Here is a 144,179-nt window from a genome sequence, read left to right as displayed (position 1 = left end):
TCAATCTTGAATAATTGTAACTGAGTAAAAAATTAACCATATAGCCATTGAAACTTTGCAATAAATGCTCAGTGCTTACACAGTTGTAAACTTGACTCCAATAGTAATTTTGACTTCCATGTAATTCCTACTATGCTTGTCAACCATAATGAGCTCAGCCAACACTATCACCTTTGATAGCTTGTCAACAATTAAACTTTCACTAGGCAACAACAGTGGAACTTTTCATGCTAAGCAGTGACATGACAACTTATAGATTTTTTTCTAACTTCTAACTAATACTTTGCATCTTACTTCATGTGTATATGATATTTTTAGAACTGAATCCTTGGAACCAATGTATAATTGAACTTTGAAATATCATTCCCACACATACCTCTTGATTGCCTAATTGGGGATGGTGTGATGACCTGATCCATTGGATGAAGTGATCCGATCTGAATGCGATGTGCTACAATCTTTCTTTTTCTTTCTTTGTCTTGTTCATCTACACTCTGACTTCTTCAACATCAACCTTTCCTTTTCCTTTATTAAATTCACTACTAGGTGCCTTTGACCTTGTTGGACAATTTATTCTTATGTGACCAGTCTTCTAACAACTAAAACATGTAGTTTGACTCAACCATCTAGTGCAATCACTTTTGAAATGTGTTTTAATGTAATTTTCAGCAACATGTCCATACTCTTGACAATAGTGACAACTATACCTTGTATTGTAATCCCAATTGTAGGATTTGTCAATATGGTTTACCTTGGCTTTCTTGTTTGATGACTAGTTAGGCTTTGATCTGCACTCATATGCTCTATGTTCGTACTTCTTATAGTTGTAGAAGTAACCTTCAAATATTTGTGTTCTTGATGTCTTGGTCTTACATTCTTGTGCCTGATGTCCTTGATTGTTACACTTGTGACAATTACCCTTGAATTTATTCTTAGGGTTTTGATTTGTGTTGTTGCTCCTATAAACATTTGTTGTATGACCTATCTTTCCACAATTATGACAAGTGGGTTTGTAGTTCTTACCTTTATTGCTTCTTTGTTCACCACTTCTAGATGATTCTCCTTCTTTATTATTGGTATAACCCAATCCAGTAGTATCAGTCTTAGATCTAGGAGATCTCATCAATTGTTCAAAGTACTTGATGACACTAGGTTTGTTGAAACTTTCAACAAATTCTTTTTCTCTTTTCAGATCATTTCTTTGTTGTTCATTCTAAAACTTTAGTATTGTGATCTCAATATCCTTTCCATTCAATTCATAATTAGAAATCATCATTTAATTCAATGTCTCTAGTTGCATGTGAGCAATCTTATTCACCTATGATGTCTTCTCTTCAAGTTTGTTGGTCAGTATCCTTTTGTCATGTTCAATCATGACTTTGTCTTCTTTAGCTTTCTTTTTCTGCTCGGTCACCTCACATAGAAATATTGATTGGACTTTTTGTTCTATCTTAAGATTTCTGACCTCTTCAGTTAGGGCACCATTCTTTTCCATCAAATCTACAATTTCTGCACCAAATTCACTTGAGTTTCCATAGCATGAAAACTAAAATAGCTAGCTAAATATATTCATCCATAGCATGAAATAAAATAACATTCAACACATATATGACACAGGATATTTGGTTACCTAGAAACCCTCCAATGAGAAGGTAAAACTGGGGTGGGGATGACACCCACAAATCTTCACTATTGTAGTAATAAAGTGTATCCAATGAAGGCTACAATGTTTGATCATAAACTATGATCTATCCTGTAAAAGGTCTACCCTATTAAAGGCTTACAAGATTATTAGACCTTACCCTGATAAAGGATTTCAACAACCTGTTAGAAGTGTGCCTAATTAAAGGACTTAAAACTTACAATGAAGTAAGAACCCTGTTAAAGGATTTACAACAGCCTGTTAGGACTACTCTATTAAGAGATTTAACTAATTCACCTATTAGACTATCTCAACAACAATCTTGTGGTTATCACTTTGCTGCTAGATAATAGCTCACCTCTTTCCTTATGTGTACTTGATCCTCTTTGATCAAATGTGTCACGTATGTCCTCTAACTCCTTTCCTTTGTTCTCCTTTAATTGATTCTGCAATGTATCTCAATTCATAACTCTTTAGCCACCATGAATGCTCTATTTTTGCATGCAAACTTCTCTCTCTATGCTCTACAATACTTAGGGTTTGCCTTCCTTAAGAAGACTTAGGTGGCTTAGGGTTAGGTACAAATCAATGATTATGATTCACCCATTTTGCCTCTTAAAACATCCCTATAATTGATTGGTTGTATGTACTACATAGGATCCTCAAAAAAAATTCATCCTTATCATCTACATGCGCAAAACAATCCTTAAGTTGGCTCAAAAATGGTTTACATAAAAGTTTGTGTCATTACAAACAACTATGTCCAAAACTATTTTACTCAGCACTTGAAGTCTCTAATGCTCAACATCCATTATATATTCAATGTTTTAACTTGGCCTTTGAACGACTTAGAATCCATTGATCACTTGGCATCTGAATCACTCATCATCAACTCTTTTCTCGACACTTACCAGGTACTTGACACATACTGCATATCTGACAACTTACACTAGGCATACATTACTTGTTTGGCATGAACTAAGCAAATGACTTAAGTGTATTATCACTCATATGTCAAAACCAATCTAAGATTAACAATATTTAATACTCAAGATAAATACTTCAAATATATATATATATATATATATATATATATATATATATATATATAGAGAGAGAGAGAGAGAGAGAGAGTAGTTGCAACTCCCATAACTATTGGTTTCAATTTGAACAAAGATGATACATCACTAGATGTTGATCAAAAGAAATAGAGATCTATAATTGGAAAACTATAATGTTTGACTACTTCTAGATTGGATATTATGGAGGTTTTATTTTTGGTTAAAAGGGTTTGGGCTAGTATGGATTTATCACATGTTTAGATAGTTAAGACAGTTAAGAGGATTTTCAGGCTTTATTACATGTGTAGACAGTTAAGAGGATTTTTTAGGATTTTCAAGGGCACTCATATTATGGTTTATGGTATGTCAATGATAGAGACTTGAAGCTCAAATATTACACAAATACAGATTGAGTTGAAAGTGTTGATGACATAAAAAAGTGCTAGAAGAGGAGCATTATTTTTAGGAAATAGATTGTTTTTGTGGCTAATTAAGAAACAAGACTCAATTCTTTTTTATACTACTAAATTAGAATATGTTATTACAATATCTTGCTACACTCAGATCTTAAAAATGAAGTAGATACTTAGTGGTGTCAAAGTAGTGTATTATAATTTTGTCCCTATCATATGTGAAGATACATTTTTTTATAAAAAAGTTCATAAAATATGGTAATGTATGTGAAGATACATTTTTTAATAAAAATTTCATAAAATATGGTAATGTATGCAAGGGCCAAATACATATCAATCATTCTTAAGAAAAAAAATTGTAGAGAAAGAAATTAGATTGGATTATATATCTACAAATGAACAAATTCTAGAAATTTCAATAAGGTGTTATCAGTGGACACATTTGAATATTTTATGGAGAAGTTAGGGGTCATTGTCCTTCCTTCTGCCTGCAAGATATGCATAGAATTGATGCATCTTTATAGAGGGATGCTTAAAGTTTTATATTTTGTCTTCTAGAATGATGTAGATTATTATTCTCAAGATGAGAAAAATAGTTTTATAAAATAGAGGAATGATATGTTTCCCTTTTCCTTAGTGTCAACAAGGGAGAAGTTTTATGGAAGTTTGCAAGTGTTTTTGTCAATGACAAAGGGGGAGATTGTTGTAAATATTATATGTTGGTTGTCATTGATGTCAAACTTGTTGGAAGGATGCAGTTTTGGTGGAAGGCATGTAGGGAGCATTATTTGGAAGCATGATGTATTGATGAGTATTAATAGACTTTTTGATATATTATTTATGTTTGATTTAGATGTATAAATACATGCTTGATAAAAAAAGGGTATTGTTTCTAGTGAGTTGAGAGGTTTTCAAACTTATCAAAATGATCTTTGATATTCTCCACGCATGATTCAATGTTACTGAATATAGCAATCGTGCTTTATCATACCATATGTTTTCTAATAAACAAGATTTGATGATCTATAATCAATGAGTTTAGTTATACCATGTTTTTGTGTGTCTGGTTGTGCTACCTCAATTAGGACTATCCTTTTATTCTAGATGTACTTCGCAATTGTTGTTGTAATATTAGCTTGAGTCTCACTTCAGTGCATTGGTATCTACATGCTTCATTATTTCTTTGAAAGATGTTTCTTGACCAACTTTTTTACAAGATATAATTGGTTATTTACATTTCAAAGATAGATTTGGATGGTGTGTAAATCATTTTATCTATCTTAGGGGAATGTAAATCAAGCATAAATATGCATCACAGATTACCCATAAATGAGAGAGATGCAAACTCCCACAGTTACCAAGCCTTGTCCATGCTACCACATTTTGTCAAATAGTTAGCATGCCTCATTCATTCCTATTTCCAAAAATAGCAGCAACAAGTGTGTGGGGTTTATATTTATAAAGTTGGAGGGATTTGATGAGTGACATTCCTATTTCCATAAATAGAAGCAACTAGGTTTCCCATTCATTCATTCATTCTTTTAGGATTCAAGAGTGAATATATATTTTGCCTCTTTTTGTGCCCTTATCATCTATGTACTTGCAGTGATATTTTTTAGTGGAAATGGAAGAAAATGATAAGGGAAATTAAGTATGCAACAGACAAACCAAATAATCCTTAATCGATTGAAAAAAGGTTTGCAGAAGGCATTTTGTGAGCCCTAGTTTTTGTTGTTACTTACTTTCTACCATTACTACCAAAAAAAATACACTAAGCATTGGCATAGGGTATTTATCCTAGCAAATAAGGACTTACTAGTGTTGTCGGTCAACATGTGTAGCTAAAACCCTTCCTCCTGCCTACTATCTATCTAAAAAAAAATGAAATGAGATTTTTTTAAAAAAATTGTATGTCGTGTTCATTAAAATTCTAAAAACCCTTCCTCTTGCCAGTGTGTGATCCTCCTAAAACAAAATGAACTAAAATTTACTTTTTTTTGTTTATATTCCACATTCATCAAAATTTTGACACTAAACTTAAGTGGTGTCAAAATTTTGACCTTTTCAATGTTAAGTAACATGGATCGAATTCTGCAAATGTAATTTTCATTGCCCTTGTAATTGATGATTTTCAAATGTAGATTTGGATCTCATATAAATATGAAAAGGAGGAGACATGTCTCATGAAGAGACATGTCTCTATAGGTAATCATCATTGGTTAGTATATTTTAATATAACTAACCATATATATATATATATATATAATTATATGTAATATATGTAAAGAATATATATCTAATGATGATTTACCATTTAATGAAACTTATGAATATCAATCTGACTAAACTACATTTTAACACTCCCTCTTAGTTAGGAAGGATTGATATAGAACATACTATGTTCTTGAGGATAAGAAGATTGTTGCAAATAATCAAGACTAGCTAGGTTATTGAGAGGGGAGGGGTGAATCAATAACCTTAAAAACTTTAAATCAATTTAGCACTTAACAATATAAATCATTCACCATTCATTCATCCAATCTGCTCCATGCATGAGAAAAGATAAACATTTATAACACATGAACACAGTATTTTGGTGACCCAGAAACCTTCCAAATAGAAAGTAAAACTGGGGTGGGGATGATACCCACAAAATTTCACTACTGTAGTATAAATTTGGCTTGTTGGGGCTTACATTGACCACTTCTAATGATCTGCCCTATTAAGAGCAAATTTGGACTGCTAGATCCACCTTGTTAGAGGTTTTACAAACATACAATGAAGTATGCACTCTATTAGGAGATTTATACAAAGACTAGTAAGTCTACCTTGTTAAAGAATTTGGAAAACTAATTCACCTGTTAGGATGAAATAGTAGATCTAACTTACAACTTGATTGCTAATTAGATCCTTGAAGTACAAATCACCTTTTGTGATTGATATATCTTTACTGCTCCTTGTAGACCTTGTTGAATATTCTTCTCTGTTGTTGATTTGTATTCACTCTTCTCAAAACATTACATGTCCATTCCTTGATATTATCATCCATACATTGCAAATGATACAATATATTACATATATATCATTCCAATATTTACAATTACAAAATCGGCTAAAACAAAAGTAAACAAAATATTACTGAGTTGGCCAAATAGTAGAAAACTCAGGCTCTTCAAGCTAACTTGGTGAACTTCTGATACTCGACATCCACTACATTACTCGGCATCATCATGCACTTGGTAGAAGTAGAAGCTCAGTCCATACTAGTCACATAACATAGCTTGGAACTCGGTAACCATTGGAGACTCGGTAGATATAGTGTTACTTGATAGATACTGAATCCTTCGTTTACCTTGATGTCACTTGGTAAACACTACACATCCATCACTAGGTAGACACTAACTTCACATCACACAAATTGATAACTCGATAGACACTGTGAAGCTTGGTGACCACTATCTGCTCAATGAACATTGTAAGCTTGGTAAACACTACTAGACTTGATACTCACTTGGTAGCTTCAGGAATGCTCAGTGTGAACTGCTTAAGTGATGAACTTACTTGGCAATCACTGAATGCTCGGTATAAATTGTAGACTGAGTGATGAGCTTGGTAACAATTCAAAATTGAATAAGTGTTGTCACTAATGACAAATACAACATAATGCCAACAATCTCCCCCTTTAGCATTAGTGACAAAAACACTTATGAACCAAGACTTATGTACACTGACATACTGATTTTTGATTTTTCAAAATTGATCTTTGTAAAGCTGCTATATATACATATCTTGCATATCTCACATATCTCCCCCATACATATGGCATAGTCTATACATAGTCTTTCTCTGTACATATATCAATCTATTTGCTCCCTAATGTTCTCTACAAGTCTCTTATCATCTCTTACTCCCATGTCTCTTACTATCTCTTACTCCCCCTTTTTGACAATAATGCCAAAGAGATATGCAAAATATTCAAATAGAGACACTAAAATGTGAGAGAAATTCAAACTGTACCTTAAGAATAAGAGCCAATGTCTTATTCCAGTTGTCTTGCAAAATTTTGCAGGTGGAGAGTGCCACTTGAACTTCTGTAGAAAGTTCAATCATATGATTTGCTATGGGAAAATTGTTATCCTGGACCAATGTTTTTGAATATGCAATGTGTTTCTGCATTAAGTCCATAACTGGAAGGATCATATTTTGTATATCAATTAGTGTAGAATTGATCTTGGCTTCCTCTCTTAGCATTTCTGTCTACATTTCTGACAAAAATCTCACCTTGATGTGATGTGCTGAGCTTGAACTAGGGTCAAGCTGTAGCCTTTGAGCGCTTGCCTTCATATCAACATCAATCTTACTCAATTTTTCTTTTATATCCTTGGTGAACTTGGTAGCATCACAAAGCTTGCCAAAAAGTGATGTTACATTGGTGAAAGATTGTTCAAGATTGCTCAAAATTATAGATAACTCTACCTAGATAATGGAAATGTGCTGAGCAATGTGCTCAAGCACCTTATTATCAAAATTCTTCTTTGCCTTCTCTATGAGCTTTTCTTGACCAAATGTATCTTCATTGAACTTATTTACAACTTCTTCCAATTGTAACAAAATGTGTTGAGATGAGTCAACATCAACACCTATAACCTCAATTATTATATTTTTAGCATTTTCAATTATTGTAAGTTACTCTCTATCTCTTTCATCTCTAAGTTGTTTCTATCTTACCTTTTGCTCCAAAATTTGACTAACCAATATCATTTCATCAGCTATGGCAGTGTCCAGATCTAACTTGGGAATAATAATTTCCTTGTCCAAATCAATGTCTTCATCTATTTCTTTAGCAAAAAGTAGAAGTCTTAAGGGAGTCCTTGGTTTTACTTTTGAGCTTACTTCCTTGGACTTAGAAATGGAAACAATAGTAGAAACAGTCAGACTTGCAGTAAAAACTTGAATGGGTCCAAATGGAGGAAAACTGAAAGAAGTGATAACTGTATCCAAAATTGATGTGCTATCCAAAAATGAAGTGACAATAGGTGGAGCACAAACTGGAGTACTTACAACTAGAGAACTGACTGAAACAAAGGTTGGTGCTATCAAAGTTGTAGTAAACAAAATTGTAGAACATACTGGTAAACTTATTATACATGCTACTGTAGAAGTTAACACAATTGAAGAACTGGTAGCTATGCATACTGCTGAAGTAGATGACTCGAGAGCTGATGAAGAGGGTTGTAGCTTGGTAGATGAAGTGGTAGACACTTCCATTGTAGATACCTGGAGCTATGAGGTAGCAAATAATGATTTTACAAATGATATATCTGAGGTGGTTGCAACCATACCTACTGAAGCTATCTCCAACCTTGATGATGTAGTAGTTTTAGGTGGAGAATGAGGAAGAGAAGCAATGACTTTTGCTGCTATTCTCATTGGATCACTTTCTTCATCTTCTTCCTCTTCAGCTTCTTCCTCTTTCTCTTCATCATCAACCTTTAATGCCCGATAGTCTTGAACATCAAAAGTAACACATGGAGTGTTATTTTCTTCCTCATCATCACTGTCATCATCATCATCCTTCATTTCCACTGGATCATCACTGGGCTTATGTAGATGATAGATGTTCTTCCACATGTTTGTTGCATCTCCAACCACATGTTCAATGTCTTTAATCAAAATCAAACATGTATGGAATCTAATCATCATTTTACCTTCATTTTCTTTCATGGTTGCCTTCACTTCTGCATCTATAAGATTTGGCAGTAACTTCCTCAAAGACTACTCATATATATCTTTTGTTGTTTGTATAGCTAATTCCCACCTTGTTTGCAATCTTGCCAACAATTCTTTTGAAATTTGTGGAGCAATCTGATCCAGGGAATATTTCCATTTTCCCATTTTGGTGAGTACCAACTCCTCAATCTACATCTTCTTAGCATCAGTCCTTGTCTCAAACTTTAGGGCCTTAAAGTTTGTGATGCCTACTCCTTCCATTTGTTTCAACCTTTCCTAGAAGGTAAGTGGGGGCTTTACAAGCACAACTTCACTATCTCCTTTTCCTTTCCCTTTTGATCTTCTTGTGAAAACAACTGTGGAGGCCTTGGGTGGCTTGGTAATGATGACCCTTCCTTTCTTCTTTGTTGGCTTTGCCTCCTTCTCAGATTCCTGTTCTTCTTTTTCTTCTTCTTCTTCTAATTCCTCAATATCTTCACCTTTACCCTCAGTAAGTATTAGAGGGCCACTAGCAATTTTCATCTTGGCTATTTTCCTCTTGCCTTTGCTTATTGCCTGGGGTAGCTTGACTTCAAGCTCAATTCTAGCTTTGGCCTCATTCACCAGGGCTTCTATGATATCTCTAGTTTCATCAATGTTTACCTCATAAGGAAGAGGTTTCACCCATGCAACTCAAGGCCTAACTGCCTGAATATGCACTCTATCACGGTCAACCATAAAACATACATCACCTTTGTAATCCTCAACAAGTTTGGGAGGTATCTTGAACCTATTGTTCATCTTTTCCTTGAAATCTTCAAATTAATTATCTATAATGCTATCAAAATTTATACCCATTTCTACAATAAATTCATTGATTTGATACAGAATTAGAACATCTTTTCTCCATACTATAGAACCTTTAGATGGGAAAAATTTGTGTACATAAAAGAAAAGGCATGTCAACAAAGAACCAAATTTGCAAGGTTTGTTCTTTGATGTCCTAATACTATCCATATTCTTGTTCAATTGCTTCAACAATAATTCTAACAGATCAAATTCCATATTTTTCTTCACAACTTTATATGCTAAATCCACCATCTCGCACGACACACTGTTCAAATGACTAGACCTGTAAATCTTATGAGCAATGACATGGATACCAAATCTTAATTTCACATCAGAAACAATGCTAATCTTCAAACCTCTACCATCCCACTCGGTTAGGTTTTTCTTCTGAAGTTCATCCTAACCTAGGGTTTTAGTGGATTTGGCTTTGCTAAGCATGGGAAGACTCGTAATCTTATGTATCATTTTCTTGGTGATTAACATTGGCTACTCTGACCATAATTGTCCAGTGTGCACACGACTGAGAATGTACCTAATCCACTTAATTTGAAAGCTCCTTGGCATGTGTGTGATAGGAGTGAACCCTTTGGTTTCTAGGTGCTTATGCTCAGGTTTTAATGAACCATCAACACTCATTTCTTCTAAGGCACTATCCATCTCCAAGGTTCCAATATCTTGAATAGAACACTTAAAATGAGTGTGAATGGGCCGTTACTTAGAAGTACCTTGGGTGGAATTTGGGATTGAGCTCCATTTAGGTCCAGTGACTCCACAACTGCTAGAACTAGCTTGAAGTTAGGCACTTTCCACTCCACACCCTTAACCAACATCTCAGATCCTCTTTTCGTCTTGCTGCTACTACTACTCCCAGATGCCATGGTTAATTGGTAAATGATAGAAAAATTTTGAACAAATTCTTCACTCGAAATTGCCTGGATGCACCTAGAATCACTTAGCTCTGTGTATACTGAAGTCACAATGAAAAATGAAGTCAAATTCTACCCTTTTTGATGAAAATTCACCATTATGCTAGGTACCAATGATAGACTGTCATCCATTCACTAGCTCGGTAGAAACTTGTGACTCGATGATCGAACAAAACTTTCATTACTCTCGACCTAGCTCGGTTGAGTCTATGACTAACCTTGCTCAATATGACCTGATCTCATATGATCCCTTTGTATCTAAAATATTGATTTGGATCTTTTGCTTTCTTCCATTTGGAACTACTCGAGATTTGACTTGAGGATACATTTCCAATTTCTCCTTTAAAGAATCTAGTTGGAAATGGTGGAGTCACCCACTTCTTGAGTGACATGATCATCATTTGAACTATTCTGCTTGATAGATTTAGGAATTCACTACTGTCTCATCTACTTCTTGATGTTATCATCTTTATCTTTCTTCTCATCTTCAATTCTTCCTATATTCATGCAATTTTTAGCTATATGACCAAGTTTAGTGCATGTATAATATCTTACTGTTGAGTCCCTCTATCTCAAGTGATGCCTTGTACAGTCTATGCCAATGTGTCCATATTCTCCACAATAGTGACATCTACACCAAGTGTTGTAATCCCAACCAAATATTGCTTTGACAATTTGTTCAGCTAGATTGAATGATTTGGATCTGCATTCAGATGCCTTGTGACCTTATTTCTTGCATTTGTGACATTTGCCTTCAAATTTTGGTTTCTCCTTGCATTCATTAGCTTTATGACATGTTGACTGCAATTGTAGTGTTTTCCATTGAATTTTGCCTTTCCATTGCTCCAACATTTGTTTGATGTATGACCTAACTTACCACAGTGATTGCAAGTAGGTCTTTGATTCCTTTGGGCACCTTGTTTGGAAGATTCACCTTCTTCTTTGTATCCAAGTCCTGCTTTACCTTTTTGCCTATAGAGATTTTGCTCACTTTGTTGATTCAATTGATCCATGTCTGCTTGAGATTTCATCATCCCTTCATTGAGTTGCTTTTCAGAAATTAGATAAGCTTTCAATCTTTCATTGATTTGTCTTTTAGTGATTAAATCATTCCTTAAGCTTTCATTTTCAGATCTCAGATTCATGATTTCCTCATTTGCATTAGAGAGCTGATTTATAAGACTTTCTTGTTGAAAGGATTGATTTTGATTTTCATTGTTTCTTGTTTCTAAGTCTTCGCTTGCCTTATTCCTTTGTTCCAAGATTTCACACATTCTTATTGACTGAATTTCTTATTCTCTTTTCAATTTTCTTACCTTTTCTTGTAGAGAGCCATTCTTTTCTAGGAGTTCTTTGATTGCCTCATTTGCTTCATTTAAACTGCTTGAAGGGAAAAAGTTTTTAATCTTTTCTTCAACATACTGGTGGTCATTCATATGTTTTACAAGTTCCTTCCTTCTTTTTAGGGATTGGGAAAGATGTTATTTTTCTTCCTTGAATTGAGTTATGACCATCTCCAGATCTAGCTTTTGATTATCAATAGCTTTATCAAGTCTGAATATCTCCATTGCCCTTGATCTTTGCTCAAGTTGTCAAACTTTATCCTAAGAACCACAAAGCTTTGATACCAGTTGTTGGAAATAATCAAGACTAGCTAGGTTAATGAGAGGGAAGGGGTGAATCAATAACCTCAAAAACTTTAAATCAATTCAACACTGAACAATATAAATCATTCACTATTCATTCATCTAATCTACTGCATGCATGAGAAAAGATCTAAACATTTATAAAAGATGAACATAGTATTTTGGTGACCCAAAAACCTTCCAAATAGAAAGTAAAATTGGGTTGGGGTTGATACCCACAAAACTTCACTACTGCAGTATAAAGTTGGCCTATTAGGGCTTACATTGACCACTTCTGATGATCTGCCCTATTAAGAGTAAATTTGGACTGCTAGATCCACCTTGTTAGAGGTTTTACAAACATACAATGAAGTATGCACTCTGTTAGGAGATTTATATAAAGACTGTTAAGTCTACCTTGTTAAAGGATTTGGAAAAATGATTCACCTGTCAAGATGAAATAGTAGATTCGACTTACAACTTGATTGTCAATTATATCCTTGAAGTACAGATCACCTCTTGCGATTGATATATCTTTACTACTCCTTGTAGACCTTGTTGAATATTCTGTTGATTCGTATTCACTCTTCTCAAAACATTACATGTCCATTCCTTGATATTCTCATCCATACATTTCAAATGATATAATATATTACATTTATACCTTCCAATATTTACAATTACAAGGTCGGCTAAAACACAAGTAAACAAAATATTACTGAGTCGACAAAACAGTAGAAAACTTAGGCTCTTCAAGCTGACTTGGTGAACTTCTAATACTTGATGTCCACTGCATTACTCGACATCGTCATGCACTCGATAGAAGTAGAAGCTCAATCCATACTAGTCACACAATGTAGCTTGGAACTCGGTAACCATTGGAGACTCGGTAGATATAGTGTTACTCGGTAGATACTGGATCCTTCATTTACCTTGTTGTCACTTGGTAAACACTACACATCCATCACTCAGTAGACACTAACTTCACATCACACAAACTGATAACTCGGTAGACACTGTGAAGCTCAGTGACCACTATCTGCTCGATGAACACTGTAAGCTTGATAAACACTACTGGACTGCATACTCACTCAGTAGCTTCAGGAATGCTTGATGTGAACTACTTAAGTGATGAACTTATTTGGCAACCACTAAATGCTCGGTATAAACTGTAGACTGAGTGATGAGCTTGGTAACCATTCAAAATTGAATAAGTGTTGTCACTATTGACAAATACAACATAATGCCAACAGAAGATATCATTTCACTATGATATCCCTAGAATGGCATATCAATATGAATTCGTCAACACACATATGCAAATTGACATATTTAACATATGGAATTTTCTTCAACTCACTATGAGGTTAAATTTACCAACCCCCCCTTTTATAAAATGAATTAAAGAAACTATAATACAAGAATAACCACCACTTTAAGTGTGGTTTATGATAGTTTTAAATTATGGTGTCCTAGCAAGATCTGGTCCGAAGAACCATAATTGATTTTCATGGTGTCCAACAAAATTCGGCCCGAAGAACAAGGATAACCTTAACTTCAAACATTTCTATTTGAAGACAGATCAACTATAATAAATTCATCACTTTAAATAGGACCAGAACACAAGAAAGGTTGTCACCTTTCACAAGAAAGGTTGTCACCTTTCACAAGAAAAGTTGTCACTTTTCACAAGAAAAGTTGTCACTTTTCACAACACAAGCTGGCAAGCACAATTTTATATTCATGAATATATTAGTTAATAAATGTATTTACAAAAATATCATACCAATTTTATCTTTGAGATACACAATTTTCAACTTCGCAAGAGGCTTGGTAAAAATATCAACATTTTGCTCATTTGTACTGATATAACTTAATTTGATAACATCTCTACCAACCATATCTCTTATATAGTGATAAGGAGTCTCAATATGCTTCACATGCTCCCATGGAGGCAACTACATACTCAGCTTTAGTAGAACTCAAGGCAACAACTGGTGGTTTTCTACTAAACCAAGATATTACAGCTTGACCCAAGACTGAAGCAACAATGAATAGGAGTGGATTACTTAGAACTTCTTCTCACATAGAGGATATCATCCATGAAGGATTGCATCTCAGAATTTCTCCCTCTGAATATCGATCCTGGGATGTCAGGTCCTCTAGTTACTTCCACAAGAATTTCTTCCCACAGGGATGTTTGTCAAACTCCCTCTAAATCTAATATCAGTTTTCTAATTTTTTGGTGATAAGTCATCACTTCATCCTGATGTACATAGAAGTAGGCCCATGAGGTAGTTACCCACATGTGTTTCTAGAGTCCCTTTGATTATTAATCTTCTGAGTTTATTAATCTTTTGAGCTCTAATGTTGCTTTAGATGAAGTGACAAACTCCCTCTTATTATAGAAGATACTTTATCATAATTGATATTTTCATGACGATTCTCACTTTTTTACTTGATCATTAAAAGACTAATTAATTCTAGATCATCACTTCTTTTGGGGCTCCTTCATAAGATTGAGTATGTACCATTCTTGTTTTCCTACAAGATCGTCTTTAGATACAAATGAAAATCAAAGGAAAATAGTTCAAATAAGACAGATACTTAAATAGATGAACATATACTTAAGGATAATAAATACTTATCCTTGATACCAATTTCTTTAATAAAGAAAAATGCCTTCGATGGGGAATGCAACATTGGTTAAGGTAATCATTCACCTCCCCTCAATGTAGAATTCTCACATGTTCTTGTTTCTAGTATTGCTCTCTAGCTTGTTCAAATAGATATGCTCTAACTGATTCTCCTCCTAATATCATTTCTTCTCTAATGTGCTAGTCAAGAATGAGTTTTACCAAAATTTGAAATTTTTGTTCATGATCATCAAAGATATTTTCTTTAAGTTCTTGACTTTATCTATCTTGACCATCAGGGTCTCTGGAGCTACTATTATGAGGTTTAGCATGCACAATGTGAAATGTACCAACTTTCTTTTTGTGAAGTTTGACTTGATCATGTCCTCTATATGTTTCCTCTCTTTTAAAGTTGCCTGAAATGTCAGTCTCCCTCTAAATCTCAATCTCCCTCTTTTTCATGTAAGAACATTCTCGGAAAAAAAAATTCAAGGCAAATATATCTTATAATACATATTGAAATAAAATAATAAGAGAGAAACTAACATAATACTCAAATTAGTCATTTATATAGAAACAACCCCAAATCTTATGTTGGCACAACCTATTTATATAAGGTTTGGTACAATCCCTAATCAAAAAATAAAATAATCTTTTTATTTTGTTACATCATATATTAAAATTAAATGATTATCGTGAATATCATTAATTTGAATTAATATCAATTATAGTACCATAATATAGCCAAACATGGTACACACACACACATTATGGTTTCTTTTATATACGGATGTTGATTTTCCTTAACACTTCTTTTACGATCAGTTAGCTTTAATTCCAATCAACGATATCAACGATGACAACAAGAAGCAACTCCTTGTATTCGGCTATATATATATATATATATATATATATATATATATATATATATATATATATATAATGGTTTCTTTTATATATGGATGTTGACTTTCCTCGACACTTGTTTCACTATCAGTTAGCTTTAACTCCAATCAATGATATCAACAACAACAACAACAAGAGGCAACTCCTTGTATTCGGCTGAAAGAACCTCAGAATGCTTAAGAGAGAGAATAGAAAATGAATATGGTTAAGACAATGATATAATATGATGGGTGTTCATTACTATGACAACTTGGTAGGCTACCAAGTGGAGGATAGGAAACCATTACTAGCGAAAATGAGACAATGGCATTGCCCAATAATAGAAAATACAATTAAAGTTATGCTAGCCTAAAATCAACATCCATTGTTGAATGATGTCTACATGTCATAAACCGTTCCAATTATTTAGTGTTATTTCTCCTTTAATTTGCTGACTTTAGCGTGCAATATTATTGCCTGGGTTTTTGTGTTGATACTCCCTGTAGGTTTGTAGCTTGTTCTGACACAATCACTCTTAGTTGTTCCATGAACCATTCTTAAGATATATTATCTTTCAAACAATGATTCATTGAATAGATCACTCAATGGATCAAGGTTGACTCTCCACGTGGTTAAGTATGATAATAAAAAAAAAAAAAAAAATCTTCCTTCAATGCCCGACATAGAGAGAGTACATTAATAATTTGCGCTTGCATCAAATCTAGAATTTCCTTTGCCACATTGGATATCCACATATGTGTTCTCATTTCATCATTCATTGGTTGTTGCTAAGTAAATTCCACAACATGAGATTGAGTTGAATTCTCAAAGGGTAATGAAACTACAGAGCGCACAGGTATTCCTTGTTGTTTGATCCAATATCTCAGTCCCCAATCTAGGCTATGACGACAGGGGTGAACTAATCAAACCATTTATTCTTAAATATTATGGCTTTCCAGAGAGATGTGATTGCAATAGACACATCTTCAGCTTATTTCGATAATATTGAGAAATAATGTCTGTGTTTAGATATTACTAGTTTTAGTCACAACCTCATATTAGAAGATCACTCTCAGTACACAGAAAAAATATTTAACGAAGAACATAAGCAGGCCTCAGAACATATCAGAGACATCATCAAAATACAAGGAGGATGAATATCGATATGTGATTGGTAACAATGCTCATCAATCTCTTCTTTGATTATGACAGAGATCTTTTTCCATAATTCGATGACTGAGCCAATGATAATGTGTGCGCTGACTATTATCTACTATCTATATTGCTAATTCAATTTGACTCTATCTTCTATTCCAGTCAGACTATATATATTGACCAATAGGTTAGTTATTGTTCAAATTTCAGGTTCAACGCTTTAGTAACATGCCACATAATCTGTCAAATGTAACCCTGTCAAAAATTATAAGGTATTTCTCACAACACGGTGTCGTAGCATTCTCGTAGGTTATCAAGTGATATAATCTACCAAGGTTGATTATTCTTATTAACATTTCTCAGAAATAATGCTTGTAAAAGAGCTCCATGTGGTGAAAGTAGAGATGGCAGAAAAATGGCCTTCAAATTTGAGGAGTTTCTTGTCTCTGGTAGTTTCATAAGTCCACAATGGTGAGCCTGTGGACATCTATGTGTTTATGTTCTTCAACAGAATTCTGATGGCGAGCATATACTCACCTTTTTAAATTTATTTTTGTACTTTAGAGCTAAATATTCAGCATTGTGTCGTCCTTTGTATTTGGTATGCTCATGATAATCGGGCTTTATCTATTTTCCCTCCAACGCTGGTCACTTTCCTCTATCAGGGTTCACATATTCCATTCTTTTTTACATTCGCAGCTTGGCTCTAATACCATGTTAAGTAACATGGATCGATTTTTGCAAATGTAATTTTCATTGCCATTGTAATTGATGATTTTCAAATGCAGATTTGAATCTCATATATATATATATATATATATATATATATATATATATATATATATATATCTAATGATGATTTACCATTTAATGAAACTTGTGAATATCAATCTTACTGAACTACAATTTAACATTTAGGATTTAAACAATTTTTTTTTTTTTTTAAATTACAAGCCTGCGAAATGGCCTTTGGTCAAAATTGACCTCAAATGTAGTAGTGATCGCAAACAAGTACAAGAAACAAGAAATGTTGTTGGGTGATGCAAGATTTCTCATTGACCCAAGATGCTCTTGCATCATAAAGAAAGTCAAATTTTACTGCTCATCTCACTTCAAAAATTTATGGATGGATTTGGATATGTTATCCACAAAGATGTATCAATTCTTATATGTATGCATATAGAAATATAGGATTTGTTCACAAATGAAATGGATCTACAATTGCCAAATCATAGACCATAAATGTAAATATGCTTGATATTCTTGAACAATGATGGATGTTAAACAATTCAATTTATATGGATCTCCTTCCTTAATGGACAAATCCTCTATCTCCTATGAAGAAAGAAGCTAGATCTATTGAACGAAATGCATGCTTGGTTGAATGGATGGATGCCTCCAATGAATCCTTTATTTCCTTAATTAAACTCCTTGAATGCACATTATATTTAATTATTTTCTCTTTAACCCACGAGAGATGATCCAATGAAAGAACAAGGCCTCCTTCTATAGTGCTTTTAGGTTTCAATTGAGAGGGTTGACTGCACTAGGAAAGAAAAACTAAAACCCCTTGAAATGGACCTTGAAATCATGAAAGATAACAACCTCAAGTACAGGTCAATCTCGACCTATATGGGTATAATTTAACTTGTGGGACCTATACCTAAGAAGGTACACTTAGTGAAATAGTCTCAGAGATCTCAAGTGTGTAAATGATATAGGAAAAAACTGAGAAATATAAAAAATCAAGCATAAATGCACCCATGTTCGAGGAGATCGCTAAAATGGGGCTTAATAAGTCTTTGAGCTTCCAAATTAATGGGTTCTAAATTTTAAGATGATATAGGGTCACCCTTTCTCGACCCCAATGTCACTCCTAAAACTTTCTAATATGTTTGTTGAAGATTTAATGTTAAATCTAACCTCTCCATAAAGCCTAAAGATAACTATCTTGAGTTTCAAAGAGATCCAAATCTATTTCTATTTTATGTCACAATTTATCCTAGGGAACCATGTCAAGTGTCTTTTCAAAATACCAAAATAATAAAAGCCTTATTCCTTCAATCCCATTTTTTATTTATTGAGTGTCTCAAAGTGATGTCATGGTTCATTGTAGAGTGTCTATGCTTGAAAATTGTTTATCCTTTTGCACACTGATGTTTATCATCTCCCCTTGTATTGACTATATTTTTTTATCAAACTACCAAATAGCTTTAAAAATATTAAATTATCATAGCTTTTTGTAATTAAAAGGATTATTGATATCACAATTCTTAAAAAAGGTATTGGTAGACTAGTTTGCCACTCTCTAGGAAGCCCTTCCTAAAAGATATTTTTGAATATGTTTAATTATGTGGAGTGAAATAAGTCTAAAATCTCACTTTAGATATTCTAATTAAAGATCAACCCAATCTTTAGATTTTCCAAGCCCTGACTTCTTAATATCCAACTCGGAGTGTTGACTAGAGGAGCAGAGACAAATTCTAATTTATGCTCATAAAGATATTTTTCATAATCAAACCAATATGTATCTTTAACATTTGGTGAACCCACAATAATGGGTTCCACTTTAGTGGGACGAACAAAAATGAAAAACAATTTGCAAAATGGGAAATTGAGTTTACCATATGTTTGCAGCTTTGCCGCGAACTTTTTTTTAAATCATGTTCACTGCGAACATATATATTTTAAAATTCCTTCTTTCTAAGATGAAGTTGCTTCCAAATAACTTGAGATTGTATTTTCCAAATAACTTGAGAAAAATATTTTTAATGGTTAAACATTAAAACCTATGAGACAATCATCCATGCAATCTTTGTCTTGAGAAATTATATTTGTTTGAACTATCTTAGATGATGATGAGATCACCTAATTTTTCAATAGCCACCTTGCTGAAAAGACTAAACTATGAACTAACTATCAAGAAATTTACATAGTTTCTCTTGGTGTCACTATAAGCATCACAATCCAAAATGAAGTGTCACTCATATTTAATTTTTCTAGAAGAGAAAATAACACACCCTTTCTTCCCAAGTTCCTTTCAGTCATTTCCACCACCTAGTTTAGCATTGAAATCAATGAGATTCTTTCTTTAATCAAGAACTACAAATTTTGATACTCCACAAGATATAAGCCTTTATGTATATTTTTTGATAAATATCACAAGTGGTACTAGACTCCATTTTTTTCATCCAAGAACTTTACCCCAAATACCCTTGCTAATTAAAAGTGAATCCTAATCTATTTTGTTTTCTTATGAGATAAACATGATTTAATATATATATTCCATTTATTAATCTGTATGTTGTTTAGTCTCTCAAGTCTTCTTTCTTTTGTTCAAACTATCATTCAAAATAAAATTTGGCCATCTGCTTGTGCCCATATTTTGAATTCTTTTTAAATAATCTTTAGGACATATAATGTAGTAATTTCTTTAATAGGGACTACCCCTAGGTCGCTCAATATAATATCAAATTTAGCGAAACTTTTGATCTTAGAATTGATTACACGATCAAACATTTTTTAATTCTCTCAATTTATTTTCATTTTGAAATAGAAATGTTGCTATCTCATACTTCACATTGATAAAGCACAATTAGGAGCACTAGAAGCCCTGGATAAACTTGGGTAGTTTTCCAATAACAAATTTTAACCTCTCTACACCTATATTCAAGACCATGCAATTTTTTATGTCCATACAATGTTCTATTTATTTTTGTAGCCCTTCAAAATTGACTTGTTATTGAAGTTAAACCCAAGATGCTTGTAACTTATTAATTTATTAAAGAGTGTTTCCTTCAAAGTAAAATTCATGTTGATTTTTTATTTTCTTTTCCTAAAGAAAATAATTATTTGGTTTGCTAATATTAAATTGTATCCTACTATAGTACAAAAACTCTCAAGGGAAAATAAGTGATCTTGCAACCCATGAACCAAACTTACAACCAAAATAAGATCATCAACATAGAGAAGAAGTCTTATCACACACTCCTTCAAATAAACCCTTTCTCCACCTTGAGAAATGTACCATTCCTTGAGCTTGTCAATATAAAGACAAAAAAAGAGTGGGAGACAAAAGACACCCTTTCTTGACCCCATTGTCACTCCTACAACTTTAGAAGATGTTTTTTGAAGATATAATTTTTATTTTATCCTCTTTATGAAGTATAAACATAACTATCTTGATATGTAAAGAGATCCCAATCTTTTCCATCTTATATCACAATTTAGCCTGGGTAACCATGTCAAATGCCATTTTGAAATCAACAATACAACAAAATCCTTATTCCCTTTCCACCAAACTTTTATATTGAGTGTCTAAAGTGATTTCATGGTCCATTGAAGAGTATTAATGCTTGAAATTGCTTGTCCTTTTGCACACTTATCTTTATCTTCTCCCCATGTATCGATTTTGTTTCTATCACATAACCAAATAACTGTGCAAATACTAAATTTATCATAATAGTTTTTTAATAGTGAAAATGAGATTCACCACTACAAATGCAAGAGGAATACTAAGATTCCATGATAAGGGAAATCTAATTGGGACAAGGGGAAAGTACCTATGTTTGATCTCCCCGTGTGTAATGAATAACTTGGGCTTTTGTTTCTCTTTTGTCTAAGTAAAGGAATCATAGTTCTATGATGAAAATGAATGTTATGTAATTGATTGCAATGTAAATATATGAAATAAATAATTATGAAATGATGAAAGGGGAAGAATACTTACCATGATACAAACCTAAACACAAATTGTCAAAGTGAAGTAAAAATTAAACTTGTATGAGGTATGCACTATATTGGCTTGGACTTGAAAACTAATAAAATATGAAGGCATCAAGACAAAAATGAATTCCAAGGTTGAGGATGACTTGGGTCAAAATCGAGGTCAACCTTGACCTTCTTTTCACAAAAAACTAAAACCCAAAAAAAATTCAGAAGTTGAAAGCCTAGATCTATAAGTCTGATCTAAGCCTATAAATTTACGTATGTACATAGCAGAGAGGGAACTTCTTTTGGTGGGGAGAATATTTCCTTGGTCAATCCCTAGTCTAGGAATTAACCTTAAATTAAAATAGATATAAATTAAGGAATGACTAACACGTACTATTTCAGTAAATGTAGCAATGAAGAATACAATAGTGATGTTGATGCAACTATGTTTGATATGTGGTCAAGTGTGTTGATGCAATAGACCTAAATCAATACAAAATCAAAAGAAAATCATGGAACACAAAACCTCACGTATGTGTGTGCTTGAAAAATGAATTAATGATGAATTCTGGTATGGAAGTGGATCTCCTCCTTAACATTCAAACTCTACTATTTCTAATGAAGAAAATAAGCTAGATCTATGAGAAGAAATGCATGATGAATGATGAACATCTTCAATGCTTGGATGGGTGAAGAAAGATGCCTTGATTTCTTGATTAAACACCTTAAATTCACTTTCTTTATTACTTGATCATTAATATCCTTGCATAGATCTTATGCGTAAATTGGATTCTTATAAAGACCATGGATGGATTAGATGAAAAAGTGGATGGTGAAAAGTGAGAAGGCCTCCTTTTATACTAATTTTGGGCACCAAAATTTAAAGGGTTGATTGCACAAGGTGGGAACCAGAAATATTAGACATTGGGCCTAGGATTTCATGAAGTAAAGAACCTTGATAAGGGATGGCCCTATCCCTTACCCCAAGTAGAATATGACCTCGTCCCTTACCTGGAGATGTGAAGTCAAAAAAATGGGCTCTAAATCTAAGAAATATTTTGGGGTCAGAGAAAAATGATGGAGTATATTGTAAAAAAGGTAAGAAACACATTTGAAGTGTGATCTATGCAGTTGGGGGAATAAATGGTAAGCCATGCATAAAATTAATGCCAACTTAGATTTTTAAGCAAGATTAGAAGAATAAAGGACCAAAATTTAAGGTATTCAATGTAAAAGGAGGTCCTGATGTACCAAACCACACTAAGGAGGGAGATAAGGTCTTAAAAAATTGAGTGTACACTTATTAAGATGGTACATTTAACCCCCACTTTAGCAGAAATATGGGTAAAGTCACACTCATGGTAAAGGAGGGGAGAGATGAAGACAAAGATGATGAATGAGATGACAAATTCTAAAGAGATAGGACATCACTAAGTCTATGGACATAAGCCCCTAAACTAAGGAATCTAACTCAACACCCATGCACAAGGGCATGAAAACAAAAACAAAAACAAAAGTAAAGCTAAAGTAAAAAAATACACAAAGAGTTAGTACTTGTTGTCCTGCATTTTGTCACCAAAAAATGTTGGTAAGAACAAGAAACTTTTTCAAGCCAGTTTCACGTATCTATAAGTTTGAAATTGATATTCAATTACTTAATATTGATTGATCGATCAATTTTAATTCATATATCAAATCATTTTATTCAAGGATTTCGTAAAGTCTTTTTCATTTTGCTTTCTGTTGAGCCTTTGCTTGATTTTTGAGCCCTTCATCATCCTTTTCTTTGCTTTTGAGTGTGCGTTTGTTAGTTTTTAGTCATTTGGTTTTGCTCAAGTCATGGCTTTCGGTTTCCCTTTGATTTGGTCTAACCTAGAGCTTAATTAGAATTGTTAGTCAAGAGATATGACCATTTTAGTGCTAAAAAAGTGGACCTTTTTTATGCAACAACACAAATTAAAAATATCATATTATATTTTTAATTTGACATTCACTTTTTGAAAGATACAACTTAAATTCACTTTGTGTTATATTTTTAAGTTTATCTTTTAAATTTTCACTTAAAGTAACTATACTCAAGTTTAAGTTATATTTTTAAGTTGATTTACTTTTTGATTTTTCACTTAAGTGACTATATTAACTATATAGTTCAATTTAATTTTTAGCATTCAAATTAAATGTTCTAGTAAATATTATTTTTAAAATGGTATTTACATGTTATATAATTAATATGATATGTAAATATAATTTATGTCCCACTTAAGTAATATTTTAATAAATTTAAATTGACATGTGCTTATTTAATCACTTAAAGTCATCAAAAGTGGACATTTTATATGTCATTACATGTAAAATCCATCAAAAGTGGACTTTTTACATGCCATTGCATATAATTTTTAACTTAGAAGTAAAATCCATCAAAAGTGGACCTTTTTCAAGTCTCTACATATTTATATGCAATTACATGTAAAATTCATCAAAAGTGGACATTTTACATGTCACTACATATAAAATTCAACTTGGAATCATAAGTGGATCTTTTTGATGTCATTACATCAAAAAGCTATCAAAAGTAGACTTTTTTGATGTCATTGCATCAAAAGGTAAGTTTTTATGTCTTTGCATCCAAAATGTGAGATGTAACTTAAAATGTACATTGCCCTCCAAAATGTGTGATTTTGATCACTTGCACATTTTAAAATATGTCATTGCTTCAAAAAGGTTCGATTTGCCTTGTTGAAAGAGTTGAAAACATGTTATGCATCCAAAAAGGTCTGATTTTAACTAAAAACATATTTTAAAATGTGTCTTGACCTCCAAAATGTCTGATTTTGAAGAAATGCATGCCTCCAAGAAACTAATTTTGCTCATTGTGAGAGATTTACTTGATGGTTTTGCATGAAATATTCTCTACTAGGGTCATTTTTGCTTAGCCATGGATTTTCCAACATTGAAAATGGATTTATCTTGTTAAAAAACTTTTTTTCAAACTCCTTCCAAGGGCACATTTTTGGAAAATCTTCAAATAAATCCATTTTGAGTGATTTAAATCATGTTTTCGCAAGGAAAAGAGGTGTTTTGGCATATTCAATCATTGGCAATACATCAAGGATCATGTTTTTGCATTTGGAAGTAAAAAAAGATTCATATTATGTCTTTTATGAATCATGTTTTTGCTAAAAATGCCTAGAAAATTGGGGTTTTAATCCAATTTTATGCGTTTTGAAGCCACTTTTTTACATTTGGATTTGTATATGCATTTGGGGAAGTGATTTTTGCATTCGCAAGTCAAAAATGACTTAAAAACATGCATTTTTTGACAACGTTTTTGCAAAAATAGTCCAACTTTTTGCATAAAAAAGTCATGTTTTGTTCAAAAAATGGCATTTCATTCCATACATTTGGATCAAGAGGGGTTGTTTTTAAGTTTTAATGCATGCTCTTCTCTTTGGAGACAACTTTTTTGGCCTTCTCATGTCAAATTTGACCATTGAATGTCCATTACATGCAAGTATGAAAAAAAGTCAATAAGTTGTTTGAAAATCTGGATTTGAGAGAGAATTGGTCTTCAAGTCTATAAAACTTGCTATTTTGGCTCTTGAACCTCCAAGTAAGTGGAGATTTTCAAATTTGCTCATCAATTCATGTTTATCTTGCTATTTACATGCATATTATGGCTTGTTATTGCACACTTGTCCAAATATATGCCATGAATAGTGCATTTTTCCTTAAAAAATGTTGAAATGGTTCATTTTCATATTTTTGGTTTTTCCCCAAACTCCAAATTTGAATTTTCATGTTGAAGTGCTTTGCTTCTTGACATGTTTGAATCACTTTCCAAATATACGTTTTTCTTTTGAGTTTTTGTGCTTTGTGTTTGTTTGTCGATTTTCTCCACTTTAGAGAAGTCACAAGTTCTTTCCCAAGAACTTGTTGTTGCTTCACTTAATGCGAAAACATCATCAAATGTCATTTTAATCTTCCATGTACTTTGACTTCACCTTTTCACCTAAGATGACTACAAATTTTATTTTCCTTCAAACTTCATTTCATTCTTGCCTCTCCATGTGCATTCGTGCTTCCATGAGCAAATACATGCTTTTCTATTTTTCGCATCTTTCCATGCTTTGCACCTCATCTTCCATTCACACTTACATGTGAAAGCTCGTCCACTATCCGCCTTTGCATTCCATCTCATCCTTCATTCCTTGTTACATGTTGCATTTACATGTAATCTATTTTCATGCAATCTCCATTTGCACGCATTCCCATGCACCAAGCACTTTACTTCAAAAAAGAGAGTTAAAGGTGTTGATGGAAAGTTATTTTGAGTTTACATCTAGACATCATCAAGAAGGTTTTCAAAGTGTCAAAGAATCTAGAATGTGCTAATCTACAAATGAAAATTTACGAGAACTTGAGCAAGAAAAGTTTGATCACATCAAGCTATCAAAAGACACAACACCATGGTTATCAAGATGAATGCAATGACACAAAATATAGGAACTCCCAATCTTGTTATTATCAGGGATAGCATCGCCAAGTACAAGGCCTTTCAGGACAATCCCTAGGATTGTTTCAATTCTCTTTCGTCCTTCTTTTTTTTCTTCTTTCATGTTTGTAATTGAAGAATATGTATTGCATGAAAATGTGTCATTACATGTAATATGACTTACATGTGTAATTACATGTAATGCAAGTTACATGTACTTGAACATGTGTAATGCGAGTTGCACATGCAGTTGCATGTAATCCTATATTTTCTCTTTTCATTAGACTAGGTCAAAGTTGGTCCCACTTTTTCCTCCACCTTTTTCTCAACTCCTGTGCCTATATAAAGGAGTGCCCCCTCATTGTAAAAATCATCTTTTTTTGTATGCAAGAAAGCTCTGCCACATTTATGCAAGCATAACTTTGATTTTGTAGTACAAATTTGGGAGAAAAGTAAATAAACAAAGCAATTCGATTCAAAGCTTTGACTGGAAGCAATTGTGATAGAGAAAATTAGAAGCTTTGACAATGATTTGTGCTTATTTTCTTGATTTATGTTATTATTGTGTGTTCAATAAAAGAGTATAATGATTTAAGAAGCAATTAGAGCCGAAGCTTTGATTGGGAGTGGTTCTAGAAATATATAGCTAGAAGCTTTTTCTATAGCTTATATTTCTTTCTTAATTCACAAAATAGTTAAGTTATTCTTACTTTTAGGAGTCTGTGTGCCCTAATTGTAAAGTTTTTTCATATAGAAGTGCAACTAGACTTAGAGCCAAATTGGTACATTTTCAACTAGCCTTTGTGTTAGTGAAGGTTTATCGATATCACTGTTTCTAGCTCTTGATAGAAGTGTAGTTAGAGATTCACCCTACCCATTACTTGCTTCACAAATAAGTGGATTCTTTCTTGAAAGATAAGAAGAAACGATATTGGTAACAACCCTTTTATAAAAATCTCTCAACTTCTTGCTTACCTTGAGTTAATCCAAGGAATGGTGAGAAGGGGGAGCCTTCCCTTTAAGGTAGGAGAGACTTTGTCTTGCACACTATGGTTGGTCATCCTATTTTGCGACTGGATTTTTACCCAAAAATGTTGGTTGCAAAATATCCACCCAACAATACTAAAATAAACTCCAAATCAACTAGCAAAAGAGACCTCAATAAAAAATCCTCTCCTCCACTTATATCATGTTTGGAAATCCATTGCAAAAGCACAAATGATAACATAGAAAAAATAAAATCATCACCAAAGATGATACAAACTCCATCATCTAATCTACTAATGAGAGAAAAAGAGAGAAAGATGTGATTGCCTTGCCTAGTAAGATATGTGTGTCTTACTTTCAACCATAAAATATACCCAATTGAATAGTCTACAGGTTTGTGTGCTTGATAGTCAATCCCATAAAAACCTTGTACCTTATGGCATTTATAGATGCCTATGTATGTGTTCTTCTCATGAATGGACTGGGCTTCATTATCTACGAAGAAAATGTTTTTGGGAACACCCTACAAATTGACTTTTATGCCATCATAGGGTGCATATGTCAGTGTTTTCTGTGGATGGACAAGGGTCCATTATCCATAGAGATATGCATATGTAAATGTGAATCCTAGAGATGGAAGAGGGTCACTTACACCCATCAGGGACTATTGGTGACAAATATAAATGTAAAATGAAAACATATAATAAAAGGGAGGTCACATATATGCCCCCTCCTTATGATGTCTATGTGTATATAGACATCATAACGAAGAGAATTCAAGATACCCGCTTCCATCAACAAGGAGATTATGGGAAATTAGGTGCAAATCTTGAGGAAATCGTTGTTTTGATACAAAAAAGAAATTTTGGCAATTGGAAGATGAAAAAGGAGAACACCAAAGGGATAGGTCCTACCTCAATCTTTGTGCAATAGAATAGGAATACCAAGGAGGATCCATTAGGGCCTGTTTGGTAGTCGAAATTCGATGGGAATAGGAAAATCTATCTGCTAGAATTTGGAAATTCAGCTTTTGGTTGTAAACACAAAAAGTAGAATTAGAATTTATTAATTCTAATTTTAGCCCAAAATGAGCACAACATAATTCCTACATAAAATGTGGAATAGGAATAGCCTATTCCTATTCCATTTTTTTAAAACCAAATTTTATATCTTGTCGGGTCCGGCCCTAGTTGCATAAGCTAAATTATTGGAGGGAAGTTATTTTTTGGTGAAATGTGGTGAGACAGGCAATGATAGAAGAATAGTTGGGGAGTTCAAACATTTTTTTTTTCAAATGTATTGAGCAATCCCAACTCCAAAAAGACTCATTAATGTTGCTTGATGCTCAAATTATTAAAAAAAATTAAAAAATCATTCTAAATCCAATTTCAATTCTTACAACCAAACATAGGAGATGCATCTTTCGATTCCTCTTCCAATTCAACCAAACAGGTCCAAATAATATTCTAGAAATTATTTTAAGAATGTATGAATTCTAGAAGTGGGCTTATTCCAGCATTATTGAATGATGCGTTTGACAATTCTTGCAACCAAACAGACCCTTAGATCCTACCCCAATTCCATCCAGGAGGAATAAAAAGAGATGAGAAAAAATAAGAGAATGCAAATTATGATAAAATCACATTAAATGGGTGTTAAATCATCATTGAATTGAAGTGCTTCCAATTTAATACAATACAAAAAGTTATTAACATTAAAACACTACCACCAATCACACCATGTAATTGTGGCTATCGATCATCCTATCTAATTGTGGCCAAGTAAAAAATTTCATGATTTGACAAGTCACAAATAGTCATCAACTTAATCCTTTGAACATGTTCTGGTTGTTGAATAATTATTACACCAATTGATGCATTAAAATTGAAAAATATAATGGAAATATGATTATTTTAACTATCCATAGAAATATGTTATATGCTCAAGGAAAAAACTATCTATTTTGTAATTAGTAATGGTTCTTCCTTCGAGGTTATGAATTAAACTATGCAAAACTCATTGTGTGATTTGCAACTTTGTAAGAATTCTTTGGGGTTGCACAGACACAAAATTATAGGTTATGCAAGGTGATGTGGAGAAAGCAAAAATTGTGGAAATGAATTAAAATAATTTATATACTTTGACAATTAGTTGGCTTATTGATTTCCTCGTGAAATATCTAAATCATCCATGAAGTTTTACAGGGAAAACATGATTTATCGAGATGACAAATACGACTTTACTAGGTTTTATTATAATAGTCTTGTGATAAATTCATGTTCTATAACTTGCGTATATTATTTTATTGGCCTTATGTTAGTGGCACATTTGTTTTATGTGGGATTTTTTCTCAAAATTTTGTGTGTAGAAGTTGCCTGTATAATTTGACTATCTTTTTTTTGCAATGTTCTACTTATTTATAGGTTTTAAAGCTTGATTTTCAACCATTATACAAACTATTTGAGATGATCCTGATGGGGTAGAACTTGGATGAAAATAACTACACAAACTGACCCTAGAAAAAAATATTTAAAAAGTAAATTTAAAAAAAAATTAACTACAAAGTTAAAAAAATTTACTGAACATATTTTTTTATCAAATGTTGCAACTATGTATTTATCGATGTCAACTTGAAGGACACTCTTTGGGCACATTGAAGAACACAAGACATGACATTCTTATAAAGAAACTGACCCTCCTAGTATCCATGTCAGAAGTTAGGCTATCTCCTAACATAAGTTGTCTATATTGCCTACAAAAATATCTCTCTTTAACTCCAAATTAGTCATCTAAGTTCTATCATTATTTTGTTCTCTTATTATGAGTTTTTACAAAAATAAAATAAAAATGGTAAGATATTTGGCAGAATAACACCCAAATCTTTTGTTAATTTGTCCATGAAGTAGACACACTCTAATTCTTCAAGATAATCTTAGGTCCGTCCCTACAAATGACACAACAAAATATCTGTAAATAGATGTTGTTGAGTAATTCTAGATAGCTTTGAGTTCTTAGACCTTATACAACATGTGTAATGTACACCATCTAATACATTTAAAAAATAATATTTTACTACAATAATATAGTCACAGCCATGGATGTTGAGGCTCTTACTTTATGTCATTTTCAAAACACCTTAAATAGTCAACAACTTAGCAATTGAGGTGTGAAACCCTAGCAAAAAAAACTTAAATGTGTGTGCCTAGAAATAACATGTGGCTATGCTAATGACTTGAAAACAATTCCAAACTTCAATCTTAGTTTCTTGCAAAAAAATTGCCCCAACCAATTAGATTTGAGATAACCAAACCCTCACATGTTAAATTTCAAACAAGAGAGAAAAGAAAAGAAATCCTCTCTTTTAGCAAAAATATCGATGCTGAAATGCAAATTAAGGAACATACATTGTCTACATAAAAACAAAATATGACATTACTAAACCAAAATGATAGAAATCCAGAAATTCACCATAAAAATGTTACATAGCCAATCAACAATAATTTGCCTATGGATTTCCACAATAGATTTATAACTCCTGTAACTTAAAACATATGAGACCATTTACTACTGCAATTACCCTATATTACAAAATCTTAAAGTAATATGTAAACTTAATAATGACCCTAGAACATATATGTACCTATCACCAATTTTCATCGCTAATAATAACAATTACAATTAATTTCTTTTGATTCGTAGCTTTTAATTTTGATTATTTTTTATAAAATTAAAAAAATAACTAAGCTTAAAAATTTAAAATTAGTGTTTAATACATTTTAAAAATAATGTTACCCAAACTTTAAAATTAATAAGATTGGGGCTAATGAAAACATTAGTTCCCAACAACAAGAAACCTTATTTTGTATGATTTATTTATATTTTTCAAAACGTAGGCTAGATGCTTTTCAAATTTCCTTTCCGTTGCGTGCCATGAAGAACCGGCAGAAGACTGGCTCGTTCCAGCGTTGTGGAAGACCTTTTGAAATGTCATCAATTCACGTCCTTGGACAATAAAACACAGCAATGACCGCCATTTTCCGTCGACTCTGTCACAACTCGCGCCATTTTTCTTCTTCAGCGAAATACTCGTGGTTTGTCCCCACATTCATCGAGCCCGAGGACACTTCTCCTCTCATACAACCCCGCTGGTGTAAACCCTCGCCCGCAGTCAAGAAACGGAAGAACCCCCCTTACAAACCCCCGTCTTCACTTGATAGAACCGGACAGAAACCCTACAGTTCGGATCTCCACTTCGATTTTCAGTTCAGCTATACTGAAACACCGAGAGCTAATCCGATTGGATTCAGAGAAGCCAGATTTTCGCCATTTGGCCCGGGTAAAATCGACAGACAATGGACTGGTTGGTGTGCTCCCCACGCCAGTTCTGAGGTCACGTCAATCGACGCAGAAGATGACAATCAAGATCCTTCTCTTAATGTTCGCAAGTACGGTGGTAGATTCAGGGAGGACATTTTGGGGGAGCCGCTCAGCAAGCAGGAAATTCAAGCGCTATTTGATCAATGTCGGCACCAGAATACTAAGCGGCAGGTCAATTTAGGTAAGGCTTCATTTTATAAGAATTAAAGTTCATGTTGCTCATGTTCACGTTGAAAATAATAAATTTGTTCATGTTTATAATTTTTGTGTTGAGCTGTTTTATCCACTCTTTTAAATTCAGCCAGATACTTCTGTACGTGGCATTATCCTTTGGGCCATGCTACATTCAGTTGAATGAGGTATTTTGCTTATTTCACACATGAACACATGACTTAGAGCATGTTGAGAATCTTGCCTGGGTTTTAAACCAGGCGTCTAAGTGTCGATGGTTGTCCTGGAACTTGAATTCATGTACGAGGTTTGAAATTTAGCAATCTTCAATTGTAGGACTAGAAAACGTGTTAGAACCTAGCATACTATGAGCAACCACAAAACTCAATCAAAATACACTAAACCCTTCTAATCTACCATGAAAACCAATTGAAGCATAAAGGAAATAAAATTATAAAACAAATGAAACTCCCTCTTCAATTGTAGCTCCCATGTCCTCCTTTTTTCTCCATTTGATGTAGCTCCAATTGCCTATAGTGCCTATACAATTGAAAGCAAATGACTATGACTGGATGATGCTATTGAGAGTACTAGAAGCGTGGCTTGAGAATAATGGGTTCTAAGAATTCAAAGGATTTTGAGGGATGTTCTAACTTCTAAGGATCGAAAATGAGAGCAAGATGGCTCAATTTATAGCCAACATGCAAGAGGAGAGAATTGAATGAGAGGATGGACACTTGTCACTTCAAATGTGCAACTTGGCATGACATTCCTTAGATTATCTATGACAAGCATGACACAATATGCCACATGTAGGTTTCTATGATGCATTAAAGTCAACATGGCTAAAAGTGGAGGAGAATCTATGACGGGCATATGACACCTCAAAGCCACTTGTAGCCAAGAATCTATGACGATGGAGGCTTATTATAGACATGTGTAAGGAATAAAATATATCAAATATGACATATTTTAGCCAAGTGTAGGGATAATATCTATGACACGTCATGTCTATGTGTCGAGAATGTGTCGAGAATAGGTGGAATATTTGAATTAAAAATTCATATATCCGCACAAATGGATTTTAATAAAATATAAATTAGAGGTGGAAAATAGGACTTAGGAAATTTGAGAATTCCCATAGTTTGTAAAGATGAATCAATTAATTAATAAATATCAATTAATTGAGAAAGTTGGTTAGTAAGAATGATTAGTAATGCGTGATGAAAGTGATTGAAGTGACATAGGATTAAATTATGGTTTATCGAATCCTATAGGATAAATTAGTAAATGATTGGCCAATTTGATGAAATAAATGTGATAAATATCCTTTGATGAAATGTGACGATTATGCAGATCGACTAGGACGATGATGGGTAGATCAAAGCCATTATCAAATTGATTGACTGATTAGGATTGATAACATGCGAAGGACACATGACATGGATTAGGAACATGTGACATTTAACAAACATTGTGAGTGTCACAGGATTGATAGGAACATGTGACATTTAACAGACATTGTAAGTGCCACAAGATTGAAATTGATTGATAGGGTTGATCATAGTAACATCGACGAACATTGTCAATGGTATTAAATTGATTGGATAATGCTATGATCCGAGATTGAGGGACTCAACAATGTCAATGGTCGGATGATAAAAATGATAGATTTGACCTAGTGCTGAGGGACATGACAGTACTAAGGTCAGATTTGATGGATTTGATAAGATTTGATAGGTTGCCAAGGCATTGAGGGACGCAACAATGCCTAGGGTTTGACAGATGATGATTGATTTGAGATATTTGACACGTTTCAGCTTGATTAGGGCTGATTTGGGCTGATTTGGGATGATTTTGGGATGATTGGATGTGATTCCCATGATGTTGAAATGGTTTTGGGTTGATTCTAGAAAGTTTGGACAAAATCAGAATCGATTTTGACGTGATCTGCAATTGATTTGAAAGGGGATACAAATGATGAAGGATATTGTTGAAATATAATCAAGTTTGGCCAAAGATTGAAATTAGTGAAATAAGAAAATGGGATGAGTTAGTATGAAAAAGTGATTAAACAGTAGACCGAAACCATTTTTCAGCGTCTATAGAACACATGACTTAGAGCATGTTGAGAATCTTGCCTGGGTTTGAAACCAGGTGTCTAAGTGTCGATGGTTGTCCTGGAACATGAATTCATGTGCGAGGTTTGAAATTTAGTGATCTTCAATGAAATCTTCTTTGTCCTAATATTCGTATAGATAAGGGCTTATGTTATGTTTGTGTCATTTAGTTGGGAGTTTCTATTGGCTCCCATTGGGTTTCTTCGAAACTATAGAGCAAGTGAAAAATCTTTTTGTACAAAAATATACCTTTAACATGATTGATCAGTGTCTTGAAGCAGATTTTAAAGGTTGCAAAATGCTATCCGTTTTGGAATGAAAGGCCATGACCCCTCGCTTTGAAATGGTACTCTTAGATAGAAAGGAAGGCAAGGCAAGAGGATAACCTCGATAACCTTCCCATGATTTTAAAAAATGCGAGCAGTAGGAGACACTCTTACCTTTCTCTCAGCATTGCTCTGCTAATATTTAATATTTATATTGACTTATATGTTTTGTTTAGTCAAAGAAAATATGTTTTCTTTATAAATCAACTTGTTTTTCGAACATGTAAGATTTTGATATATCAGCATTGAATTGCAAAACCATCTCAGAACTAATTTTACACTGCAAATTGATGACACTACAAATCTATGAATATCTCAACCAAATATCAAACTATATACGATCTCAAAATATACAACTAAAGAAAGAATGCGAAAGTCAACGGAAAAGCTATAATATTGCAGTCCTAAAGCCCGCTGCAATCATGAATAATGCCAAATGGTAGATCCCTAGGTCTAATTTTAGAAAACATAAAGAGGGAGTCCACAATATTAATATTTAATCTTCTTGGACACAAATTCTTCTTGCTAACTTAAGCATCTGACACCTAACTGTTTTCATCTAAATCAACAAGCTCTTTTTCTGCAGTAGCAGAAGCCATCAACTTGTCAAAGTTGCTTGATTTGACCAATATTATTTCGTCATTGCCTTTTTGGATTGACCTACCCCTTCTCTCTCTCTATTAGAGAGAGAGAGAGAGAGAGAGAGAGAGAGAGAGAGAGAGAGAGTGTCTATTTTTGATCTGCATTTGATTTTGTAACAATGTTAGTCTAATTTATTCAAGTCTTTTTAGAGTTACCAAACGTATTTTTATATGCATGGGATGTTTTCTATATTAATGTTATATTTTTCAATAATTTTCATAAAGAGATTTGTCATCATTAGTATTGTCCTATTTTTCCGGCTAGGGATGGATTAACTCATAACATGATAAATGATATACATAGCAATTGGAGATATGCACCTGCTGTCAGAATCAAGTGTTTGGGTTTGCCAAGTGTTGACATGAGAAATGTTTGCTTTCAGCTTGAGGTGCAAATATCATCAAGATTTTTTTGGTCATGTTTAGAGAGGGAGATTCTCCCTGTGTGTTTTGAGAGATTGATACCATAGCTATTTTTGATATGCATGTGATTTTTTTCTATGTTAGTCTAATGTATTCGAGTCTTTTTGCAGAGTCTAATGTATTTAAGTCTTTTTGGAGGGACAGTTACCAAATCTATTTTTGTATCCATGGGTTTTTTCTCCTTTATTAATATATTATTTTTCAATTTTTTTCATAAAGAGATTTGTTATCATTAGTATTGTCCTATTTTTCCTAGTAGGGACAGATTGACTCATTACACGATAAATTATATACATAACAATTGGAGATATGCAGCTGTTGTCAGAATCAAGTGTTTGGGTGTGCCAACCATTGACATGAAAAATGTTTGCTTTCAGCTTGAGGTGCAAATATCTTTAAGAGTTTTTCCTCCATGTTTAGAGAGGGGTTTTTTTTCTGTCATGTTTTTAAAAATTGACACGATAGCTATTTTTGATCTACAAGTGATTTTTTTTTTCTATGTTAGACTAATGTATTCAAGCATATTTGGAGGGACTGTTACCAAATCTATTTTTATATCCATGGGATTATTTTTCCATATTAATTTAATATCTTTCAATTTTTTCCATAAAGAGATTTGTTATCATCAGTATCATCCTATTTTTCCAGGTAGGGATGGATTGACTCGTAACATGATAAATGATATACATAACAATTGGAGATATGCACCTGCTGTCAGAATCAAGTGTTTGGGTGTTCCAACTGTTGACATGAAAACTGTTTACTTTCAGCTTGAGGTGCAAATGTCTTGGAGTTTTATTTCTGTCATGTTTAGCGAGGGAGATTTTTTCTGTTGTGTTTTGAGAGATTGATACCATAGCTATTTTTGATCTGCACGTAATATATTTTTTTCTATGTTAGTCGAATGTATTTAAGTCTTTTTGGAGCGACTGTTACCATACCTATTTTTATGTACATGGTAATTTTTCTATATTAATCTAATATTTTTCATAAAGAGATTTGTTATCAATACTATTGTCCTATTTTTCCAGGTAGGGATGGACTGACACATAACATGATAAATGATATACATAACAATTGGAGATATGCACCTGCTGTAAGAATCAAGTGTTTGGGTGTGCCAACCGTTGACATGAAAAATGTTTGCTTTCAGCTCGAGGTGCAAATATCTTCTATCAGTTTACTTTCTGGTATTCATATATTGGTTGCAACAGTCTTTCAATGATCTACTTGCATCTTTTATTTTGTTTATAGATTGTTTTAAACATTTATTTCTTTTTAGACTTGCAATGTAAATTTATTCTGTAATTTTCAGCATATGCATGCACTTTGTGGGAGCTTTAACAGTCAATATCCACTTAAAGTGATGATAATAAGATATAATTCCGAATGTGTTGATCTATTTTTAGTGTTTTTCCACTACATGGCCCATTAAAATGAATCATATTTGTCCTTATTGTATGTTGATTGCATAATTTGCTATTCCACATGCAAGAATATGGAAAACCTGCTCACAGATATGCAGTCTAGAGTTGTTAAGATTGATTGATAATGAAAAGAAGCATGTAAACACAATTGACGAGCTGAAGAAGTAACACAAATGAAAGATAATGGCAGCATGACCTGGAAAAACCCTCAAAATGGGGGAAAGCCCTTTAAAAGTGAAGGGCTTCCTCCTCCAGCCAATTTCATTTACTGCTACAATGTTAACTTAGTTAAAATAGGCTCTGATGGATTTGTCTCGCACAAAATCACAGTGCTCAAATACCACCTGTACAAGCTATCAAATGCTCTCACTCTTCCCAAAGTCTTGGACAACTCCTTAAGACTCATATGCTGAGCCCCAAAAGCAACATAAGCCTTTAGAATCAACTTTCTTTCAAAACACCTACAATGTGATGACATATTAGAATGATCTCTCACGGAGGTTTTAACAGGAGAAGAGTTGAAGAAGAAACCTCAGTATCCTTGTAACTGAAATTAAAACTTTTGACACGTCCTAGATCCTCCTGAGCCTGCAAACATTGTAACTGATTTGTTTATTTTGATGTGCCTGCCACTTGGCCATGGTCAGACTGTTCAGCATGCCTAGAATTCTGAGAGACAGGGTTTACTGCATTTGAATTAGTGAAACTTGCTTGATCCAGTTCAAACTTGTCACCAATATCAGATTTCCTGTCAGTTCTAGTTACTTCTGATCATCAGGTCTTTCATTGTATGTCTTCCTTTGTTTTTCTCCAATACTTGTTTTCTGAAACTTTAGGTTAGGTCTCCCCATTTTGCACTAATGAACTAGCAAGAGTGCTTAGCAAAAGGATTAGCTTCAATCAGGAAGAGTGACTAAATTAGGTGCTTATACAATTATTACTGATCCAATTTGAGTCACTTGTTGGTATTACATTTTAGTTGATTGCCTAGTGGTACTTTGATGTCAAGGTAGGTGAGTGTTATAACCAGAAATACAATTAAAAAGTATATTTAAAACTCATCTCTTTTCACTATTTGCTATGATGTGAAGAAATAAATTTGTAGTCCAAATTAAGTTGTAATATGTGGCTTGGACTGCTGCATATTACTATCTCTTTCAATGCAGTTTTGGACCAGCTCATACATGATGCAATGGTTGTAATATGCATACAATGAAATCATTGATTGAGATATCAAGATTAAACAAAGGTGAGGAATTCTTATGAATTGAGCAATTACAAGATCTTTCAATAATGGATACAACTGAGAACTAAAGACATAATTGAAAGTTACTAAATTATATAGACAACTTAAAGAAAAAAAGGCTACTAAAAACTGACTGACTGGCATAAAAGAAAGTTACAGTACCAATATACTAAGTATTGCAATATTACTTTGACACCATTCCTTAATGGTCATTTTATTAAATTACCCTGATAAGACTTGACATAATCTGCAGGTTATTCAAGCATTGCATAGACGATCATCCCTGGTTGAACTTTGATTAGCCAGCCACTTTTTAGATAGCTTCTGTACATGACCAAGTACAAGAACAAACATAGTGCCTTCTGACATGATGTTGGGTAATCAAGCCATCCCTCTTGTTAGCTAGAGATTGAGAGGAACTTCTCAAAAAACTTTGATTTTGTTGATAAAAAATCAGCAAAAAACTTTGAAACCTTGATTTTGCCAAAAATTGTCAAAAGGAGTTTCTGCAAAACAATACCATGATCTTGTGGAAAAGATCATCAAAAGCTTCAGCACATTTGTGGGAATACTGTTAGTCTTAGGAACCTTGGGTACATTCCTACACAATTTGCAAGAAACCTCAGCTTTATAAAAAAAAAGTCAAAACCATAGTGAATTTTTTTTTCTTAGCAACTTCTTGCCAAAGATCCCCAAAAAAATTCTGCAAAAACTCGGTGATAACTTGACAACTTAAAAAATTGCTTAAATTCAATTAGAAATGCATTTTTTTGCTCAAACAATCAATGAGGAGATGAATCTAATGAATTAGTAAATGAGTAAACAAAAGAAAGAAGCTGAGTCTAGATATATATTAAATGAAAATTGAGTACAAAATGGCATCCTCATGTGGAATGTTGATGATGGTTGGTAGCTTGATAGTCTGAAGCAGAATTAAAATAGAAAATTATCTTTGTAAAACTATAAGTGAATACAACATCAAAACAATCTCCATCTTCCTCTTCCCCCTCCCAACAACTCTAGTAAAAACTATAGGATGGGTAAGGGGTCTAGTCCTAGGAGTGCGTTGTGGCGCTTTGCCTCCTTGCTCTACACAATTGGTTGTAACTCGATCTCAATCGGGGATGTAGACGATGCTACCTCCATCTTGGAAGTAGATGATGCTGGTGCTGGTACTGGCAGTAGATCCTCCTTATCATCCTTAACCTTCTCATCCTCATTAATGTCTTTCAATCCCAATCTGAATCCACTTTCCTTCATAACCTTCCTCTCCAGATCATAGATCTCATCCTTTGTAATCAATGAAGCTTCTCCTGTGACATCAAATCACCGTAAGGATCTATGTCATCCAAATTAAGTGGATCAGCTGGCGTTTGCTCTACCTTCCTTGTGTGCAACTGAAGATTATATTGCACAAAGACAAGGTCATTTATGTGTTTTTGCACTGTACTTTTTTGTCTTCTTTGTCTGGATGGCCTCGAACAAGCTCTAATTGCGCTCACAACTAGATGAACTACAAGGTTGACATAAGGTTTTGAGGGCACATTTTTGCAGATTTGGAACATTTCCATGCCAATTCCGATACCAAGCATATGCAAAATAAAATATTGAAGAGTTAGAAAGCAAGGTGAACATATTTTAATTTTTATCTACTTTTCTTGTAGGTGGAAATATTTTGATTTTATTAATCTAGATAAATAAATATTTTACATCATGAAGCTTAAAAATTATAGTTTTTTGAAAAACCACTCAATCTCCACGCAGGCACCACCAAAAAAACCATTCTTGCTACTTGACCCAAAAAGGTGTTTCCCTCCATTTTATTGGACACAAACTCCCAACCCTACTACTACTCCCACCATATATATGTGATTTTGACGCTTTACATTTTAAAATGGCTTAGTACAACTCAAAAAACAATACATATTTTATGCCATTGAAACTCTCGTTGAGTTCAAACACCACAAAAACAACATACACAAAACAAAAGTCAAACCCAATCCACACTACAACTCTATATTTCCCCGTTATTTTTCATCTTTACCTTTTCTTTGGTACGACCAGCTCGAGGAGCTCTCCTCATCTTATGTCTCCTTGGAATGCTCGACTTGGCCTCTGCCACCACCATTTGTTTTTTAACCTCAAACCCCTGGCAATAAAGGGCCAGTTTGAGATCCTCCCAAGCTGTCAACACCTTCACACAATAATCATTCAAGGTTATTTAACGCAACAAACACACAAAGGGAATAATCCCTTCCTCTCTCGCCTCCACTGTGTCCTCAATTCCTTTGGAGATGTTAATACCCACTCTTGGTATTTGCCCATTTGAAAATTGTGTCCAAACCACCAAGCAAGTCCTCATCAAACACAGAGTGCAAAAACCCATTTGATTGTTTCTTCATTGTTCGATACCTCTAATCCCCATGCAAGCACTAAGGTAATGATGTCCAAATTAAAGTAGTATTGGTGCTTGGCCTCAATGAACTTCTTGCCCAACAAGTCGAGAGTCACCATTATCCCACCTTCTTGTTTACATCTGAATAACCTTTCTAGTCATAATTTCATTATCTAGCCAAAAAAGCCTTGTTGCTGGCAATCCATAAACAAGGTCAATGTCGTCGGTAGAAATTGTGTATCGGCCGACGGGTCCCTTCGGAAAGGAAATTGTGTATTGGCCGACGGGTTCCTTCGGGAAAGTTCTTGTTATGTAGCCGACGGTGAATAGTTTGTAGCGGACATAATGTATCTGGCCGACGGATACCTTCGGGAAGGTTCGTCGGAAAGTATTTATAACCCCTTCGGGAAGCATTGTAATGATCTGATCATTATCATAGGAAGAAAAACATAATGTACTGTTGGCATATGCGAATAATAATAGAAGTTCTGCTATTTGCTGTTCAGTGTTTGTATCGATTTTCAGTGTGCGTTGCTTAATTAATCCATACGGTAAACATTTGGCGCCGTTGCCCGATGGATCTGGCACGCAGGCAGGCGGAGATGAATTAAATGCCGAATCAGTTGAACAAAGACAAGAGTAAGCTAAAGGAAAAAGATGACATACGCGTTGCGCAGGAAAATTTAATTTTGGCTCAGCAGATAGAGCGTCAAAGGAGGTTTCAGAAGATTTCCGACGGAAGCAAGAGTGCGGAAGGATTGTTGAAGGAGACTCGACAACGGCTTGATTTGGTGGAAGAAGCGAGGGAGGAGTTTCTGAACCTGTATACGCCACGGGAAGAGAATCCTGACGGAAGCAGATCGACTCGCACGGCTCGGAGTGCAGAAGGAGCACGAGCGTGGAGTGACCTCTTCGTCTGAGATATACTTCCGGAACGGACAGCTACGGTTGACAAACCCTCTTCTTCACCAAACAGCACGGAAGCAGAAAACAGCGCGGGTGTTGAAAACAGCGCGGAAGCAGAAAACAGCGCGGGTGTTGAAAACAGCGCGGAAGCAGAAAACAGCGCGGGTGTACAGAACAGCGCGGGTGTCCAGAACAGCGCAGGTGTTCAGAACAACGCGGGTGCTCAAAACAGCGCGGGAGTGCAAAACAGCGCAGGTACACAACAAAACCCTCGACATACAGTAATAATGGCAGGTCCGAAGGAAAAATTGCCTAAATTTGATGGTGATGAAGCAGTTGATCCCATTCGACATTGTAAAACATGTGAAACGATCTGGAGGGCGAATGGCATAACAGATACAAACGAATGGATCCGACAATTTCCCGCAACCCTACGGGTTGTTGCCATTGATTGGTTTACTGATGCCGATCCACAGAAATTGAATAGTTGGGATAACATTAAGAAGGAGTTCATCGCAGAATTTCAACTTTTGCGGGATGACAACGAAATTGTCGCAGAGATATTCAATACCAAGCAAAGGAAGAATGAAACTGTACGGGTCTTTGCCAGGAGGTTGAAGGACTTAATCAGTAAGATGGAGAATAAACCAGCTGACGGGTTACAGAAACAATGGTTCATTGAAGGCCTTCACTCGAAGCTGCGGAAAAAGATGAAGATCGTGCCGCCATCCACATACAATGAAGCTTACAACCGAGCAATGAACCTCGAAAGTGATCAGAAGACAAAGAAGAAGAAGAAGACCAGCTCGTCCGATTCAGATGACGATGCATCCTCCAGAAATGATAGCAGCGATGACGAAGGAAGCAACAAGAAGGTTCGTGCCCTTCAGAAAGACATGCTTCGGATGATGAAGGAATTCAAGAACATGAACAAGGAACCTAAGGGTAATGACCTATGGTGCACGGAATGTAAGAAAGAAGGCCATACGAAGGGGTCCTGCCCGAAAGAGCAATTTTGCGAGATCTGCCAGATTATGGGACACTCAATAAAGGAATGCCCTTTCAATTTGAAAACAAGAATACCGCAGCAAGTGTTCCTGACACAGGAGGCCTCCCCGTCCGGAGGGAATGGGAACACCACTACGGAAGGTGCCACATCGGGTGGATACCGAAACAACCGGCACGGTCAAAATAACAACAATACCAGCAACAACAATAATGGCGGAAGGAGTTGAATTCAGTATGATGCAAATGGTCGGCCAATTGTTCAATGCCGCGCATGCAATCTGTGGGGTCACTTCGCCCGCGAATGCACCACAACAAATACACCGAAGTTACTATGCCGCTGGTGTGGACCTGGTGATCATGATGATACCAAGTGCCCAAAGTCCGGAGTAAATCTGATTACTGTAGGAACAGACGAGGAAGAAGTTCTGGCCATCACTCGGAAGCAAGCGAAGCTTTATCCTGACCCAGCAGAAGAAAAGAGGAGACTGGAGGAAGCAAGGGCAGAAATCCAGAAAGCAACACAGGCAGAAATGACACACCTGAAGGACACGCCGAGTACTTCCGTACGGAACTGCGCAGAACAGAACATTGTCCGGCAAATTTTGCAAGCCGAGATACCTGTCAGGATAAGTGATCTGTTGCTCACTATGCCTCAGCTCCGATCGGCACTCACAAACATTGTTCCCGCTGCTCAACTACCAGGAGAACATGGAAGGAAGCAAGAAAGTGGAGCAAGTACAGTACACAAAAAGGAGAAGGAAAGTGGCGCAAGTGCAGAAGATCCAATGTTGTTAGCCCTCTCATCCGGACGCCATCCAGCAGTCGTCGAAATGGGAATTCTCGGGACTGTATTGACGGAAACAATTGTGGACGGAGGGTCCGGTGTCAATGTGTTGCCTGAAGACACTTGGAAAAAGTTGGGACAGCCGACATTATGGCCGCCTACATTCCAGCTGCTAACGGCCGATCAACATGGAATCAAGCCATTGGGAGTCCTGACAGCACAACCAGTGACGATTGGAACACAACCGTTCCTGTTGGACTTTGTCGTAATCCCACTGAAGCGGAGGGGATATGATGCCATTCTGGGCCGGGGGTGGCTGATACAAGCCAAGGCAAAGCACGATTGGAAGAAAAATACTTTATCACTCGAAAGCAAAGGCCGAAAGTATGTCATTGATCTACACACTCAGATGGTTGGAGAAGAAGCTCTATCGTCGGATTTTGAAGGAGAAGATGATAAGAGGAGGCAGAGTATGGAACCCGATCAGGAGGGAGTCCTACGATTGGAAGGAGATGATGATCTGGATTCAGTAAATGGTCTTTACCACTGGCAGATAGAGGATTATGAGCTCTTTCCAAGTTGTAATATGCTAAGGATCGACGAAGGTAAGAAAGGAGGAAATGAATGTCCGAAGGAACACGGAGAAGCCGACGGAGGAAATGAATGTCTGAAGGAACATGGAGAAGCCGAAGGAAGAAATGAATGTCTGAAGGAACATGGAGAAGCCGAAAGAAGAAATGAATGTTCGAAGCAACATAGAGAAGCCGAAGAAGAAAATGCGGATATGACTGAAGCTGAAGGACAGAACATACAGTACGAACCGAAAAGAAGGAAAGATTCTACTGTACGATTGCGCAGGAAGAAAGTATTATGTCGAACCACAAATATAACAGAAAGGTACTGGCAGCAAGGAAGGCACACGATACGGTCTGCACAGGAAACAAAGCGAAAGGGTCTAATAAAAGTTGCAGCAGTACGGAGTGAAAATGTTATTGACGGACAGAAGGGGCAGTTGACGGAGTCCATGGTATGGGGCTTCGGGAACAAACTGGGCGATATGGAGATGACACAGAACAAGCGTAGCAGGTTTCCACTCGGACAGTGGGTGTTGTACGACGATCTGAATGAGATCAAACCAGGCAAGTTCAAAATTAAATGGGTCGGGCCGTACCAGATGAGGGAAGTAAGCAATAACAGAGCAATAAAACAGTGGATGCTAGACCGAAAGGAAGTATTCGATGTAGTGAAGAGGTCGAAGTTGAATGTCTGCAATGAAAGAAGTAACGCACCCCCGTGGACGAATAACTGAGAGAAGACTGTAAGTACTGTATATATGTAAATATTGTACATAATTGTTCCAGGAGTGAGATTTAAAATTTAAAAAAAAAAAAAGAGAGAGAAGTGAAGTAAAGCACCGTACGGATTTTGAAGTGCCGTACGGTTTTTCAAAAGTGAAGTACGGATTTTGAAACTAAAGTACAGATTTTGAAGAGCACCGTACGGTTTTCCAGAACTAAAGTACGGATTTTGAAGAAGCACCATATAGTTTCCATCAGCAACGTACGGATTTCATGTTACCGTACGGATTTCCATCAGCAAGGTACGCATTTTGTGTTTCCGTATGGTTTTCCATAGCAAGGTACAGATTTTATGTTGCCGTACGGTTTTCCATTGGCGAGACAATCCAAATTGCAGTAGGATTTTTTAAGAATGTACGGATTTCATGTTGTAGTACGGTTTTTAAAGCCACCGTACGGATTTCATCACCACCGTACGGATTTTATTGCAACGGTACGGATTTCATAGTAAGGGGCATTGTACGGTTCCCACATGCACCGTACGGATTTCACAGGAAAAAAATTGTCGTACGGTTCTCAATGTTTGAAGAATGGTGTACGGCTTTTCAAATAAATTAATTGTGCGAGCTCTCAAGAGGTTGCTGTATGGATTTTTAGAGGAAGATACCGTACGGCTTGTTACAAGCTTGTGTTTCGTACGGATTTTAAAGCACATATATTAAGCATACGGATTTTAGAGCCTTTTTTTTGTACGGATTTTTAAAGAAAAGCAGCGTACGGAAATTGCAGCTAGGAATGCGAGGTGATTGTACGGATTTTCCAAGCATATCATGTGTAGGGATTTGGATTGCAAGATTACAAATTTTGAAGAGTGGGGTTTTTGCGTACGGATTTCATCACAGAAGGGTGACAGGAGGTTTTGTATAAAAAAAAAAAACGTTGACAAATCGAGAATGCTCAGAATGAGTATCAGATGATACCATAGGGAAGAGGAAGAATCAGCGATTGCCAGAAAGAGTGTAGAATCGGCAGAAAATGACAGAAATGGTGTGTTCCATGCAGTTTTGTGTGGGTTTCACAGTGCTAAATTGGTGTTGGCGGCGAGGGGCGCTGCCCCTTGACCCCGCCCTGTATTGCGACAGGGAGCGCACCCGGGGCGCTGCCCCAGGACCCCGCGAGGGCGCTGCCCCTCGACCCCGCCGAGGGCGTTGCCCCCTGGACCCCCAGTCGTTGCGGATATCAGTCGTGGGAGTCTGACCAGTGAGAAGATTTGGAGCTGCGGCAGGCATGGAGTGTCTGTGTATCAGAGGCACTGAGAGTAGGTGTTGGCCATGAGGTTGTCTTGGTGGATGTGTAGAGAGAGCTCGGGAGGAGTTGATCATCCAGTTGGAGGCAGTGCAGCGACACTTGGTTCAGTGTACTCGGCATTGGAAGGCAGAAAGCGGCACAGGTGGCTATCAGGGTCAGATGTCAGATTGGCTAAAGTGACAGTGTTGGGTCAGTCATTATATTTTGGTTGTTGATTTGTCTCAGAGATTTTGTAATAGTCGTCGGGAGACGACTTTTCTTTTTTGGGGGGAATGATGTCGTCGGTAGACATTGTGTATCGGTCGACAGGTCCCTTCGGAAAGGAAATTGTGTATTGGCCGACGGGTTCCTTCGGGAAAGTTCTTGTTATGTAGCCGACGGTGAATAGTTTGTAGCGGACATAATGTATCTGGCCGACGGATACCTTCGGGAAGGTTTGTCGGAAAGTATTTATAACCCCTTCGGGAAGCATTGTAATGATCTGGTCATTATCATAGGAAGAAAAACATAATGTATTGTTGGCATATGCGAATAATAATAGAAGTTCTGCTATTTGCTGTTCAGTGTTCGTATTGATTTTCAGTGTGCGTTGCTTAATTAATCCATACGGTAAACAGTCAACGTAGCCTCTATCTTCACCACTCACCACCTTACTCATCAAACTATTGTAGATTCAATGACATATGTTAGGTATAAACCATTGTTTAACTACCCTCATCCTATCACAACTTCAAATCATTGCTCTCAATAAATTTTCAGTCTACCTTTTGAAGCATAATGATGTTAACTTGCTCCTCTACACTTTATTTTTGCGATAAATGCTTGGCTGCTGCTTTTCATCAAATGATGAATATCGCATTTGAAATATTATGACAATCTTGCTTCCTTACCTTTCTCATGGTTACAATACCTTTCTCACTGTTACAACTTGCTCACTTGGATATTGTGTCTTCATCTTGTCCACGTGTGTATGTAAATGTGTCAACTTTAAACCCTTCAAATGGGGGTTAGAATTTTATCAAAAGCATAAGTCACCTCTTATTTGTACATCAAAATAAACAATTCCTCACTAGACAATTTAAAAATAGACGATTTTGTCTTTGTCACTTTTATTAAAGGATAGTGCCCACTTCAAAAATCAATCCACTTCTATGTAACCCATTGCCTGCCTTAGAATTGGCCAATTCATCTAGAATGGCCTTAATAAAGTTCTTTAAGTGCCATGCTATTGAATTGACATTAATGATTGCTTGGATGCTTATTAAAGAATTTCCTTCCAGGTGTATTTTCTTAAGATCCAAAAATCTATCGAACTGAACAACCATCACCATTTGCCTCCACAACATTATTAGTTCCCTCTAGCTTTTTAGCACCAACAGCCACAATGTTACCTTGCTAGTGCCAAATAACGACACTTGCTCCCGATGGTCCAGGGTTCCCTTTAGTCGCTTTGTCAAAATTAATTTTGAAACATCCTTCTGAAGGTCTATCCCATGCCGCATCCTTAATGGAGTCAACAACTAAATTCACCCAGTTAGGCCCATTAAGAGGCTTGATTCTGATTCGCGACCACATCCTGTTAATCTTCATGTCTTCTACAATTACATGTATGTGAGGTTTGAAAGATTGAGAGGTAGTTGTCCCAACCAACTCTTTGATTATAATATTTATTCTATTAAATAATCTTTTCTTGGGACATTTTTTGTCCAAAGAAACTCTCCTATTCCTTTCTCTCCAAATCTCGTATATGAGGATGGATAGATTCATTATCTAGACATTACTTAAAGTTGATTTCTTATTGAATGTTGCCCAACTCTCGAAAACCTTCCTTATGGAGTTATGGAGAATGCCTTGCCATCTCAAATTTGTTTAGTAGCTTTGCCCAACACTCTGAGGCGACTTCGCAGTGGAGGAGTAAGTGATCCACAATTTCTTCAGTCACTTCTCACATGCCACATTTTGAAAGCCCAACAAAACCATGCCTTTTCCTCCTCTCCCTTGTCAAATTGCTTCCTCTAATTCTTGCTTTTGATAAACATTTCTTCCTCAAGCAAAGACTTTAAAGGTCATTGTTCTTCCCTATCTATATTGTCTATGGGTTGATAACTAATCTTGACGTAATGATTACCATTTAATGCTTCACACAACACTACTTTGTCTTCATATTCTATGAGAAGCTTTCTTTTCTGAAAGATATCCTTCATTAGACCCATTCGATGATTTAAGAAATCTTCATTCTCCAAAGGTTTCGAAACCTATTTGACCTCAAAAGTTCCCAACCATGCTTCTAAATTGTCCCAAATTCTGTCTATAATGCCTTGGTCACGAATCCTAGGAATGCAAGGATTAAATATACACTAAATATTTCTTTCTTTTAACTAGTTACCCAAAATCATTATTAAGTAACTGAGTTCAATAGATAAACATCTAAACATAACTGTAACTCAATGAACATGGCATGAATCGCATGTTCACATACACAAGCGGAAGTCTTACACTTTCAAAGATTCCCAAGCCACTAACCAAGTGCTTAGAATAGAGAACACATGTTTCCGAGATTACCCTTCAAGTATTTGAATAGCGCCTACAGATTACAAGAGGCCAAGACGACAACCATTCACGGCTAACAAGAGGGAGATAACTACACTATCTATCCCAAGCAAGATGCTCTTTTCAAGTCCAAATAAAAATTCCTACAATAATTAACCATATAAGTTCATTTAACTTATTATCCATAAACCAGAGCATTAAGTCCACATACAATTTATACGACCATAACCACACACCAATAAGGTCAACAAGGCAATGAGGAACCCTCGGTAATCCAACCCGTAAGCTCTCACAAAATACCCATCACCTCAAACTATTAGCAAATCTGCACTAGGTGGGGACACCAGTTGTAAGACACAAACACCGATTGGGAAACACAAATGCTAATTGACGAAGATGCCAATCAACAACTGAATTTCCGAACAAAAAGGCCCAGTCCAGTGAGGTTGAAGACATTAGTTCTTAGTCAAAGACGCTAGTTTGTGTGGACACAATTTATGGAGATGCTGATTGGCAATTAAAAGGGGTTCTTGAGATAATTAGTCTCAGACTTGAGGGGCAAAGGCGTCGATGATCAGACGTAGATTCCAATTGGTGAATTTGAACTGTTTTTGGCAAAATAACAAGTCAAACTCTAAGCTGACACCAAGGTATGGCTGGAAAAAGTCTAGCTTTGTACCAAGGAGTACTAGATATGCACATATGGAATCTGTGATCACTTGATTGCATCAATTGTACACAAATGGAAAGCATTAAGCAATCTAAGCTAAAACAAGAACATAAAGTACATATACAATAAAGAAGAGTGAGCTTCCAAGCTCTAAATCCTGTAGCTGGAGGAAGTCCACCCTTGAACATCTGTCCCCAACAATGGTATAGTTAGCAATGCCTCCCTACCATGTGATACCCTTAGGCCCGCCCCCTATGTTTGTGGAGATAGTAACCCAACCAGAATTTTAGTAATCACACACCAAGGCTACACATAAGCCAATCTAATGCATGACTCAACGATGTAGCCATAGTCCAAGTATAAACACAATACAAGTTAAATACACTAGTAAGTCAAGGTCACTACCCAGAGTTAACAAGGCTATAGTGTAGGGACTTAAGTTGGAGTGTCATTACTTGGCTCTCAACAACTCAAGTAGCATCATGTCTCAAGTCAACACCATTTGATAGATAGACATCAGAACGTATTTTAGGTTAATGCCAGTGGACGAATAGATACCCTTCTACCTCAGGTCAACACTCATTGTCAGATGGGTAGGCATAAAGCTCAATTTATCTTTATTAAGTGTTTTACCCCAACTTATCAATATTAAGTTTTCACTTATTAAGAAAACCCCTTCCCATGTACGTTCTCATTCACTTGTGGACAAGGGTCCATGTAAGGAGCCACTCCACTCCATTACCCAAACACTAGGATTATGTCGTACTGCAACAAGGCACAAGAAACAATGTAAGAAGGAACAGTCATAAAGTCCAAAATATAAAAATACTCACAAGTCCAAATATAACCAATGGCTCAATTGGTCTCAACCAAGAGCATAGGTCTCGCAAGGTCCCATAAAGCACACTTAATGTTTTCTCAAATACCAATCACCATGCACATCTCAAATGCCAACAAAACAAGCATGGAGGCAAAGTCTCAAGAAGGCACTAAAAGATGTCAAGGAATTTGGATCTGAGGTAGAGAATAATAATGGTCTTTTTAATTTCATTATATATATATATATATCAGATATGTTCCTTACTGTTGTATCTGCAATTTTTCCTTAAGAATGTAATCTTCTATGACTGATTTATGATTTCAGACTTGATGTAATAATGCAATGAAGGAAGATTATATTTATATTGTGAACAGGTTGAATGCTTTGCCGGAGTATTTATATTGCCACAGTTCAAATGCTTGCTGCAGTACTTATTATTGCCACCGTAATTGATATTTTCCTTAGCGAGCATTGACGGTTTATTTATACTGATAAGGGAAGTCATACATAGGGGCATGACTCTACGTGGCTTGTGCCACGTAGGGTCATGACCCTACATGGTTATAGTAAACAAATTTGTTATCACCTTAACTACCGTCAATTCATAATATCATAAGCAAGTCGATAATGTCATAGACTTTATCTAAAGTCTGGATATGCAATGAAACCTGATCATAGGGTGCTTGATATGTAATAGAAACACGGAGCAAAGAAACCTGTTAAGGTATATCTGACTCCAGCAGATTTGAGTATCGGAACATGAATTGTCTGTTTCTCATAACAGTGAGAAGCCCGAACTGGCATGATCACAGGTATTAGAAATAGCTTGTGATATTATATGTGATTGAAACTAAATATGCGCATATATATATATATATATATATATATATATATATATATATTCATATGTGTGTATTAATATGTGTGTGTAAATTTGATTCACATACTGATATCAGATCCAACCAAAGCTAGTACTTTAACACTCCCTCTTAGCGGGGGAGGATATGATCAATATGTGCATATATGTGTGTGTGTGTGTGTGTATTAGTATATGAGTGTGTGTAAATTTGATTCACATACTGATATCAGATCCAACCAAAGCTATTACTTTCACTCCCTCTTAGCTGGGGAGGATATGATCAATATCTCCTTGAGAAGACTTCCCTCTTTCCCGAGGGCTCTAGCTTAGTCCTTTTCTCTTTAGGTATATGAATGTATACATGACATCCAAAGATTCTTAGGTGACTTAGATCAGGTTTGATCCCTGAGAAGACCTCTTCAGGTGTTGTGTTTTCTAGAAATGAATGAGGACATTTGTTTTGAATGTATATTGTAGTATTGGAGGCTTCAACCCAGATTGTTAAGTGAAGATTTTGGTCATGCATCATAGCCGTAGCTGCTCGAATAATGGTTCTATTCTTTCTCTTGGCTACTCTATTTAGTTGAGGATTATATGGTACTGTATACTCACTCTTAATCCCAACATATATATACGAAAATCTTTGAAGTCTTCAGAAATGTATTCTCCTCCATTGTTGGACCTTAGGGTTTTAATTTTCTTCCTTGTTTGATTTTCTACTAAGGCTTTAAACTCTTTAACTTATAGTCCATTTGGTTGCTGGAAAATGATTTAGGAATTGGAATCTAAGATCCTTGATTTGGCATTTTGGAACTTGAAATCCATATTACGATTTCTGGAATTTATTTAGGGACAGTTTGGTTCAAACCCAAAAATATTTGATTTTCGGAATTTGTTACCCCAAGCCTGTTTGGTTCAAAATACAAATATATGGTTAAAAAAAAGAATATAAAAGTTACAGTGACAAAGGTGATTCATATCTCCAATTTGTTCAAGGTCATGTTCATGGTGCTTCTAACTCCACACATGCTGAAAATGTCGATGTTCATTGCAAAATAAAAATTCAAGAAAAAGTTAAAAGAAAGACAAAAGAAATTAGATGTGCGGTACTAGTTATTTTGTCTAATCCAAACATATGAGCAGGTGCAACAATAGCTGAGATTTTTTCCCCAATTAATTTTTTTATATTCGTACGAATTTCTGCAATAATCTTTTTAATTTTTTCAATCAGCACCTGCTAATTATTACAAAATGATGTTTAAAGGTGCCTGAAGTAGATGCAAAGGGTATCATTTCTTGAAATGCCTCACTCTCTCGATTACAACTCAATTAAATTTAAAAAATATGTGCAAAAATAGGTGCTCCCAAATGGGCATCCGGATGTCAAACCCAATTAAAATTCACTTTAATTGAAATCCTCATTTTCAAAAAATGGGATTTAAAATGGGAATTAAAACGAGAATTCCAAATAACAAGTATTTTGAGGGGAGATAGAACTCTTCTTTTGGGGGTCAAATGGGGATACCGAATCCACATTTCCCCAATTTCCAATTCCTATTTTGCAGACCCAAACAGTGGATTAGGAATTTTTGAGGATTCCAAATTCAAATTCTCGTTCAAATCCGCGATCCAAACGAACCCTTAGATAGAACTTCATTTGACTCTTTTAGTTTTAGAAAGTAGATCCAAGTTTTCTTGGAATAATCATCAAGAAAAATGAGATAATACAAGTATTATCCTGAAGAGGGTCATGACATAGGTCCACATAAGTCAATATGAATGAATTGAAGTACATTCTTAGATTTATGTTCACTATGAGGGAATGAAGTTTTGGAGTTATTTCCTAATGCACAACCTTTATATGCTCCTTCATGTTCAGATTTTAGGGTAGGTATGCCTTTTACAATTTTCCTATGCTCCACGGAGTTTCTGAGACGGGGACATGTTTCCGGTATGGGGAAGGGTCAGAGCCAAAATTTAGGGGACGGGACCTTAGGGGATGGCAATTAAAAACATAGAGGATATTTTATATAGGGAGACAAAATTCAAGTATGCATATCATAACATTGATAAACCATTCATCATAGACATTTTTGAAGATCAATACATGGAAAATTATCAAATGACAAATATTAAGTACCTCCATTATAACATATCACATACATACGTAGTAAAATCAAAATGCCTAAAGTCACCAAGTATTATGCATGAAATCAGAATGGAATAAAGAGAAGTGCAACTAATATAGTAAGTAGTAAATAGAAATACTAAATGCAATCTTTCCTCACTGCTGCTACTGCTGTTTCTCTATTTTTTTAAAAAATGAGTAGAAGAGTTAGTGTTTAGTGTTTTAATGGACAAATATGGTTTGCACATTTTTATTATGTCTTTAAGACAACTACAGACCCACACAAAAAGTAAAATTTATTGTTTTACCTTTACCTGACTAGCTGGAAAAAAGGGGATGGCTAGAAAACGACAAAGTTGTCCCCGGTACTGCTGGCCGTCCGCAAGTTTCCTACCCAATTTTTTTCGCTGTTTCGTGGATGTTTCCGAATTTGGCAAAAGGGGGACAACTTTGCGGACGGCAAAAATCGGTCCCCCCATCCTCGTTTCGTCCTTGGGACGGGTACGAGCCAAAAAGCATAGGGGACGCGTCTTTGTGGAACACAACAATTTTCTCTATGGGGGGTAGAGATTGGAAGTGTAAATGATGTAGTCTTTAGTGCTAGATTTCATTATTCTTTATGACTTCATGATTTAGGGCTAAATTTTGAGTGTTGCTTAGTTTCTATCGATTCCCGTCTCTGAATCCAATAGAGATTGCATTCTTAATGCTTGACTTTTTAGGCCAAGATAGGACCTTGTCTTCTTGGAAGGTAATGCGACATCCTTGATCTGCTAAACCTAAAATAGAGACTAGATTTCTCTTGATATGTAGTACATACTGGACATCCTTGAAGTGTAAGGTAACTCCAGATTTTAGTTGGACTGAGTAGGTCCCAATTCCTTTCATAGGGTAAGTGGAGTTATCCCCAATTGTTACTTCTTCAGTGGAGTGTCCTTCAAAGGTTTAAAATTGATTTCTAAATCTTGTTATGTGCCTTGATGTGCCGCTGTCAGTTATCTAGGCATTCTTATTGGAGTTTAGCTCACTTGATAAGGCAAGGAAGAATAGTGAGTTTTTAGGTTCTTTTACTTCAAATACTTTGATAAGGGCTTTCTTCCTTTCTGGATAATACCTATGTGTATGTCCAAATTTATCACATTTGAAACATTGGACTTTTGAGAAATCTCTTTTCTTAAAGTTTTGATTTTTCTTTCCTCTTTTCTTAAAATGTCTTTTCCTTTTATTGTTTGAGTTTACATGCAACGCTTGAACTTCCTCTTCCTTATTTGGTATAATTTTTCTCATAATTAATCGTGACTGTTCCTGAGTACAGTCGTTTTTGAGTTGATCAAATTTAGTAAGAGTAGGACAGCACTAACTCCTTGAATGAAGGATTCCCATGTAGTAGGTAGCCTTGTAAGAGCCATCAAGGATAATTTGTTATTGTTTACAATATTTCCGAGGGTAGAAAGCTGATTTCTTAATTCTGATATCCTCAAAAAGTATGAAGTGACAGTTTCTCCTTTGTTCATCTTGATGTGAAGAAGTTGAGTTTTTAGAGTAAGCAGTCTGCTGGTGTTATTGATTTCATATGAATTTTGAATTGTCATAAACATTTCATATGCGGTAGATGATTTTGCTATGTATGGAAGAATCTGATCCTTTACAGAATTAATTATAATCTTCATAGCTTTGTTGTTGTGTCTTTTCCATACAGTCTTGTCAGGCTCATTTTCAGGTATGGTTTTATTTTCTTCCACATATTGTTCTAATTCAAGTTCTCTAAGAACAATCATGATATGTATTCTCCAAGATACAAAATTTGATGCCCCATCAAGTCTGTCCTACAATTTTGACTCCGTTCACCACGATTTGTACTTTTGGGTAGATTAAACATTTCAGGAACTATAGAACAATTTTCCACAATCTGTTTTAGTCTCTATCCACCAACTAGGCTCTGATACCATGCTAAGGAATTTGGATCTGAGATAGAGAATAATAACGGTCTTTTAATTTCAGTACATATATATCAGATATGTTCCTTACTGTTGTATCTACTGTTTTTCCTTAAGAATGTAATCTTCTATGACTGATTTATGATTTCAGACTTGATGTAATAATGCAATGAAGGAAGATTATATTTATATTGTGAATAGGTTGAATGCTTTTCTGGAGTACTTATATTGACACAGGCTGAATGCTTGCTGAAGTACTTATATTGCCACTGTAATTGATATTATCCTTAGCAATTATCAATGGTTTATTTATAGTGATAAGGGAAGTCAAACCCACGTAGGGGCATGACGCTATGTGGCTTTTGCCACATAGGGTCATGATGCTACGTGGCTATAATAAACAAATTTGTTATCACCTTAACTACTGTCAATTCATAATATCATAAGCAAGTCGATAATGACACAAACTTTATCTAAAGTTTGGATATGCAATGAAACCGAATCATAGGGTGCTCGATATGTAATAGAAACACGGTGCAAAGAAACCTGTTAAGGTATATCTGCTTCCAGCGGATAGGCGTATCAGAACATGACTTGTCTGTTTCTCATAACTGTGAGAAGCCCGAACTGGCATGATCACAAGTATTAGGAATAGCTTGTTATATTAGTATGTGACTGAAATTAAATACATACATACATACATAGATATATATGTGTGTGTGTGTGTGTGTCTGTGTGTGTATGTATATATATGTACATTCATATGTGTATATATGTATATATTTGTGTACATATATATACATACATATATGTACGTACTTATATCTCTCTCTCTCTCTTTATATATATATATATATATATATACATACATACATACATATATATGTACGTACATACATATATATATATATACACACACACACACACAAGTACGTACTTATATATATACACATATGTACATACTTGTATATATGTGTGTGTGTGTGTGTGTGTGTGTGTATAAGTACATACTTGTATATATATATATATATATATATATATATATAAGTACATACTTGTATGTATGTATGTATATATATAAGTACGTACATATATATATGTATATATATGTACATTCATATGTGTATATATGTATATATTTGTGTGTAAATTTGATTTCATGTACTGATATCAGATCCAACTGAAGCTATTACATTAACAAAAGATGCACTCGACAAACTCAACCAGGGCACTTTGCTGGGAGTATTGATTTGTCCACGAATCCAAAAACCACAAAGTGATGACATGGAATGATTGTAAACATCGATGACAATCCATTCCAACACAAAGGACATGCTGAACAAATAACTGACAAAATCTGCGCGACATGCAAAATGGTGCAATCACAAAAATGCCCAAAAATCAAACTTCTCAGAATTTAACGAAATTTAAATCCTTTTTGCATTTCATGTCCAATCTCCCAAAAATACAATAGAATATAAAATCTTGGCACACATGCAAAATTCGATAGCATAATGGGCTGAAAACTTCAAATTGCAAGTATAAAAATAAGCAAATGCATACTCGTCCAACCGGTCAAAAACAAACAAACAAAACAAAATGGTGGAGAATGATAGTTCTCATCCCATGAATCTAGAGCATTCAATTGCACTCGAAATGACGAAGCAAAGAGAAAAATCTTAGAGCTTTGCCTCAAGTGTATGAGCCAAAAAATAGGAAAATGAAGACTACGCCAAATGGAGCAAAATAATTGGCAAAGGCAAGGAATCTCTACACGAATCGAATGAGCTACTCCTTGTGAAGATCAAATGCACGTTCTTTTGGCAACAAACGAATCGCAACTTCTCTCCATTAGGTTTTGGAGCAAAAATCACAAATGGCACAAAAACATAAAACTAAAAGTGAGATTAAAAACTCACTTTTGCCAATATAAGCGCTTTTACTCAAGTGACATGTAAAAATAGATTATTTGAAAACTGAATAATCAATTTGGCCCTCAACCCAAATAAAATAAATCGATTTGAAGCAATTGGATTCTAAGTATAGCATTTAAATTAAATCCTTCTGCAACAACTGCAGAGCTTTTAAGAACATGCAAGCTTACGAGTCGAATTGTTGAATTATAGTATCGGTCAGATCTGATCAAAGAAATATATATATAACAAATCCTGATCAGACCCGATAAAATGGTGATTCATTGCGTTGCCCAGATTGGACATTTGTGACTTTGCTTACTCTGATCAAAGACAAACAACATTATACATTGATAAGTAGGAGATAATTTCCACAGTAACTCAAATTGTGAGTCAAACTCATTGACCCATGTTTCATGAGTAGTGATTCAACATGAGTCCATCTCTCATGAGAATAAATGGAACACTTAGCACTCATTGGATCTAGGTGATGCTCACAGGGGTGAAGCACTGGGACTTCCCGGGAGGTCACCCATCCCAATACTACTCCAGCTTGAGCGCGCTTAACTACGGAGTTTCGTCCATGGTTAAACCCAAAGCTTGCAACCCTATTTGCAAAACCTTCACCAAGTGTTGTGCCTTATGAACCATTCATTAGAAAGCCCCTTAAGCTCATCAATTGATAAGTAGGAGATAATTTCCATAGTAAGTCAAATTGTGATATTTCTATCAGGATTTAACTGTTTGATTTTTCAGTCAAACTCATTGACCCATGTTTCATGAGTAGTGATTCAACATGAATCCATCTCTAATGAGAATAAATGGAACACTTAGCACTCATTGGATCTAGGTGATGCGCACAGGGGTGAAGCACTGGGACTTCCTGGGAGGTCACCCATCCCAGTACTACTCCAGCCTGAGCGCGCTTAACTACGGAGTTTCCTTCATGGTTAAACCCAAAGCTTGCAACCCCATTTGCAAAACCTTCGCCAAGTGTTGTGCCTTATGAACCATTCATCAGAAAGCCCCTTAAGCTCATCAATTGATAAGTAGGAGATAATTTCCACAGTAAGTCAAATTGTGATATTGCTATCAGGATTTAACTGTTTGATTTTTGAGTCAAACTCATTGACCCATGTTTCATGAGTAGTGATTCAACATGAATCCATCTCTCATGAGAATAAATGGAACACGTAGCACTCATTGGATCTAGGTGATGCTCACAGGGGTGAAGCACCGGGACTTCTCGGGAGGTCACCCATCCCAGTACTACTCCAGCCTGAGCGCGCTTAACTACGGAGTTTCCTCCATGGTTAAACCCAAAGCTTGCAACCCCATTTGCAAAACCTTCACCAAGTGTTGTCCCTTATGAACCATTCATTAGAAAGCCCCTTAAGCTCATCAATTGATAAGTAGGAGATAATTTCCACAGTAAGTCAAATTGTGATATTGCTATCAGGATTTAACTGTTTGATTTTTGAGTCAAACTCATTGACCCATGTTTCATGAGTAGTGATTCAACATGAATCCATCTCTCATGAGAATAAATGGAACACTTAGCACTCATTGGATCTAGGTGATGCTCACAGGGGTGAAGCACCGGGACTTCCCGGGAGGTCACCCATCCCAGTACTACTCCGGCCTGACCTCCCGGGAAGTCCCGGTGCTTCACCCCTGTGAGCATCACCTAGATCCAATGAGTGCTAAGTGTTCCATTTATTCTCATGAGAGATGGATTCATGTTGAATCACTACTCATGAAACATGGGTCAATGAGTTTGACTCAAAAATCAAACAGTTAAATCCTGATAGCAATATCACAATTTGACTTACTGTGGAAATTATCTCCTACTTATCAATTGATGAGCTTAAGGGGCTTTCTAATGAATGGTTCATAAGGGACAACACTTGGTGAAGGTTTTGCAAATGGGGTTGCAAGCTTTGGGTTTAACCATGGAGGAAACTCCGTAGTTAAGCGCGCTCAGGCTGGAGTAGTACTGGGATGGGTGACCTCCCGAGAAGTCCCGGTGCTTCACCCCTGTGAGCATCACCTAGATCCAATGAGTGCTAAGTGTTCCATTTATTCTCATGAGAGATGGATTCATGTTGAATCACTACTCATGAAACATGGGTCAATGAGTTTGACTCAAAAATCAAACAGTTAAATCCTGATAGCAATATCACAATTTGACTTACTGTGGAAATTATCTCCTACTTATCAATTGATGAGCTTAAGGGGCTTTCTAATGAATGGTTCATAAGGGACAACACTTGGTGAAGGTTTTGCAAATGGGGTTGCAAGCTTTGGGTTTAACCATGGAGGAAACTCCGTAGTTAAGCGCGCTCAGGTTGGAGTAGTACTGGGATGGGTGACCTCCCGAGAAGTCCCGGTGCTTCACCCCTGTGAGCATCACCTAGATCCAATGAGTGCTACGTGTTCCATTTATTCTCAGGAGAGATGGATTCATGTTGAATCACTACTCATGAAACATGGGTCAATGAGTTTGACTCAAAAATCAAACAGTTAAATCCTGATAGCAATATCACAACATTATACATATCTGCAATAATGTGAATTATGGTCATTGTCCATGTATCAATATAAATATTGCTCCGAGATCGGTTCTGCATTTTGTGCCCCCAGAAATGATTCTAATTTAGAGTTATAATGTCCTGAGGTTATCGCGCTCTTAACCATAATCATCTTGTGTTAGTCATGTCCACGTAGGGACATGACCCTACGTGGCACATGCCTCGTAGAGTCATGTCTCTACATGGACATGACTTCTCTTAATCATATTTATATTGGTTTGATTGGTTGAGAGATAGCATAAAATACAATTCATGTTATTATTTCAAGCAACTGCAATTACAATATAAATATATCATTATCGTTAGCCGTCTTCTGTAGATCGAAGCCAGTATTATAGACAATGATCTTGTACAGATCAATAACCTGTTCATTGTGATTACTGCTCACAACATCATCTAGTGAAGGAGTTTTTGGCAATCTACACAATCATAACAAAGATATATTAGTCAATATCTTGGTTACTTAAGGAGAGATTGTCATACAAATAATTGAGAACAAGTAAATCATAATACTCTATCTAAAGATCTTACATTCATTAACATGGTATCAGAGCTAGGTTGGTAGAGCAAGCATTTAAAACCGACAATGATAATTCTCTTAAAGGTCACTAACAACATTTGAACATATCAATCATGGTCAATAATATTAGAGTTGATGATAGAGTGTAAGGCGCTTCTAATTTTGTTTCATGGAAATTTCAAATCATAGCAATACTTCAAGAACTCAAATTGGAATAATTTATAGAAGAAAGTTATTAAAATGCTTGTAGATGGAACAATAAAGACAACATGGAAAAGGCCTAACAATAAAGCTAAGAAAATCATCATTGATGGAGTTAAATATCATATTCTTCCATCAATAGCGAAATTAACTACTGCTTATGGGGTGTTCAAAACCATTCAAGATACATTTGAAATAAACAATGGCAGCAGATTGCTTACATTGAAACAACAACTCATCAATATCAAAATGGATAAAGGAGATACAATCTCATCATATTTCTCAAAAATAATTGAGTTAAAGGGATCAACTCTCTACCATTGGTAATAATATAGACGATGTGGAACTATCTCTAATAACCCTTAGAGGACTACCATTATCATGGGAATCTTTTGTCCAATGCATCAGTCGTCCCTCTATACATAAATTTGATCAACTAAAAATGATTGCATTCAAGAAGAGTTAGAGTGAATCTCAAGAAATATCATCTCTAATAAGGGGGAAGAGATTCAGGCATTACATGCAAAATCAAATAATAAGAAGGGTAAATTCAAAAGGAAGAGAGGAAAGAAAAATATAAACTATAAGAAAAGAGACCTATCCAAAGTTCAATGTTACAAATGTGACAAATTTGGACATACTCACATGTATTGTCTAGAAAGAAAGAAAAATCCGATTAACATGGTCAAAGTCAAGGAAGGGGAAAACTCATTATTCTTCCTTGTCTTGTCAAGTGAGTTGAACACTAATAGAAACGCTTGGATTATGGAAAGTGGAGCCTTTAGGCATATTACTAGATTTTGAGATCAATTTGAAACACTTGAAGGACATTCAACTGAAGAAGTAACTATAGGAGACAACTCCACTTATCCTGTGAAAGGAATTGGGACCTGCTAAGTACATTTGAATTTTGGGGTTGACTTGCACTAAAAAGACATCCTATTTGTTCCTGGAATCAAAAGAAACCTTTTCTTTATATTTAGTCTAGCCGATCAAGGATATCTGATTACTTTTCAAGAAAATAATTTTCTGTGCAGGTCAAAAAATCAAACATAAAAAATGCTATTCCTATTGGAGTTAGAGAAGGGAGCCTATACAAACTTTTTAATTCCCCAAATCTAGCCCTAAACCATGAAATTGGGAAAACAAATGAGATTTGGCATCAAAGACTAGGGCACTTAAATTTCTGTGCTTTACCTTCTATAGAGAAAATTGTAAAAAGCTTACCTAACCTTAAACCTAAACAATGAGGAATATGTAAAGGATGTGCATTAGAAAAGAACCCTAAAACTCCTTTTCAGCATAGTGAACATAAATTAAAGAGCATTCTTGAACTCATTCATTCTGACCTATGTGGACCCATTTCAGTACCTTCATTAGGAGGATACTCTCACTACATATTTGTGGATGATTATTCTAGAAAAACCTGGATATATTTCCTTAAACTGAAAGAGTCAAATGAGATTCTGTCCAAATTCAAAGAATTCAAAGCCTTAGTTGAAAATCAACTAGGAAGAATATCAAAACTCTAAGATTTGATAATGGAATAGAATATATCTTTGAGAACTTTAAAGAATTCTTCATATATGGTGGTATTAAGAGGGAGTATGTTGTATCATATAATCCTCAACAGATTGGAGTAGCAAAAAGGAAGAATAGAACTATTATTGAAGCAACTAAGGCTATGATGCATGATCAAAATATGCATATAACATTATGGGCTGAAGCATCCAATACAACTGTATATATTCAAAATAGATGCCCTCATGCACTTCTAGAAAACATAACCCCTGAAGAAGTCTTCTCAAGGAACAAACCTGATTGAAGTCACCTTTAGTTGTCGTGTATATATTCATATTCCTAAGGAGAAAAGAACTAAACTAGAGCCCTTAGGAAAGAAAGGCATATCAGTAGGCTATAGTGATTTTTACAAAGCCTATAGAGTGTATGTGCCAGGGTCAAGGACAATTGAAATCAGTAGAGATGTCAAGTTTGATGAAGCTATTACATACAAAGCTTCTAAAGATATAGAAGGACCTAATGATGATCCCATTTCTGAGGATAATGAAAATACTATGATTGAGAGGGAGAGTTGTACAGAAGATAATGGACCCACAATACCTAATCCTAAGGATAACTCACTCAATAAGAAAAGGTCCTTATGGGCAAGAAAAATGATAGAAGAAAACAATGTGGCCCCCAGTGATATCCTTAGAGAAACCAAGAAGACTAGAAATCATTCATGTTATGCTACTCACACAAAGGAGTCCTTAGATTATGAACCCTGTGATGTTGAAGAAGCCCTAAAATCTCAAGCCTGGTAGGATGCCATGATTGAGGAATATCAATCCATATTGGAAAATGATGTGTGAGATATTGTACTAAGACCCAAAGATAAATCAGTTGTTTCCTCAAGATGGTTATTCAAAATAAAACAGGCCCCTAGCGACAACATTGAAAAATACAAGGCCAAGTTTGTGGCCAAAGGATTTTCACAGAAGGAAGGAATTGATTATGATGAAACCTTTGCTCATGTTGCTCATTACACATCTGTTAGAACCATAATTGCAATAGCTGCATCCAAAGGTTGGAAGGTACATCAGATGGATGTAAAGATAACATTCTTGATCAAAGTCATTAATGAAGAAGTATATTTGGAACAACCAGAAGGGTTTGTTATTCATGACAAGAAGTCACATGTGTGCAAACTGAAGAATAGATAACTATCTTGTGATATTGCTATCAGGATTTAACTGTGTGATATTGCTATCCTGATAGCAATATCACAATTTGACTACTTGTGGAAATTATCTCCTACTTCTCTGATAACTATCTTGTCAAACTAGGGTACAAATAAGAAGAAGCAGATCCAAACATATACTTCAAGAGATCAGAGGAAGATATGCTAATACCAATTCTCTATGTTGATGATCTCCTAATAACAAGTGACAACCACCTTATTGCCAAATGTAAGCAAAACCTTATATTTGAATTTGAGATCAAGGACTTAGGTTTTCTACATTACTTCTTTGGACTAGAAGTAAGACAAAGGAAGAATATATTCTTCTAAACCAAGAGAAATATACTATTGACACATTGAACAGGTTTGGTATGATGGACTGCAAACCATTGTCCAGATCTATGTAGACAAATCTTCATAAACTCAAGACTGAAGCATATGCCTCTGAGGCCATTGATCCTACATAGCACAGACAAATAATTGGCTCCCTGATGTACTTGGTGAACACACGTCTTGATATTTGTTATGCCTAAATACACTAAGTTAGTCTATGTGTGAACCTAAGAAGATTCATCTCATGGCAGCAAAGCAGATTTTGAGGTACTTGTGAGGCACTCTTGGACTTGGTCTAAAATATGACAAAGTTGAGTTACAGCTTCATGGATATTCAGACTTTGATTGGGTCGGATGTTTTACTGATCGAAAGAGCACTAGAGGATGTTGTTTTAGTCTTGGTTCTGCAATGATGTCTTTGTTAGTAAGAAGCAATCTTTTGTCGCTCTAAGTTCTACTGAAGCAGAGTACATAGCTATGTCCATGGGAGCTCGAGAAGTAGTATGGTTAAGGAAGTTACTGGTTGGGCTATTTGGGAACCCTTGAAAACCTATAGTTATACATTGTGATAATCAAAGTTGTATCAAACTTTCTGTGAATCCATTTTTTCATATCAAATCTAAGTATATAGAGATACCTGTGCACTACATCAGAGATATGGTAGACAGGGTTGTTATCAAGTTCAAATATATCAGCACTGAAGAACAATTTGTTGACATATTCACTAAGCTCTTGCAAAGTGGAATACTTTAGAGGTAGACTTGGTATGACAAATTATAAATTGAAATTATAACTCTTGAGATAAAATCTCAGTTTTCTTTGAGTTATATATATAGAGTTACTAGTGTGCACATGTTATTTTGTTTTGGAAGGTGACAATCTTTTTTGAGATGTTAGGTCTCTATTGTAAGTTGACAACATCAACAATAGATTGACCTGTTATCATAGACTTCACTAAGTGTTGCCCCAGAATGTGCTGAAAAATATGATAACAAAAGCATCATGGTTGACTCTATTGAGTTATTGTCTTGGATTTTGCTGGATACTGTGATTCTACTTATGTTGTTTTAAATCCTTGAATCAATATCATGTTAAGACTACATTAAAATGTTGTCCCAGGGTTATGTTGGAAAACATGAATCATGATAGACTGTGTTAGTTCTGGCGTAAGCTGGATATCATGATACTAATTATGTTGTATTGTAATCAAGGTTGATTGTTTGATAGACTACTTCATTGTCCTGGAACGAACCAGAATTCAGATAGTTATTAAAGCACTTTTGATGATGAGTACACTGATGCAAATTGTTGGATTGATCAGTTCCTCTCTCACTAAGAGGGAGTGTTGAAATATCAGTATAGGTCAGATCTGATCAAAGAAATATCAGTATATATTAGACACACACACACACACAGATAAAACAAATCCTGATCAGACCCAATAAAATGGTGATTCATTGCCTTGCCTAGGTCAGGCATCTAGCCCTGTGCTTAGTTTGATCAAAGATGGCCAACATTATACATAGCTGCAATCATGTGAATGATGATCATTGTCCATGTATCAATATAAGTATTGCTCTGAGATCTGGTCTGCATTTTGTGCACCCAGAAATGATTATAATGGAGAGTTATAATGCCCTGAGGTTATTCGGCTCTTAACCATAATCATCTTGTGTCACCAAGAGTCATGTCCACATAGGGACATGACCCTATGTGGCACATGCCACGTAGAGTCATGTCTCTACATGGACATGACTTCTCTTATTCATATTTATATTGGGTTGATCGGTTGAGAGACAACATAAAATACAATTAATGTTATTATCTCAAGCAACTGCAATTACAATATAAATATATCATTATCATCTAGTGAAGGAGTTTTTGGTAATCTACATAATCATAACAGAGATATATGTCGGTCAATATCTTGATTGCTTAAGCAAGGACAAGTTGTCATACAAATAACCAGGAATGAGTAAATCAGAATACTCTATCCAAAGATCTGACATTCCTTAACACAAATCACATAATGCATCACGAAGTTTGGATTTACCAACATGTGCTAGAGGGATAATAATATAACATGGGTATGTCACTCATACAGGGATAACATTGGCTTAGTATGCAAGGCCAAGACTAGTATCTTTTATGCTGTTGTTGGGGATATAGAGACACTCAAAAATTGCAAACGTGATAGAATATGTTTGGTACCTGCTCATTGAAACAAGCATGTTGGGAGTGCACCAGCGTCTCTTGCGGGATAATGCGGTGGGGATAACATGGCTTAATCGCTTCTTGTATCTTCTATAAGTCTAGTGGTTGTATCAGGTACTAACAGGTCAATCTTTTGGTGCAATGACAACTCTAGCGGTTAACAAAGCAAATATCAACTGCAACTGCTCACAATATATAAATAGCCAAAGCACATATAACATCAATGAAAATGCCTCAAATAATAACAATGAAGGAGAGCTAGACATCATGTATATCTTGCAAGTGACAACAATTCCATCTTGTTCTAATGTCAAGAGCAAAATGCATAGGTTTGATGCGGTGAGGTAGTACAGATCATACCATTACATTAGCATTTCATTTAAATAAACTATAATAATTTCTTGGTTAATCTGAGCATATATTAATGAAACTAAATAACTGATATCCACAACAAAAGGCACAATAATCATGAATCCACAATCAACTAAATCCTTCCATATTCTAGATCTAGATCCTACAAATAGAGGAATGCCCAACTATTTTCCAAGTAAAGAATCCATTCTCATTCCTAGGATATTACGAAATTCCTTTTGCTTTTGACAAGCAGTGTTAAAGAAAAAAGGAATCTCTGATTTTCTCCCGTTAATAGATTGTCATGAGGCCCTACTATATTTGTCAATTGTTTCCTTAATTGCTCTAGTCTCTCGAAGAGTTACTTCACCCATTAAAAAGGTGTCATCAAAATATTGTAAATGAGAATTCGGGTTAATACCTTTAGCCACTTTAATTGCTTTCCACACCCATCCCTTTGTTTCTTCGAGATCAATCTCCCCAAATATTCAACCATAGCGATGAAGATAAAAGGAGATATTGAGTCATCCTATCTAATTCCTTTATTAGATTAAAAAATTCCTTGAGGATTTCTGTTTACTAGAACATAGAAATGATGGTTTGAAATACAACTCTCAGTCCAAGCAATTCAATCCTTTCGACGACCAATTTTTTCCATAACATTAACCAAGAATTTTCAATACACCTCCTCGTAAGCCTTCCTTATATTTAACTTAACCATCATTCCTTATCTTTGCAACTTGTATGGAATGGATGGCTGCATAAGCTACAATGACACCTTCATAGATAGGTTGGTTTGGGTAAAAGCCACTTTGCTCATTAGAGATTACCGACCCAATTATACATTAACTTGTTTGTAATTATCTTGGAGATAATATTATAAACTGTGTTACATAGAGAGATGGGTTTGAAATCACTGTAAGTACTGATCTCCACTCATTTTGGAATGAGACTAATAAACATATTATTAAAATCATTTAAGACAAACCCACCTATGTTGGACTCCATAGCATCTAACAAATCATCAGAAAAAATATCCCACAACTTTTGAAAAAATGCAGTGGGGAAACCATCAGACGATGGGGCTCCAAAATACACCCAAGAAGGACATTCAGTATTTCCTAACCTTGGGATGTGTCTACAGACTCTCTAGGAAAAATATCTAACCACCTCCATATTGATTTGCTTTATATCTTGAATGATGTTGCCACCTGCAACTTTAATTGAGAAAATCTTGTTATATGATCTTCTGATTTTTACTAAGTTGTGGAAATTCTTTGTATTTCAACTGCCTTCCTTTAAACAGGTTTCACGGGATTTCTGATGCCAAAAAAATCCTCCCATTGCGAAACTTCAGAGTACAGCTTATTCAAAGTCGTGTATTTGATGAATCCTTTCTTAGACATTCCACCCTCTTTGACTTTTGTATATAAAAAATTTAAGTCACCTTCTAAAATGAGTTTTTTTTTAAAGGTTTTTTTTAAAGGTCTCTATATTCTATCTTTTCAGTTGTATATTAATAAATCACATTTTTTTGAAAAATATGAAAACTTTATGAGCATTTTTCTACCATCCCACCACTAACTCTTTCAAACCTTTTGCTTTGAACCACATCGCTTCAAATTTAAAAGGAATTTTTATCTGCTAATTATGCATGTGAAAGACTCAAAATGCACCAATATTATACTTGGGGTAAGTGTGGTTCTTCCTCTTTTGGCCATGTCTGAAGAGAATAGCTTGCCCTTGAATATATAGGTAAGCGTCCGATTTAGACACAATGAGGTCTCTCACCTCAACCTTGGGTATCATTCTCCATGCACTAAGTGAGGCCCTCCAACCCCTCAATTGGGATTTGACTAGGACGGTGATAAGCGAAAACATGGGTTGAGGAAGAATCCCTGCTTGAATGAGTTGGTGGAGCTGATTGTTCCACCCCCTATCAACAATTTCCCTTATGAGGTCAAATTTGAGGTAGTCCCCCTTGTAGATTGTAATGTCCCCACTATTAGGGTTAGATTTGGACAAGTAATACCCGCAAAGTAATTGTTAGAATCATGACCATAAGCAAACTAGCTATGTTATTCTACCCTCTAATTTAACCCCAATCTTAAGGACGTTTCCAGATCGGGCTTCCTAGCTCATAGCTACATCGTCGTCTTCTCGGGAGCACACCCCTTAAGATTCTTCTTGGATGGGACATCCTCTATCCAAGGCCAATCACATATGCATATGTTGACATTATTAGAATATTGTAGCCATTATGTATTTCTCATCTAGCCATTCATACAGGGTTACTCATCTCTCGCACTGGCACAATAGCCATTCATATGAGGATCTCAGTTCTTGTATTGGCACTATGAGGTTTCATCAATCCCATCTTAGCCATTTGAATATAAAGATGACCCAAACTCTACACTGACATGAAACCATCTATATAGATCTAGATGGCACACTCTTTACATTGACACTATAAGATTTGGATATTTCTTATATAATAAATTATTTGAATATCTTCTAGCATATTAATTAAACTTTTATTAATATCTAATTATTCTTTGAATTTAAAATAAATTTTCCAATATTAGCAATACTAAAACTTAGACATCTTCCACAAATTTCTATATATATATACTCCATAAATGAAAACTATATAATAAAACTTTTTAATCTAAAGGAATAGTTGTAATAATTAATAATAAAATGCTACTTTTCATATAGCATACCTCTCAATTACTCAACTCCTATAATTTCGTGTTTGTATTCTCTGTATTTCGGTGGTTTTGGAATTTATTCACTCTTCCTTATAATACTTAATGGAATCTTGTTCTAAAGTCATAAATGCCCATATTAATCCAATGACGATCTTTTTCAGTTGGCATTAGGTGACATATGTTGATATAGTCTTGTACCATTCATCCATTCGGGGTTCTTCAATGTTATTTTTAATATATATCCCTCTATATGATGATCCAATCCCCTTTGATACGATTCCCTTCCCGTGATGACCCGTTTGTAGCCTGTCCAATTCGGCGTTGACTGTCCTTACGTAGCCAAGTAAGATGCCTTTGCTAGCAAATTTTCACAGACTCCAAAATAATATCATTTTTGAAAACAACTTCAAGAGCTTCTTGATAATGGGTTGGTAAGAAAAAGTATTAGCCCATGTGCAATTATAGTGGTGTTGGCACCTATGAAGGGAGGAGCTTGGAGACTATGTACTGGTTCAAGAGCCATCAACAGGATTTCCATAAGATATAGGTTTCCAATCCCTAAGATTAAGGACCTAATGGATTGTTTGAGAGGAGCTCATTATTTCACCAAGATAGACCTTACAAGTGGCTATTATCAAATCAAGATAAAGGAGGGGGATGAATGGAAAATTGTTTTCAAGACCATAAAAGTCCTCTATGAGTGGCTTGTCATGCCATTTGGACTCACCAACGCCCCTAGCACATTGTTGTGAGGTTTTCACACCATCACTCCAGAATTTTTGGGGACCCCCTTTTTTTTGATCGCCTTGGCAATAATTTTTGAAGTTGTCCAAAAATTTCCGGTCATAGAAAATTTTACTTCTTGGATGCCTTCGGGTCGAGAGGGAGGAGGTTAAATTTATTTTTCACCCGGTTTTAAGCTTGATTTTCTAGAACGACTAATTTTATCTTTAGGCCGAACAAGTTTCAAAAAACAACACTTGGCAAGATAAAATTGTGAATTATGTACTTAGACGATTTTTTTGAAAATTGGATATAATTGTATAAACTTGAGTAATTTTCAAAAAATGAATTTTGTTAGATTTGAGTTTTTTGGAAAATCTTGAATTTTTTTTGGTGAAAAATTAATTTTGTGATGGTGAAATCAAATGGGAAAATCGATTTTAGACTCTAGAGAAATGATTTTATTTTTGTTAAAAAATTAAAATTGCATTGTAAAATCGATTTAGATTAAATTGCAAAAATTGGCATTAAATGGATTAAATCTGCCTCGAAGATTTTAAAATATTTAAAGAAATTAGTAATTTAAAATTGAAAAAATCAATTTTGGCTTGCCAAATCCGATTTTTAATGATATATTAATTACTAAATCATCATTAAATGAAAATGTTGAGCATCTCCAAAGCTTTATTTATTTTATTTTTGCAATTTTGGTCTAACTGGCAATTTAAAAATGCAAATTTCATTGTGGTAAAATTAAATTTTTAGCTTATCATTTAATTCAGGCCAGAATTGTGCACTACTTAATGTTTTTTTTCCCTCTTAGGTGTAAGTCGGCCAGCTAGGGAAGAAGTGTGGAATTGAGTATAAAGGGGTTTCCCCTTTCTTTCTTCTCTCATTCCATCAAGCAGCTTCTTCCACTCTTGGCAATTTTGGCAAAGGGCAGTCTTCTGTTGTCCTTGGCAAATTATATCTTGGAACAGCTCTTTCCTTGCTTGCCAATTTTTGGGGCTGCCTCCTATCTATCAATTTTGGAGCAGATTTGTGTGTTTGAATTCTGATTTTTTCATGCTTGGGCGAATTTTGAAGAAGGCAGTGATTTTTCTTAAGGAAGGTGCTTTTTTTTATAGATTTTGGCATTCTTGCAAAGGTGGATTTCCATTATTGGCAATCTGATTTTCTTCCATGAAGGCTGCAATTCTGCCCTAGGCGACTTCTTGTCGCAAATCAGAATTTCTTGCCCTAAGGCGAATTTTGTGGAGCTGCAATTTTTGTGGAGCTGCAATTTTTGTGGAGCCGATTTTTGTGGAGCCAAAATTTGTGGAAGTATGATTTTCTTGAGGAGTTGTGATTTTGCATCAGATTTGGATAGTATTATTTGGTAAAGGAAATAGGTGATTAAAGTTTGATTTTTTGGCACATGCATGGGCAATTTCAAGTGGGCAGAATTTTGATTTTTTCAGCTAGGGCATCAATATTTGCAAGGGGCTTGAAATTTTTAGCTCTAGTCCGAAATTCAAAAGAAGACCCGACCATTGGTAAAGGTAAATTCAATTCACTTAGAGTTGAAAGTGGTCCTTAAGTGGATTTCGCTCTTTTGTTCTTGTCTAGTTTTGTTTCTCTTGGTTCTTCTTGCATTCATCATCCACCACTTCATCATCCCATCCTAGGTTGAAGATTGGAGATTGATAAGGGTAGAATCCATGATAGGACATTTGAAGAGGCAGAAATAAGCTAGGCCACTCTAGGAATGAAGTTGGGAGATGTAAGTGTAGTTCATCCTAAGGTAACGAAAGGGCAGAAATAAGTGGTAGTCCCACCCCTAGGTTGAAGATTGGAGATTGATAAGTGTAGTGATAGGACTTGGCGAGGCAAAAATAAGTGTAGAATCCATTGATAGAAAGAAGATTGGAGATTGATAAGGGTAGTCCATAATACATATCATTTAGAACGAAGGGGCAAAAATAAGTGTTTAGGATGGTAGATGTTAGTGCAAGCAAGAACCCTAAGGGAACAAACACTAAGAAAGACAAAGAGGATATGATGCTTAAAACAACTTTCTTCTTGAAAATGAGGCGAATAACCGATACCAATGTCGGTACAGTAAACATGATATAGGTAAATGATAGACTAAAGAAAGGATAATCCCCCATGGCAAAGAAGATTTACAAAAATAGGATTGGTTACACGAGGGAAAGAAAGGAGTAACTAGATCATCGAGGCTCACAGTGGCAAATTTCAAATCAGAATATGGAGATCTCATTGTGCTTCTCAGCCGGATCATGGGCCTAGCTCAAGGTATGCAATTCAAAAAGTGGATATATTTCTTTATTGATGAAATTGAAAAAGGAAAAAGAAGATTTGATTGGGCTAGGTTCATAAGCGAGAATCTAGAGTTACAACTTAGAACTGTACAAAACCAAAAGCAATTCTACATGGGATCCTATTTGTTTTACCTAATTGCTAAATTGTATAAAAATTCGGGACTTAAGGCCTTAGGAGAAATTGTTAGTGGGCCGGGGCAATATTTGGTGCACGAATGCTATCCACAGCTTCATTTGCACAACAACAAAGATTACAAAATGTTTTGTGACACCTTTGCCATGAACACAGTAAGGGTATTACAAGGGACACTTGCTAGGAGACTCATTGGAAGCAAAATCAAAGATAAAGAAGTATGGGAGTTGGTTCATTCAATTTTCGCAGTTCACCTACATTAGAGTAGCAGGAAGCACAGTTTGTCCCAAGAAGCTTCCAAAATATCCACCCGACAAGGTAGTTTTGATGGAATTGGCTAGGCAACTTGAGCATTATGACAGAATAATGAGACTCGAAGGTAAGATGGGTATTACCTTCTCATTCGGAATTGGTAGTGATAGTTGCCCCAATCGTGTCGCCTTTGCAACTGCGGAGAAGGAATTGGAATGGTATCATCTAGGATGGTATAGAGCAAGGCAAGGATTCGATCCTAATGGTCTTATAAAGGTATCTGACAGAAACACATTTAAACATGTTCCTACTATTGAAGACTTTTGGGCCAATGCCAAGGATGACTTTCTCATAAGGTTGTTGGTGAACATGATGAGAGATATCAAATGAAGATGCCTTGATATTCCCGATCAACTGGAAGATCATGAAGATGTGCTGAGAGAAGATTATGATACAGTAGAAGGAACAAAGTTGAATCTAGTAGATTGGGATGATCATCAGGATCCTTCCTTGGAAGCAGTCACAAGGACAGTAGATTTGCATATCAAGTCGTGGATTAATAAAAATTTAAAGAAACTACAAAGTCAAAGGATACCCCTTACTTATGAGAAGATGAAGCCAAAAGAGGGTCTAGCAGAATCATTCAGACATAAGGGTAAAGGAAGTAGCTGGCAACAAGAAACAGTTAGGAGCAAGAAGAGAGCTTTGGAGGTTGAAAAAAGCAAAGAACATCAAGAACCTCCAACAAAGAGACAACATGCAAACACCATCAAGGGAAAGTATAATTGAGGCTAGAGGCCAAGAAGATAACACAAGTGAACAAAGGATTGTGGTAGAGGTGAGCTCTGATTCAGAGTCAAGTGGTTATAACTTATAGTGATAGCACCGAGTACTCTCCTCTCTTAGAAAACCAATGTGGAGATGACATGACAGTTACTAATGAAGAAGAAGATGGGCCGATTGATATTGAGGAAATGGTTAGGCGCTTGAGGCTGTTGGTGATGCTTTGTTAGTCGAACCAAATCCAGATTTGGGGAGATGCACCGCACCACTATGGTTAAGGCAAATGCTTATGCCAAGAGGCGAGGTAGTAACTGCCCGAACAATGGAAGACATCCAAGGATTAATAGAGAAGGGTGATAGTGAGAACCAAAAATAGATTGCAAAAACGGTGGCAAAGGTAATCAGGAGCGACAATGATGGTCACCGAAAGTTTCAGATTGCTATACCAACAGTCAACAAGGCATTGGATGAGATTGTGGTCCAAAAATATGAGATAGTGGAGCATAATTTTGGAAGAAGTACAGATAACATGGAGTGTGAGGAGATCTAGGAGGGTATAGCTTCAATCAGAGAAAGGTTGACGAAGGCAAATGAAAGGATCATAAAGTTGGAGGCCGAGAACAAATATTGGAGAGATTGCTAGCCTATCCAACAGCTGGACCAGGTAGCCCTTCCTCAAGACAGCGGAAGCAATATAGAAGAGATAGCAGCTCAGCTACATGAAGTTAAGGATTGGATCCATGATACAATCCAAGATGGGTGAAATTTCTTGCCTTCCTTTGTCTGGACATTGCGGTCATTAGTGACCGTTAGAAAACAAATTTAGAATATTTGAAGAGGAGTGGAAGGGTTTCCTTCCAGTCAAGGATTTAGCTATTCCCAGGCTACAGGCATTCATTGGGCTTCCAGAGACATATTTGGAAAGGGCCAAGTTGGTTGATGAAGGAGGATTGAGTACGGTTGAGTCTTGGTTTTTTGCCGTGATTACCAGATTGAGAACACTCGAGGAGATACAGAAGGCAGTTGCATTTCACAGCTTAGGCGTTGACACTTCCATTTCAACCATGATGAGCGACATTGGGGAGGCACTTGATTTTGAAGACATCAAAGAAGAGGACATTAATGAGATAGGGATTGGATCGAGATTGGACAAGTTCGGAAAGGTTGCTATCAAGAAGAAACATTTGGGCATCCTTTCCTCCCTCAATGCCTTTATCCGATATGCAAAAGAGTATGAGAAGGACCATGAGAAGACATTACAGGCAACAAGCAACATGATGAAATCAGCTGAGCTTAAGATAAAGCATACATTTTGCCCTCCCATGGAGGAAGTCAACGAAAGGCTAGCTAGGTTCATTGGCTTCGCTAAAAGAACGAAAGAAAAAGGGAGATTTATATTAGAAGATCATTTGATGTAAGCTCAAGTGGCAATTTCTCTTTCTTCCAGGGTAGGACAAGTGTCTAATTTTGATTGACCACCATTTTGGTGCCTTCTCATTGGTTGCTACTTTTCCTTTTTTTTCATTGGTCTGTTGATGAGGTGGCATCTTCTCATTGGCCGATGGGGTAGCAACCCTAATTAGGGTTTCTAGGATTCAATCTGGATCATCGGTTTTGCCTCTTTATCTCTACTGTCGGTTGTACATTTTGGCCTCTATATAAGGCCATTTGCTCTCATTTGTAAGGGTCGAAGAAAATTGTTGCATAAGATAATGCCAAAATTGCCTCTCTTTATCATTGCTGTGACTTGCATGGTGTTAAGAACATTTGGTATTGTTGCATGGTTTCTACTTCCACTAGTTAGAATAAGATTTTTGTTTTAAAGTTGCTAAAATAGATTTCATTTCAAGTTGCTAAGTAAAATTAAGAGTAGATGGATAGTTACATGGTAGCATTAGTGGATGTTTGATAGGGATCAATAACTAGGCTAGTAGCATCCTATCGGCTTGTTGGTAAGCCTTGTGTGGTAAACTAGTTTATTTTCCTTTGAATCAATTCATCTATGGAGGTGGAGCCGTTGGTTAACTTTTATGAAGCATGGTCTAGTAAATTTGGGCTTTATTGTCTCAGAAGGTGATTTGAAGATGGATGCATCAAAGATTGAAGCAAAACTAAATTGGCCTACTCACAAGACAACTAGTGAGGTGAGGAGTTCTCATGGACTTGCTCAGATCTATAGAAAGTTTTTAAGAAACTTTACTAAAATTTGTGCTCCAGTACTTGATACTATCAAAGGTGGTATGGAAACTAAGTTTAAATGGACTAAGGAGACAAATAGATGATTTGAACTCCTAAAGAAGAAAGTAGCTACACAACCTCTATTGGTGCTGCCTAGCTTTGAGAAGCTCTTTACGCTTGAATGTAATGCAAGTAACATAGCAATAGGTGTAGTTTTAAGTTAGGATAAGAGGCCAGTAGCATTCTATAGTGAAAAGCTCAATGAGGCCAAAAGGAGGTACTCATCCTACGATTTTGAACTTTATGCACTTGTTTAAGCACTTAACAAATGGAGACAATACCTTTTGCCAAAGGAATTTGTTGTTTATACTAATAACCAAGCATTGAGCTTTATTAGCTAATAAGACAACCGAGTTAGGTTCATCAAATGGATGGAGTATTTGCAGGTATACACATTCATAATAAAACATAAGAAGGGGCAGTGTAATAAGGTTGTTGATGCTTAGAGTAGAAGGCTACTCACAATCTAGGAAGTGCAGTTGAAAAGGATAGGAGTTGAGAGTTTTAAGGACCTCTACAAGGAGGATGAAGACTTTGTAGGAGCTTATAAGGTATGCCTAGAACTCTGTAATTATTTTCCAAGTGAATATGCAGGATATACTTTGCAAGATGGACTTTTTTTTAAGGGAAGACAATTGTGTGTTCCAAAAGGATCAATGAGGGAGAATGTAATTCAGGTAAAACACAATGGTAGTTTAAGTGGGCACTTTGGTTTGAATTAGACCTTAAAGCAAGTTCAAAGGTTTTACTATTGGCCCAAAATGCATAAGTACATAAGGAAGTATGTTGAGTAGTGCACTATTTGTCAAAAGGCTAAGGGGACCTCATCAAATGCTGGTCTTTATCATTCATTGCCAATTCCCAAGAGGCCATGGGGATATGTCAGTATGGACTTTATTTTTGATTTTCCTAAAACAAGGATTGGTTTTGACAGTGTTTATGTTGTCATAGATTGGTTTAGTAAAATGAGCCATTTCATTCCTTTCATGGTGACTCATGATTCTAGTCACATAGCTGATTTTATTTTCAAAGAGGTGATTAGGATTCATTGGTTACCAATCACTATAGTATCAAATAGAGACATCAAATTGATGGGGCATTTTTGGAAATCCTTGTGGAAAAGGTTGGGCACTAATTATCATTTGGGTTTGCTTACCATCCCCAAACAGATGAGCAGGCAGAGGTTGTCAACAAAACAATTGGAAACTTCTTAAGATGTTTGACTAAGGAGTATGGGTAGTGTTGGTGTTTGAAAATGTTACTTATTTCCAATTACCCTAATGAGAACAAGATGCATCTAGGGGCAACTAACTCCCATTATCAACACATCCATTCAGACACCAGGCCAACTATAAGGCATGACCCTTCTTCTACTTCAGGCTCTGCAAAACCTAGGCGGGTAGACCTGTAGATTCTTTATATGGTACCAGTTGTCAAAGCATACACTGAATCTAATATGAAGCAGATAAAACCCTTATTTCTTCTATACTCAACCAAGAATCATAAGCATGAAATAGCTAAGAACATAACTCATGAAACTGGCAAGCTAAGTGTGGGTTAACATTGAGTAGCTTTCAACATAAAAGGGAAAATTGATTTAATATGTTGATAACAGCAAGACCCAAGTATAAACAACAGAACTTAATGATCCTATCTCTGACCAGTGCCTTATCTATTGGGCAATTAAATGAATCATAACCATACATCTCCTGGAAACCTCAAATGTATCTCTACATTAAGATCCCTGATCTATCTTTCACCTTGTGAATAGACATCTGCTACAGAATGAATCTCATACTCAGAAAATCCTATCATGAAATCTGCAAACCCTGTGACAAATATCAAGCAATTACATGGTTCTTTGTTCCATAAGCAAGACATTTTAACCACATACATTTCAAAATGTAATGCAACCTAATTCATGCTCTTTGATCACAAATTAGAAGAAATAACAGAGCCATAATCAGGAGACAAGATTCAAACTGAACTTCAAACTTTTGCTGCACTTTATTTGTTTTCTTTGAAATCAAATACATGAAATGTACAGAAAATAACTCATAGATCACCCAACAGAAAAGAACTATCTGCAAAACTTAAAATGTTGTTCAATACAAGAAGAAATGCTGAAGAATGGTTTCTCAGTGCAAAAATTGGAACCCCCCTTAGATGAAGAAAGAAAGAAAGATATAGCAAGAAATGAATTCCCGGATCTGATAGGCAATTGCCAGGTGTCCACTTGAAATCCAATCCTCTGTAATTGAAAAACCTCTTTCTTCTTTCATCCCTTCTAATTCGTGGTCAACCTGAAGTTTGACCGAGTGACACGTGTCACTTGTTGATTGGCCGATGGCATCACATGCGGGACCCACATAACACTTTGAATCTCGCCGGATTTTGGGTTCTCCGGTGACATCGCTACCTCGCTAGCCGGAAATTCTGACATTTCCCGGCTAGCGAAATAGCGAGGTGCCGGATTTTTCAGTTTTTCGGATGCTTGGCTTTGCTAACGTCACCACTTTGATATGCGAGTTGGTTCAAAAGTATGCTTTGGACCTTGCTGACGTCATCGCGCAACTGGCTGGGACCCATGTGCAAACAGTATTGCCTTCTAAGAGGCTCACGCTTCAACTCATCATACATATTGTGATGGTTTGTATTTAAACATTTGAAACATCACCACATATACAATGTGGGATAAATGATTTTTCTCTGCTCCCTTTGCAAGAAGGCTGCGGCTTTTTCCTTCTCTACGCAAATGTCTTGATTTGAAGCGTGGGCATCCCTCCATTATATCAGTGCAAATACTTTGTGCTAAAGCCACGGATTCCATTTTAAGATGTTGCTCATTAAAACATATTTACTCTATTTGCATGGTCTGCCTCTGCTTTATTTAATGCCGTTGAAGTCTTCTTCTAATGCCTAGTCGAGAATCCTTGCTGCCAATACGTGAGGTTTTCTCCATTTTCTAATGCCCAACTGCTTATCAACTGCATCGACTTTGTTTCTTCTTGCCGTTGCCTTCTTCCTTAACGCTTCCTTCCAGCGTGGACTGCTTTCTTTGCTTGTTCTGCCCAATGCATTATAAAAGCAGGTAACTTTTCTTCATTCTCACTGGTCTACTACCCAACGTGAGCTATTTTAAAACATTTGCTTCTGTTTCCTTTTATTTTCGACTGCCTTAGAATTCGTCTCGACTCGTGTGAGGTTCCTTTGCTGGCATTTTTCCTCACTTAAAATGTGAGCACTCTGTTAAAAACGTGGAGGGGGCTTCTTTCCTTGGGTGGCTCTGTTCATTTTGTTTGCAGCGGCTTCATCAAATTGCAGAGGCTTTGTATTAACATGAGCTCCTTGTCTAAGCAACAGTCTTTCTTTTTATTGGCTTTATCTTCATCGGATGGCTTCTTCTCCTTATCTGCAGGTGGAGCTTTTTGTTTAAAACGTGGATGCAGATTCTCCTTGCTGGACTGGCGTCTAGACCTCTGAAGGTGCCTCTGATTTGCCACAGGTCGTTTCTTGTGAAGCTCCTTTGGATTTATGTGGGCTGCCTGTTTAGAGGCATGGGCTCTTCTAACGTGGCTTGACTACAAATTCCATGTTGTTTTTATGCTCACGCCTGGGTTCTGGCTTCTTATGTTTGCATCGACTTTTGCTCTCTATGCTAGGCATAAGACTGAGCCTTCTTTTCTTTTTCTACTGTCTTTTATGTGCTCTGACAGTCGGCAGCTTCTAACATGGACTTCCCCTGCAAATAGTGGGTTGCCTTTCAGTCACAAGACGCCTCCCCATTCCTTGCCATGGTTTCTCTCATACTTGGGCTTAGAGACTCTGTTTGTATTCATACGTAGATAGGGAAGGCTGGGGTTTGCCCATGCTTTTTGCAATATATCTAAGCTCTTTGAAACTCAACACGATCTCTAAGTTTCATGCTCTTTGATTGCGCCACCACATATTTTGGACTCCGTGGGAGACTTCGGTTCATATATCCCTGCCAATCTATATTCACTTTATCTACATGGCGTACACAAAAGCTTCCATAAAATAACTTGCCAGGCATAACACCTTCTGACCAATGACTCATTTATTTAGAGGATTCCTTATAAAACTTCCCGATCATACTGCCACCCAAAAATTTCAAGGGCAGTCATATCCATTTACTTATACTGATGATTACCTCTTTATAAATCAAGAAAGTTTTGAACATTTAGACACCTTTAAAATATCCTCTAAACTCATACTCTTCTGATGGAAACAGTCGGGCCCCAAAGTGGGTCTGACTAAAAAATTTTGTTTACGGACAACTGATCTGTAGACTGATCTACGGACCCTCTCGAATTGACTGGAATCAAACTTGATCACAAAATGATCGTTGAAAGCACATTTATTCTGCTCTTTGAAAACTGTGACTTTCTGATGACAGGGCCTGTAGGCTGGTCTTAAAAACTAATTCAAACATCTGACATAACCCTGAAACTCAAGATATATCATCTCTCTGACATGCTCAACGTCCCTGTTAGATCTCATCACATGACGACATCGGGGTCAAAAGATATTGACCATCAAAGTCACCTTCTCAGATTTATCTGCAAACAAACAAGTCAGAAAACAACAAATTGGGTTTGGATTTGGCTTGGAAAACTGGGTAAATGAGCACATGGGGAGATGAAAATTGGGGCGTTAAAACTCTGTCATGAGGTGAGTATGACTATGCAATTTTGGCTCATGACAAATAACTGGGCGCAAATGGTGGACGTTCAAAGTAGGCTACTCAGAATTTTGCAACTGGACATGCTGACAGAAAACAATTTTTGTGAATGGAACTGACCTGGAAAAGTGTGCAAATGGGTTCGCCAAGATTTGAAAACTGGCACACTTGTAGTATTTTCAGTGGACAATACAGGGGAACAAACCATTTGACTTGACCAATCACGGGTTAGGAGTTATGACGCCACGAACAAGGCTGCTAATCAATCTGCAAATGCTGACACCAGCAAAAGGTCAGAAATTCCATTTGGAATCACGCTTGAAAATTGATCAAACGGATTCGTCAAGACTTAAAAATTGAAGCATAGAAAGTCTCTGACACCTGGAACACAATGCAAAAAGAATTTTTTCATTTGGGTCAACTGGGTCAAAGATATGATTGGTCGAACAGGGCTTCCCAGAATTGTGAACTAGTCAAATGCACAAAACAGGAAATGACCAACTTTGGGGGGTGCGAAACCTAGTCAAACGGATTCGAAATGACTTGAAAATTGAAACACATGTTCTTTGATATGCATACTAATCATCCCCAAAGTGACTCGTCATGACACAGTCCTGGGTAAAAGATATTCAGATGCAAACTGGGCCTCTGATCACTATTTGACACTTGGTAGAATTGCAAATTTTGACACTAGCTCAAAATGGGACTTCACAGAATGATTCGGGATGGCAAAATAACATTGTGGATCATATGCATATGTCAAATGAAAGGTGTTAAGCCACTCAAACGCCATCTAGGCCTCAAGCTACCAATTGACCACATGCATAAAAGGCACTTTAGGACATGATTTTCCAAAATTTTCAAAATGTGACTAAAAATGAAGCATGCAATTTTCAGTCCCAACAGGTAGGCTTGGGATCAAGTGTGTCATAGGCATAATTTGCCTACAGTGATACTGTTAACCGAACAATAGGGAAGAGCCCATTTGAAATTTTCTTTGGAATGCATCCTAGAGGTGTATGCGAGCTTAGAGATCTTGGAAACATGGATGGAAGGAGTGGACTTGCTGAAGACTTTGCACAATCCATTAGGGAAGTACATCAGAAGATAAGGAGAACTTTGACTGAGAACACTCTAGAGATAAAGAATAAGGTTGATGCTAAGAGGAAGGATGTACAGCCTAAAGTTGGAGACTTGGTAATGATCCATTTGAACTAAGCCAAACTTTAGAATGATGTGCCAAGTAAGTTACAAATGAGAAGAATAGGCCCTTGTAAAATACAGGCCGAGTATGGCAATAATGCCTACAAGGTAGACCTACCAGAGGACACAACACACTCCCCTGTTTTTAATGTATAAGATTTAGAAAAATAGAGAGGTTCCAATATAGAGGAAGATAAGAGAGTTACTGAAGTTGTAGAGATGGTCACTGACTTAACTTACCTCCATAAGGCAAGCCACAAGCTAAGAAGGTGTTAGATTCAAGGGTTAAAAAGAAGACAAGGCATGGAGCATATGTGGAGCACTTGATCGAATGGATTAACCTACTTGAAGCTAAGGCCACCTGGGTCTTTGAAAGTAATTTTCAGAAGTTGGGAATTGATCTTGCTCTTCTATCACATGATGTGACTTAGCTTCCTTTCTACATGGGGAGAATGGTGCAGGAGCACCTAGGGTTTGGTTGATAAACCCAAAACAATTTTGGCTTGTAATGACCTTAGCAAGGTCATGGATTGAATAAGGACCAGTTGAGAGTCCATTAGGTGTGTTTGTGGAATTTTTTTAGTGAGAGTCATTGCCAAACTTGGGCAATAGGGTGTTATTGTGTTGACTAAAAGTTTCCATATGGGCAAAATTTGGAATAGTAGGCAAATCAGCTTCAAAATGCACAAAATGGGGTAGATTGAGGGTAGACTTGCTTAAGGTATGATTTCACATTATTTTGCATCAATAGAGTCAAGTGGTTAGAGGAAATGAAAAGTTGCTAATGTTACAAAAATGTTGTCATGATGACATTTGCAACTTAACTTTGCAAAGTTGCATGATAACATTTACAAGAAATTGAATTTTTGATCCAAAATAGTGAGGGATCAAAACCAACTATTTAAGACCATCTAAGCCTTTTGTACTGGGGTTGGTCATCATTTGGTATGGATTCCAATAGAAAGCAGTTGAATTTTACTAGCAAATATTGCACAAACCCCTTGCAACTGAGTTATGGTGTGCCAAATGGATTGAACCTCTGAACTTTTCAATGTCAATAGTTAGATTTTACTGTTTTCTTGCTTTGAGGGTTTTGGTGTGACTTGTAGTGCAATTTTGGATAGCTAAATAAAATTCAAACTCCTGAAGCCTGTTCACTGGACAACCTAGGGTTTAGAACTTGAAATGGTTGTAACTTAAGAACCCATTGTGGGATTTTCATGGGCTTTGGGGGTCTGTTAATTGAGCCAATATACTTTAAATTTCCTTTTGTTGGAAGCCAAGAGACACGGTTTAGTATTTTTAAAGTCTTGCCCTTGAGCTCTGCTATAGTGTGACTAGGAGCAAGAAGCATAGAAGGTTAAAACTCCTAGGAGGTGATTGCATAAGCCAAACCAATGACATAGAGATATCCATGAGACCTATACAGAGTCTTGAACAAGCACTAAAGACTTGGTGAATCCATTTGAGTGGATTTTCAATGTCAAGATTGAAACCAGTGCAATTCCTTTTGCAATTTGGCTTAATGTGGGTCCAGTATTGTACATACAGGTTAGAGGTCTGAAATTCTAAAATCCTTTGAGTTTGCCAAAAAGGGTATTTGGAATGGAGATTGGTTTATAGCTTCATTTGGAAGTGTTTGGAGTTATAAGCCAAAAACTTGATTAGGAGATTTAATTAGGCCTAATAGGGATGCTCGTCCTAAAATCTAGGAAATCTTGAGATCGGTAAAAGCATGGCACCAAGATGTTACAAAATGAAGTTCTTTTTGATTGAATTGATTGAGTGGATGACCCAAGACTTCTGCAAGCTTATGGTGAATGGGCTAGGTGGTTGTTAGGTGAACTTACCTTGGTGAGTTCAAAAGCATAGTGCACCTTGAATTGGTAGAGAGGCTCAAGTTGAGTTGGGGGAAGTGGATTAAATCCTCCCACAAGTGAAGGGTTGAAGAGAGAAGAAACCTTAGAAGTTCCTAGAATTGGCTTGAGTATAGAGTTTAGGGGAACTCATTTGAGGAGTCTCGCTATCATTTAATTAACGACTCTGACACCTACACTTGAAAAATATGTATTTTTTGGTGCCTTCTTAAGCTCATTTATTTTCAGAGGTTAGGCTATTATCAATGATGCCCACATGCTAATGTGGTGATTAGGGGGCCCCTTTGAGGGTTTTCTATGACTTTTTAAGTAGCCTTTTGGTGCTTATTTTAGTATTATTCAACTCAGTGCCCTATTTTATTTATGGTGTGCTTTTCAAAGATTATTTAAGGACATCTTGATTGACACTCGCTATTTGCTCATTCTTACATTTTTATAGTAAGTGACTAAGGTGGTTGGTTGGCATCATATCTATATCAAGGGTTTAATGATTTATGTTAAATTATCAAAACTAAAACAAGTTAAACTTTACTAATATTAATTATATCAAATGACTTTATCATATGATGACATAAAGCGGATAAAGTGAATGTATGTCATTTTCATTAAGTGACTTTATTTTGGCACCTTGGGAGCTATAAAGTGAATATACAATTTAATGCAATTCCTTAATCGTCTTCTCTATCTCCTCCTTGTAATGCCTGGAGTGACGATAAGGAGTGATAATGACGGGTTTGACACCCTCCTTTAGCTCAATGATATGCTCAAACCCTCTCTCTGGTGGAATACTTGGGCGTAAATCCTCAAATATCCTCCTATGTTTGTCAAGCACCGTCTGGATGTCACAATGGTATTGTTGTTTTGTATCCCGTGTCTCCTTAGAGGAGATGAAACACTGTGTTGCCCAGTTGATATCATCGTGCCTCAAAATGGCTTCCATCCTGTGAGCTATTATCAACCTGGGTTCTCCTTCTGGCATAGCCTTGAGGACCACCTGTCGGCCATCCTGTTAGAACTCCAACTGCATCTTCTCATGGTCAACCGTATATCTGCCTATGGTCTGTAAGTACTGTCTCCCCAACATGGCATCTAGTCCATCTAAATCCACCAAATAAAAATCTGCCTCAAGAAGGAAATCATCAAAATGAATCGGAAGTCCTGACACCTTCCCTGCGTATCTCAATCTCTCACCTCCTGCCACCCTAACCTCAAACTCAAGTATGTCATCAATCTATAAATTCCTCTTGGCAACCCATCGTGAGCTTATGAAGTTATGCGAGGCACCTGTATCCAAGAGACATATAATACGCTGTCCCCTAACAATTCCTTTCAAATGAAGGGGTGTCTTGTGGGATTGCTAGAAAGTGATGCTATGATAGGAGGCTACCTTTGGGTACCTGTCTCCTTCTTCCCTCTAGGTGGTCAATCCTCATTCTCCTCATCACTACCCTCAACATCGCTGCCCTCCTGCTGCTCATCCTCCTCCTCTAAAAGTACCTCTACATAATGTATCTTGCCCTTGCCAAGGCATCTATGATCCAACGCCCATGGCTCTCTGCAAGTGAGGCATAGCTTCTTCCTCCTGAGTTCATTCTGTGTCTCAAAGTCCATCCTGGGAGGTGTAGTCTTATGCTTGTTTTTGTTCCTTTGGAAAGAAGAGGTCTCCTTATACGTCTTCTTAGGAGGCTGTAATATCAAGGAAGGTAACTCGAGATCGTGTGGGATCTTAATAGCATCATCCAGAGTGTTTGGTTTAAGTACCTTAACCAAACCTCTATACTTATCCTGCAAACCCTCAGTAAACAACATTACCTTACGCTGTTCTGTCATGTCAGGAACCATCACCGAGATCTGCTGAAACTCGTCAATGAAATCATCTAGAGATCTGCCCTGTCATAGTTGTGTCAAATCCCTGTAATAGACCTCTATATCCTTCCTGTCAAAGCGAGTAATCAGCTTAGAGCTGAAAGTCTAATATGATGTAATAAGATCATGATCTTGTGTAACCAACCCATGATGCCACCAATCATATGCCGCTCCCTCAAGTGCATCGTAGCAAATCTGATGGCTTCTGTTTCTGACATAGGTTTAAGAGTTAGGTACGTGTCTAGCTTGTGAATCCAAGCTCTTGCAGATGTCTTACTGCTACCATCAAAAGTAGGGAGAGATAATTTGTTCATAGCATGCTCTAGGTCCCTGTTTGGTGCTCTAGGCCTCATATCCTGTTGCTGTCTCTCTGACTCCCTTTTCTGATTTAGATATTGGACAAAGGACATTCTATTTAATAGGACCAGGAAACAAATCCCATTCATCTTACATTGCCATAACATTGTTTGGTAGTAGGTTTGGTGTTGCTGGTGGTGCTGCCCCTTCTTTTGCATTAAACATCGACATTAAAAGCCTGTCAGTGTTATGTGTGGTAGGCCTAACAGCTCAGGGTGATCCGGCTACACTATTACCTCCACTGTGATGGCTCGGGGCTCTCCTATTAATAGGGGCTAATTGCTGTATATTAATTGCAAGTTGTTGAAGCGCATCAGCTATGTTATTTTGCCCATCTCTAATAGCCCGCAATGTCTCCCTTACTTCCCTGTCCTGTTCAGTTTCATTATGTGCCATTTGAATGTTGTTTACCTGTTCTGCCTGTTTAAAATGATCAACCTGTTCAGTTTGTTCAGTTTGTTTACCTGTCCAAAAATCAATTCCTCATCCACTATATAGTTCTCTTCAATATCAATTTGTTCAGAACACCTTGCTTGTTCCGGTTGGAGGTGACTGAAATTATAAGGTTTTTTCTTCATACCCCGCTGTCATTTTCTTCCTGTTTGACCCACAAGATGGCATGACCTGTGGCTTTGACACCACTCTAATGTCCTTGGTCAGAATTGATCAAAAATGTTAATCTTGCACTACAAAAATTTTGTCAAACATTTGTCCGCTAACCCAGTACTTAAAGAAATATTATCTCTGCCAACTACTATACTATTTTCTCACTCCAATAATATAAAATAACAAGCTAACTTATGAAGTTCAGTTCAGAATAACGTTATGAAGGAAAACTCAATATTGAAGTAATAGTTTATGACTAGACTAATAAACTAGCACCATTAATATGTTTGTGAATGATAAATCCTGGAATATAGACATTCAGATTTCATAGTGTTGAATTATAACACGATAGCGAATATGTACCAACCTGTTAACATTGTGGGGCCATTGGGGGTGACTGGAGATGGCGGAATGTCCTTCCTGTGCTCACGTTTAGACGTCTGCCATGTATTTACTGCATTGTGGGCTATGATACACTCACTCGGATGTTGATAACCTCTTGTCCTCTTATCAATTTGCAATCTTTTAATACCAAGTGTATGAGTTTGTAGACTGACAACATTAACTCTCAGAGGTACGCCATTGTAAACGCACTCTACCAGCATAAAGTATGTGCACCACTATAGAAAATGGTTACTAAATTGTTACTGTCCAAGCGGGCTGTCCTCTTGGAGGTGATATTCAGTGTAGACGTTATTTTGAAACAAGCCGATTTCCTTGACCAGTTCTCTTAACAATGATACATTAAAATCTGGAGATTTGTCACTAACAAGTAGTCACAGTCGACTGGAATGGAATATATTCATATGGAACTTAGTTCATTGTCCAGGAAAGTTTGTTATTTTCTTTAAATCTTCCAACATTAAACACTCTTACTGACCTGAATGTATTACTTCTTACTAAATCCTCTTGCCGCTACTTTCTCAATTCTGAATGATATTCATCAATTCTGGAAACATAAATTTGAAAGTAAAAATGGTGAAGACTAGGTTTGGTGTCTAGTCTCACTTTCTTTTCCTTAAGGGGTTTCGTCCTTAGGAAAAATCCAGTCACATTGAAGCAACCTAATTAATATTTGAATAATATCATATATTCGTTGTGTCTTTCCCAAGACTAAGCCTCTTATTTATAACCTCGAAGTGAGGGAAGAGTGTTGGAATAAGAGATGTGGGATAAAACACCAATTTCGTCTTCTAGTCACTTAAGTCACTTTATAAAGTGAATATCTTAATAACACATAAATTAACTTTATTAAAGTATTTTAATACATTAAATGACAAACTTAAGACAAATCTTCCCTTGTGACTGGCAGATATCCTTATTGGCGATGCTGTTAATCTTTTGGATGTGGAGATAGATTAACCAGGCGCCAAAAGAACTAGCGCAAAAGAGGGGACATGATAGATTGCCACGAAGAAACGTGTTAATCTCTTTGGGGAACATAATTCTAAGGGTTTTTGGAGGGAGCTACAACAGAAGAGAAAATAGTATTATATATACTCGGTGGTTGTAGTATGCAAAACTTTTACATGAACAACCAATCGGGGTAAATAACCCCCCCATAATAAACACTTAAATTGAACTATTTTTGATTGAATTAGTTTTAGGCAGAATTTTTAAAAAGGGGACACATCGAGAACAATTGTAATAGGGTTGCACAAGGCAGCTTTTTGGTTGAGTGGACAACTAGTGTGGAGACATCAATAATCCTTCCAATTATTATACCATTATGGCGAACTCCCTTCTTGGAAAGCTCTTTTGGAGCATGTGAAATTGTAGAATCAATGATTGGGCAAAAGATGAAGAAAAAATAGGAAGGGACAGGCTGGCTTCAGACCAAAACATTCTACCATTGAGCATTTCATCACTCTAAGACAATTCATTGAAGAAGTTTGGGACAATAACAAAGTAGAAACTTTTTGCTGTTTTGTTTGACTTTATAGAAGATTTTGACACCGTTCCCGGGGATAAGTTGTAGCACAAAATGGAAGAGCTGGAGGTCCCAAAAGAGGAAATGGCTGCTGTTTGGTCCTTTATCTCATAGGTTGTCTGGTCTATGCATCAATAAACTTGAAGAGAGGTTAAACAAGACAAATGGAGAAGGCATACACTTGGCAAGTTATGTTGTGAGACTACTTTTGCATGTTGATGACCTTATTCTTATTGCTAAATCTGCACAAGGTTTGAGAGCATTTGAGAAATTTGGAGCTCTTTTTCCAAGAAGTGGGGGTGCAAGTAAACATGACCAAGACCAAATTCATGATCTTTTCTTTGAAAAAGAAAAAAACAGCAGATTACATTTATCTTTGAAGGAAGCTCTTTGGAAATTGTGGATGAGTACAAATATCTAGGAATTGATTTCCAATATAGAATCAGTTGGGAGATGTGGATAAAAATGTATCTAGGGAGGATGGAAAGTCTCATACCTTCTCCAGAGTAGGTGCAGGAAGGCTGAGTTGTTGGGTTGGAAGACTAAGAAGACTCTGTTTGGTCAGTCAGTGGTACTGATTATTCTTTACAGGTATGAGGTTTGGGGGAGTAACGTGTTGATTCACAAATGGAGACAAATAGAAAGTCTTTAAAATCATCTAATCACTAGCAACCTCAAGGTCAAGCTAATGGTCCCTTGTGAGATCTTCTTAGGCGAAGTTGGTATATTTCCAATTGAGGCTTCAACTATCATTCATTTGGTAAGTTACTCAAAAAAGGTTGGAAATATGGATAAGTATGGCTTGCCAAAGATGGTTGATGAAGAGGAGCTAAAAAGTACAAAAAAACATGGAGGAAACAAAATAGAAGTGGATGGCCAAATGGAAACATAAATCTTCATGAGTGCCGAAACACTAATGAGGAGATTAAAAAGTGGATGCTAGAAAAATTCAAGAATGCCGCGTGGACAAAACAACTAGGTAGGAAAGAAGCATAATATGTCAAAGAATTTAATCCCGTGTGGGAACATGATGGTAAAGACAATTTAAGATCCACAATAAAAGGAAAGGCTAAAATTCTATTTGCGCTATTGAGGACCAGCTCTCATCATTTGAGATGCAAAATTGGTAGATAGACAATACCCATAGAAGTGTGCGAGGAAAGAACTTGTAATTTTTGTAGCAAAACTGTGATGGAAACTTAAATGACATTTTATCAAAGCATGTGCAGCATGCAAGGATATTTCCCATCAACATGAAGATAACTTAAAGGTGAATGGTTTGAATAAACTTTTCGAAGAGGCAAGATTGTATAAAAGAGTTTTTAACTTCGGATCCACAGCAAAAGAGTTGAAATGGAGAAGATTCACAATGCAAATTAATTTGTCATCTCTTGGTCCCTTATACTGTTGGTCTCATGGACGTCATTAAAATTCCTTCTATCATTTACTCTTTCTAGGGCATCATCTCCAGTTTTACATCAGTCATTAGTCCATCATTATTGGAGCGGCCAACAAGTGAGTTATTCTTCGCAAGGACTTGGGTAATATTGGTTGGTGTTTTGATGAATTGAGGACTGAGTTCATTGTATGCAAAGTTGAAAATATACATATTAGACTGCTGTTTTGTGATCAGACTTCAACATTAAATGTAATTTCCCACTTGCTCTAATCCAGGTATGTCCTAAGTGTTTTATGATTTAATCTGGGATACATACAGTGCTGTTATTTTATTAATAGGTCATTAGCAGCAATATGTGCTCGTCAATTTGTTGTCTTTTCATCTATATTGCAGGGCAATATCATAAATGAAAACATAACACCAAAACCCCAATCCAAACTCTGTAAAACAAATTCAGAAACATAACTTAAACATTTGCATGCAAAGTGTTTGACATAATTTCAAACCTAACTAACTAAAAAACTGAAGGGCAGAAAATGTAGGCTTTTTCACAAAGACTTGAACATAAATAAATTAAATATTCAAGTTATCTTCACAAGCTCTGTAGCTCTTTTTGCAAATTGGTTTTGTCAGGCTTCTTCAAATAACTTGAGTCTAGCCATGCTAGACTCACAAACATTTTCTTTAAAGCCATCAAAGTAGTAAGAATACTTTGCAATACCAACTTTGTAACACTCTTTCTTACCAACTCCTCTTGGGTGTGTCTTCTCATCAAGCGAAGAACCCAAGGGTGATTGTAAATATTTTTTGATCCTCCTTGCATTCTCTATATCTCGTGTCTTTCGATCTAGTATTCCTATGTCTTCAAAAAGGTGGTAAAGGACGTGTTGCACAAAGTGTCCAAAAAAGTGCACTATATTTCTGTTGGAGGATCCTACCAGTTGCCATATATAGTGCTGCATTATCAGTTATAATTTGCACCACATTATCAATTTCCACCCTCATTACAACTTGCTCTTACATTAAAGCCATAGTTTCAACATTCTTCACCTTGTTGGAGACATTCACAGATTTCAAAAACATTGCATTAGTCTTGCAAGATATTCAAAAAATTAATGATGGTGCAATTTTTGCCATCTGTCCATCCATTGGAAAGAATGGTGCAGCCAAATTGTTTCCATTGTATTTTTTGCTCTTTCACCACTTCTTTTGCCCTTGAAACTGCATTTGTGAGCAACCTACAAGTACAAAGTAAAATTAAGTACACAATTTTGTTCAAAAAATAAGTTAAATTCAACAAAAAATAATAAGTATTAAGAAAAAGAACATAAATTTAATCAACACTCTAGAAATCAGAGCTCAACATAAGTTATCAAGATCCAACACTAGGTGTAAAAAGTCAAACACTAAAAGACAAACAAGTCAACTAACCAAATTCAGCCAATATGGATTTTCAGCCACATTGAAAGGGAAGTTATTGGAGTACCATAAATCAACACAAGCAATGCCTACGTGCTGACGCACCTTCCTATTCGACCCAATTTCCTTCAATTATGGCTATGCTCTAGATGTGTTTTTGTGCGCTAAGTAGCTATCTATGGATTGCTGCTGTAACATTGATGGAGGTGCTCTATTAAAGTAGCAGAAGTGGTGGCCCGAAGGGGTGATAGATTTGCAGATATGTGGGCAGCAGAGAGGGCCCAATATGCCCTGAAGTGCCACTTCTTCTCCAAGGTTGATTATAACACCTTGAGATTCATCTATGCATGCTCTCATGGATAGTTTTGCCCTTTCCCTTTCCAATTGTTTCTCTTCCTGAGCAGCAAGCAAGACATTTATTTCTCTTTTTATTACATCTGTGGTCTTTTCACAAACCCTCGCATCATACTTTGTGATATTAAAAGTGGGTGTATGCCTCTATAAATTACTTTTTTGCATTTGATGCAAATTACAATATAAATTTCTGGTACTTCAAAGGCATACTTCCAAGCCTTATTTGTAACCCTTTTAGGATCATGTGTATATATCCCGTTGGACATGCATATACTAAGGCACTAACAGACCCTGAAATCAACCCAATTGTAGAAGAATCTTCAACTGTCGTTATCAATCAAATTTCAACTTACACACACTAATTGAAACCACATATTAATATTTATTAAAAATCTAGCAAACCAACTAAATTAGTTTAAATTTTTTTAATTATAGTTGAAACTTGGAAAAAAAGAAGAGAGTTTGAGTTCGTATTTTTAGGAAAAGTTGAGATTCTTGAGAAAACTATGAAAAAATTGTCAAAAAATGGTGTCGAATCTTGTTCATTATACTCTGAATCAATTTAGAGTATTTAGGAAATGCCATTATAGATTTTCTGTAAATCTAGATGCAATGAAAAAGAGAGAACGATTTTAAGTAAAAAGAAAAAGAAATCTGAAAATTTATTTTAGCATTTGATTTTGCTTTAAAACTCTTTTCGAATCTGCTCCAAATCAATCCAAATCCTTACAAATCACCTTGCAATACCTTGGATATTTTTTTTTGTCTTGGACAGCAAAACAGAATTCACAAAATGCAAAATGATCTTTTTCTTGATGTCAAAACCTATTATATCAACGTGGTCGAGTAATAGACATGGACTTGCCAAGAGCTTGGCGAGTAACTGTGGTAATTACTCGCCACCTCTAGTTTCTCTTGAGAAGTTAAAAAATCACCGAGTTCTTTGCTTGTAATGCATGTATGGTCAAAACATTTCTGGAAGCCACAATTTTGTGAAAGATTTGTCAAAACCCTTCACCCTAAGAATAAAATCGTTTAAAAAATCTCATTCAAAAAAGAAAATTGTCATAAAAAACAACGAATTGACAACAAAGAAAATCATGGTTTTTGGGAAAAATTGAGTAAAACCCTTTTACATAAGGAATAACAAGATTTTTGATGAATAAATTGCAAACAACCCTTGCAAATTTGAAAAGGAATATTTAGAAGTCACAATTTTTGTTAAAATTCACTAAAAGGAAGAACTTGTCACGCAATATTGCAAATAGCATAAATACATCGTATGGAAAAACCTTTCGTTTTTTTGAACAACCTTAGCCCAATCAAACTTCATGGACTGAAAACACTAGCATTAACTAGTGCTATTTGTAGATTGATGTTTTGATAGCTTGGGTTGGATGACAAAACCATTGGGATATATTTTTATATAGTTTATCTAATAAATATGCAATATTGCAAATAGCATAAATACATCGCATGGAAAAACCCTTTGTTTTTTTGAACAACCTTAGCGCAATCAAACTTCGTGGGCTGAAAACACTAGCATCAGCTAGTGCAATTTGTAGATTGATGTTTTGATAGCTTCGGTCGGATGACAAAACCATTGGGAAATATTCATATATATATATTCTCTAATACATATATTTATATTTATATTATTATGATAAAAATACTATGTTCTCCCGAGTTTTCAGGATAGGGGACGGGTTTCTAGGACAGTAAGGGACGGGGGATGGGTTTTTGGGATTACAATCTTTTTGCCAATTTTGGCAGGGGAGGGGCAAGCTGGGACGGATTTATAAATATAGGAAAAATATAAAATATATAGGAAAATTTACATATATACATTATATTCATATGAAGACATGGATAAACCATGCCATTTAAACATCATATAACCTTAACATACAACATTTCAATAATCAAACTCAATGCTCAATATGTTATAATGCATTCATAATTTGGAATTATTGTCAATGTGCATGTAATATTAAAATAATAACATAAAAATGTGAAATATGCCCAAGAACATAATTTAGCATTCATTTTCAATAGCAACAAGAATAATAACCCACCTTCCAAATTGAAACACACTGCTATCATTTAATGCCCAAGAACATAATTTGGCATTCATTCTCAATAGCAACAAGAACAATAACCCACCTTCCAAATTGAAATACACTACTATCATTTAATTTTGAAACTACACTTCCAATTCGTTGCAAGTGGACTGATATTAATATAAAAAGGTCCTCCATACAATTCTGGTCATGATATAAGTTTTCTATAGTAAGACAATATTTTGATGTAGCTTCCAAATTAAAATTAGAAAAGAAAATGTTTTACAAGTATTGACATTGTCTATAAAATTAGGGATGTCTATCCATTCCGAGGACTTCCAAGGCGTCCCCAACTGTCCTGGGACGTGCGGATGCCCCTAATTTTTTTTCCTGAAATCCCTAAATTTCGAGGACGTTTCATGGGAATTTTCAAAAAAGGGGGACGAGGTGGGGATGTCCCCTAGCGGTCCCCAAGTCCCCAAAACGTTTCCAGTATTGGGACGGAGGTTTTAGGTCGGGAACTCCTCGGGTAACATTGTAAAAATATAATGACATGGGAAATATTAATAGTACATATATATATATATATATATATATTTATATTCATAATTATAATTATAATTGTCATTTTGTTAATTATATGATAATGAATAGACATGCCCTATAAAGGGACATGTCTTTTCTTTGACTATTCTTCATATAAATGAAAGATCACTCCCTTTGGAAAACACATACCAAACAGCCACTACAAATACATTTGGAGCGGTCCTATAGTTTCAACATGGTATCAGAGATAGGCTGCAAAGATAAGAAAATGATTGAAGGCATTGTTGATAGATTCAAATTTCAAAGATTTTCTCCTTCACCATCTTTGAACAAGTCTGATGAAATATAACAATAGGTCGGACCCATATTAGATAGTGAGCAAGCATTTATAGTAGGACGAATCAAACGACATGGTAGACAAATAATTGGAAAAAGTCTGTCAAATATAATTGCATGACGTATAAACCTTTGATCACAGATAAGTTATTACCAGTGTAACACGGGGACTCGCACCCCCTTCCCAAACCTTGAATTACCCCTCCCTGAGACGTCCCCTAGCAGTCCCCAAGTCCCCGAAACGTTTCCAGTATGGGAACATGGGTTTTAGGTTAGGGATGTGTCCCCGGGTAACACTGTAAAAATATAATGACATGGGAAATATTAATTGTACATATATATTTATACTTATAATTATAATTATAATTATAATTGTCATTTTGTTAATTATATAATAATGAATAGACATGTTTCATGAAGGGACATGTCTTTTCTTTGACTATTCTTCATATAAATAAAAGATCGCTGTCTTTGGAAAACACATACCAAATAGGCACTGCAAATACATCTGCAATGATCCTATAGTTTTAACATGGTATCAAAGCTAGGCTGCAAAGATAAGAAAATGATTGAAGGCATTGTAGATAGATTAAAATTTCAAGGATTTTCTTCATCATCTTTGAAAAACTTGACAGAATATAACAATAGGTCGGACCCAAATCAAATAGTAAGCAAGGTGTTGTAGCAGGTCAAATCGAACGACATGGTAGACAAATAACAGGGAAAAATCTAACAAATATAATTGCATGACGTATTAACCCTTGATCACAGAGAAGTTATTGCCAATGTAACACGGGGACCTGCAACCCCCTCCCAAACCTTGAAGTACCCGTCCTCGAGATGTCCCTGCATTGAGTACTTATGTACTCAAGTACCCCCACCTCCGCCATTCCGCAACCATGCTGCTGTTGGGATGGGTACTTGAATTTCTATTTTAATTTTAATTTTTGAATATTACTATGTTGAATGTTCAATGGTTCCAGTTCATGTTGCAATTCTTCAATGTTCAAGTATTATAATTTTGTATGTTCTATTGAAATGTCATTTCATAACAAGCATTTCAAGTTCTATATGTATACTATACAACAACCCTCCCTTCACCATCCTCCCCTTGCCATTGTCTCCCTGCTGTTCTGAAAATGAGGCCCATTTTCTTCCCGTCCCAACATCTCGATGCACCCCAATATTGAGATTACATTGGTTATTACATGTTGGTTCCATTGTAAGTATCAAGGAGAGTTGGGTAGTTGGATGAATCGAAAGCCACAAAGGCCCACCTTGCCTTGATTAACAAACACAGAGAACACTGCAATAGAGATTTTCTTGTCGTGATTATCAACCAATTTAATAAATGCACATTGGTGTTTTGGACAAATAGGAGGGCCCCGAAGAGTTGCCACGTGAATATAATTATCAAACGACGTTACGGTGTTCCATGCATCATGTTACATTTAATTCTATGTTTAAGATTGGGAGTCTCCCAATATCCACGTGGATTGTTTTCAGCATATCCTCATTTGATTGTAATTATACATGGTTTATGAAATTCATCCATCCTAAAATATCAAGGAATGCAAATTAAATAACCGAGAGGGTTTGCAATAGTCATATCACAAGCATTAAATCGGGCAACGTGTGGAAGAAGGATTGAGCACCTCGGGCTAGTGACATTCGGTATCAAATGCAAAGAGAGATGTATAGACACTGTGGTGACGCAGATGTGGATCGAAACTGATGGTCTTGTAGGAAAAGGATGACATATATTAGATTCAGAGGGAGTTTGACAGGCAATCAGAGGCAACATTGGATGAAGAGCTTGAAAGATTGATATTTAGAGAGTATGAAAATCCATGTGTGTGACTCCATGATCTTGATGGGCCTACCGCTTGTGTACATCACGAGGAAGTGACGACTTCCAAATTATTATCACTTGTAAAAGTTATTGGAAGGTGACAGTCTTTCAATAACTTAACCTTTTATTGTGATAGACATCTTATGATATCTAGAATAGATCATGATAGATGATAACTTGCATGGTGGATTAAGTTTTTTAAATAGACCATGGCCTTCTATTGTGATAGACATCTTATGATGTTTGAAACAGAACATGATAGATTTTATCTTGCATGGTGAATTAAGTTCCTTAAATAGACCATGGCCTTCTATTGTGGTAGACATCTTATGATGTCTGAAACATATCATGATAGATTTTATCTTGCATGTTGGATTAAGTTCCTTAAACAAACCATGAATGTTACTATGATAAGTATCATTGAGGATACGTGTGCACATACCTTATGAACATTTTTGAGTACTTGGTGAATGTTATGCAACTTGATGTTTAGGAGGCCATTACTAAGAGTACTTGGTGAATATCATGTGACTTAATGTTCAAGAGGGCATTACTTAGAGTACTTGGTGAATATCTTGCAACTTGACATTTAGGAGGCCACTACTTATTTCTCACAGTACTTGGTGAATGTCATGTGACTTGACATTTAGGAGGCCATTACACTTGATATCATGAGATGATATCTAAAGTGGTGGATATCTTTTGATCGAAGCTATCCTTAAAACTTGTCATTCCTAATTTTTACATTGAGGTAATTTTGTGTTTATCCTCCCTAGCTAAGAGGGAGTGTTGATGTTTTGATAACTTCGGTCAGAGGACAAAACCATTGGGAAATATACATATATTCTCTAATATATATATTTATGTTTAATATTATGATAAAAATATATTGACATGGGAAATATTAATTACACACATATACTTATATTCATAATTCTAATTCTAATTGTCATTATGTTAATTATGCGATAATGAAGAGACATGTCCCTTCAAGGGACATGTCTCTTCTTTGTCTATACTCCATATAAATGGAAGAGATCATTGCCTTCATAAAACACATACCAAACAAGCGGTCCAAATACATTTCCAGTGATCCTAAAGTTTTAATAGAGATGTAGAAGAAATCATTACTTAAAGAATCCCGTCAAACTCAAAAGTCCTATGCATGGTATAAAACAACTAAATAAATAGAAAACCTTCTCTTCAAAAAGATGCCAAAAATCTATAGAAACTTCGCATGAGACAAAAATCTCGATGCACTAGACATGTGCCCTAAAAAAAAGACTTTGATCTATGATTCTTAGGGAAAATCAAAAAACCCTTGAGATCTTACAAAAAACTTTGATTTTATAAAAATCAACAAAAGATCTTCTAAAAATTTCAAAAATATTTCTAGGATATCTCATGATTTTTCATTAAATATTTTTAAAAAAGTTTTTTGGGTATTGAAACAATGAGGTTTAAAAACTTGCTAAACGTGAACTTATGGGCTTTGATACCTTGAAATAATAATTGAGCGAGATATTTGATACTAATTAGAGGAGAGACTACTCCTTAAATAAGTAATTACGAGAAGCTCTCTCCATAGCAAAAACAGTTGACAATTAAAGACATAATAGAAAGTTACTAAACTAAACAAGCAACTTAAAGAATAGAAATTTACTAAAAACCAACTAGAAAGTGTTTTTTGACAAGTAAAAAAGATATATTCTATTAATAATTGTAGAAGTATCATTACAAAATAAAGGGCTTATCCTAATATGTGCGCCTTTTTTAATATCTATGCTGGTTTTACTGCTAAAGTCTTCAACCTATTCTAATTACAAGAAGCCATATATCCACCATAATCAATACACATTAGATACACGAACTACAGTTTCAACCACAACAATTTGTGAATAGAGACAATTACGAAACTGGGGCATGCCCTAAGTATGTCTACACCACCTAGACTCACCAGAAACCATACATTTTAGTAAAACTTACATTCATAATGTTGAGTGGCAACAAAAAACAAGAAACCACACTCACAGTAGAGTCAATTTTTATTTGACTTCTCTATAGGGCCATTAAATGAGTAGTCATGTGGCCCAAACTTGACCTCCTTTGGAAATGCCAGCTCCTTTGCTTGCCCCACTTCGTGGGTTCCTAGGAAATCTTTGAGGGTGTCCCAACATGTATGTGCCTTAGATTGACATTCCTCTTTGTTTCTTGTAAGACTGTAGACTCGGTTTAGGTGTATAATGGGGTTGTGACTCCCCCTAGCTTCCACCAATTGTCATGTTGAGTGCGAGAACTGACCCCCTATTTTGCCATTGCTAGATTTGGTTTCATTCCAAAGAAACATTCAACATGGACATATTCTTTCATCACCCAAGTTGTTTCTTACATGGTTCCCAACTCCAATCCCCAATCCATGAAAGTTGAGACAATATCGACATTCAACTTGTAATAGTGCTCTAAGTACATGAACATTTTACCCAGAATGATATTGACAATTTGCCAAAACAATGACTCATCCAATTTGAACACCCTTTTTAATGCTTTCTTTGAAATGTGTTTGAGGAAGCATAGTTGTTGTTTTTGAGTGACTAGGGTGATGTTTGCTTCAATAGCTTCCCTCCTCACTACCACCTCTCACACACCACTTTCGATAGAAATCAAAACTAGCACTTAAGGCTCACCTTTTTGTTGGTCTTTAAAACCCACATCACACACCCTCCACATACCACTTCCATCACATTGCCTTAACTCTTCGTGCTTCAGTGGTGTACAAGGGTTATATATCTTGAAAATCTTCTAAAATCTACTCAGTCCTATTTGGCAACAATGACACGGTAGTATCAGAGAGAATGCCCACTAGTGTATTGCCACCCTTTTTTGCACATGTCACTTTTAAGTTCTCAAAAGTTTCATTGCCAATCTCTTGCAGCAAATCTTGCTTTTGATGGGCCTGGGTTTACCCTTTGATCCCCAATTGAAATTTAGTTTAATCCACTTGGGCTCGTCTTTCCCAAACATTCTGCAAAACATGCTTGTCTAGATCCACCTAAAAAAGGTCCATTCACAAGCAATTTAAAAAAAGGTTACATGACCATTATACTAAATATTACAATATTATTTTAATATGTATGATTTGTCAATTGTATAATACATTTGTTTTGGATAATCATATCAACTAATTTACTGATGGCATCAACAAATTTACATGGATATTTGCACTATTAGAATGAATGTTGATGATATTCCTACGGGGGAATATCCTAGCATTGTTGGAGCATTGGAGAGATTGATAGCATGACTGTGTGTTGCATTCATGTTAACATATTGAGAAGATTGGCAAGACAGAGGTCGAGATTATATGGATCAAGGATTTAAGATGAGGTCAAGCGCAGTTGAGGACATGTTTTACAGTATGTCTTGATTCAGTGGCTAAGAGCGCTTGGAGAAAGTTGAAGACTGGTGAGAGTTATGCGAGATTTATAGAAGACAGTTTGTAGACAGAGGACCTGAGAAGTGGTCTTTGATGTTTAGATTATATCTCCTAAGAGAGAGAGAATCTATAGGAGCGAAGTTAGACAAAGGAAGAAGACAACTTGATGATGACATAAACAAGTGCATGAAGTCCGAGGTCACATGTGTGAGAAGTTGTAAGACTGTGAGCCAACAACGTTATGTAACTATGAAAAGATATAATGTAGCGTGTAACTTAATGAGGTCCTATTGCACTTGTAATTGAGAAAGCCTCAAGGCCGACTCAATGAATTATTTTGAGGACTTGGTATAAAGGAAAGTTATTATCCTCATGATGAAATGGGAAGTGATCAAGTGAATGCGATAAGTGAAGGAGATTGGTAAATGCGAGTAAGTGATGAAAGGGATTACAGTGATGCGAGTTTGCAGTTCTGATATTGAGATTTGAGAAGTCTCTTGTGTGGAAGACGCACGGTAAGAGGACAGAGCAAGTGTTGAGTTGCTGAGATCAGTTGCATTTCTATTATTTTGAAAGGAATAATACAAAGGCCAATTGGACAGTGAGTTTGATGCTCTTGCCTCTAAAGCTGTTTGGATAGTGGGTCCTTCTGCCTTCTACAACTCCTAACAGGGTTGGCACAGCTCCTAACAGGGTTGGAATCTCTTCAAAGGGATTCAAAGTCTCCTAACAGGGATTGATATGTATTGAATGTAATTCATTGGCTCCTAACAAAGTCCATCTTCTTATAAGGAACTTATATATTTGTACATCATTTTGTGAGTACCATCCCCACCCTGGGGTTTTCTCTCTGATCAAGGGTTTTCCTAGTTAACATATCTGGTTTTATTGTGTATGTGTATCTTGTTATGGTTGCTGTTGATATTGATCACATGTTTAAGATTTAATAAGGTTGATAAAAGTTGTATTGCCTTGCTTGTGAGAAGAGAACTAGATGGTAATAAAATCTTTAAATGTTGGACTTGTAATGAATTTGGTCATTATGCTTCTAAATGTCCTAAGAGAGTAAATAAGTATAAGAATAATTTCAAATCTAGAAGGCCTAGAGAATGTTTGTCAGAAAATGATGATGAGTCAGATAATTGAATTCAGAGTGAGAGTGATGAGTTAGGATTTGTTGCTATAAAAGAAGAAAATCTTGAAAAAGAAGTCAGAGAGGGATAGTGTCACAAGTTGAGAAGAAAGCTGATTGGATTATAGACATTGGTTGTTCACATCATATGACTGGTGATATGAATAAATTTGTTGAGTTCAATAGTTGTGATATAGGAATTATAAGAGTTGGTAACAATGCGGCTTGACATATCAAGGGAATAGAATCTATTATTCTTGATGGGAAAACTAACATAGATGATGTTTACTTTGTTGATGGACTGAAACATAATCTTTTAAGTGTTGGACAGTTGGTTGGCAAAGGATACCAATTACAGTTCATAGAGAAGACATGTATCATTAAGGATAAAAATGGTAAGATGATCGACACTGACACAATCTAGAAGTAATATTTTTTAATTAAATCTTGTAGAGATGGCATGTTTGGTTGGTAAAGTTGATAACAGTTGGTTGTGGCATAAGAGTTTTTGTCATATAAATTTTGATAATATTGTGAAAGCAAGCAATACATTTGCTGTTAGGGATTTGCCTAAAATTGTGAAGCCTACTAATGTTGTGCTAGAAATGTGTTATGGCTAAGCAGAAGAAAAGCTCTTTTCCTAGCAAGAAGTTTACTACAACAACAAAGTTGGAGATTGTTTACACAGATTTAAGTGGTCCTACAAAGGCAAGAGGATTCTATGGTGACAGGTACTTCATGATTATCGTTGATGACTTCACTAGGATGATGTCGGTAGAGAAAAGTTTGAAGCATTTGAAAAGTTTAAGGTGTTCAAAAATAGAGTTAAAAATGAGTCTAGATTAAAGATTAAGTGCTTGAGATCTGATAGAGGTGGAGAATTTACCTCGAATGTGTTTAATAGTTTTTGTGAAGTGAATGGCATTAAAAGATAACTATTAGCCCCTAAGGCACTTTATCAAAATGGTATAGCTGATAGGAGAAACAGGTTTGTAACTAAAGCAGGAAGATCTATGATGTTTGAGAATAATGTATCAAAGACGTTCTGGAGAGAAGCAATTATAACAGTAGTATATACAATGAACAAAGTGCAGATTAGGAAGGTACAAACGAGACACCTTATGAATTATGGTTTGGACATGCACCATTTGTGAAGTATTTCAGAATTTTTGGAAGCAAGTGTTATATCAAGAGTGATCATGATATTGGTAAGTTTGATGCAAGAAGCGATGAATGGATGTTCCTTGGCTATTCATCAAAAAACAATGCTTATAGATGTTTTAGTTAGAGAACTAAGACTATTGTTGAGAGCGCAAATGTAAAAGTGGATGAGAAGTTTGGAGTTCAAGAAAGAATACTTGATTATGATTCTAATGAAGAAACTAATCCTAAGGCTAACCAAGAAAACGTTGAGTTGTTTTATGAGACTAACAATGATTTGTAGAATGATATTAAAGTTGTGGAACATGGAGAAGAACCAAGGTCTGAACCTAGAGTAGAACTAAGAGTTGAGACAGTGACATCAAACAAGAATTTGATGAAGAATCACCCTGCTGATCAGATTATTGGAAGCAAAGACAAAGGAGTTATAACAAGAAACAGAGTTCATGAAGAGTTTGTGTTTGATTTCTCAAGTTATACCAAAGAGTGTAGATGAAGCCTGCAAGGATGATCATTGGATTCAAGCTATGAAGGAGCATAAATGTAAAAGTGGATGAGAAGTTTGGAGTTCAAGAAAGAATACTTGATTCTGATTTTGATGAAGAAGCTAATCCTAAGGCTAACCATGAAAATGTTGAGTTGTTTTATGAGACTACCAATGCTTTGTAGAATGACATTAAAGTTGTGGAACAGGGAGAAGAACCAAGATCTGATCCTAGAGCAGAACTAAGAGTTGAGACAGTGACACCAAACAAGAATTTGTTAAAGAATCAACCTGCTGATCAGATTATTGGAAGCAAAGACAAAGGAGTTATGACAAGAAACAGAGTTCATGAAGAGTTGTGTTTGATTTCTCAAGTTAAACCAAAGAGTGCAAATGAAGCTTGCAAGGATGATCATTGGATTCAAGCAATGAAGGAAGAACTAGATCAGATTGTGAAGAATGAGACATGGGAATTGGTCCCTAGACCTAAGGACAAAAACGTTATAGGAACTAAATGGGTTATTAGAAACAAGATGAGTGAACAAGGTACATTTGATTTTGGGTTGTGGTATGACAGATCAAACGAGTTTACTCTATGTGCATATATTAATGCGGATTGGGTAGGCAATGTGGATGGCAGAAAGAGTACTAGTGGTGGAACATGTTTCCTTGAAGGAAGATTGATTTCGTGGCCAAGCAAGAAACAAGTTTGTATTTCACAGAGTACAACAGAAGCAGAGTATGTGGCAGCAACAAACAATTGCAATCAGATCATGTGGATGAATTAGATGCTAAAGGATATTGGGATAGAGTTTTTAGAACCTATTATCATACATTGTGATAATGCAAGTAGAGTGAGTATGTCAAAGAATCTTGTATTACATTTTAAGAGAAAACACATATCTATTAAGTATCATGCTTTGAAAGAGAAAGTTGCAGAGAAAGAGATCAAACTGGAGTATGTGAATACAAAGGAGAAGATTGTGCATATATTTACAAAGCCTTTTCCTAAGGATACATTTGAGTATTTGAGAGGTATGCTTGGGGTTATGCCCTTGTCCACTTTAGAGTAGATAATGTAGAGATTGCATCAGTCTAGTGGTACAAAGCACTATTGTTTATCTGGACTGAATGCTGATGCTTCCTCTATGGGGGAGTATCTGTGTTTGAGCTGAGTCATAAAGGACTCTGAGTTGTTGGTATTGAACAGTGTCTTTGGACACTTGAGCTGGTTGAAGATATTGAGCAACAAATTGACATAATGATGCCTTTGTCATTGATGTCAATGGGGGAGAATGAATGCATGAAAAATATCTCCTATGAATGGGGGGGAAGGGAGTGCATGTGAAAAACATCTCTTGTGAATGACGGAAAGTTATGAAGAAAAGACTGATGTATATGTCAATTGGGGAGCAACAACATTGATGAAGAGTTGTTCCTGAGAGTTTCAGATTTGATTGATGAAGAGGATTTGGAAAGATGAGAGCAGCCACAGTAGTATGTTTGGTATTCTTGGAACTAAGATGTTTTTCACCTATATTGCCATCAATTCCAAGGGGAAATTGTTAGCATGAATGTTGATGATATTCCTATGGGGGAGTATCTTAGCATTGTTGGAGCATTGAAGAAATTGATAGCATGACTGTGTGTTGCATTCATGACTATGTTTGTCATTGATGTTAACATACTAAGAGGATTGGCAGAGTAGCAAACAAAGATCGAGATCGTACGGATTGAGGATTGATGGTGAGCTCAAGCATAGTTGAGGACATGTTTTACAGTATGTCCCGATTCAATGGCTAAGAACGCGTGTAGAAAGTCAAAGACTGGTAAGAGTTATGTGAGATTTACAGAAGACAGTTTGTAGATAGAGTACTTCATAAGTGGTTTCCGATGTTCGGATTATATCTCCTACTAGAGATAGAATCTAGACGATCGAAGTTAGATAGAGGAAGAAGATAGCCTGATGATGACATCAACAAGTGTGCAAAGTCCGAGGTCACATGTGTGAGAAGTTGTAAAGAATGTGAGTCGATAGTGTTATGTAACTATGAAAAGATGTAATGTAGTGTGTATCTTAATGAGGTCCTATTGCACTTGCAATTGAGAAAGCCTCAAGGCCGACTCAATGAATTATTTTGAGGACTTGGTATATAAGAAAGTTATTTTCCTTGTGATGAAATTGGAAGTGAACAAGTGAATGCAATAAGTGAAAGAGATTGGTAAATGCGAGTTAGTGATCGAAGGGATTATGGTGATGCGAGTATGCAGTTCTAGCATTGAGATCTGAGAAGTGTCTTGTGTAGAAGACGCACGGTAAGAGGACAGATCAAGTGTTGAGTTGCTGAGATCAGTTGCGTTTCTAATATTCTGAAAGGAATAACGCAGAGGCTAGTTGGATAGTGAGTTCGATAGTCTTGCCCCTGAAATTGTTTGGACAGTGGGTCCTTCTGCCTTATACAACTCCTAACAGGTTTGACACAACTCCTGATAGGGATTCAAAGTCTCCTAAAAGAGACTTATATGTTCAAAATGTATTTAATTGACTTCTAATAGAGTCCATCCTCTTACAAGGAACTTATATATTTGTACATCATTTTGTGGGTACCATCCCCATTGGGGTTTCCTCTTAGATCAAGGGTTTTCTTAGTTAACATATCTGGTGTTGTTGTGTATGTGTATCTTCTTATGATTGCTGTTGATATTGATCACATGTTTAAGATTTAATAAGGTTGATAAAAGTTGTATTGATTTGATAATAGTTTCACCCGCATCCCCTCGCCCCCTTCTCAATTATCTTGGTGGACTTTACTTTCTAACATGCATCTCCATCCTGAAGTAGCTGATTACATGCTGAACACACACTTACCTATTAGGAGTCTTCTTTGGCTTAGCTGCCACGACTAGGAAGACCCATTCCCTCAAATTCATTGAAAGACTGAACCTGATCCTCCCAAGATCGGATGTATTCATGAATTTGACGGATTGTGTGATACACCACCATTCTTAGCAATCAGTTTACAACCCCTTTGACACAGTAACCCAACTTGAGTACCTGAACTATTTAAAATCCATGTGAAGTAGTTAACATCATGAAAGCAAGTTTTAATTTCCATGAAAATAAATTGATCTTCATTTTTTTGTTTATTTACATGGGTTGGATCTTTGGCAATATTCAGCTCGGCATAAACCTTAGAAATCTAACTGTCAAAAGTATTTACACTTCTTTGGCAATTCTGTAGTGAAGTTGCCAATGCCATTATGTGGTTTTCCATTTGTGCATTAAGAATGAAATCCTTGAACACCACCTCTCAATGTTATGCAGACTATTGTGACATAATAAAGTCATTGTGTTTTCATTACTTATGAATGCACAACTCTTTATTGTATTCCATCCAGGAGAATAAACAGCCTATAGTCCATCCAGCAGGGATAAATAAAGAAAGAAACAGATAAATATAGGAACAGAAAAATTGAAGGGCCAGTGCAATAAAAGGTAGATGACATGGCGACTTAACTCGAGTATACAAGCAGCACAAAATCGATATTAACTTGAGGCAGATAATTATGTCAGTGCAAGCCATAATTGTTTATACAATGTGATCTTTAAACTATACAATTTGCTTGTGAAACACCAAGTTCAAAATCATGCTGGATATATATCCATAGTTAAATAGTATATGATTAACAACATGAATTCGGTTTTAATAGTAAAACACCTGAGTGAAAAGACCCTAGATTCTCATAGTAACTAAGAAAACACAACGTTTGAAAACACAAAATCACAAAAACAATGTAATTGAAGGGTTAAACACACTGTGGTCAAAGTACAAGTACGCATATTCATGTGAGTGAAAGAGTACAACCAGTTGCTATCACAAGAATTAGCGAAAATGAGCTTCAATGGTTAAAAGAATAACGGGAAACAAGTTTGAAAGCTACAATGATAATTGTCAATAACAGAAGAATCTAACAAAGTAGGGTGGGTGAGCCCAAACATGTCATTCAATATGCATTAACATAGCTTTGTCACTCATTTCTTTGTAAACTTGGTTTGTGATCTTTCTGTCATTATGTTGCATGATTAATTTAATAAGAAAAAAAATGAAATTGTTAGTTCTCCTTTAATAAGTGATTCAACATGCATAAATCTTAGAGAATATTCCTTTGTAAAACCAATCGTATAATCTTTTGTCAAATTTTTCTTTCATCCTGTTGCTACGGAAGGGAATTTCGTAAGATCAGATCTCTCCTTTGATTCAGGCAGAAGTAATATATTAATATGCTTTACAACAATCCAAAATTTAATGCAAGAATAATGTTGGTTATTATAAGGAGCATATACATTTCTGCCAACAGCATGACATGTATCGAGTGCCTGAAAATGACAACTTTTAGTGTAATATTGAAAGGCAATTGATTTTTGAAGTTTGAAAATAACATTTGATGCTTCTACTTTTATCCCAGGTTAACCCTTAGTGACACTTCTAGTTTTATATTTTCAATGATTTGACAGCAGGTACAAGGAGACATGAAGAGTCTATTCCAATCAGAGTTAGTCTTATGTAGCTATCCCTATAATATGAGTTACCTTAGTTCGGTTGACATTTTTTGGATTAGAGAATACAAACATGTAATCTCCAGTGTAAAATACTTGAAAGTATATCTCGTCTTTAACTTTATACAAATGCTTATTATTTGAAACAATGATGCAGGGTTCTACCATTTAAATCAGATCTTAAATAACTTAGCTGTAAGTAACTCTTTACATGTTATTGTTATCAAGCGAACAGCAATTAATGGATGTACTCACATTTGTCTCATTTTACAAACAAAAACTTGATTACATTTAAGTAGCTTGCAACTTCGGTGATTGCATCGGCATTAAGCTTTCTTGTACATAACTCATGGCAACAACAAATTGAACCAATACTATGTGAGTTTTCTGCGAATGAAGCTCCAATTTGATCTCTTAATTGAGAATTTGAGATGCTTTCCAGCCAAAGAGGTTTAGTCCTCTAACTTCCAAAATCAAAGGGCTTTTGTCTTCTGATCTCCATGCTTGAACACAAGTGCACAACCAATTTGCAGATAGGGTTTTGTGTTAATTGATAGATGATCCTCCTTGAATGGATGTGCTCACCCTTTTATATCCATTGCAACAGTAATAGGTTAGCTATGGTGTGAATTTGCATCTTTCAGTTTGAACAATGATTTAGGGTTTATAGTGTTGGAATGTGTCCAATATATCCCTTGATGATTCCTTAGTCAAATAACCTCTTATAAAATCATTAATTGGGATGGTAGTAGTTTCGTGAATAGATGTATCTGTCAATATGATTAGAATAACTGGGGGGGGGGAGTGAATCAATTATCCTTAGGTCTAGATGTATCAATTCAACTTTTTAACAATTTCAAACAATTTAATTGAACTCATGAATCCACTCAGTCAATACAACAAATCACTAGCAATTCAACTTATTCATATCAACTCCTAGCTCTTTGTTTAGTGTTGGCCGAATTGCAAAAACATACAATAGTAAATATCAGAAAACATGAAAACAACATTCACACAAGTATGACACCAGGATTTAACATGGAAACCCAATTTGAGAAAAACCACCAAGTAACATGCTACCACTTTTTCACTCTTTTGAAGTGAGCTCGGTTAAGAGCCAACTGTGTTAAAGGTTACTAAACACACTATTAGGTGTGATCTTGTTAAAGGATTTAATCACCTTGTTAGGAGTGGGCTTGTTAGAGGTCTGCAAAAACATCCCATCTTAATGTCACCTTGATTAAAGGATTTACAACATGACTGTTAGGTCAACCTTGAGTAAAGGATTATTACAGCTACAATGGTTAGACAATAACAACTAGGTTGCTCTGATAAATTATAACTCACTTTTCATGTTCAGATCTCTATTTGGCTCATTCTTGGTTCATTGACTAGTGTTCATCACATTCTCCATCTCTAACCTGCTTGGCAACACCTCAAGCAATTTCACTTTCACTAACTTCTCACTTTTCCTCTGCAACTCTTGTTCTTCCACTTATTCTTCACAAATTCGCCAACCATCTAACATGTAAAACATCTCATATGCTTCTTTAAATAGACAGGTTTAATCTTTTGCTGCTTAAAGGTAATCGTAGATCTTAGGGTTCAATTGGATTCATTGAATCTGTTCATCATTTTGTCTTTATTTTTTCCATGAAACTTCTCATTGAGTCTTTGCCCGACCTCAAATCCTGATTCTTTCTCAAATTGTTAATTTGCTGACACTCGGTCATCATTATGTTCTTCAGCTTGGTCATCACTAGGTAGCTTGGTCACTACTGATCTGTCTTAGTCAGCTTACACTGGCTTGCTCGGCCATCACTATGCTTGGTCAATTTACCTTCATCTTGCTTGGTCATTACCATCACTCGAATAATTTTGTTTTGCTCGGCTAATACTTAAGTTCCTTAATCTCCTGCTCAACAATGCTTAAACTTCTTATTGACCTAGTAACACGTGGCTCGGTCAAGCTAGTGTTTTACTTAACTTCCTAACTTCCTAACTTCTATCAATCATCTTTTCTACACATTAACTCATCTTTCTTTCACTTAATACAATGATCAAACAACATATTTTCTTGTCAAATACAAATTGATCAAGTGCCCTTTGTAGTTCCATCATACTTCTCTTTACTCACCGCTTCATTATTTCATCTTGTTGTCTCTCTTTTCAAATCTACTTTATCAATCAATTAATATTGCACTCTACACTATTTGCAAATTGTTTGCAAGTTATGAAGCTCCCAAAGTTACCAAGATCCCAAATAAACCTTGGAGATTTGTAATGGCCAAAATTTGATCCTCCTTGTGATGTGTGTTGATGTTTGATAGCTTTTGTCGGATAAACCTATATATAATTATATGAGATATAATTGAGATATAAGTATATTGTTATATGAGAGATTAATTTAATACTGATATATATATGATTAAATTTATTATTATATTAATTATCTGATTAACGAATAAACATTACCCATGAAGCGACGTGTCGTCTTTTCATTGTTTTATTCTCAATAAATAAGAGATTGCTGTTATTTGGACGACACATACTGAAATGGCAGTGCAATTACATTTGCAGTGATCTTCCTTAAACTAACATGGTATCAGAGCAAAGCTTGGGAGGAAGATTTCAATACGTATAGCGAATAAGAGAAGATATTATGAGCATTGGCTAAGCAATTGAGAGTACTCTCCTTGCTTGCTGCTATTGCCAAACAGTGGTAAATCTGCACACAGATATGGTGACTAACAAAGGAAATTTTTTAAATGATTTATATATTAACTAAGTGCTCTATGTCCATCCCTGTTGAAATGATTCAGAAATTTGAAATACAAAGGAAAATGTAACTTTAGGTAGTGTGATGTAGTCATCAAGGACATCATCAGAAATAGTACATAATTGAGCGTGATTATAGTAATGTCCGATTTGTGAAGTTGAATCAGAGTAGAGAGGTCAAGCGTATGTGGATGCGAAGGACAAGTTGTCAAGCCGAACCGCTCAAATGATGAGCTCGGTAGAGATTGCATAGAATAAAAAAAAGTGGGAGATCCTACATAACCGAAAAGAAGGCAAGTAAACAAGATTATTAGAAAAAAGGGAAACAATTGATATGTCAACCCCCATTGCGGACGTTAACAAGTACATCTTCAAGGGTGATACATAGGTGATTTGACACAACATTTTAATAGTCTACAATGCTGCAATCTTGGCAAGACATTGCCCACGTTGATAGTAACAAATGTATAAGAAAAAGAAAAGAGGCGGGTAACACGTATGTGCCTTGACCGAGTAATATTACATATATTATTAAACATTTCTGATGAAGAGAAAGCAAAACAACCAATTAGAGAATCAAGATCGAAGACTCACTCAAGAATCGCAAATGATAGTTGACAAATAAGACAGATTGTAAAGATCTTGGAACCTATGATCTGCATAAAGTATTTGGGCCTGAGTCTAGTAATCACAATCGAGTCAAACCTTATTTAGTAAAGGAGTGGGATTTCCTTATTCAAACATAGAAGGAGGTTCACCACCCAAATCAAAATACTTGGCACCCCATAAAAGGTATAAGGTGCTAAGTATAAGATCACCATCTAGCAAGAAGATATGATACCTGAAAAAATAGGTGTAAAGCACATGAGTCTATAATGAAGAGCTGATAATAAATAAATAAAATTGAAAATTCGACCAAATACTTACACATTTGTAAGGTGGGCCTCCACGTAGGGGGAAGAAGTGTTATGAGTCTATAATATCGACCCACCATTAACACGAATCGCAAGCATCGGATGACATAAAACACAATAATGAAATCTTAAATGCCCAAGTCAAAATGATATATTGAGGACAAGAATTAAATGCAAGGTCGATGGTTAAGTGCGAAACAAATGGGAGATTACATGTTAATATCCCTTGTAATATGGAGGGAGTAACGTACAAACATTTCATTCAGCATGGTAAGGAAGAGAATATAAAGATTCACTTGTGAGGGAAGAAAGATTTAAAATGGAAGATCCACCACGTGTCTTGTGTATTGTGAGGGACAAGGGGACCGAAGGTGGTAAAATTCACTGATCTCATACAGGTAATGTGTTTACTAATTAAAGAGGCATGTTTAATGAAAAGAAGGTAAGTATGCTTTATTTAGTTGAATGATTTTCAATTCAAATAACATGGTTATAAAGTATTGCTAATATTCATGATAATATTATTATGTGAAAAATTCCTAATATTATTATTAGGAATATAAAATGGAATAACATTCATAATAATACTGAACATAAATAAGAAATGGATAATAATATTGTTTTGTTAATATCATTATCATTATTAGAAAAACCAAATATTCTTATTATCCTTGAAGCATTATAGTAGTCTCTCTCTCATTTTTACATTCTATAAGAGCTATGTGCCTTGATCTTTTCCTCTAAGGATGTTATTGCAGGAAAAGGAAGATTGAGAGGGAGTTTGACAATTTTCGATAAAGAGATCAGATGATTTATATTTGGAGGGAGTCTAACACTTCTTGAAAGGTAAAGGAGCTCAAAAGATTGATACTTAGAGGGAGTCTGACACATTCATCTGAAGGAGAAGATAGATGAAATGTTTCAGGTGATCTTTGAAGATCTTGATCATATCAGATTTAGAAGGAGTATGACACTTCATCAAAGGCAACTTTGGTTGAGGAACACAGAGGATTGATTTTCAAAGGGATCTAACACTTCTTGAAAGGTAAAGGAGCTCAAAAGATTGATACTTAGAGGGAGTCTGACACATTCATCTGAAGGAGAAGATAGATGAAATGTTTCAGGTGATCTTTGAAGATCTTGATCATATCAGATTTAGAAGGAGTATGACACTTCATCAAAGGCAACTTTGGTTGAGGAACACAGAGGATTGATTTTCAAAGGGAGTTCAAAAGTCCTTGTGAGTGACTATGATTTTAATGGGCCTACCCTTTGTGTACATGCGAGGAAGTGAAGAATTTCAAATGATTATCACTTGTATTTGCAGAAGTTATTGAAAGGTGATGATCTTACATTAACATAATTTCTATTATGATGGATATCTTACGATATCTATGTAGATCATTATATATTATACGTTGCATGTTAGATGTTTATATGGTAAGCATTATGAGAATGAGCGTGCAACACACCTTATAAACATTTTTGGAGTACATGGTGAATGTTATGCAAATTGATGTTCTGGAGGGCCATTACACAGAGTACTTGGTGAATATCATGCGATTTGATGTTCTGGAAGGCCATTACTCACAGTACTTGGTGAATATCTTGCATCTCAACATTTTGGAAGGCCATTACTCAAAGAGTAATTGGTGAATATCATGTATAATGGGAGACCAATATTCATGATATCAGATGTGATACCAAACATTTAGAGTAGTTGGTAAATATGATGTATTCTGGGAGACCAATACTCATGATATCAGATGTGATATCAAAACTTTTTGAGTACTTGGTGAATATCAAATGTCGATGTTCTGGGAGACCAATGCTCATGATATCAGATGCAATATCAAACTTTATTTGAGTACTTGGTGAATATCATGTGTTGATATTCTGGAAGACTAATACTCTTAGTCTTGATATCAAATGTGATATCAATGGATATCTTCTGATCAAAGATATCCTTAAACTTTCCGTTCCTAATAAACAATGCTGTAATATCCATCTTGTGTTTATCCTCCCTAGCTTAGAGGGAGTGTTGATGTTTGATAGCTTCTGTCAGATAAACCTATATATACTTATATGAGATATAAGTATATTGTTATATAAGAGAAATTAATATATATATGATTAAATTTATTATTATATTAATTATTTGATTAACGAATAGACATGTCCCTTCATGGGACGTGTCTCTTCATGGTTTTATTCTGAAAAAAAAAGAGATCACTGTTATTTGGAAGACACATACTGAAATGGCAATGCTATTACATTTGCAGCGATCTTCCTAAAACTAACAATGTGATTAGCTTCTCTTACAACACCCTGATATAGTTAGGAATTGTAAACTATGCATCAAGTGATGCTTCTCTAATTGTCTTGGTCAGTGTTCAACTTGTATGACATTCATGACATTGAAGAGGTTTTGTTGCTGTACTTAACTGAACAAAGCTGCCAATGTAGTCTTTTACCATCCTTTCCAGTAGTTAAAGTATAGATGTCCTCACCTCGATCAAGTTTTGTATTTATACCGACTCAAACAGATTCATTTTCATTGCTACTATCATCCTTGCATTTCATGAATGGGCTTTTGAGCTTATATTCATTGTCAAATCCATATAGTATGTTTTCTGCAATATTAATGCACTCCTATTTCATGATTTATTTGGTTAAGAATTGGATTCAATAACTGTTAAGTTTGGTAAATTGTTGGCCTCTACATTATTGTTAAATTGCATACAAAAAGGGCGAACATGAATATGGTAGTTTAGGTTGCCATCTCTAGAGCAAGAAGAATCAACTTTGCCATGTTTGTTGCTATTGATCTCGATAAGTTTATTTCTTGACTATCATTAGCACCTTGATCATCTTCCTAACTAAAAAATAGTTTTGTTTGACCATCAATATTGCCCTTGGAAGCCATTTTAGTTCTTTTGATGACCCTTGGTTTGGACTTTTTCTTCTTCTTTATGAATTGAAGTTGGGCAAAGAGGCCTGTTGATTATGTGCTTGTTTAACCATAGACAATATCCTGTTGTCTCCCCCGAGCACTTCTAATGTATCAACTTGTTAGTCTTCCACATCAAAATATATTGATAAAAAATAATTTGACGCAAATGAATATCTGATTGTACTTTCTCATGAGTCGACCCTTTCATAAGAGGGATGACTCTACATAAAGTGGCGACTATACAAGGCGAAGAGATATGTCCCTTAGTTATGTTGGCCCCATAATAAATACAACTTGGATGGTGATTGGCCTATGTAGCAAATATAAAACATAACATAATTAGTATCTTTGAGACATCTCTTGCTGCTAATCACCATTTCTAATAATGCATCAACACTCCCTCTTAAACTAGGTCGATATCTTCTCAGGTACTTACGTCATGGAGTCTCTCAACATGACACTCACAATGGTTACTTCCATTTAGTGAAAAAGAGGTTCATCAAAGAATCTCTCAACGTGATATCATCATGGAGTCACTCAACATGATATCCACCGTGGCTACTCCCATGTGGAAAGAAACATGTGTACAAAATGCCCATCACAGAGTCCCACAATGTGATGTCATCATGGAGTCTCTCAACATGACGTCCTCCATGGCTACTCCTAGAGGGTTGATAGATACAAGTACAAGGGTATTATCACAAAGTCTATCAACGTGATGTTGTCATGGAGTTTCTCAACATGACAATCATGGCTACTCCCCTGAATGGAAATGCAATTGGACACAATTGCTCATCATAGACTCACTCAATGTGATTCGCCATCTCATTTTGATGTCCACCATGGCTACTCCTAGAGAGCGATTAAACACAATTGCCAAGTCATGGAGTCTCTCATGTGACATCCACCATAGCTACTCTCAGAGGGTGGATTCATCATGGCTACTCCTATGTATGGAAATGCAAATAAGCACAAGTGCCCATCACGGAATCACTCAATGCGATGTCATCATCTCATCATGACATTCACTATGGCTGCTTCAAGAGGGTGAATAAATACAAGTGCTAAGTCATGGAGTCTCTGACATCATATATGTAGAAACCCAAACTGGCTCCCAATTTGGATATTGAAGAACAAATTACTATTTAAAAGTTTTCTAATAATTTTGATCATATATCTGTATCTTCTGATTTTTTTAATTATACATACTATCAAGACCATAAATTGCAAAAGTATAACTTTCAGATAACGCTTGTCAATTTATTAAATTTGAAAAAAATGAACAAGCTTGCCAACAATCTCAATACAATTCTGAACAGTAATTAGAACTTGGATTGAATATAGAGATGTAGCCGTACTCTCTAATGTTCATTTGCGACTGACTCCACCATTTGCAAATCGCAGGTATGCTCAATTCCCTCTTGCCGTTATGAAGTCAGCTTCCACACAATCCCCGGTAGCTGCCATCTACCATATACAGCCCCAAATACCTCCCACAGCTAAGTCTGGTCTCCCACGTGGCTTGTTCTTGAATCGCAGCCCAGTTTAGAGTCACGCCAGCATTCCCACAACCGTCCTATCTTAGGTGCAGAACTAGAATCGGTGTGTAGTCCCAAAAATGAAGCCATTCAACTTCTCAATATAAGTTTGCTTTTACATCAACCAAGTCTGCCAGTACAAGCGAATTTTGCAGCCTTCCAATATCAAATCGTTCAGCTAACACACTGTAATTCTCAGCAAGAAACGTCAACCTTTACTAACAAAATCTCCAAGCCACAGTAGACACAATAGGGGAATTGGATAATTGTTTACGTCATCACAATTATCACATTAGATCTCCGAATTACTTCAAACCGTCAGCCAAATGATATGAGCAAAAATATAATATTCAAGATTATTCTCCTTAGCTACAAGAATATAGTAGGAGAATGTTGGCCAATTGTATACTTCAGCACAATTGCCAAGAACTCAACACTAGAAATTCTCCAACACACTTTTTAGAAATATCTCTTAATGTCATTATTATAATAATATAAACATTATAATAATAATGCAACTTAGTGATTGCTAAATAAATAAGAGCTCATGCAATTATTAACTTTATTAATTGCAGGTGATGACCAACTGCTGAAGCCACCCACCGCACTGTCAAAAATAGCAACTGCCAATAATAGACTTACTAAAAATAGTGAGTACACAATTGAGACCCTCAAAATATCCTGTCAACTCACAAGGGTCGCAATGATGAGCTAACTCCATCAACTACGTAGACCTGCCATAAATGGGGACATTACAATCCTCCCTCCCCAAGATTGCTTGTCTTCAAGCAATACGACATCGTGCAAAAACCTCCACCGGGATCCCATAAGAAACAAGTGATGTTCCTGTCCCCACTGAACTAACAAAATGCCAAAACTATCAACAGAACCAATAACATGTCCTGCAACACAACATCAAGTACCTGTGCTGGTGATGTAAAGGTTGGAACATCACCAACAGACAAATCCTTAACACACTTCTTTATCATTCCGCAGACAATCCAACTTAGGCCTAGACCAACTCTATACCTGATGCAAATCCTGAACATGTGAGTCAAATACCAAGCTATAAATGCTCATCACCGTATAAACTCTATCCTCAGTATGATCACCCTTATCAACATCCTCATGCTGCTATGATAACTCATCCTCAATCATATAAGTTTAAACCCACATACCGCAATTTGCTCCTCCCTTCGGCCTCAACACACAAGTATGACCTTTAGAGAAAGGCTCGTTGCACCAATAGCAAAGTTGACGCCTCCTCAAATCCTCTCTAGAAGTGTCATCAGACCTCCCCACTAACTTGCCCTTGTCCTCAACAACTGGTGAGGACTCCTCATCATTAGGCAGAAGAGCAGAAGATTTCGAAGCAACCTTGCTTTGAGAACAGAACTCCAAGTCACGTGCCTTCCTCATTGCTACCTGTAGAGAAGATGGGTCCAATGACTTCACCATCCATAGAGCGGCTTAGTCAATCCCTCTATAAATAACATCATTTGTCTGCGCTCCAAGATATCATAAACCATGACTGAAAGCCTTTGGAACTCACTAATGTAACTCTCCAATCCACCAGACTGCTTCAGCTGAGCCAATTCACAAAAGTACACCTCCGGATCGTTCCTATCAAATCTCTCGATCAGGCAATCCATGAACTCCTGATAGGAAGTGATATGATCATGTTGCAAAGAAACTAGCCCATGGTATCACCAGGCACTAGTCATGGGTAGCTCCATCTAGATACAACACTCCAAATCTAATAGTGTCCACCTCTGACATAGGACGCAAAGCCAAATATGTGTTAAGCTCATGAATGCAAGCTTGAGCTATAACTCTCCCAGTACCATCAAAGTGCTCCAACGTCATCTTACTAGCAACTTGCTGTAACTCAGTCTGTCGAGGTCATTGTTTCTCAGGTGCCGACCTCACTCTGGAATGCTCCCATTTCTGAGTCAAGAACCTATCAAAATTCAAATGATCTTTAATAGATTGTGGTAAAGCATCCCACTCCATAAAGTGTGCCAGCACACCATCAACAAAAGGAGTGGCCTCAGACTCGATACTGAACACATCCACCTCAAGTCTCAGAAATGTGGGCCTTTGCAGTCTATCATGAGTGCTAGTATGTATGTCAGCTCTGTCAGCTAACCCACCACAATCCTCAACTCGAACCCGATTTGCATCTCTGTATCTAACACCATCTCGAGTTCTATCCTCGACTCGAGATCTATGAGAACCAATAAAAACATCTCGAGCTCTCTCCCTACTCTGTCCTTGAGGAAATCCTATCTGCTGCAGAGTATTAGACAACTGCTATAGTGCACTTGTCATCTGCTATTGCCTGGCTGCAATATTCCTAAATGCCTGTAGGGCATCTCTATCAACCTCAACATATGTGGGTCGTAGTCCAGTGCCACCAGAACCATCCAAACTACCAACCGAACCAAACTGAATCTTAGGCTCTCCTTCTTTGGGAGGAGAATTACATCCTCTTCGGGTATAGTGCATACTCGACACAAATCTCCTATTGTCAGCTACGATAGAAAATAATGGATCACATACTGACCACTAACAACTGATTTGGAGCTCAATTCTTGCAGGCTGGCAGGAAATCACTTTGATACCACTGTAAAAACCCGAATTGGCTCCCAATTCAGATATTGATGAACAAATTATTGTTTAAAAGTTTTTTACTAATTTTGTTCATATATCTGTATCTTCTGATTTTTTGAATTATATAAACTATGAAGACCATAAATTGCAGAAGTATAATTTTCAGATCACGCTTGTCAATTTATTAAATTTGAAAAAAATGAACAAGCTTGCCAACAATCTCAATACAATTCTGAACAATAATTAGAACTTGGATTGAATTTAGAGATGTAGCCGTCCTCTCTAATGTTTATTTGCAGTTGACTCCATTTGCAAATTGCAGGTTGTTGATGTGAGTTTTTGTACCACTACATAACATATTAGTAATTGAATATCTGATACAGAGTATCAAACACACAATTCCTCTCTTGAAAAGTTAATGCTCATGGGACGTGAGAATAACTCCAATGTTCCTTACACTTGTGGATACTTGCTCAGTTTATCGATGTGATTTGCTGGTAATCACGTAGGCGGCCTTATGCTGTTCATTTAAGGACGACTTGGGTTTTTGGTGGGATGGTGATGATTTTGTATGAGTGCCAGGTGATGTTGATGGTGATAGTGATGGTGGAGGATGTAGCGCCAGATAATGTTGATTACGTGAGGAGGCAATAATGCTTCTAATAACTTCTACCTTCCTAACTTTTTTAGAGTGAAATTTGACTACTCAACTACTCGCTATTCTACGAGTGAAATTTGACTACTCAACTTCTCGCTATTCAACTCCTACTCCTATGAATGGAAAGATTAGCAAATGGACGGGGATCGAATCTAATGAAAGTTATCAAGAACAGAAACTATTCATAAAAAAAAACATATAAAGCAACCTCAGGCTGCCAAAGCAGTGCCAGCCGAGGGTGGTGGATCATCTTTATGAAGAAAACCCCATAGCGGCTCCACCTCCATAGATACAATGATTCAAAGGAAAAGAGAACTAGTTTACCACACAAGGCTCCCTAACTAGCGGCCAAGATGCTAGTGGCCTAGTTGTAGATCCCTATCAAACATTCACTAACATTACCGTACAATTAGCCATCTACTTCTACTCTAACAACATGAAATGAAATCCTACTTTAATTTGAGAGATGAGAAGAACCATGCAATACACCAAAATGATTATGTATATCCACCATGCAAACCACAACAATGAATAGAGAACAATTTTGATAGTAATTTGGCAACAATTCTCCAACATAACTCTCTCACAAATGAGAGCAAAATGGCCTTATATAGAGGCCAAAATTACAATCGACGGTAGAGATCAAAAGGCAAAACCGACAATCTAGATTGAATCTTAGAAACCCTAATTAGGGTTGCCACCCCATCGGCCAATGAGAAGACACCACCTCGTCAATGGACCAATGAAAAAAGTGGACAAGTGGCAACCAATGAGAAGGCACCGAAATGGTGGCCAATCAGAATTAGACACTTGTCCTATTTTAGAAGAAAGAAAAATTGCCACTTGGGCTTACATCAAATGATCTTCTAATATAAATCTCCCTTTTTCTTTCATTCTTTTAGCTAAGGCAATGAACTTAGCTAGCCTTTCGTTGACTTCTTCCATGGGAGGACAAGGTGCATGCTTTATCTTGAGCTCAGTCGATTTCATCATGCTGCTTGCTGCCTTTAGTGTCTTCTCATGATCCTTCTCATATTCTTTTGCAAATCCGATAAAGGCATTGAGGGAGGAAAGGGTGCCCAAATGTTTCTTCTTGATAGCAACCTTCCCCAACTCATCCAATCTTGGCCCAAATTCTGCCTCATTGACGTTCTCCTCTTGTCCACTTGAATTAACCTCGTTGGCCTCAAGCCCCAAATATTTTCAAATTACTTCCTCCAACTTTGCTCTCCTTGAAATTCACTCTTCCTTGAGATTCACTTTTCAATTTTCACCGCCTCTTGAGCTAGGCCCATGATCTGGTTGAGAAGCGGAATGAGATCTCCATACTCTGATTTGAAATTTGCCACTGTGAGCCTTGATGACCTGGTGACTCCTCTCTTGCCTTTGTGTAGCCAATCTTGCCTTTGTAGATCTTTGCCATGGGGAATTGTCCTTCCTTTACCTGTATCATGTTTATTGTACTGACATTGGTATCGGTTATTCGTTTCATTTTTGAGAAGAAAGTTGTTTGGGACATCATATCCTCTTTGTCTTTTTTAGTGTTTGTTCCCTTAGGATTCCTGCTTGCACTAACATCTACCATCTTGTCAACATATGATAGGATGGTGAAGTGGTGGATAATGAATGCAAGGAGAACCAAGGGAGACAATATCTAGACAAGAACGAAAGAAGGAAATCAGCTTAAGGACCCCATTCAACTCTAAATGATTTGAAATTACCTTTACCAATAGCCGGGTCTTCTTTTGGAATTTAGGATCAGACTTCGAGAATTTCAAACCCCTTGCAAATCTTGAGGCCCTAGTTGGGAAAAATCAGAATTTAGTGCTCTCGGAATTGTCCTCCATTTGCCCAAAAAATCAGACCTTTGATCACAATAACCTCCTTCAAATAAAATTGCCCAAATTAGGGCAGAAATCACAGCTCCTTGACAAAAATCAGAATTTGCAAAAATCCCCTAGCAAAGAGAAGTTTTAGATCTTCCATAGAGAAGCCACCATGCATGAGAATTTTGCCTTAGGAAAATTGCCAAAATGAAGGTGCTTGAATATGACGGATCTTGCTGCCTTTGGATACTGAAAATCGCCAAGAAAAAGTGCAGATCTGCCTTCTAAAAATCGCCAAACATGGGGAAGCAACTCCAAACTATCTTTAAAAAATTTCCAACACAATGCCAATCTGCCCTAGCTGAAAAAAATCGCCCAAAAGGATGCCAATCTGCCTTAGAAAAAATTGCTCCAAGAAGAGAAAATCTGCCCTTAGCAAAAATCGCCCAAGCACCAAAGAGGAGTTTAGGAATGAAGAAATAAAGGGGAGGAGCTTCCTCTTATACCCCACTTGCCTTTGCCTCATAGTTGGCTGACTAGGACCGTGGGAGCAAAAATAAATTAATTAGAACACAAGACATGGCCCCCAATTAAATGCTTAGCTAAAATTTAACTTCGCCAAGATGAAATTTACTTTTAAAAATTGCCAATTAGACCAAAATTGCAAAAAGAAAGTAAATAGTGCCATGGAGATGCTAAATGTTTCCATTTAATGATGATTTAGCAATTAATATATCATTAAAATTGGATTTTGGCTAGCCAAAAGCCATTTTTTCAATATTAAATTACCAATTTCATTAAAAGCTAAAAAATTTTCAAGGCAATTTTAATTTTGTTAAAGCCAATTTTTTGCAATTTAATTCAAATCAATTTTTGCCAAGCAATTTTAGTTTTTTTTTTTTTTTTTGATAAAAATAAATTATCTCTAGAGCCTAAAATCGATTTTGCAATTTGATTTCATCTTCACAAAAGATTTTTTTTTGTACCAAAAAAATTCAAGATTTTCCAAAAAACTCAAATCTAACAAAATTTCATTTTTTGAAAATTATTTAAATTTACACAATTATATCCAAATTTTCAAAACAAATCGTCTAAGTACAAAATTTACAATTTTATCCTACCAAGTGTTGCTCTTTGAAATTTTGTCCGGCCTAAGGATGAAATTGGTCGTTCTGGAAAATCAAGTTGAAACCGGGTGAAAATAGATCTAACCTTCTCCCCTCTAGCCCAAAGGTGTCAAAGACTTAAAGTTTTCAAAAATCAAATCAAAAATTTGGACAACTTCAAAAATTTGCCAAGGCGACTGAAAAAAAGGGGTCCCCAAAGTTTTGGGGGGATGGTGTGAGAACTTCACAACACCGGTATGCTCAATTCCCTCCTGCCGTTATGAATTCGGCTTTAACACAATCCTCAGTAGCTGCCATCTACCATATACAACCCCAACTACCTCCTACGGCTAAGTGTGGTCTCCCATGTGGCTAGTTCTTGAATCCCAACCCAGTTTAGAGTCATACCAGCATTCCCACAACCATCCTGTCTTAGACGCAGAACTGGAATTGGTGTGTAGGTACCAGAAATGAAACCGTCTAGCTTCTCAATATAAGTCTGCCCTTATGTCAACCAAGTCTGCTAGTACAAGCGAATTTTGCAGCCTTCCAATATCAAATCGTTCGGCTAACACTATAATTCTCAGCAAGAAACGTCAACCTTTACTAACAGAATCTCCAAGCCACAGTAGACACAGTAGGGGAATTGGATAATTGTTTACCTCAGCACAATTATCACAAAAGATCTTAGAATTACTTCAAATTGTCAACCAAATGATATGAGCAAAAAATATAATATTCAAGATTATTGTCCTTAGCTATAGGAATACAGTAGTAGAATGTTGGCCAATTGTATACTTCAGCAAATTGCCAAGAACTTCTTAGACGAGACCCTTATACTTCAGCAAGGGCTCACAAGTCAGAAATCAGGAAAAAGCCACAAAAGCACAAAAAACAAATATATTTTCAAACACGCCTTTCCCAATGCAATGAGCTCTCATTTATAATCTTCCGTTGGCCAAAGTTTCCTAAATAACTCCACCTTAGAAATTGTTTAAGTTTCCCAAAAGAACTCAACACTAGAAACTTTCCAACATGTTTTTTAGAAATATCTCTTAATGTCATTATTATAATAATATGAATATTATAATAATAATGCAACTCAATGATTAATGAATAAATAAGAGCTCATGCAATTATTAACTTTATTAACTGCAGGTGACAACCAATTGTTGAAGCCACCCACTGCACTGCCAAAGATAGCAACTGCCAATAATAGACTTACTAAAATTAGTAAGTTCACAATTGAGACTCCCAAAACACCCTGTCAGCTCACAAGGGTCGCTATGATGAGCTAACTTCATCAACTATGTAGACTTGCCAAAAATAGGGACATTACAATATGAATATACACCATCCACCATGGCTACTCTCAAAGGGTGGATCAAGGGCTTGCACCTGATTTTTTTTACCACAAAGAAAAATGTAGACATAAGGGCTTGCACTTGAAGCTTCTCCCTCACAGTGAAGAATACATTAACAAGGGCTTGCGACTCAAACTTCTCTTCAAGAGAAGAATGCATTATGGTACATCTCTAGAAACCACTAATGTTGAGACTTGCCATCTAAGCAAGGGCTTTATTCTCCACAATTCCAAGTTTGTCTCAAAAATGCACAAACATTACTCTGGTATGGGGCTTGGTGAGAATATCGTTCATCTAATCATCAGTGCTAATGTACCTCAAGTGAATACCATATCTCTAATATAGTTATATTTGATCTCCACATGCTTTGACCTATCATGAAATAGAAGATTGGAGTCTGCATCACTCTTGGTGAATCCCAAACTCTACCAAGTATCTATCTATTTAGGAATATCCTGACGTAGGTGACAACACAAAGGCTTTCCAGCTTACACACATGGAACTCCATCCCATGAATCATTGTCCTCTGATTGCTACAGTTTCTTGATTTCTAGAAAAACCATCTCAACATGGTCTGCTTCCTCTGAACCAATACGACCAAGATCCTTGGAGGTCAACTAAAGCAAATCCTCTAACTGCTCGATACACTTCTTGTGTGGTCCAATCATGAAAGATATCTTGCTCCCAGAATGCAATCAGGTTTGAATTGTCTCCAATGACTCCAATGGCTCCAATGACAGGCAAATCAGCCTGCTCCACTTCTGCTGAGAGTTTGGGACTTTCTTTCTTGACCTTATTCAGATCACTTTATTCGATTCATCCTGCAGATTCTTAGTCAAAGAACTGGACTGAGGTCTAGTCCATCGTGTTGTAAATTGTGTGCAGAACTTAGTGTCCTCTCTCGATTCCTTCTGCAACAACTCTTCAGTTTGGACAAGCAATTCTACTACTGCAGGATGCATTAGAGCTGATACTGTTGTCATAGGCCTCCTCATTACAGGCAGAAGAATATTTGTTCAATAATCACAACATTATTTGCAGGAGCAGTTTCCTGTACACAAATGTCCACAGAACATGAACGAATGTAATAAACTGTGGATTTATCCCCAGGCTTGGTTACATCAGAGCTTCCTTAGCTGAACAAAGTACTCACACTGTTGGTAATTCTTGGATGGAACGAAAATCTCTTGCAACTCCAGATTCAGCTTATGCACATGATAATTGCAACCAGGAGATTGATTAAGAACTCTGCACTCATCCCAGTTTCAAAAGTTGTTCTCATTATAAACAATATACTAATATGGATTCTAGTCATACACACAATGAATAAAAAATTGACGCACCAGAGTTGGATGTGTCCCACTAGAGCAACATTTCTCACCAGTGTACAGTTTCACATCAAGCTAGAGATCAGTGGAGACTTAGGTTGATGAGTCCTTCACACCCACCTCAAACTTGATGTTTCTGACAGGCTTGATGATGGGTTGCTCCAGCGGCTACGCATCCTCATTCATCACCAGGGTTTCCATACTTTGGCCCTACAGTTCTTGCGCAGTGGGGTAGTATGTCTTGTCCTCTGACATCGAAAAAACTTCCATGCTGGTTGAAGGTTGCAGAAACTTCACCTTTTAATTGATCTTTGTGGAGTAGGCACATTGCCTGGAGTACTTGGCATCATAGTTGGAAAACTCGCCAAATGCAAAAACTCGCCAAGCCCCCCAAAAGTTTAATCGGGAAAAATTCGGCGATTTAAAAAAAAAACTCGAGAAAAACTCGGGAACCTAAAAAACCGCTGAAATTTAATTAAAAATACATTTATTTTGCAAAATTTAATGAGAAGATGCATCTAATAAGTTAATTAAAGACAATACAAAAGAAAAAAACAAAGTTTAGATATATATAAATGCATAATGCGTACAAAATTGAATTCTCATGCAGAATGCTCATGGTAGGAAGCAAAATAGTAAATTACTAAATAGTTTCAATCTGTCAAACTAGAAGTAAATACTAAAAGTCTAAATACATCAATACAATGTGACAATGCCAATCACATCTTCCTCTTTCCACTTGCACTAGCAGGAAAGCGAGGGGGTCTAGTCCTAGAAGAAGTGCCCCGCACTGGGATAGGGCGTGAGCTGTGTGACTGTGAACTCTGTGGCTGTGCCCCCTCGCTCGACGTCCCTACTGACTGGCTCGGCGTCCTAGAAGAGGATGCATCTCCACCTAATGGTAATGTCTGATCCTCGCCTGAATCATCATCATCCTCGTCCTCATCCTCAATGTCATCCATAGTGAACTGAAAATCAGTGTCAACCTCCCCCTCCATGGCCTGCCTCTCCAAATCAGCGATCTCATCTGGTGTAAAAAATGGACTTGGCTCCTGTGCTGTCCAATCAGAATAAGGATCTATCTCATCTAGATCAAGCGGACCAGGTAGTTCTAAGAGCTGTGACTTTTTTATGCGCAACTTAAGATTATAGTGCACATAAACAAGGTCATTAAGCCGTTTTTGAGTCATTCTGTTTCTTTTCTTTGTATGGATGGACTCAAATAAGCTCCAATTGCGCTCACAATGGGATGAGCTACAAGGTTGGGATAGGACTCTGAGAGCAAATTTCCTTAAATTGGGGGTATTGCCACCCCAATTTGCCCACCAAGCATCTGCAAAACAAAATTTAAAAAGTTATAAAGCAATAAAAAACAAAATCAGAAGCACAACTTATCAATTAGCAAAAGTTTTAAAGTTTGACGCTTTACCTGGTGCTTGAGTAGATCTTGCTCTCTTTGCTAGCATAGAAGAGAACAAAGGACCCCTTGATTCCACATAGATTTGTTGTTCGGTCACAATAAGGTCTCTCTCCTCTTCACTTGATATCATTCTCTCAATGCATTTAGAGAGACCTTCCATGACCTCTCCATTAGGATCTGAGTAGGAATCATCAGCCTTAAAACAAATAGAAAATGATATCAAGTCTTACTACACAACCTTAAAAAGTAAAGTAAAATAAAGACTTATTAAAATCCCAACTTCAAGGACAATCAATTATCATAGTACCTGAATTTGGGATTGAGGAAGTAGCCTGCTGCATGAATAGGTTGGTGGAGCATATTGTTCCACCTCCTATCAATTATTTCCCAAATGGGGTCAAATCTGAGACTGTCCCCGTGATAGTAACTTCTAACAGCCTCTTTCGCCCTATCCATGGCTTCATAAAGACCTCCCATTGGGGATGGGCCCATTGGGGATTGCTGCCCATCACATGTGCGCAAGACTAGAACCAGGGGCAGAGACATCTACATTTGAAATTTGAAAAATACAAATTAGTTAATAACATAGTAAGATATGAATTGAAAATGAAACTTGACTAAACTAAAAATATAATGAAGTTACCTCCACAATCTCCTTAGCCTTTGCAAAAAAGCTATCATCAAAGACTATTCGTGCCACAGCTTTTCCTTCGGGCTGTTTTGAGTAAGGTGAAGCAACCCAATCAGCACACACAAACATTTGCTTCAAAGCCAATATGTGGTCAAGAATACTTTGCAACATCAAGAAGACCGTTGCAAACCTTGTCATAGCAGGTCTCATCAAATCTTTGCTTTTAGTGGCTTTTCTCATCAAACTGAGAACCCATGGGTGATTGTAGATATATTTCATGACTCGCCTAGCATCTTCCACAACTGGACTCACCCAATCAAGTTTTCCTATGTCCTCCAAAAGAAGGTCAAGGACATGTGCTGCACAAGGTGACCAAAAAAGTGTGGGATGCCTCTCTTGGAGGATTCTACCTAAAAGATTAGCAAAAAATCAATAATCAGTAACAAACTTTTCATATTTAGTATTTACAAATTACATCAAATCTAAATTGAATAATACCATAGCATTACATTCATGATTCATATTGATTCAAATATAAAAAATTAAATCTACCTGTTGCCACATATGCTGCTGCATTATCTGTGATTATTTGCACCACATTCTCTATTCCCACCTCCATGACAACATTCTCCAACATTAAAGCCAATGTGGCCGCATTTTTCACTTTGTTGGAGGCATCGACAGATTTCCAAAACACCACATCATCTTTGCAAGCAATCAAGAAGTTAATAATGGTTCTACTTCTTCCATCTGTCCACCCATCAGATAAAATGGTGCAGCCATACTTCTTCCACTCTTTCTTTTGGTCTTCTATCAACAATCTTGCCCTACCAACCGCTTTGTCAAGCAACCTACAAAATTTAAGTGTAATATTAAATAAAATGTAAGTGTTAGTAAAAAATTAGGAAATAAGTTATAACAATTAAGATTTAAAATATAACAATGAACTAAAGTGAATCTCAATTATTTACAATTACTAAATAGTAAAATACTAACCTTCCACTCATATCCTTGCGATTAGGCGGCTTGTACCCTTTGCCTGATATTGTCATTGCATTCACCATATTGACCCAATAGGGACTATCAGCGGCATTCATTGAGATATTGTTGAAAAACCAAAAATCAGCTGCTGCAATATCAATTTGCTCATGCACCTCCTTAAACCATGCAGTGCCCTCTAATGATGGCTGTGCTCCAGGTGTGTTCCTGGGCACAAAATAACCACCTATCCCTGATGGGGATCCGGATGGTGATGATGAAGAAGTAGGAGATGTAGAAGAAGTGGAACCGGTAAAAGAGAAATTTTGTTTGCGGATCCGTGGGCCACGAAGAGATCCTGGTATGTTCTCAAGTGCTTCTTCTTCCTCTTGCATATCAAAAGGAGCTCCTTCAGATTCAGCTATGGCTGCCCTCATAGATAATTTTGCCCTCTCCCTATTCAATTTTTTCTCTTCAGCAGCTGCAAGTAGGGCATGGATGAATCTTTTTTCTTCATCAGTTACCTTGAGACAAGGATTTGAGTCATGTTTCTTTATGCTTGCAAGGTGGTATTTGAGGCGGTTTATGCGTCCAGAAATAATTCTATCACAGGGAATGCATATCACCTTCCCAATATCATTTGGACTTGGAGCTTCATAGGCATACCGCCATGCCTTATCTCTTGCATTTTTAGGCCGAGTGCCAATATATCCAGATGGGCATGGTGTTTGTGGCCACTCTTCTTGCGGGTTTGTCATGTTTTCTTAATGCTTGTCTGCTGCCCTACACATAAATAATTAAATTTATAGAAAAACGAATAAACAAAGTTAGAACTTAGAGTTAGAACTTAGAAGCTAGAAGTTTAGAACAACTAGCCACTAGGGTTTCAACTTTCAAATGATTTGAAATCATTTACAAACAACAACAAAAACAATAAAAGCTTTGCTTAAAACTATAAAAAGTTTTCAAACAATGATAAGATGAACATACCTGGAAAGAAATTTCTCTTCTAAATTCGGTTAGAATCCTCCAAAATCCACTCCAATCTGCCTTTAATCACTTGCAATCAGCTAAAACCTTCTTTGCTCCACACAAATGAAAGAAACAATGCAAAAAACAATGCATTTTGACCTATTTAGGCGTCTGGCCGCGGGTTCCCTGAACCGCGAGTTTTTTTATATAACTTGCCGAGTTTTTGACTAAAACTCGCCGATTACTCGGCGAGTTTTTGGACTCACGCCGAGTTTTTGGGCGATTTACTCGCCGTCCCAAAATACTCGGCGAGTTTTAAAAACTCGCCGAGTAACCGGCGAGTCTTCCATCTATGCTTGGCATGACCACCTGTCTATAATAGATGAAAAAGCATTGAATTCTTTCCTTGGTCCAAACCTTCATCAGTAATCACATGCCAAATACTCCTGAACATGGCCCAAATTTCTCACAGCTATATTGGGTCATATCACAACAGAATGTTCTTGGTGCAGTTGCTTGTGTTGAACAGTTTTCCACGAGAATTATGAATTGCTTGTTACTCAGTCTGGTCTAACCAATGTCAGATGCTTCCAACCATTTTCCAAGTGAATGGCAAAATGCAGAAATTTTCATAGACATAGTATCCCACTTCTTAGACATCCTTTGTGGTCTGTTCTCTATTGCTAGGAAACAACACTGGTGATACCCTTTGCAGAACACTACTGTTGCGTCATGGCTATTGACATTTGCAGTACTTGTGCTTGGTAGTGATGAAGATTTGTTACTCTTCACTCCTTTATCAATCCTTAAACTTTAACCGGCCAAGAGGTCCACATCATTCTCCGAAATCTTCACTGGAAACTTGAATCCATTGTGTCTGTGTAGCTTCTAACAAATACTTCTTGTACACGTGACCAGAGCTGCATTTTTATAATCCTTACATATCTTGGTCAATCTGGCCTGTGCAATGCAAAGTTTGCAGGTTCCCAGGTTCCCTAATATGATGATGCAGGGCTTGAATATTTGGTGATATGATACAATGCTCCTCAATATTAACTTCTCTACCACCTTACTTCTTCAATCCCTGTAATCCACTAATATGACTCCATGCTATTTTCATTGACATCCGCCATTTATATACCTTGCAACCAAGTACGCAGAATTCTATCTTTTGGCAGCGATGACCTTGTGTATAGTTGCAACAAAGTGTCACCAAAACATGCACATAGCCATTATTCTCCATATCGAGGGCAAGAGAGATTAACTTCTATCCTTCGGCAGTAGAAGGTGTTGGAGGACGATTGTCAAATCGCAGATCAGTTATAGTGCATATGACCCACAACAAGTTTGACTCTGAAAGATTGCAGAATTGAAGCCCACTGTCAAAAATGATGTTGTATAGTTGCAACAAAGTGTCACCAAAACATGCACATAGCCATTATTCTCCATATCGAGGGCAAGAGAGATTAACTTCTATCCTTCGGCAGTAGAAGGTGTTGGAGGACGATTGTCAAATCGCAGATCAGTTATAGTGCATATGACCCACAACAAGTTTGACTCTGAAAGATTGCAGAATTGAAGCCCACTGTCAAAAATGATGTTGCCATACAGTCTGATCCAAAATTTAATACCACGTGCCAAATGATTTTAGCAAAATAATAAAAATAATGTTTTATAAAAGAACAAGCACAAGATCGAATATGCTCTGATACCATGTTGATTATGTGCTTGTTTAACCACGGGCAATGATTTTCCATCCCAACCACAAAAAATACCCGATTGTTTCCCCCAAGCACTTATGTATTGATCTGTTAGTCATCCACATTGAAATGTATTGATAAAAAATAATTTGACACAAATGTTGAGGTCTTTGACCTCATTATATATCTGATTATACTTTCTCATGAGTCGGCCCTCTTAATAGGAGGAATGACTCTGCATAAGGTGGCGACTATGCAAGGCGGAGAGATATGCCCCTTAGCTATGTCAGCCCCATAATAAGTACAACCTGGATGGTGATTGGCCCACAGAGAAAATTTAAAACATAACATATTAGTATCTTTAAGATATCTCCCCTCCTAATCACATTAGCTGATAATATGTCAACAAGGCCTACCATTAAATCCAACAAGCATTTGTTTTGTGCTAATCTCTTTTTTGGGAGCATTTCTGTTGCTGTGCTTCACGTAAAGCATCTGACCCAACATCTTTGTCATTGTATCAATCTTCTTTTCATACTTCTGAAAGAACTAACCTTGAAGGAGCTTTACTATCTGCTGGGTTCACCTGTATTGTCACTTTTATGGAATGAGTTTATTTGCATAGTAGGATTAACTCTTCTAGCACAAGTTGGCAAGATGTAGCTCTGATATCATTTGCAATGCCCCCATTAATTTTTTTCTTATTTTCTGTAAATAGTAAATATAAATATAATACCAACTTGAGAAACTTTAGTTTTTGACAGTATATATTTTAATTTTAAATATAATATTTAGAATATATTTTGGAGAGGAGGAAACTCATTATTTGTATCTTCTTTTAATTATCCAAATGTGATGTGCTCTATCTTCATTTGCATCTCTGATTTGTCTTTAAATCTGCCTAAATCAGGGTTTTTCCTCATCTAACTAAGAAATGGAAATTGGGCAGTTTTTGTTCTCTAACTTTAGACCTTGAGGGGTTTTATTCTGAGGTTGCTGAACCACAGTCAACAGTCCACAAGGATTAGTAATTAGATGTATAGAATGTATTCCATTCATCTTTTGTTCCATCTCCTTGCTTGGTCTTCTTTCTATATCTCTCTTCTTTATTGTACTTCTTTTTATAAATTTATATGCCTCTTGACTTCAATTAAAACTTGAACAACAACAATGGCGCTCCCATTAATATCCCCTTAATACCACAAACACACAACAAAAATATAGAAACAACAGCAAATTGAGAGAACAATATATGAGCTTCTTATTATCTCCACAAGTGTGGAATTACAGAATTCAGAGTTACAATATGCAAACCCACATGGGTGCCTTCCTTACAAGTGTGTGTAAGACAGAAGTGTGACTATCATGCACAACTGCCCTAAGCAATCTACGGGCCTTCCTTATATAGGTACTTTTCACCGCCCTGGAAGGTTCTAGACACTAAGCTCTAACTCTTGAGGTTGACCAACCTCATATTATATTATTTTATTACGCTTTATTACATAGAATTGGATCAAGACAATTTACAAATTACATTTTCGGATGACCCACTTTTGGAGACCATAGCTAACAAACCGTTGACCCGATGGGCTATAATAACCCCTTTTCGGAAATGGCAGCTAAAGTTCTATACTGGCTGATTTGCACGAGTGTCCATTAGCCAAGGTTTGACCTCGTTTCGGAGCCATTTAGGCCTTCATTGCTGAGCCTGAAGTTTGGATAGTCAAAATTCATGCCGAAAATCTGCAATAATCGCATAAATACATATGATATGGCAATGAAACTCATCTGGCAGGCTGATATGTCTAAGATGAACATCCACATAAGAGATTAGAATAATCTGAGCACATAAGACCAACTTACTAAAATTGGCAAGCTTCTACAAATAACAACTCTGCACAAGAATAACCCTTATTTAAAACACAAAACTGGAAATAGAACTATTTTTTGGGTGATGCAAGATTGCCCTTACACCCAGGATCCTCCCGCGTCACTTCTAGTAGGGAAGGATGAATAAATCTAAAACTCCAATGAGATGAAAGGAAAAACAGAGCTGGAAGGAAATACATACTTAGAAGGGGAAAAACATAGAGCAACACAGAACCAAGGGAGACATGAGTCACAAAGAACATGCCTTATATCTATAGACAGATTAAACTCTAGCCAAGGTTGCTTTTGCAAATTTTGCTTCCTGTTTTTTTTCCCAATTAACTCACAATTTAAAGGTAATATTATTGCTTGGGATTATTAAAAAAAAAAAAAAAAAAAAAAAAATTATTGCTTGGTATGCCAACTATTCAGGATAATATATTTTGCTGCTAGGGTTGTACTATCAAAAAGCGGGTGTCTTTGATGTTGAGGTTTATGTTTGCCATGTATCACATAATTGATTAAGTTGAAATTAAACGTTTCAGGACAAAACTGGTGGAAAAATAATTTATCACAATTATAACATTATCAACTTGTACAGAGGAAGAAATTACAAACCCAAAGAAAGGCCGGTAATTCCAGTAATGCTTTGGAAACCGCACACACCCGTATATCCAAGACTCATCAAGACGACTGTTCATGGGTTCACCGTAGCAGAAACAAAAGCGATGAGAAAGAGAGGCCTTAAAACTCCAGCTTTGACAAAATTGAGTGAGTGTTGATATGTCTTGTGCATGCTTCCGATTTGCACTCTTTATAATAGGTTTTATATTCTTCTTGTTTATTTAGACCTTTGTGCTTCTTGTTTCTGTTCTGAAACTTAATACAGAGAAGAATGGTGTTTATTGTGGACTTGTCCATAATGTACGGGAAGGCTTCAAGAAAAATGACCTTGTAAGGTTAGATTGTAAGGGTCTACCAAAAAGTGATTACAGGAAGATAGGTGCTAAGCTCAGGGTATGTCATGTTACAGCAGCCACTATTAAATTACAGAAACATGAATATATTACAAACATACAGGTATTTCCCAATTTTTTTTGTAACTTATTTACCTTTCTAACCTACAGGATCTGGTACCATGTGTCCTCGTTACATTTGAAAAAGATCAAATTGTAGTCTGGAGTGGGAAAAATGCAGCTTTGCTAAAGACATCATTGTATTTGCAAGGCTCTCAAACTGTTCCCCTTGACAGAACAAAGTCACTGATGATTGTAAAGGAATCTCCTTTAGTGCCATTGGAATATTTTTCTAATATTATTTGGCCTCAAAGATTGTGCAATGTGTCCCATGGAATATAAGATAGGGGAAAGTTTCACCGTCTCTCTAAGTGTAAGAGACAAAGTGCAGTATTAACAGTAAGTTTTTTGTTTGTGTTTACATATGATAATTTGTCTTAACTTGTAAAAAATAGTTTTATCTTGCAGAAAAATGCCACAGGCTTTTACGCAGCTTCTGTTGGGGCAAAACCATATATTGAAAAGGTTTTAATGAAAATATTACATCCAACATATGGATTTAATGAAAGGAAAGAGAATGTTTGGCATTGCTGACTCAACATGTTACCGGCGCTATTCAAATGATCTGTCTGACATTCATTGCAGGCTCCCCTAGAATAACATAAGATAAATCTAGAAACAGAAACATTCATCTTTCTTGAGTGTTCATAGTTTGCTTCAAGCTGTAAGGGTGTAGTTTGTTGTGTCAGTTCGTTGGTGTTTCATTGAACAGATTTTACCGTGTAATTGTGTATGTTTTTTATAAATCTCTCATTATCAGGTCCACGTGTTGTGGCATCCCTTGGAGGACTTTCGTTAGCCTCTTAGACCCCACTTCCCAGTCATAATGTTTTGCAGAGGAATTTTTTATTACAGTCGGAATGGTTTCTTAACCGTCTTCTAGATGTAGTATATTTTAAATGCATGACTTAAAAACCTACGACAGCGGTTTTGTTCATGGGGTGCAGCCACGAGTTCATTGGGAACAGCGTAATATAAATCATGTACATGTATATAACAACAAACCTATAAAAAGAACTGGTAGTTTAATATGACTTGAAAGATTTTCAGGTTGCCTTCAAAGATTCTATCCTGTTTTTATTCTTTTTGGCTGCAATATACTTGCCTGTTTAAATTTTCTGCAAAATTATGCTGGTGATCGGCTTTTTTATTATGTAGACCGAGCATAGAAACAATTATGTATTTGTATTATACTATTAGAAAACATGTGCCTTTCTTTAACAAGAGAGATTTAAAATGTTACATGTCTATTTTTGCCGAGCATGGAAACAATTATGTATTTGTATTATACTATTAGAAAACATGTGCCTTTCTTTAACAAGAGAGATTTAAAATGTTACATGGCTATTTTTGGTAATTCCTTCGAATAATTTATCATGGTGTGCATAACCAATTAAAAAAGTGGGCGGTTTGGGTGAAGTCCTTGTGAGCCAAGTAGTTTTACTAGTCGGGCCAATTCCGTCTATATATTTTAAGATTAATGGCAAAATTATGGAATCTTTTCATATATCCTTTTAGAAAACAATTTATCCCCGGCATTGCAGCTGTTCTCGTTTTAAGTCTCGATTGGTGGTACTGGAATTCCTGACGCCTTTTGAGGTAAAATTCCAACTGATATTGTATCCTTGAATTCCCCGCTATACTGCCTACCTGTCTGCAATCTTGAGTTGTCATAAAAGCCGAACACAAACTAAAATTGCAAAATGTCACTGAAAGTGAGTCTCAAAACACAAACTGAAAATGCTCTAAATTGAATGTGTTTCTACATCGATGTAATAAGTGACATGAACAACAACAATGTGAAGGTTGTGGAATTATATATATATATATATATTACATTGGGAGCACACACAAATACATGCACGCAGCACAATTTTTTGGTTTGTGATATGCTACGTGCACAAAAGTATCAATAGGTACCGGTGAATAATGCATTGGGAGCACACGCTTATTAATATGCATGAGATAACCTTCTAAAGGGCACTTGGAGATGGGTGCCGTTGGGAATCCATTTACCACCTTATCCCTGTACGCGCATACACATGAATATCCAACTTAAAAATTTGCCGTTCAATGTCATTTATGATGAACACTATAGAAATGGGTGCCTTGGTAGAGTCTTCATGAGCCATGCGCACACTATCTTGTCCCTATAACGTGCACAGATTACTCTTTTTAGTATTTCCTTTTCTTTTCTGGATACAAACTGCAGAAATTTTAATTGATACCAATGATCTACACACTTTTGCATGATGTGTGTCTGTGTGTGCATGTGCAGTGCACAAATGTCACTGATATAAGATATCAGATAATTTTTTTAAGGGCACTTTAAAGATGGGCGCCTTTGTAGAGGTTTACAATCAATGGGCACACCACCTTTGGCCTAATAATTACTTTGACTATGGCTTAGATAAACATGGCCGTGTGACCTTGAACGTTTCAAACTTGTTTTATGAACACAAGGAGGCGTCATCTTCAACATATAACATCTGTGTTGGGTTCTTGTTTGTTATTTGCCTTCATCACTATCTACCTCACACAACAACAATTAAAATTCCACATGCACAAAGAGAAAACACAATACCAATCGAACTTCCCTATATTCGGGTAAATAAATGGTTAATCAATACTCCAATTTTTGGTGATCAGTAAATGTTGGAATTAGTCACACGAGTGGTGTAGTGCATAAATCACTTCAAGAAAGGAAATCATTATTAATATTAAACAAGTACCTTTGCACTTATTCAATCACATACCCCTCCATTAAATCCCTTATCATGTATAAAAGTGATCTTAACTATGCTTAGTTGTGTATTGGCATAAAGATAATTAGCAAGTAATTCATATTTTATTGCTTTATTTCTCACCTTAGCAAAGGAGGAACTTTGTTCCATAAAGTGGTTAAATAGACCTTAGTGCAGAAGAGCTTTGTCCACAACATGATTGCCATCTTTGTAACAATATCAATATCCTAAAAGTTCTTTTCACACTCTTGATTCCATCATTAATGTTATGAAGGCAACGAATTTCTTCCACTTCTAGATTATCATAACCCACACGCTTAGCTAAAACTTTCTTCTAATATTACAACGTTTTTGTTTAATTGTTATAAATTATTTTTCCAAGTAAAGGATCAACCCTTTATTTCCTTGACGATTTCAAATTTATATTATACTAGTTGATTGTTGTTTCTTCTAGTTGCACCACAAAACAAGTATAGTTCTTTTAAAAATTTTTATATTGAGTGTAAGGCCAAACACTTTTTTTTTTTTTGAAATTTCTCGTTTTTATTCCAAAATAAATGAATTAATTTTGGGAGAAAATCTCATTGAGATTGAATTAACTAGAGATAAAGGTAGAGTGAAAATCAGTGAAGCAATAGGAGGCTATTAAGAAATGAAGTGTGTTGGGAAGTTGAAGAAGAAAGGATTTTAAGAATCACAAAATAAAGGAAAATAGAAAGGAGTAAAGGAGAATTTTTAAGAAATAGTGACAAACGAGAGGAATATATTCAAAATATGGATAGAGATAGAGTGTTGAGTAACATGGATCATTTATGCAAATGTAAAATCATAGCTTGTTATTGATGACGTCCAAGTGCAGATTTGGATCTCATATAAATATGAGAGGAGACATGATGAGACATGTCTCTATGGTGTAATCATCATTTAAATAATATTATATTAACATGAATAATAAATATATATATTATTAACATGGATAAGTATATATAGGAAATGATGATTATCGATAACAATAATGTATATTAGATCAAATAAATTTGTCTGAAGCTACAACTTTAACATAGAGAAGCCAAAATAATTGAAAATAGATTAGTATGCACATCATTATCTTAAATCAAATACACGTTTCATATTTATAAGTGTTCCATATCCTATTTTATAGGAATTCTCCTAGACTACCTTCCTTATTATGTTGAGTTGTTTTTATGACTCAACATTTGTACCACTCATATATCATGTTGCTTAACAAGTCTAAGATTTATTATATGCATATTATAAATGATACATTATTCTCAACACCCAACAATCATAGCAACTTATTATTTTATGCATTCTATTATTCCTACCAGCTATGTGGACACTAATTCCCAAGAATTAGATAAATCATATTGAATTGCCTATTTAAAAAAAAAAAAAAAATACCACATAAGCAATATAACATTTATTTGTTCTAGAGTCTACCTTGAGGATTAATTGAGTAAAAGATATAATTGTGTGAGTGTGTATGACATGTATTGATTTGATTTGAAAATTAAAATAACGCACAATTTTCAATCTCTACGGGCTCTCTTAGAAGGGGATAATATAAATAAAGGTAAAATTATAAAAGAATTTGACTAAAATTATAAAAGAATTTGACTAAAGATGTAAGCAATGGTTAGAAAAGGTGAATTGGTTAAGGAAAGGTAATTTACTAAGAAGTGAAAAATTGAACGGTTTATTTACCATTGGTTGGAGCAACAATGGATGGGAGAATTTTTAACTCGTACAAAACCAATGGAATTGATCCTAGAATTGAAATGAACCACTAGATAAAATAAAAATGGAAAATTTAAGAATGTAAGAGGGAACAAAATTGAAGTTGGAACTAGAGTAGATAAAGCAAGAAGTACTTGCAAAATGAGAGCCATAGGAAGGTATCGCCAAATTGAACAAAAGATATGGTATACTTATTGTTTTAATGATGGCTTCCTATAGAGTTAGCGCCTTGTAATACAAGCAAAGAAACAAAAGGCTACATTAAGTGGAGAATGCAAAACTACCTAAAAGACTTAGCGAGTGTGTACTTTGGTGTTTGTATTCATTGAGATGAATATGTCATTAATAATTGACCATCATTATTGTTCTAGCTAAGAGAGTAAATCAAGCCCTAGTACAATCATAGATGCAAAGAGATGGACCATTCACAAGTGGATGACATGGATTTTTTTTTGGCCAAAAGATACTTTCCACGTCTAGGATCATCCTCAACAACAACGATGAGAACCAACTAAATAATGATAAATAAAATACATGTGATATCATAGATCTAAGATGAAAGGCCTTTCATAGGTCATTGTTGTTACACACAAGGTGGAAGTACAAGATATCACAATGTGAAAAAAGTAGGATACAAGAGATGAAGATGTTGAGGATAGAGAAGAAAAGAAGACATCACCTATTTAAATGAGTGGAATAGGTTATGATGCAAATGAATATAGGGAAGAAAGGAAAAAACCTTGTGGGTGTGGTGGAGATTTGAACTTGTTCCCTTTAGTTTCTCTAGAGCAACTCAATAATATAAAAATGGGCAAATGTCAACAAATTCTTAATTATTTTTAATCATATGTATCAAATAGACCAAGGCCATAGTGCAAATTCTAACTGACATGCAACCCAACGTTAGAAGATGTCACAAGATAGAGAAGAGAAAAGACAAATCCACCTCACTGAAAAGGAAAAAATTAAAAAAGAAATATCATGAGAGAAGAGAGATGCAGAGGAGAAAAGTAGTTGACAAATACAAAAAAAAAAGATTGAGCAACAATAGTCACTTAGGGAGGGAATGATACTATAATGATTAAGTTAATTTAAGATGATTCAAAACAAGAAGAAGATAGTTTCACATCAAAAGAGAACCATGATCTAACTATAAATAAGGTCAAGAAGATCAATATGGAGGGATAGAAAATTGAAGAATACCATGGAACCAACTTCTGTAAAAGGTAAGTTTAGTTATTGAAGGAATTGGCCAATTTTGTAGAAAAAATATTACAAAAGAATTATTTTCTAACTATTGGAGTAAGTGTAGATAAGATAATAAAAGAGGACAAGTAAAATTTGTGACTTTTTTTTGAGGATTTGGAAAGAACACCCTATCATGGTCATTCAAAGCTCACCACAAATGATTGAAAAATGCATATGAATCTAGGGTAGATTAGTGTAGCATCCAAAAGAACTTGTGAGGGAAATGCTATAAGAAGCCCTCTTTTAGATATTATGTTGGTTGATGAAATCTCAACAATGCGCTATTGGTTATAAAGAAATTTGGAAATAATTTGTTTGGGCATAAAGACAATAATAGATTTTGGGGTGATTGATATTAAGGAGCTCTTTGATGCATGCTTAATTTTTCTCAATTTGGAGTGGTTTTTGAAATGTAATGAGATTTTTGATTCACAAAAGGAAAACCCCTCTTTCATGGGGCAAGATAAATTAGTACAATTAGTAATCATCTAAACTTTGAAATCAATAATCCAAATAATCAAATCTCATAGAGATCAATTACTAAACTTCTAGCATAAAATATAATCAAACAAATTCACATTACAAAATACATAAATCTTAACCATTTCTATTTAATGTATACTTTTTGTCACACACACACGTGCGCGCACACACACACACGCACACGCGCACGCACACACACGCACACACACACACACACGCACGCACGCACACGTGCACACGCATGCACACGCCCATGCACACGCACACGCACACGCACACGCACACACACACGCACACACACACGCACACGCACAAACACACATACGCGCGTGCACGCACACACATAGTTTCAGTTTCCCCCTTTTCAAGTTATAATTGTTGGTATTCATTGAGTTTCTATTCAAGCTTGATGGCTAAATGACCTTTAGGGTACTTCTCATCATTCTTGAGTCTCTCACTTTCTATATTTTTCGGGTCTCCTTTGCGTGTGCGCGTGCACACACACATACAAACACAAAGACACACACACACACACACACACACACACACACATCTTGCCAACTTTCAATTTCCCCCTTGTCAAGTTATAATTGTTGGTATTCATTGAGTTTTTGTTCAAGCTTAATGGTCTTTAGGGTACTTACTTCTCATCATTCCTAAGTCTCTCACTTTCTATATTTTCTAGGTCTCCTTTACATTGCCTTTACTTATTCTTCCATGTGGGTTTTCTGTTATTCTAATGCATTCGGGGTCTAGGTGATTTAGGTATGGTTGGGATGTTTGGGTGTCTTCCCGATGAGAAGTAAGTTTTCTGTGTTTCAATATCTGCCATCTTGCCCCAACATTTCATTTCCTATGGATTTCGAGTAATCGAGCTAGTTCTCCCCTTTGGTGAACTTCATCAAGTGTGTACCTGAAGAACAAAGTAGTGGTAATGATTAACTAGCTATGCACATGATTGATTCATAATGGAAAGACCCATGAAAGTGCAAAATGAAACCAAGAAGGCCTCCAATCAAGTTGCTGAGGTAAAAGTATACTTTTATGAGGAAGGACGGGTATGTGGCTTTCTAGCTACTCACTTAGTGGAAGTGAAGGTTTGTTTGGCTTCTTAAGCTAAAATGACTTATGTCAAATCCAAGTCTTTATGTATAAGTAGGGTGAGCATGATGTTGAAAAGAATTATTTTGAGTTCATAATCAATGATGCATGCTCGTGATCTAACTTTGTAGCCACCAGATCGAGATTAAATGGAAAATATTGTAGAGTTTTCTTCACCTCGAAAAATGTTGCTCAGAAAGGGTTTTCCGCCCCCAGGTAATATAAAAGGCCAATTCTTCGAAGGCTTTGAAAATAGAAAATCAAGTCACTTTAAAGTGCAAATATTCTTTGGAAATGCTCAAAAGATACTTATGGAAAAGTCAATTATGAAGATGCAACCTCAACATAAAGAAAATCAAGTGTTAAATGCTTAGGGTGGATAGTGAAAGAGTGAAGTGCACAAGCTATTAAAGGATTATTCCCCACATTGGGATTCCGAATCAAAGAAAAGCTAGGCTCACAAGAAAGTTGACTTGCTCTGTCTTTCTCGCACATGTTAAGTTATCAAAAATATCTTCATTTTGGATTTTGAAGGGAAACAAGGCACTTTTCATGAAACTAAAGCCCTTGTTTTGGTAAGTGACTTTTAGTGATATGACTTTAAGTAAAGTAACAAGGCTTTTGAGGTTATGAGTTTTTATGTGCATAAAAAAAAAAGTTTAAATAGCTGTTGATTACAAAATTTAATGCAAATCTTGCCGTTATGATAATTGGCTGAACTTAATTTCGTTTGTGTGGCGCCAACATTTAGATTCTTATACCTATTTCATCAGAATTGCTTGAAATTTATTTCCTCAAGTATTTTAAAATGACTATTTATCAAGAACTACATCCTTTGTAATGATAGAAAATGACAATCAAAGTTGCGGGTTATGATAAGCTTATAGGTCTGGACAGTGAATTGAAGGATTTAACAGATATGTCATTCAAGTTTTATGATTTGGGTGATCTCCATAGAAGACATAACTCTCAACCTCTTCACCCGATCACTCAAGAGCTAAAAGAGAGTGGATTGATAGAAATGACTAGACTTCCCATGGTAGCACAAGCTTTAGAGCTAGTAAGGGAGTGCATAGAGAGATACGATCTAGTAATGAAACAAATTTCGTTTCTTGATCAGTCCATCCTCCTCTTAATTAACAAAGCTTTAATGCAGTCTATGTTCGACATCCCCGTGAAGGAGCAGTATTGCGACATTGACTTCAGTTCCTTTGCATCCATGTTCAAGGAGAAGGAAACTCTTAGAAGGAAGGATATGCAGATTACCTAGTTTTACACACCTCACTCGAAGAAGAGCAAGATGCCCAAGACCCTTTTTGGGACCAATTTGAAGAGGGAGATCGTAGACATCCTTACCTTGCTACTCAGATTGAAGGGAAAGGAGGAAATTCTGGAGTTTATTGAGCACCATTTCTTCCTGGTGCAAGCTATCTGCGCCAAACGTCTACAAATCGACTAGGCCCAAATCATCTGTGATAAGCTCGCCTCATGGATGAATTCAACTAGAGGATTCAAACATTTCTACATGTACTCTGACCTAATCTATGCATTGGCTATGCATCACCTATGGCTTGGCCTTCCTAGTATTCAAAATTATAACGAACGTACAAAGGTGTATAAGTTCTACCTGCACCTACAACTGCAAAGGAGCTTTGAGGAATATGTGACCGTGAACTATGCCTTTACAATGCGATTGTGCCGGGAATTGCAAGGCTGCTTGGAAAGGAGATTTTCAGCAGAAGCCATTTCAGCTATTAGCGAATTCAGATGCTTATTCATCCAATTTTTGAGATTCTTCTACCTACAGATAGGTGCTTTTGATGGCTTTCCTAGAATTTTTCCTAGGTACCTAGAGGACAAGGTCGTTCTTGTCAAATTATGTTGACAAATATTCAAAGTGAACACCTTGTGTTCAAATGTGAAGAAGATAGCCAAAATCTCCTTCCCCATAGTGGTTGGACCCTATTCCTGTGCTTCTAGATCTAATGCTCGGAATCTAATGAAGAATTTTGAAGGCAAAGTCAAATTGATTGATTACGAGGTACTCAGGCCTTAGTGACCCATTGAAACTTGTGAGGGATCACTTGAAGCTATGATATGCCTTCAAACATGTTCCAAACATTGAAGATTACTGGGTAGGATGTCTTGATGAGTATCAAACTCGGAAGAGGTTATGGCCCTGGTTAACTATTGATGAAATTAAATTGTATAATGATTCTATTAATGTTTCTAATCTTGCAGATGATGGATCCTACATGCATCCCTCATCTTACAAGCATATAAAAGACAATCCCATTGTGTCTACCCCACCTATAGGTCATGTTATCAACACCATGGAGGTCTTGATGCACATAATTATCAAAAGGACAAATGAGTGGGTAGAGTGGACCCATGCAAGGAAGAAGAGGACATGAAGCACTAGTTCTATTGGTGGAGTATCTTCTGGAGCTGCCTAATCAATTACAACAACTACCACCATGATTGCTACTTCAATGTCTTTAGGCCCATCCTAGTCTATAGGCCAAGGTGGAGACCAACCTCCAGACAAGAATGTGCCAATTACTCCTACTTGTAGAGGTGGCTGTCTTTTAGATACTAGGAAAGTTAGGGAGAAGGAAGGGGACAAGGACAAAGAGAAGGAAAAAGAGCAAGAGAAATTAGTGGCCAAGCTAGCCTCCCCTGTTCAAGTCATCAATCTAGATGGTGACACTAACCCCATGGATGGACAAGATACATCACAACAAGGGGATACCTTAGCCCTCTCAGTGACCAAATTCGCTGCCTTGCCCACTGCTTCTCAGAGCAAGCAAACTCCCCTAGTTCTGAGGAAGTTGTTTGATCTTACTGCCTTGTAGTCTACAATCAACGTCATCTCAACCGAGTCATGGTTGGAGGCAACCATTGATTGAAAGAAGCAGAGGCATGAAGAGGCCACCCCATCAAAGGATCTAATTACACAAGCCACTTCTTCTCAACCACCCTCGAAGAAGACAAAGAAGTAGAAGTCAATTGCAACATTGGCTCCTAATCTTTCTACTAGCCACAAGTTGATGGAGATAGCAGGGCCACAAAAAGAGGGAAATTTCCATGAGCTTACTACAAATGACTTCCAGATCAGAATGGTGGATCTTGGGATCCCTATTCATGACTCCATGGTAAACATATGGAAGTATTCTAATGAGAAGATTGAGGATAGGCTAGAGGAGTTGAGAGAGGAAAAGAGGTCCTCAAGGCCTCAAACAAAGAATTGATGGAGTATATTAGGTTTGCACTCAGGAGTACTTCAACAAGCCAATTTGACCCGAATGCAGAGGAGAACAAGAATTTATTTCTGAAGCTGCAACAAGAAAGACAATTCAAGAAAATTGGCCAAACATGGGTGGATCAGATGAAGGCTCAAGGTCCCCCATTAATTGAAAATTCGGGAGGTCTTCTATTGGACGTTGAAAAGTTGAGGGAAGCTACTTCTAGCCATCAAATCACCATGCAAAAGGCAACAAATAGCTTGACATAGCAGATGGCTCTATTGTAAGAGGTCATCAACATGAAGACCAATGTTGCCATCTCTCACAAGATCCTCAAAATGGACAAAGAGCCATTGTTTCATTGGAAACAATCTTTGGAATTCATAATAGAAAGCTCTATGAGGTCCGTGAATGAGTTAAAGGACATGCATGACCTGGTGCAAAAGGTCATAGAAAATTTATTTGAATATCTAAAGGTGTTGCATGCAGAGTCCTATGTGTCTGCCAATGGTAAACTAGTAGATATTGAGAGGATGAAGTCAAAGTTCCTAACATTTGTTGATGAAGTGGCTGATTCACTCAATTTCCAGATGTCAAAGATTCAAGAGCTCTCATTAGCAAGTTTGATCATAAGAAGGGCATCAGAGAAGTTCCAGTCAAAGGTTTCTAGAGTAGATGAGATAACAAAAATGCACAGCTATTGGATGATTCAAGCTAACAATATCATCATCCCAGGTGTTGAGGAGTTGGACAAAGTAACTGATGCAATGAAAACTTATATAGCTAAGGCAGTTACTCCTAAGAAGGGATGATTCTCTGACATTCTTCAAGACATCTGTCATTCCCTTCTCTTTCTTTCTCTTTGTAGCCATTTATGAGATTTTGTCAGTTAGATTAGTCTATGTAACATACAATGATTCAATCATGTCCTATTTTTTTATTATTCTATTCAGAGATGCTTTGCAATGCAATCATCTAATGTAATTGGCCATTTTGAAGAGGCCTATATATGTAACTTTTTGAGAAATTAATAAGATCGACAACATTACTTGTGGGAAAACCCATGTAGTTGGGACTACTATGTGACTCTGAGTCTACTTTTAATTTTGCTATTCATTTAGTTGCAGTATAGTATTTTGGAATGAATGTTCTATGGTTGGAAATTGAATGATTGTAAATGAACTTGGTTTTGTTTCCTTCATTTAGTAGATAGTAAACTTTACTTTCTTCAACATAAACATTTTTCTGTTTTGTGTGCTACACGCCATAGTTTGCATGTGTAATTTAGTTCATTGTATGAGAGGGTCATAGATTGATTAATGGAGTAGTTGAAGTTAGACAATCTGGGTATTTTCATATATCAGTTAACTTAGTAATATGGGAATTTCCCATTTTGTCATCCTTCCTACTCTCTTGCTATCATAGCTAGTCATGCATGTTTCCATCCTTGCATTTTAGTTAGAATAGATTGCATTTCAAGAGTTAGTCCCCATTTTCAAATTGCCTAGGTTGTTTAAGGTGTTGAACAATCTGGTCTTTGCCTCTTCTGCTCTCTGGTTAAGAACATACCCTAAAACCCAAAAAACAAAATTCATTGTAAATATTGCACCTTAAAGGCAGTTGTACCTTTCAATTTAGGGGTCTTTGATAGATCACTAGCGAACTAATACCTACCTATGTGTGTGTGTGTGTGGCGAATTGCTACCTAGGTGTAGTTATCATATGTTATTGAAAAAAAAAATTTACAATCAGCCACATAGAGAGAACTTCCCGACTTCCCAAGCTCTCTGGATAAAAGAAGCCCCAATGACTTACCATGCTCTTTCAATCTAGGCATCTAAGAACATATGTCCAAAAGTTCCCATTACATTCTCATATGTTCATGTTGTTTCTCTTAACGCTATCCCCCAGTACAGTCGCATGTAATACTTGAGAAGCTTACAAATTGGGATGTCATGGTATTTGGGAAGAGTTTAGTCCACTATTCAAAAAATAATTCTTAAATTACCATTTATTTTATGTAGTGTTCATTCATTTATCTTCATATTAATATTAATGTCAAAAAGTTAGATTTTATTCCTTTTCAAATC

At 36.1% G+C, this 144,179-nt stretch overlaps 3 protein-coding genes across 5 annotated transcripts; 1 reads left to right on the top strand and 2 right to left on the bottom strand.

Moving 5' to 3' along the window:
* Nucleotides 1-30,977: 30,977 nt before the first annotated feature.
* Nucleotides 30,978-132,593, top strand: LOC149528925 (CRS2-associated factor 1, mitochondrial-like). 3 transcript variants are annotated; one of them, XM_089808920.1, is made up of 6 exons: nucleotides 30,978-31,651; nucleotides 36,183-36,310; nucleotides 130,980-131,205; nucleotides 131,324-131,451; nucleotides 131,562-131,823; nucleotides 131,919-132,593. In XM_089808920.1, the coding sequence occupies exons 1-5, from the start codon at nucleotides 31,117-31,119 to the stop codon at nucleotides 131,790-131,792; spliced, it is 1,248 nt and encodes a 415-aa protein (XP_089665046.1). In that variant the 5' UTR covers nucleotides 30,978-31,116; the 3' UTR covers nucleotides 131,793-131,823; nucleotides 131,919-132,593. The 3 variants fall into 3 exon arrangements, with proteins under 3 accessions (XP_089665046.1, XP_089665045.1, XP_089665044.1); XM_089808919.1 differs by having other exon boundaries at nucleotides 131,906-132,593; XM_089808918.1 differs by having other exon boundaries at nucleotides 131,562-132,593.
* LOC149528927 (uncharacterized) lies at nucleotides 124,188-125,044 on the bottom strand. Its single transcript, XM_089811135.1, has 3 exons — nucleotides 124,928-125,044; nucleotides 124,592-124,830; nucleotides 124,188-124,480 (listed from the first exon to the last, which is right to left on the bottom strand). The coding sequence occupies exons 1-3, from the start codon at nucleotides 125,042-125,044 to the stop codon at nucleotides 124,411-124,413; spliced, it is 426 nt and encodes a 141-aa protein (XP_089667261.1). The 3' UTR covers nucleotides 124,188-124,410.
* On the bottom strand, nucleotides 125,065-127,039 carry LOC149528926 (uncharacterized). Its single transcript, XM_089809793.1, has 2 exons — nucleotides 125,912-127,039; nucleotides 125,065-125,766 (listed from the first exon to the last, which is right to left on the bottom strand). The coding sequence occupies exons 1-2, from the start codon at nucleotides 126,649-126,651 to the stop codon at nucleotides 125,427-125,429; spliced, it is 1,080 nt and encodes a 359-aa protein (XP_089665919.1). The 5' UTR covers nucleotides 126,652-127,039; the 3' UTR covers nucleotides 125,065-125,426.
* Nucleotides 132,594-144,179: the final 11,586 nt, after the last annotated feature.

The sequence above is a fragment of the Cupressus sempervirens genome, chromosome 11 (assembly GCF_028749045.1).
Source record: "Cupressus sempervirens isolate cs-2001-9-10 chromosome 11, ASM2874904v1, whole genome shotgun sequence".
NCBI lineage: Eukaryota > Viridiplantae > Streptophyta > Pinopsida > Cupressales > Cupressaceae > Cupressus > Cupressus sempervirens.
The sequence above is the reverse complement of the archived record's forward strand: the minus strand, read 5'-3'. Positions and strand labels throughout refer to the sequence as shown.

Excerpts from the sequence above, each read along its gene's own strand:
- LOC149528926 (XM_089809793.1), bottom strand. The coding sequence starts at position 126,651 with ATGACAAACCCGCAAGAAGAGTGGCCACAAACACCATGCCCATCTGGA. Across the intron at positions 125,767-125,911 it reads CGCAAGGATATGAGTGGAAG|GTTGCTTGACAAAGCGGTTG; the intron begins GTTAGTATTTTA and ends TAAATTTTGTAG.
- LOC149528925 (XM_089808920.1), top strand. The coding sequence starts at position 31,117 with ATGACCGCCATTTTCCGTCGACTCTGTCACAACTCGCGCCATTTTTCT. Across the intron at positions 36,311-130,979 it reads ATGTTTGCTTTCAGCTCGAG|GACAAAACTGGTGGAAAAAT; the intron begins GTGCAAATATCT and ends TAAACGTTTCAG. Across the intron at positions 131,206-131,323 it reads TCCAGCTTTGACAAAATTGA|AGAAGAATGGTGTTTATTGT; the intron begins GTGAGTGTTGAT and ends AACTTAATACAG.
- LOC149528927 (XM_089811135.1), bottom strand. The coding sequence starts at position 125,044 with ATGTTTGTGTGTGCTGATTGGGTTGCTTCACCTTACTCAAAACAGCCC. Across the intron at positions 124,831-124,927 it reads AGGCTAAGGAGATTGTGGAG|ATGTCTCTGCCCCTGGTTCT; the intron begins GTAACTTCATTA and ends TTTCAAATGTAG. Across the intron at positions 124,481-124,591 it reads TTCCTCAATCCCAAATTCAG|GCTGATGATTCCTACTCAGA; the intron begins GTACTATGATAA and ends ATTTGTTTTAAG.